This window comes from Lytechinus variegatus, chromosome 2, assembly GCF_018143015.1.
Source record: "Lytechinus variegatus isolate NC3 chromosome 2, Lvar_3.0, whole genome shotgun sequence".
Classification (NCBI taxonomy): domain Eukaryota; kingdom Metazoa; phylum Echinodermata; class Echinoidea; order Temnopleuroida; family Toxopneustidae; genus Lytechinus; species Lytechinus variegatus.
In genome coordinates, this window is record NC_054741.1 from 47,830,603 (window position 1) to 47,961,604 (window position 131,002).

Below are 131,002 nucleotides of genomic sequence, written 5' to 3' on the forward strand. Positions count from 1 at the left end.
TATATCTATTGTTGAATCTTTAAGTTTGGAATAAAGAGCTAGCAAGAGTCATACATGTACTATCGCTTTCTTTTCCAAACTGATTGTATTCATTATCAGTACTTGGCTTTTTCTCAGAGTGATAATCATGCATTGTATGTATTGTACAATGACAAAAAATAGAGTCTGTTCCATTTCTTTCACCAATGGTGATCGTTTGCTTAATTTAACATCCTTAGGTATCACATTCAACGTATTATTATTACACAGTGATTGATTGCAAATCTGTTAGCTATGGCTGTTACCATTGAACTTATTAGATGTGTGTATTAAGGAGGCTCATTTGAATTCCTATATGATTTTCTGATGTATTATTTGCCATATTTTAGCAATTTTAGAAGTAGCCTTGTATGTATGTTTAATCTTGCCACAGTGACAGCTTGTAAATTTGAAGACAACACAGTTGGTAAAAGCTATGGCACAAATGTATGTTCATTTTGTAAATATGTCTTCCATTTTCGTTGTATCCATTCCACTATTATGTTTTGCTCAATGATGTTTGTGACGAATGTTAACTTGTTTGGAGACGAATACCACAAGAGGCTTATGGCAAGTGAAATAGAATCGGTTTCATGCGGCAGATCAGGGCCGCATATCACTAAGCTTAGTAATTGATTGTAGAACATTTTTTTTTGATTGATTGATTGCATTTTACCAAAATGTACTTTGGCTTTATATCAATCAGCTTAAAGATGATTGGTAACCAAGATAGCATTTCTACAAATGATATATGATTCTATACAGTACATAGTTTCAGCAATATTCATTTTGGAAGATTATTCTGGAATAATTTTTCCCCCAGTATGTGCTATCAGTCTTGTTAGTCTATGTTATATCATTGATCATGATACATGTGAATCACTTTTTTAAATTTATATAATAGTTTGTGTATACTTTATTTTCACAGTTTACACATCACCAGATTAATTTGCAGAAAAAAAATTTCAGAGCAAATGGGGGGGGGGGGAGGGGAGATGATAAGATGACACTTTGGAGGTTGTGGTTGTCAATATTAGAATTTATACAACTACTTGTGAGAGTATAAGAAAGTGTCATTCTACCTTCATAACTAATTGATAGATTATCAATAATAAGCATCTAGTTGATTGTTTCAGTGCATCTATTTTCATCCATTTCAGGGATAGAAACTCCTTCATTTCTTCCTTTGGGAAATAGTATAAACGACGTATTGCATTTCACTGAACCATTATTGGAAATGGTGTATTTTTAATGTCAACTTTGCAATGCGTATATGTATCTTTTGTATTGTCAAATTTTGGCATGATGTAAAAAAAGTCTGATGTTTTAGCAGCATATTATGTTTATTATTCAATATTAAATAATGCTCTGTTTGCATTGATTTTTGCTGCAGATTGCCTGGTCTCTGTTTCTTTAGCTTAGTCTTATATAAGGTAATCCATCAAGCTCAGATATGACCATATTATGGTTTCTGCATCATAAATTTAACCAAGGTTAATATTTTTTATTTTCATTATACTCATAAGGCATAATAATTTCCTATACTGACATTGAGTTTTTTCTGGAATGAATAAACTGCTATCATATGAAAAAACTTAACCACAAATATTTTTAATTAAAAAAAGAAGATGAAATTGAAACCATAAACCTGAATTTAATGTTATTAGCTATCAGAAATTGCATATAAATTTATATATATATATATATATATATATATATATATAAAAATGTGTGAAATTATACATGTACAACAGCTTTGGCAACTCTTTTATTTTAAATATTTTGTGACAGAAAAGGATGAAGAGAACAATGGTCCCCCAGGATGGGCCCCCAGCTTTGAACGCCGGTGCCTTAACCACTAGACCACAGAGACGGGTTAGTGGCTAGGGCGACCCCGATCTGATTGACCGTCAGATTGACAGATTTTCAACACTATACCAATTATAATTTCCTTTGTCGGGTGTAGGTGGGTTTTGAACAGTGACAAGCCACCATGCCTCAGCTGGATCAAAGCTATTGCTTTGATACAGTACACGTTTGTTCTCTTCATCCATTTCTGTCACAAATCTATATATTTCAGTTGGTATTTATTTCATTTCTATAAACAATGAGTACATATTTGCATCAAATATACACATCAAGTATACAGATAAATAATAAAGCGAATAAATCATACAAATATAACATAGATAGATACAATGATATAATTTGGCCAGTATGGTCATAGAAGAAATTAAATAGGAAGACTTAAAATAAAGCCAGTAATTGGTCATGGTCAAAATGTCCTTTAGATGAATTAGCTCAACTATATTTTGTTAGTTCCTTCATAAGTATTTAATCAAATTGAATATAGGTCTTGTGAGATGGTTATAGGATACACAGATTCTATGAAATGATATGTTAATAGTCTAGGTCAAAGGTCATGTGAGGGTATGATAAAATAAATGAAATACCCTCTAAATTTGAAGAATTATTCATCTTGTTTCATATTTTGTTAAGGTAAAATGTCTCGGTCATTTTAAGGGCGAAGTCATGTTGGATGAAGATCAAAGGAAAATGTATGCTGGTGTGAATACATGAATATTTTATAAAACCCTGTCCCTATTATTAGTAGTATTATTAGTTAATTCTGCGAGTTGCCCTTTTGATACGATACTTTAACACAGATTCCGCAACGATTTCACAACAATCTGAGTCAAATTAAATGTAATGCAGTCATCGGAGTCACCGTCTCTGAATAGAGCTGACTCCGAGATGACGTCATTCCGAGTCGATATGACACGGCCGAAATAAGATTATAGTAGCTTGCCTCTTCCAGCGATTGTTCACCCCCGAGTCACAACACAACTCTTGCAAGGGACGTACCCCTGCCCCTTGACGATTCACAACTGATCCCTGACAGGGGCGGATCCAGCTTTCGCCAATAGGGGGGGGGGGATGGGGGCCGAAAAATATTTCTAGCAACATTTTTCTCGATTGGCCGCCATAATTCCACTTTTTGTTGTTTCTTCAGGGGGAAGTCCTAACTAAAGACTGAAGTTTTAAGTATATGTTAGTTTTTATTGTTATAAACAAGATAAGATATCTCATGTGGTCTTCATATATAATGCGAGCGCGAAGCGCGAAAAAAATATTTTTTGATATTTTATGTCCTTAGAACTGAAGATTCTGAGCAGTTTTTATAATCATGAACAAAGATAAGTATCCAACTAAACAATGCGAGCGCGAAGCGCGAGCCGAAATTTTATTACAGTATCGTGTAAGGGACTCAATTAGGACTGTTTTTAGTGATTAATGAAGAGGATACAACTATCACTAATTAAATAATGAGAGTGATATTCCGACCTGAAAACTGGACGGTCTAAGCGCGTTTTTATTTGATATTAAAGAACAATTAGCTTGTGTGTCTCAAACAATTAAATGAAAGCGCAAAGCACGAGCTTAATTTTTTGATATACTGACATGATACAGGAGCATTTTGACAAATTTTGGAAAGAATTTCTAAAGAGGATAGGTATCTCACAAATAAAACAATGCGAGCGCGCAGCGCGAGCTGAAAATTTTAATATAACAATTAAATTTTGTGTAAATCAAACAAAATAATGAAAGCTTCATGTGTGAGCTAAAATATTATGTGCAAATTGATTTCAGAACTGATATATAAAGTGCCATTTAATCCTCTTGAATGGGATTCTTTGCACAGGCAATGCGAGCGCGTTGCCCGAGCGAATTTGTTTATATAAAGTCTATTTTCCAATTTTTCCCCTCAACTTTTTCTTGTTTCCTTCCGGGGTCGGGTCGGCTGTTACGAGGCTGTAAATTACACATCATGGGTATAATAGCTCTTTCTTATCTTTCTTCCTGCTTTTTCCTGCGAGTTTCTATCAAGATAAAAAGTACACTTTTTCTGCAGGTTGTCAAAAAATGGGGGGGGGGGGGCGGGGCCGGCTCGGCCCCCTCCTGGATCCGCGCCTGCCCGACGAGCCGAGAGTGGGGTTGAAGACCTTTTTTTTTGCTTGTCAAATTTTTGGCGGACGAATTTGCCCCCTTAGTGGAAAATCCTGTAGGTACGCCATTGCCACGAAGCTAATGGTAATACCATGAAGACGAACTGGCCGCTACGTCAGTAATTAGAATTAATTAACTAAAAATTATTATAGTACCAATTAATTTAACGAGTGAAATTTAAATGATTTTGGTTTATTTTACCGGATAGTAAGCGGAAGTAGCAAGTAGGAGCCAAACACTGAACCACCTGTCATCTTTCACAGTCTGTCGTCGAATTGAATTCCGTCATTCCCATCGCAGTTATAGAGCTAACCAATCAATATCTATTTCATCGGCACATATGTCTCAATCTCTATTGTTTCTGTGCCGACACCGTGACGTGCCGCCCTTTTATAGAAAGAGCCAATTAGCAGAAGGTGTGAAATTAGAATAACTGTTCGATTTTGGACAAGACTGTGTCTGATGCATCGTCTCCCTCGAAGTCTCTTCTAAAATCCGTATAAAATGATGCTATTGAGTCACCCCATGTCAGTCACAGAAAGTTGTTCACAAAGTGAGTTTGTAATAACTGAGTGACTTTTTAGGATATCAAGATTATTTCGTTTTGTGGATTGGTATTTTACTCCAAGGAAGGTGAAACTGTAGTTTGTTCTCGAAACGGCTAGTTTGGGCCTTTAAACCGACTCTCATAATGGCGGGAAGAGGCCATTTAATTTTGTTTGTCAGGTGTGTATTTTAATCTCAAGATTCCTACCTTTTAATTTGATTGTAAACTGATTACTTTGGATCAAATTTAAAATGTTTCGAACTCTCATCAGTTATGATCTTGATACAGTTGAAGGAGTACTCCAGATTTAGAATCATGTGACTTGACGGATAGAGTAAAATCAAATAAAACACTGAAAATATCATCGGAATTAGACAATTACGAGAGTTTTGCTTAACTATGTAAGACAATCATTGCCGAAACTTGTTTTGTAACAGGGGTGACATGTGTTTCAAACATCCGTAAAAATGAAATAATTTTGATTTCAGGTAATAGTATCATTTGAAAAAAATATACGACATGATATTATCATCCCATTTGCATACTTAGGAAAACATGCCCACTAAAATACTGTCAAACTTTTGAATTCAATAACGTAATAGTTGACCAATTTTTATAAGAATTTCAGCGTCTTGCTCTTTAATTGTTATTCTACCTTTGTAGGTATCATAATTTTCAGCGATTCCACCTTTCAGTTCATGGTTGTTAGAGATAGAGTATTCGCCCCAAACCTGTGATGGAAAAATGCCCTTAAAGGGGGTACTCCGGACTGTAAATAATTGCATCTGAATAAATAGAGCAAGATTCACAGTGCAAAATGCAGAAAATTTCATCAAAATCGGGTAACAAATAATAAAGCTATTGAGTTTAGCAATATTTTCTGAAAATAGTTATATGCATGTCATCATGAATAGTCATTAGGTAGGCTAATGATTTAACATCCCCACTTTTCCTTTTCTTATGTAGCTACATGAAATCATAAATTGTTTATTTTTTCATACATGCGTGAATATAATGTGTCTCCTTTATAATGAAAGAAGTTGCAGCAATGAATATCTGATGCACTAATATCAGTTGTCAATTCAATCTTTTTCAGTTCTTGGGAGAAAAAAAATTGAACGAAGCTTATTTCATATAATGAAATACAAAAGAACAAGTGGCGATATGACATCATCAATTTGCTCATTGAATATTCATAAAGATATGCTGAGATTAACCGAAATAAGGCAAATCTTTAAAATGCCATAACTTTATTAAGCCCTTGTCCGATTTTGATCAAATTTTTATGTGTTTTGTTTGCCTGATTTTTCTTTATCTGTTTAAGTCATCTTCAGCTCGGAGCATCCCTTTAAAGCTTTCAATTATGATATTGGTGGTGGAGATGCGGTGGTGATCGACACTGTGATCATGGTGATGGTGGTATTTGTGGTGATGATTTGGTTTACAGCTTCCACGACGCAAGATGAATTCGAGAACACAGTTAATGTATTGAAAATGACAGTCAAATGACCCACTCCCCGCTCCCCTAAAAAAAACCAGATTGGAGGTCTTTGTCGAAAATCGGCGATCCGGAACAGCAGTTTCGTCCTAAAGTAGTGGTCACACCGCTAAAACTTTGCTGGAGCTGTGCTTGAGTGGTGAAAAAAATTTATCACACTCGCACCACTCGTCACCGTTCACCACCGTTTAACAGAAGTTGGCCACTATTAAGGCAACGCCGTATATACGCTCGTCCACCTCTGATGGTCCCTTCTACCGCTCCGAATGTTTTGAGCTGCACAAAGCACAAAATATTGCGAGCGATGAGGAGCAGGGAAATTTTCCGTTCCAACAACGCCCAGTCAAAAGTTTGGCACCGCTTGACGCAAGTTCGTGGACGCTTGTGTCCGCTAGGCAAACGCAAAAATCTTGAAAGCTGGACCACCGCTGCGGTGTTTGGTAGAGCGGTTGTATGCGTTTTAAGGCATGGTCACACCGCCCGAGCGTTGTTTGAGCGGTCGTGGAGCGATAGGGAAAGAGGGGCGAATTTCGCTCACAAACTTGGGGAAAAAATCGAAAAAAAAAACAAAAACAAACAATCGAAATCGAAAATGGTGAACGGTAGCGAGCGGTGATGATTTTTTTCTCTCCGCTCCACGACCGCTCCAACAACGCTTGGGCGGTGTGACCATGCCTTTACGAGCTTACACGGGATTGCTGGAACGGCGTCGGGTGTGAAGCAGCGATCCATTGCGGTGATGAACTTTGGTTTGGCGTTGGTATGCCACCACTTAGCCAACGCTCGCTACCATTAAACCAACGCTAAAGCAACGCCGGCTTCAGCGTTGCACCGCTTCCCTCTTCCCTACCGTTCAAGGACCGCTCAAGCAAAGTTCTGGCGGTGTGACCACTACTTTAGTGTGAGGGCCGATGACAAATTACAAATATATCGTTTGTCCAGTGTCAGGGACGAAACTGCTGTTTTGATGCAGCAATTTTCGGCAAAAAGACTTCTTGGTTGTTTCATGAATTTTGACCATTTATTGTTTTTTTTTGTTCTTGAATCTGCCGTGCGTCGTGGAGTGCGAACTCTCTGATGACGACAACGAGGACGAGGCCGACGACGACGATGATGATAGTGTATGATGGTGATATAATTGGTTGTTGTGCAAGATGGTGGTGATAATAATGAGGTTAGAGATGACGAGGACTGTCACGAAATAGAGAGGGGTGATTATGGTTATTATTGTGTTTGTTTGTTTGCTTGCTTTTTATTTAACCATTCAAATAATTATGAATACAGTGCATAAATTGTCTAGAGTATGCATGTGATTACTGAAGTAGGTGCAATATTATGTGCGGGTGCAGTAAACAATAGTTGACCAGAATGAGAGTAATGAATGATAAAAATGATCGAGGTATGCTGATTTGGAGTACTTGCAAATGACTGTATGATGGTTCTTTTGTGAGAGGCTTTCAAAGAATATAAGTTTGAATATTATTTGGTTTGGTCTGGAAAAACAGATTTATTTTTCTTCAAATACGTTGACCATTATGTCAAATTGATTAATTTTTATCTTGATTTTAGTGAGATAGAATTGGAGATAATACAGTTGGGTATAAATGGACAGAGTTGATAAACTTATCAAAGGATGGAAGTAGATTATTTGTACAATTATTGAGCAAAATGATTGTAATTTGAATTGAATATAAGTCGGCAAGTTTAAGTGTCATCTTTGTTTGAAAAAGTGTCAATATAGGGCAAGTAGAGCGGTTCTCTACAGAGGCGGATCATCCTCTGTTCGGTATTGTAGAATCATGGCTCCCCAAAAAATGGTTACAGTAATTTATATATACTGTATATATACATGAGAGTACTATCTGGCTATAGCGAATCACAATCTAGCAATAGTGTCTTATGAGTTAAAATTTGAAATTTGACATTGTTCTAGTACTTTTAGCAACACACTTTGATATGCAAATATCTATTCGAAGTCAAACTTGACCAAACTTCGAGTTATTTTTCTGTTTCAACAGTGAGTATTGGTGAAAATTCAAAACAAAAAACAATTCTGCAGAAAATGGATAATCTGTTGATGATAACAGTCGTTGCGATAATTATTGACAAAGATGGAACTCATCGATAAGCCCAATCCTTGGATCATTATCCTAAATTAAATAAACAGGTTATCAATGTTCATGATATCTTCATCTTTAACAATGGCATACGTATATCAATTATTTTCCCCGATTTGACGACTCCACGAGTGCAGTATTTGGATGGCAGTATGTTGTATCTTGGAGCAGACGACAGCCCAAGTTGCAACTCTTGAAGATAACATACACGTAGTCCAGAAGAGGAGTCTAGCCAGAGATGAAGAATATTACGCTGAAGATGGTAATATTCGATCTATTCTATAATCCTAGTATTCTACGTCAAGTTAATATAACATTCCTCATGATAATAATGATTGGTTATTAAGAGCAATGAATTCACTTTGGTATGTCATTCATCTGGTTGCATCTTCGAAAAAAGGTGCGCTTCCTTGTGTACAAACAAAAATAAAAGGGGGAGGGGAGACAATAAGAAAGAACAGGAGATCGAATTATTCTTAGCGAAAAAATCTGGAAACTGGACATTTTAGGCTTTCTCCTGTACTTAAAATGACGTACATCTTGAAAAATATTTCCGACACCTTTCATTCCTTCAAATAATGAACATTTTGCACCCTCTTGTTTCTCTCACTCACACATTAATCAGCCAAATATGTAAGTAAGTAGTAATAACAAAACTATTAACCCTACATCGGCCATCGAAGAAAAATGACATATGTCTTATAACTGCCATCACAAGTATTGGTAAACGATAGACCCAATACATATGTTTTATGTATTGCCGTATATACATAGGCTTTAATGTAGGGGTGTCCTCAAAATTTTGAATTTTCTGCTCAGTATATTTCTTTAACCCCCAATGCTTGGAACAGACTTAAGCCATTGGTCTAATTGGACAAGATGATGACAAAAAGTTATTAATAAGCTCTTGGTGGGATACCATAGAACTGACAATCGAGAAACTATCGTTATGGCTCACTAGACATTACTTTATAAAAGTTGGATGAAATTGAGCAATGGAAAACGTAGGTGATAATCAAGTTTATTTCTTTTTTGATGTGTTTTTGTATAAATCTAGAAAATCTGGAAGATATGGCAGATCGGTGGAGATTGGACCCACTGGATCTGCTTCTGCAGTTTAACAGTCGCAAGCGACGTGAAGCCATCGGAAAACGAAACACTCACAATGCAGGACCAGCAAACGCCGCCTTGATCGAGGATGAAGTCGTACACGGCGACAGGGTGAGACGCCAGGGACCCGCAAATGCCGCCCTGGTCGATGATGAAGTCGTACAAGGGGACAGGGTGAGACGCCAGGCACCCGCAAACGCCGACCTGGTCGATGATGAAGTCGTACACGGCGACAGGGTGAGACGCCAGGGACCCGTAAACGCCGCCTTGGTCGATGATGAAGTCGTACACGGCGACAGGGTGAGACGCCAGGATGATGACGCCGAACTGACGAAGGAGCAGAAACGTCTTTTGAGGGAAGAACGGAAGAGAAAGAAGCAGTTGTTCAAGGAACTGAGGAAGGAGAGGCGTAGAAACCAGAGAAAACTGAGGAAGCAAGCTGCAAAAAAGAGGAAAAAACTCGAACGGAAAGCCAGGAAATTTGATAGAAAGGACTTCTCCAGAGCCATTAAGGATGGCGATATGGCAGTTCTGGAACGAATGCTAAAGTAAGCCCGAGTTTTCGTCAAGTTTTATGCAGTGGTAACTGTGCTCCTCGGAAAGGAGAGGGAGGGGCAGGGAGGAAGGGACAGAGAGGGAGAGAGAGATTATCGATACCGGTTATCATAGTCCGAATGATAACTTTGATTTGTAATAACGAATATCTGTAAAGCTTCTATCCAAGTTTTGATGTTATCCGCATTTTCTATCCTTTTCTCCACTTCCTCAGCTTTTTTCATTTTCATATCATTTTATTCATTTATTTATCCTTTTTTTTCGGGGGGGGGGGCGGGTTGTTTTGAGGGGGGTGACTTTGGGAGGGGGGAGGGCGAGACCCCTTCGCCCTCACCCAGATCCATGCGTGAATTGCAACCTAACCATTAAGTGGGCAATGATTGCTTGTATCGATGGCGTTGTCCATGTTGTCAACGTTGAGCATTTCGACAGCCAGAAGTTGTGTAAAATGTCTTTAACTTGATTGCTTGCTCCAAATTCTGTTCACAATCACAGCATCGAGATCGACGTGAAGATCAACATGGATGACATCTGTAAACACTCCCACGACCACAGTCACGCAGATGTGACCTGTGACCCGGAAGCTATCTACCGCACCTTGAACGGGTCATGTAATAATATCAATCATCATAGCTGGGGGAGTACGCTGGAGCCATTGGTCAGATGGCTAGACGCCAACTACAGTAGTCATGGTAATTATTGATGGTAGTAATAATGATGATGATGACGACGATGATGATAATGGTTATAATAATAACAATAATGATGATGATGATGAGAATATCAATGGTAATAAATAACGGCAATGCCAATCATCACTTGTAGCGATAGAGTGCTCACTATCTAGATGCTTAGGCCTATATTGCATCCATCTTGTTAGGGGGGTGGTGAAGTCATCGAAAGAATCATGTATTCGAAAGCAATGTCTAATGAATCATCAAATAACCGTCATTATGTATATAATTTTCACCAATGTTGAGGGAGGGGGGGGGGAGGGCACACCCCCTTCCCTGGATCGCCGATAATCCTCAGAATACAAAGAATAACAATAAAATCAACATTTTGTGATAGAACATCTGAAAACATATGAATGATCGGAGAATATTTCTTTCCTCAAAGGTAACTTCCTTCCACGCGAGTACTACACCTCCCCTCGTAACGTGTCGACGACGTTTGTCGAGGCTGATGACGGCGCGCCAGACAAGGCTCAACCAGGAGTCAGCATTCTTATGATGCACTGGGGGCAGTTCACTGATCACGATATCACACACACGCCAGCTGCTCATGGTAAGGTGTATCAGTTGGCTCCACTTCGTCTAGTTACAATACTTTTTTTCAAATGAAAATTTGGAGCGGCTCATTTAGAGGTAATGAGTAAAGCCTAAATGTAGATTACACATGTGAGATATAATGGTAATAAGCTTTGCATTCATACCGAAGGCATACCAACGCTGTCCTAATCATTTTTAATACTACTTCATATAACAATTAAGTTATTAAGAGGAAGGAACGACACCAAAGTTACAAATAAAAAATTTCATTTTTGTCTTTGTTTTCAGACGCGTGTGATTGTAAGACGTTGAACTCTTCCTGCTACCCACTTCAAATCCCACACGACGATGCATACTTCCAAGGCCGGGAGTGTTTCGAAGTTCCCCGGACCCTCTCTCACTGCGGTGACAAAACCAAAAGAGAACAGTTTAACGAGATCACGGCGTTTGTAGACGCGTCCAATGTGTACGGATCAACTCAGGCAGAGCTGGATGTGCTTAGGTATTATCCTCAAGGTTGGTTGAATATATTACTTATTTCTTGAAAAAAAAAGGTTCTCAATCAGCAGCGTATTCAGAATTTCGCAACGAAGAGGAATATGGAAATATATAACAATCGGTCGAAAGTAGAAAAAAAGTTACAAAGATCCTCACCAATTGTTGGAGCTGGTGGGGGGGGGGCAGTGTCCTCTCTTGTAAAGTGAATACACTGATGATTCTTCAAAGGCTTCCTATAGGGATCGAGCGTTTCATGAAAGGACTTGCCAGACGTTTTATCCGACAAGTCCTGTTTTATACGACAGTTACCATAGTAACATTGCTTCTCAGCCATTCAAAATCAAAGAAAGTTTTCAGATCTGACAACTTGTCAAATGTTCATGAAAGGCTCCTCTGGATCCCACAATAAATACGAGAAGCTTAAAAAGTATCTTAAAATTGAGAGGGAGGTTGAGTGAGAAAGTTAAAGAAGAAAAGCCAAGATGTAATAGTGTCAAGGTTACATGTATGCAGGATCCTGAACCTCTTAAGGTCGGCTTCGTCAAGATGAGAAGATACATAAAAAGAAAAGAACCTATATACCTGCTTGGAAATTATCAAGTAGGCTTGATAACAATTGATTAATTAGGTAATAGCATGGTCCTCCTCTATAGTTGACTTCTTCAAGTAGAGAAGACAAGCAGGCGAGACTCTTCATGGATCTTATTAAGATGTCTAGAAGAAAAGATCATTGAATGATTTGAAGTAATGAGGATGAGAAACTAAGAACACCTGCTCTCGGGTGACGCATTTTCTTACATTGAGACAAAAGTGTAACGATATCCAACAGTTCTCTTTTCCCTTTTCTTCTTCATCCTTTTTTAAATTTCTAAACACAGATGGCATACCAGATTCAGAGAACGTTGCGTGTGGTTGGATGCGAGTGGATGAGATCCCTGGTCACGAAGGCCAGGGTTCTCTCCTCCCCAATCACGGTGAAGTAACTGGAAACTGCTTCGGCGAGGACGAGGAGAAGAAAATCTTTGCCGGAGAGGCGGGCGATTTTCGGGCCATGGAACAACCGGGTTTGACGAGTCTCCACACCTTGTGGGTGCGCAACCACAATTTGCTAGCGGATGGGCTGAGGAGCCGGAATCCGGGATGGTCTTGCGATCGTGTATTCGAAGAGGCTCGGAAAATTAACGGCGCCATGATGCAGGCTATCGACTACAATGAATACCTTCCAACCTTACTAGGAACAACTGAATACAGCAGTAAGTAAATTTTACCACTCTACCAACATGTTCTTAAATGATCTGTCATGTTCTGTGAAGTCACAGCATCTTCCTCATATATCAAAAATAATTAACAGCTCAATATGCAACCGTGTTTTGGATCGAATTCCAACCCTGTTCCCCCAAATTCCGGGCCTGGATAACTTTTCAATCCCCAAAATATTATACATCTTTAAAATCAGTAATGACAGAGGAAAATTGCATCTGCTTTTTGAATCAGGCTCAAAACCTGTTTCCCAGAAAACAAAGATTAAATGAAAAGAAAGATTTTATTCAAAAGTTTTGATTTGCATAAATTGGCATTTTATGAGAATCTATTCTAAAGTACGGATAGTGGATCACACCATTATACGCTCCCGACCCAGCACTCTTCTCCTAGCATTCGCCCTCGCTCAACTCTACTCCCGGTTTTACATCTGTCATGACAAAAAAATAATAACGTTTATTTACCGCGGGTAGCCACTCCAGTTAGAAAACTGCTGTTCCAGCGGGCCCAGCATGACATGACATGGTAACTCATGTTTCTACTACCCTTCGCCAAATTAAAATGCTGACGGCATAAGAAGGCAGAAGGTCCCACTTTTATCATGTTTATAAGTCTTTCGGCCGGGGAGCGCGCCCACAACACCCTTCTCCCTTGTATCCCTCTTTCCATTGTTGGGTAAATTGCCGATTAGTCTACGCCCACCTCATTTTCTTTCCATTTCTTCTCATTCCATTTGGGCTAACCCACTTCATCTTAACTAGTTCGTTTACTGGGTACCACTTGGTTCCATTGACAGCCCATTGTTGTACAATCTCCGTGAAGGCCACTCCTCTTTATATCCCTCTGGTCCAACACCACTTAGTGGGCCATGATCAGCGTCAGATTTTTTTTAACCATAAAAAAGGTTTACTAAACAAACTGTGGTTGCATCCCCTTAATTTTGATGCAAAAGCCAATATGCGTCGCTGATCACGAACGCATAATACTGTTGTCCTGAATATGGCTTAATAATAACAACAAAGGACGCCAAGTGAATTTTAAAACATGAAATTCTATTTGATCAACGTACATTGCTCACAAATTTTGACTGTAAGAAACTATATTTCAAGCACTACCTAACAGATCATCAGTCTATATCTAAGGCAAAAACATGTTCATTTAGTATCTGAATATTGTTACTTGAAATTTATATACATGTATAAAGAAAAAAATCTCTATGTTGCATCCATTCTTTGTCGAGGAAAAATAAATACACCAGTACATACAATAACCTTGATTATTCAATTAAATTTGTATTTTACCCCATTCCATTATTGTTCAGATTACATCGGTAACTACCCAGGGTATGATCCCGACCTCAACCCGTCGATATCTAACGTGTTCGCAACATCGGGATATCGTCAAGGGCACAGCGCTGTTGACACGGTGATCGAGCGATACATTTATGAAAACGATGTCGATGGTGATGAGGTATTAAAGCGCCTCGATCCTCTCCCAATGACCGAAGTGTTCTTCAACGCCCGCTTCATGTACGACTTCGAAAATGTAAGCTTCATAATTTATAGAGACAATGCCAATCACACTTTTAGAATTATATTTGTACAGGACTAAAACGATTGACTCTGCATCTTTTATTTGATTTTCTTTGTTTTTTTCTAAAATAAATTCAATTCACATTTACTATATGTCTCATGTTACTTTACAAAAGTATGTGTTTATTTTACATTAAAGATTTTAAAAAGCACTCGTAGGGGTGCTATATGGCTCAGTGGATAAGTCTCCGGACTTTGCATCACAAGGTTCGGGATTCAAATCACACCACAGCACTTGCATCCTTTCGCGTGGGAGTTTATCTACATTTGCCACTATTCACTCAGGTTTTCAGGTTTCGTAAATGGGTACCCGGTAGGAAGGAATTCCTTGATCGCTCGAGCGCCCGATCAGGGTAGCCGTGCTATAATAAAGCCGGGGTAATAATATGCAGCGCTTATCATTAAGCGCTATTTTTGCATATTATTATTATTATTATTGAAGTCTTAATCGTAATTATACCGTGTAGTACTTCATAAATATTTGTTTAATTAGAGAAGTTAACTGTCCTTCATACATCTTTAAAAGAAATAAATGTCAGTGCCATGTACTGCACATAATTGTATAAGAGCCAATCTTAACAACTCACTCAGTCCTTAATTAATCATTCGTGCTGTTAGGCGATTGATGCAATGACTACAAGCTAGGAAATTTGTACACTAGGCACTGTTTTCTTCAATTCTGCTGATAAATTCTCCGATAAAGCACACGGGGGCAGTTTCATAAAGCTGTTCGTAAGCTTAGAGCGACTTAAAGAACGACTTGTGAACCTTTCTTTAGCGCTAAACCCCGGGCTAAACCATCGCCAATGAATATGCAATTTACCACAAGAAAGGATCACCAGTCCCAGTCGTTCTTAAAGTCGCTCTAAACTTACGAACAGCTTTATGAAACACCCACCAGGTCAATGTAAAGCAAAAACAACACAGGGGACAGAATGTACCCTTGTTTTACCCCGGTGTTGATGTTGAAGGAACATGATTTAGGGAACACCATGATTATGGGCAACACTGCACTCATAGTCCTGATATGCGTGAGCGTCCACATCCACCCGGTGACACCCTGGGATGTTCGTTGAGAGTTTGTAGTGCATTCGATCTTGTCAAGGTAGTGTTGAGGTTGATTTGAACCACACCTCGACAAAAGCTCCGGATCAAACCTGAGAACAACATCGAATTACTTTTCGGTGTGGCCTCACCTCTTTTTTAATTTCCACTCTTTTTTGAGTGGATTTTTTTACTCGTTGTTTATTTACATTTAGAGAGTATATACTGCATTTATCTCATATACTGCATATATCTAAAACATCATTTTAAAATGAATAATTTTCCCCTTTTCTTGTAGGGAAGTGTGGATGGATTTATGCAAGGGATGATCAGACAGCAATGTCGTAAAATTGACCGGTTCATGAGCTCAGCATTGCTCAATCATTTGTTTATTAGTCCCGATGCCCCATCGTAAGTTTACATAATCATTGATTCGTTCGCTATGTTTCAACTGAGTGTTTCCGATATCACACCATTATCGTACATTCATTACAGTTAGCTTTGTGTGGTTAGTGCATTGCCTGCTCCAGTTCTGTTGATGGAGTTATCTCTTACTTTGATGGTGGATATATCTCACAACCGTAAAATATAACAATCCCTGTACTACATTTAAAAGAAATAATCAAATAGATTGATATGGCATATATGGTGTACAGTGATCCGGGGTGGGGCAGGGGGGGGGGGGGGTGATTCGTGAAAGTTGTCAGCACTGACAAGTTGTCTTTCTCTGACAGTTACCATAGAAACAGTCGGAGGCCAGTGCCTCGATCTCAGCCAATCAAAACCAAGGATTTCAATGAAATTGTCAGCACTAAAAACTTCAATGACCCCCGGATGGTTTTCATCTATAGCTGATCCTACCTTTCTCCATCCCCAGAAGTCGAGCACATGACAGGAAGGTAGAAGGACATCTTTAAAATTAATGATCGTTATACCGCTCCGCTCTACTACTGCCCACAGTATCACAATATACATATATACATATATAAATTGAAACCACCAAACATAATCGTTTGCAACCATTTACTCCCCAATACTGTATACTTTCTTTGGAATACTGTGTAAAATGGTATGTTGGCTTTTTGGTTTTGTTTCAAGTAACGTTTGTTTTGTTTTTCTACTATATGTATTTCATATACATTGACTGCTTCATTACTTCGTAATATACATATGTTGGTATTTTCTTTTTTGAATGTACCTACCCTGTTATTTCAGATGAAAATAAATCAATAAAATACTATATAAATAAGTAAAGGATAATGGAAAGATAAATGAATATATTTATAAAGAAGTGTAGGAAACTTATCACATCTTTTAAGACCGCATACTGTTCACCCTCGGAAGAATCCGCCCTGGTAGGTTATAACACAACATGTGTTATATGTTGTGAACGAAAGTTCAACAAAATCGTTATCTGTTACCAACACAGATGAACTTTCATGATCGTATAACATGTGTTGCATAATCTGTTCTTTATACGAATTGCTTCGATATTTTTATATTTTGTGGACAGTTGTCTACAAGTTTCATTTAAAGTTCGATTACATTCCTTGATTTAGAAACACACCGGGTCTGGATCTCTTGTCCTTAAACATCCTCCGTGGTCGAGACAATGGAATACAACCTTACTTTCAGTGGCGAAAATTCTGCAAGCTGCCTGAAATCACAGGGTGGTCTGATCTAGCAAAAGACAATTTGATGACGACAGAAACAATCAATAAACTTAAGGAGACATACGGAGAGGAGTAAGTTCTATGTCACGGTTTCACCTGACAGACGGATGGTATGCTAATTTAAAAGAATGTAGTAGTTTGGATCGATCTGCAATCGAGTTGGTTGATGTGGCTACATGCGACAGTATACATAGTATACACTATTATTTTGTTGAAGGGAAATAAATAAAATCAATATACCACTCTAGAAAGTATAATTTTAGCCATGAAGATAGATCTCTTTAGTTGGAAATTTGTTTCGAAAAAAAGGGGCTGAGGGAGATGAATAGTTCTTTATCTAGTTCTCTGTCTCAGAACGTTTCTATTTTTATTCTAACATACTAGTAGACCATGAATGTTTACTCTACTTTGGAATGTCATTAACTTTGGTCATTTAAAGGTGTTTCTAGTAATAAAAATATCCATCATTTATACTTTTATTTTTGCCTAGACTTACACATACGCTTAATTGTGCAATCGAATGTATTCATTTTACTACAAGGCTCTGCTCCAATTCAATTAATATTTTCAACGCCTTTTATGGATGCGCTTGCTGTCAGACACCGTCTTCAGTGGTTTCTCTGAAAATGCTTACTTTTCTTTTTAAATATGGCCCCCTCAGAGATATTGATGTGCAAAGGATCGACCCATTCATTGGTTTCATCGCCGAGGAGCCGTCGCCAGGAGGGACACTAGGCCCCACTCTATCGTGTATCATCGGTGACCAGTTTAAAAGACTGCGGGACGGGGATCGGTTCTTCTATCTCAATCCAGAAGGCGCACAGGCTTTTACCGAAGGTAACTTTATTCATTATTAATCAACTTTATTAATAATTAATATTATTTCTGATTTATAATAACTTTTATTGATAATTAACGATTAATTTTATCAGTTATCGATAATCAATATCAAATACTGCTAGTAATCGTGCCTCTTTCAAAGAGAAACCCATGTTGCTACCCCTGCAGTGTTTATCAGATACATGTATATAGCATAATAGCTCTATGTATATAGTATGGGCTGATAGTGGTTGAGGCCATCAACCACTATCAGCCCATACTATATACATGTATCTGATACATGGGGTGGATTAACTTGGAGAGTTACCGAATGTTCAAAATGACATCGAGGAGTCTATATGAAAATTCTTCCTGTCGTGTAATTAGCCTTTTAGTGATCTGGGACCCGTTGCATAAAAGTAACTTCTTTGGTAACTACCATGGTAACGCTGATCAACAGCCAATCACAATCAAGGATTCCACGCAAGGTTCCATTGCATGGCAAAGATACCATAATGGTAACTTTTATGCCATGGGGCCCTGAGACCCGTTGAGATATATTCTTCAAAATGTGTACGATTTACTATTCTAAGATCACGAATGGCATGTATTTTTATTTCATTTCACTCTGCTTATCATTTAAAGCTCAACGAGAGTCCATCCACAAGGTGACTATGGCCCGTGTGCTTTGCCATAACTTGGATAAGCCCGTGGAGTTCCAGCTTAATGTCTTCAAGCTGTAAGTGTAAATTTCATACTTATTTTTTCACACGTGTCGGTGTGTGTTTAGAGCCTTATTTTAACGCTGGAGCCCTCTCAGATGCCCAATGGTTTCCAATTTGATACGGGGGCCTTCCCTCGGAAACCCCGCTTTGGAGATCAAGACGGTGCTTGTCGGTGTTTCCCAAACAAAGATCTTCCAGTCATGTCCTAAATGATATTCCCTAACCAATGACTGTTCCGTTACCTTACGTTTTTCCAAATAACTTTGTTCCCTTCATACACCTACATTCCCACAACTCTAGAACTTGCACCTATATCCATAACCCTTTACCCATTCTTCCATATCTGTGTAACCTCAAACGCGTATTCCTTAAACTCAATGACTCCTGTTTCAAAATGATTGTTCCCTCTAGGCGAAAGCATAGTGCCCCCTTTGTATCTAGTTTCCAAAATGCATGTGTTCTTTATACCGATACGGTTCCAAAAGCTCTGCGTTACCTTTACCTCTAAGTCTTCTATGGTTTCAAAAGTCCTGTGTTCCCCAAAGACACGAGTTCCCATTACTGTCTTGTTCCACAAAAGCCTTCCCTGATCCCGTTGTGCCCAAAGCCCCGTGTTCCTCTTGCCCATAATGTTTCCAAACCCTGTGTTCTTTTACGCTTATATATGTCCCAGATATCTTTATGTTCCAAATCCCATACTCCCTTTTCCCCTATGTTCCTAGATCCTGTGTTCCATTATTTCCACGACCCTTACACCTATGTCCCGGAAGCCCAGTGTTCTCTTTACCAATATATTTTCAAAGTCCTGTGTTCCATTACGCCTACATACGTTCCAAAAACCATGAGTTTCCTTTACAGCTATATTTCGAAAAACCCTGCACGTGTTCTTTGGCCCGTATTCACAAAAGAAGTTTACCCCCCTGGGTTTAAACCCCCTCCTGGTTTTTTGAAACCATGGTTTAAACCCCCTCTCTGATTCACAAACGATGGTTTCTTTAAACCATGGTTTAAACTTCCTTTGTGAATTCGGGCCTTTATGTTCCAAAAAATCGCTTTGATCATTGTTTTTCAAATCACCTTAACCTACAACAATTTCTTTAGTATCCCATGCAATTTCGTTCCAAATGTGATATTCATACCGTTTTACATATTTTTTTGCATAATTAACGAAAATTTCTTTAATTCATTTTATAGGCCTGATGAAAACAACCCTGAGTACGACTGTTTCGCCTATGACACCATTCCTCCGATTGATCTAGATCCGTGGTGTGAGGACCCGGACCAATGCGTCGCCAAAGAGGAAGGCATTTAAACGTCGCAGTTCAGAGGTCACAGGTCATTGTCAATCTAAGCGTAAGGAAGCATTTAGCAGATTTTCATCAAGTTCTTTTCATCGAGTTACATAGCTACTGACGTGACTGACAGAGATAATAAGATAACTACTATTTATAACTTCGTTGTGTAAATTTGCTTGAGAAAAGTATAAATGATAAAAAAAACACAGTACGTATCTTTAAGAAACAGATTTAAAATGTTCATAATCCATTCTATTTTTTGGTTGGTTGATACTGTAACAACAATATAGATAGAAGTGACCTCGTCCTCTTATAGTTTCATATCGTGTGGTAACGCTCATCAAGTGCTTTCGGCTTACTAATTTATCCCATTAATCATGATTAATTGGACTGTATGAAAAGTGTCTCACTTTACCACAAAATTTACTTCATAATCTTGGTTAAGTTTGAAATAGTATAGTTATTGTTTCCATGTTAAACTGGTTATTGGAGGGCAATTCAAAGTTTTTTGTGTATATATTGCATAGAATATAATAATGTGTGGAAAATGATTTGGACCCAATCATAATTAAGGCATACACATGGAGGTTTGTTCGGTTTTCATTGGAATTATTTGTGGAATTTTCTTTTAAATGTTACCACTATTGTAAGAATTGTATCTTGGTAGATGTCATTAACTGCATGAAATATGATATTCTATAAGATAAATATAAGGATTGATTTCTTTGACTTAAAGGCTTCACTTTCTTGCCAGTCTTTAAAAATACATTTAAGTTGCCAAATCACGAACTTTTTAATGTATATTTGTATTTGTTCGTAATATTTCGTAACAATATTCACTAGAAATCTCTTGAATTTCATCACGTTCAATCAGAACGGTTCAAAAATCATATTTTATATAATAATGATCAGCCAATAAAATGTAGACAAACTAAAATACTCACCGTTACTCTATTATTTAAGCATGAATGATTGTATTACATGATAAATGCTTATACAGAAAAGTAATAATGTCTCTCATAGTATTTTGTAAATGTATATAGGGTTTAGATATTGAAGTATTAAAAACACTTTCACAAATTGAACAATTATACACTATTTTACAGAATGAAGAACACAATAAGTTCAAAAGCAGACCAAGATTTTTTTTTTTTACAAAGACGAACTCAGTATTTTGTTTTAATGACGATTTAAAGGTATGCTTGCAGTACATTTATTCTGGCATCATGATATTATATGGTTGAAAATGAAAAGATAGATGTTTTCATTTCATTTAAAATAAAACTGCATGAAAATGAAATACCATAATACGCTCATACTTCATTAATTGTGACATACATGTACGTTATACACTATAATATTTAGAACAATTTGCATACGAAAAGATATCTGAAGTGAAAAATAAGTTTCAAGACTTCGGTGTTTGTCCCCCCCAAAAAAAAAAATCATTTTAAAAAGGATCAACTTCAAAATTAAATGTACATTTCTTTATTCACACATTAGTCATTAGATTTAGATAATCACAGTGAAATACATACATTATGATTAATGAAAAAAAAGAGATGAACAGAATATTATGGTAACAAAAATCTCCCATGTATTAGGGTTAAGAAACACAATGATAATAGGGTTATAAATTACCTCCGATTATACTTTTTTACACACACATAAAATTGATATTATGAAAAGATAGTTGCCTGATTTAGTCCTTTAGTCTTACCGATATTCATGGAAGGAGCACTATAAAAACCAACCAACAATCATTTTTAATGAATTTTTCGTAATAATTTCGTTTTCAAGCGAATCAAGCTAATCCACAAAGCCTACCCCCTCGAGCAAGGCATTTCATCAATAGTGCTCTATTTTTCGACGTGAAATCAAATTATAACTCTATAGGCATTACTAGTAACAAAGATTTGTGGTGCATGTGGTTATAAAATAATAAGTTTATCTTTCTTGATCATGAGTAGTGTAAGTAGTATAGTCATTGTGGTAGTTTAGATAATTGTGATGTAGTAATAGTCATAGTTTAAGAAGTAATACTCGAAGTAAAAAAAAAAATTCAGCAGATTACAAAACATCGCTATAGTCTAGAAAACCGCATCAGGGACCATCAAGTCATCAGTGAGCAGAGTGTGAATAGAGTATTTGTGCTGTAGTTGTGTAGCAGTTGTAGTTAGATTAGTACAAACGGTGGTATCAGAAGTAGCATTAATAGTAGAAATAATAGCAGTTGTGAAATCATATATAGTAGTAATAATGATATCAAGAAAAACAAGCAATTAAACTAAGTTGATAGCTTAGTAATAGGAGAAGACGAAGAAGAAGTAGTGATAGTAGTAGTAGTGGTGGTAGTAGAAGTAGTAGTAGCAGTAGTAGTAGTAGTAGTAGTAGTAGTAGTAGTAGTAGTAGTAGAAGTAGTAGTAGCAGTAGTAGTAGTAGTAGTAGTAGTAGACGTATATAGTAGGAGTAGTAGAAGTAGCGGTCGTAGTATTGTTCAATAGTATTGTTATTACTACCACTATTTTCTTTATTGTTATTATTATTATCATTATTATTATTAGGAGTAGTAGTAGTAATAGTAGTGGTAATAAGTAGCAGTAGTAGTTGTAATAGTAGTATTAAGTAGTAGTATTTGAAGTAGTTAAAAAGAGCAATGGTAGCGTCAGTAGTGTTATGAAGAGTAAGAATTGATAGCAGATTCAGTAACTGTTGTGACAAGGCAATAGTGATATAGTAAAAGCCGCGATTGATACATTGAAAGAGAAGAAGGAGGAAAAGAAGGAGAAGAAGAAGAAGAAAGGAAGAAAGAAAGACGAAGAAGGAGAAAGAGGAAGAAAAAGAATTATAATAAGAATAAGAATAAAAAGAAGAATAGAAAAGAAAAGAAGAAGATGAAGAATAAGAAAGGAAACAAGAAAAATGTTGTGAATAAAAAGCTTGTTGTGGTGTACAGCAAAAACTGTGGTTTAAACCGGTGTACATATAGAGGACCACATCAGTTCTTTTACACCGTTGTTAAATTGGTGGTGTTAGTTTTACACCTATCTATAGGTGTTATTTCAACACCTTTGGTTGTTACATTTACACTCTTTGGTGTTATGTTCAATCTCTAGGGTGTAATTGTAACACCTCAGGGTGTGGTGTGGTCCTCTATTAACACCAATTGGTGTCAGTTTTAACACCACAGTTTTTACAGTGTGGTGGTAATCGTCATCGTCGCAGAATATTGACCTTGTAAATAACAGTAGATACGGTTGGGGTCAGTTTAGATATAATTCAAAAGTAGTGATTATGATGGTTGTGGAAGAAGTACAAATCAATGAAACTAGTACTCCGATGAGTTCGAATACCATATAAGGAGAAGTAATAAAATAAGTAAATAATATATTAAGAACGCAGTACTTACATCACAGCACTGTTCTCAAGTAAAAGAGATGTCATACAGACTTAACAATAGCAGAAGGTGTCGCAGTAGAAGAAGTGTGAAGTAGTAGTAGTAGTGGTGGTACTAGTAGTAGTGGTAGTAGTAGCAGTGGTAGTAGTAGTGGTAGTAGTAGTAGTGGTATTAGTAGTAGTAAGTAGTAGTAGTCGCAGTAGTAGCGGTAGTAGTAGTGGTAGTGGTAGTAGTAGTAGTAGTAGTAGCGGTAGAGTAGTGGTAGTGGTAGTAGTAGCGGTAGTAGTAGTAGAAGTAGTAGTAGTAGCGGTAGTAGTAGCAGTGGTAGTAGCAGTAGCAGTAGTAGTAGAAGTAGTAGTAAGTAGTAGTAGTAGTAGCGGTAGAAGTAGTGGTGTGGTAGTGGTAGTAGCTATAGTAGTAGTAGTAGTAGTAGTGGTAGTAGTAGTAGTAGTGATAGTAGTAGTAGTAGTAGTAGTAGTAGAAGCAGTAGTAATAGTAGTAGTAATAGTAGTGGTAGAAGTAGTAGTAGTAGTAGTAGAAGTAGTAGTAAATGTAGTAGTGGTAGTATAGAAGTAGTAGTGTGGTGGTGGTGCTGGTAATAGTAGAAGTTATAGTAGTGGTAGTTAGTATTAATAATAATAATAACATTAATATTATAGTAGTAATATAGTATACAAATAATGCATGTAAGCGCGTGCATGCAGGGCCAAATAATGAACGATGTGCGAGAAGAGCCAATGGATATACCGCACCGAGGTCCGCAGGACCGAGTGCGGTATATCCATTTGGCGAGTCGAGCACAGACTTCATTATTTAGGTCTTCTAGGCAGAAGAATGCGTGCATTGTTTGTTTTTTACTGAGTTGCCTCAAATGTTATATTTTATCTAATTTTTAGATAATTCTAGATAATTCCAGACCTCGCACTATCTTGCATTCTGACGTCAGAGTGCAGGATAGTACTTTTGGTATGACGTCAGAGTGCAGGATAGTGCGTTTTGGATGCAATAGTGCAATTCGCTGAATATCACGTGATCCGATTTGGACCAATCAGATTACAGAACATTTTTGGGAGTTGTATAATAGTTGTGTTGGTAGTGTTAGAAATGGGGGTAGTAGCAGAAATCGTCATCATCGTCGTTAATACCGTAGTAGAAGTGGCATGAGACGCAGCAGTGGTAGTAAAAGTAGTAGAGTAGAAGTAGTAGTAGTAGTAGTAGTAGTAGTGTGGAGCGTTGTGGACCAGTGGATTAGTCTCCTGACTTTGAAACAGAGGGTCGTGGGTTCAAATCCCAGCCATGGCGTAGTTTCCTACAGCAAGAAATTAATCCACATTATGCTGCACTCAACGCAGGTGAGGTGAATGGGTACCTAGCTGGCAGGAATTTATTCCTTGAAATGCCGAGCGCGTGAAATATTGAGCTACAGTCAAGGTAATAAAAGTCCTTTGGAAGCGCGTAGAGACGTTATTCATAATGTGTTGTGCGCTATACAAGCACTGATTATTATTATTATCATTATTTTTATTATTATCATTATTAGTAGTAGTAGAAGTAGAAGTAGGAATATGATGATGAGGAGGAGGAGGAGCAGGAGCAGTAGAGGTAGAGGTAGTAGGTAGTAATGGCAATAGTATGATTTTTGAAATAGTAATGACAAAAAAGGGGGAACATAGGAAAAGGACTACCCCTTATAATATCACTTGAGAAAATGTGTGACGTCACATTTACATGTAGGTCGGTTCGCCCCTCCTATCAAAATATTCTGGCGCCAACAATGGATGTGCAAATCCAAAAGCTGCTTCTCCACAACATGTATACATCATACAAATTGCAATTCATCAAATATCATCAAACATTGAAACAATAATACATTGTAATCAATTTGACTTCGACACCACTCTTAATTCATTATTTTGTTTTTCAATTTTTCGTTGTCCATATCAGGAGCCCGCCTGATTGCTGAAAAATTGAAAACGAATGCAAAGCAAGATCTACAAGCTATACATCTGTATACAAATATTTTCATCACTAATGATGACCTGTATATTGATTGTGTGTACAGATAATTCATTTTAAGCCTACATTTGTGTTTTTACTGCAATTTTTCCTTTCTGGGCGAGATTGTAAGGTGCTTCGAAAAAGAAAGTTATCAAGAAAAATTCAACCCTTGATTGTGCAGACTTATATCTTATATAGCCCCCACGGAAATGGTGTTTATCTACTGACCAAAATGTGTCACATTTATAGATTGCATTGTGGATCAAATTGGTGTTTAATTGATGAAAATACACACACGTATACACACTCACAATACCGTCAAGTTATTTCGAGGAATATAATTTAGTTAAAGACAAAGCTAGGGTTACACCAGAACAGAATCAGCTCCCCGAGTCAGAGACGAATAGGTCCGGAATGGGTCCCAAATCAGAGCAGAATCCTTAAGAAGTGACCACCCATAATAACTCAAATGCCTCCCAGAATCCAACCGAATTCAATTCGAATACATCCCGAAAGTGGCCCGAATCAAATCTGTGTTGACCACATTTTTGGACGGTATTTTGGACGGTGTTCGGCTGGTTTTGAACATTAATTCCAAACGAGCCAAATCCTTGCACAAAATGGTCCCGAGACCTTCCGAAATTTCCTGCATTGGGGGAAGAACGGGTACTCCCGAATACATGTACTCTGATACGAATAGGTATCCGAGTCATTCTGGCAGAATTGGTCCTAATTTATTCGGGAGAATTCGGTTTTGGTGTAACCCCGCGGCTTAAACCACGGACTCGATCTGATGTATATACCCCTATCATGAACTCACAGTCAAAATCCAGATTAGTATGTGGGCTCGGCAATCAAAATGATGTTCATGAATTCAGAAATAGTCCGCAATATTTTTACGAGAGAGGCCATCGAGGAGATAGTATGACAATGAGCATGTTTTTTGTTTTCTTTTTAAAGAACCTTTGTTTACGTGTTATACCTTATGCTTCTTAAAATGCATGCAAAATACTTCAATACCGGAGTTTAGAAAACGTCTCTCTACTTATAATTCCAAATAATTGTGAATTACCAAAATAAATCAAATATCTTCTGCTGTGTATTTTGTTTAACATTGATTTTGGCAGCACATTTCTACATTTTTGTAATTACAATGAGTAATGGTCTTCCATAAAATGGACCTATACAGATTTTTAACATGTTTACAATGGGATTTGCCTATGGGATAGGACTATCTTTTGATGGACTTGTGCTGCAGTTACACCTTCGAAATGGACTCCAAACCAATCGAAGGTATGCCAATGGTATCAAAGTAAACCGTTGTTCGATCAGGGCCCAGTTTCATGAAGCCTTGTTATAACAAAATGCTCAATTTCTATTAATAAATCTACTATTAACCAATCGGATTGAAGGATTTCAATAGCTTTAAACTGTTATAGCGAATTGTCATTACAACAAGTTTCATGAAACGGGCCCCTGCAGCTGGAGTCCGTTTCGCAGGTGTGACTATAAGCCTCAAATCCATACCACGCTCCATAATGAAATTCGACGTGAACATCCCTTCATACCGTGTTCAAATGCCTCAATTGATCTATCATAATCATAAATGAAATACAAAGGAAAGACATAGATATCACATGATACAAAGACAAGTTTTATCATACATTAAGACAAGCCATGTATACAGAATTTGAAAGGGTATATCATTTGGCAATCATTCCACACCGGCCGCGTAAAAGAGAACAGAATCAGACGCACGTTACAGTATAGATCTGATAAATATTAGCAATACAAAACTATTCATATTCTGATAAAAAGGAAACAATTTACAACGCATATATATATTGCATCATATTTGTGTTGGTTATACAATTCATTGATATATACGACTGCTTTTAATCGGTAATAATACGAAAAAGAAAAAGCATCATCCTTTAATAAATCCTTTAATAGCATTTAGAGGTTTACAATCGTGATACCAGCGTCAATGCCAATATGGTTCACCTTTAACTTTTGAGTAAGAATTCAAATATCTGCAATGATGATTTCTCCATTTTAAATAACACTGCATGATCAGCTGAAGACAAGGTGTTCTAAAATTTCAAGAGACAAAAATATTCCACATGCTGACTTTGTGCCGCTTCTGAGCTTCGAGAATGCGTTCAGATTCGTGGATAGATATCCTTCTCGACCTTCCCCATTTCACGCATCTATGAAGACTGCAGAAAAGTTGATTCCATCAATGCTCTACACATCGAGTGCAAGGAATTCATATGCGATAAAAATTGAAATATAATATAGTGTCACCCATGCATCGTAACTTCCAACGTAGAAAACACCATCATGTGAAATGATGCTGGCGATGACGATCGGGAACCGTATTCAGATTGTCAACCAAGATCGCTGGTGATAGAAGGTAAAGTGTTTGGTTAGAAGACGTCCAGCTTTCTATGATGAACTCATTCGCTGTTTCACGATACTGACGCTTCAAGAATCTATAGAAAAATATGGCCGACTGTCATGACCGTAGCCTTCAACTCAAGGAACCCTTCATATTTGAGTTCGAGCTCCTTCCAATTCGAACAACCCCACACAATCATTGACATGTTCCAACAAAATGGCTTCTTGGAAATATTCCACTAAAATAATCACCATTTGGCTTTCATTGCAATACTCGCATTTATAAAAATCTTGTCCAATGTAAATTCATTGGAAATGTTTGATTTGTCGAGATGTACGGTCGTAGGTATTATTTTGTGCAGTATAGTCGAAGATCTGTGTTAGCACGAACTTTCTGTTAGAATATAAACAAAGAAATATGATATGACAATAGGCTTATACGGGGACATGTATATCAAAAAGTGCATACATTCTCAACACATCAAAGTGGAATGTGAAAAGACACATGACAGGAAAGCACTTGATTGATTCTATGTAAAAATGAATAAATTCTTGTCAAGATAAACAGATGGCTAGAATTCATTCATCGAAAAAATAGAACTTAATTCATTTAAGGAATTCAAGTTTTGGGTAGAATATTTGGGAAGACTGTTTAATGTTAAGTTCTGTTGCATGTACAAGACAAGTCATATTTCATTAAGTAAATAACACCACGCCCTAATTCTAGTTTTTGTGATCATGACTGGTTATGTAGTAAACTGTTGGGCAGAGTAACATGTGTTTTTCATTCGATCAAAGTTGGCAAATTCACATTTGATTTGATAAACGTGGGAATTTATTTAATCGCCAAAAGTCCAAGAGAGGGGGGGGGGGGCAACCAGCACAAGGAGGGGCGGCGCTAGAGTAAAATGATAGAATGGGTGGGGTGGATGACCCTTTCCCCAGCGCGTTGGCACAGTATAGCTAGACTTAAATGTTAGTGACTCCTTTTGTTCATTAATTTCATGGATACCTGACGTAATTGGGAATATTATAAATCACTTTACCTGTCGTGCTCCATGGTGTTGGTCTTAGAGGTTGTAACACCATACTCTCACTCTCTTGTACAACCATATGCTACATGGGAGACAAGAAAAAATATATTTCATTGCTTATAAAAGCATTGATTGATATTGATTAATATCAATATCAAGATGTAAAGTAAAAATGTCTCAATCATTATTCGTGTCTGTGATATTGTGTAAAAATGAAACCCTGAAAAAATGCACACCTGAAAAATCATTATTGCCTCGAAAGTAACGTGAAAGAGAATTGCAGCATCATCCCGGCTTTATGATAATCATATTATACAAACTGTCTTATTGTCTCCAGGGGCCCGTTGCAGAAAGAGTTGCGTTTAAACGCAAGTCAAAAAATCAATCGCAAGTCCCAAATGCGCGCTGTTGATTGGTTGAAAATCAAGTTGCGCGTGATTTTTAGAGTTGCGATTGATTGCAACTCTTTCTGCAACGGGCCCCTGCAGGCAAAATTGATTTGTTATTAATCATTCACAGATGTCTTCAAAGGTGTTTGCACGAATTTGGTATTTTTTCTTCCTATTTTGTTTCTTTTCTAAATCCATATGAACAATCAGCGTTAATGTTTCTAACGATTCTTCTGAATTGTTAACCAATGTGAATATATACAATGAGAAAATGAGATTTAAGAAAATTATTAAAAGCATCAAATCACTGATCAAGGAAATGCCTTTCTAAGAATTGCAATATTGATTCAAATCACTCATATCTTAATAGTTCCCTTATTTTATTTCATACAGAGCTAGCGACGTTACACCTGACGATCAAATGCAGCCGCGTATTTCAAGTTAAAAAGGCCTGGTCACACCGCCCGAGCGTTGTTGAAGCGGTCGTGGAGCGGTAGGGAAAGAGGGTCGAATTTCGCTCTCAAAAGATCGAGAAAAAAAATCGAAATAAAAAATGGTGAACGGTAGTGAGCGGTGATGATTTTTTTCTCTCCGCTCCACGACCGCTCCAACAACGCTCGGGCGGTGTGACCATGCCTTTACCAAAAAAGTTTTTAGGAATGATCGTAACGACACACAATTTAGGGGCAAATAATGTTTGCCGCATATTCAATCATGAGGTACAGTCGTTCTACAGTGCGTATCAAAAAAAAGTTTACACTTTGAAAAGGCCATGAGAATTAACAAATATACAACATGTGGGTAATTTTTTCACATATAATTATGGGTTTGGGTCTCATCTATCCAATGACAGTAAAAATTTTGACAGAATGTTACACTTGAGTGAGCACTGTCCATTTTTGTAAAGCTGGCAGAAATCTGTTTGCGCAGAAATGCTTGTTTTCACGCTGTGTCAAGGGGAAAGGGCGAAATCAAACTTACCCTGCGAAGCATTTCTCATAAATTTCCCTAGCACTTTTAGCCAATTGACATAAAACGGATACATTCAAGCATTTTGTAACAATTTTGCCGCCCAAATTTGAAATTTCAACACTTAGTAAGCAAAACCTTTACCCCTTTTGTGTCAGCTGGATCTGAGGACATAACTGAATCTGAACAAAAGTTTATATCAGACATCTCCAGCATTTTTCACTAAGTTTTTATCATTTAAAGTTGGTTTACATTTGATTTTTCATTTAATACTTGTCTCTCCACACTTTTCCCAAGCTTGGCAATGATTAACAAAATGAAAATCAAGCCTAAGCCATTTCATGTAAATCACAGCTCAGTGTAAAGCAAATATCGTCACGATGGACTCGGTGTGTGGGGGAGTGCGGTGGGGCGCAATGCACTCTTCGAAGTGTTTGGGCAAGGAAATAAGTTTAAAAAGGTAAAAGATATCTTCAAATCAATTTTACTAACTAATTTACACGTGTTCTTCATGATTAAGGTCTACTTTTATTCGCATAACTATTTCAAATTTCTGCGCAAATCATTTTTCACCAACTTTTCAAAAGTAAGTGGTGCTCGCTCAAGCGGAAATATTTTTCGACAGTTATATCGCCATTTGCTTAAATGGATCTGTACCAATGCTAAAATGTGGAAAAATCGTCAGGATATTACAAATATATAATTTTACAGGATTTTTTCTAAGTGTAAACTTTTTTTTGATACGCACTGTATACTGGTGAAATCGACATGATAATGTCGGGGGGGGGGGGGGGGGTCATAAGGCACTGAACCTCATAATCCAGGGCCCCGTCCTACAAAGAGTCACGATTGATCCGATTAACCTAAATATGGAAATCCAACAATGTCATAATTTTTTCTCCAAGAAATTTGAATAAATCCTTTGTAAACTAAAAGAAGCACACTGAATTTTCAAGAAAACAAATAGATGCATGATTGTACGTCATATCTAGAAAACATTTTGAACAAACATGTACTTTAGATGTAGACCTTGCTGGCTTTCCATAGTTGTGATTGATTGGATCAATCGTACTCTTTGTAAGACGGGGCCCAGATGTCAAAAAATGCATGCCTAACAGATTTATAAAGTACCCACGCTCGACTGTAGTTGACAATTATATGTGATACCAGTAATGACTTATCAAACAAGAAGGACTATGGTTGAGGATTGGCTGAATTCCTGAATGACTGCCGTAATTATGTCAAAATCTAATGGGCATTAATCAGGATAATGATAGAGGGTGAGGGTTGTTTATTATTGATGTTAATCAATAAAGACACACTTTTTTTAATACTCGGCTTCCATCAGGAAATTTGATAGTATCCAAGGATAAGTTATTTTCTTTATAATACCAAGCCAAGTGGGTTAGTGCAATAGTATAATTTTTTCTAGGTGTGTTAGGTCCGCATGCAAATAAAATGGTGCTTGTAGTTGAAGTGGTGGTAAACAGAAACAGGATAGTCACTCCGAAAAGATCAAATCAACAGAGATACCAAGAACTGGTAAGTGTTGGACAGGAAATAGAATAATGGCGGACAGACAACAGAATACGGACAGAAAACAGACTAAAAGCTTATGAACGACACAATGTTTGAAGACAAAAAATTAATTGACTATATAACAATTGACGTATTTTAAGGAGAAAGCGGACCAACAACCAAAAAATTGTTTTTAAAACAATGTTGATGGGGAAAACAGACCAACTGAACAATAATGGAGACAAAAACCCAGACTTTCAACAAAGTGACATCACACTGACACCATGTCCCTGGGAAGCGGGGGTGCTAGGGGTGTTGAAGCACGCCCAAAACTTACCTGGATGCGCTGCGTGTGTTATTCACTAATAGGCAGCACCCCCAAGTAAATTAGGTATATGCCTAGTACCAGAAAATAACAGAAATTTAACAAAAATGCCCTTCATTTTGTATTGAAAGTTTTTTTTTTGCTTGTCAAATATTTCCTAGACCTAAAAATGCCCTTCATTTTGTATTAAAAAACTTTTGTTTCTTTTTTTTAATTCATTTTTTTTGTTGCTTGCCAAATATAAACCAGCTCCCTTTACTAAACAGCCGTTTCCAGAGCCCTGACCGACACTGGTGAATATTCTAAGATTATATTGACCCTGAAAAGGAAGATAATCGATATTTATAGCCTACATGGGTACTCGTCCATAACGAAACCATTTAGTTTAACGGGTATATCTAATATGATAAAGAAGCGGATAAGCCAAATAACTTTAATTTAGAATAAAAACAATGTATAATAAATATGGCTTGTGCCATCAGATCGGGTTGTCGCGTCTAGTATCGCGTAACGTGACCATTCGAGAAAAGGACCCCCTAAATTCGCAAAAGTTCGGGTCCAGTTCACCCGACCTTTCGCATGATTTGGATTACAATATTCACAAATCATCGGGTAAATTGGACCCAAACATTCGTATATTTGACTGAAATGTTCACATTTCTTTGGGTAAACTGTACCTGACCTTTCCGGAATTTGTGTGTGTGTGTGTGTGTTGGGGGGGGGGGGGGTTCTCGAATCTTCGGGTTACGCGATTGCCGAACCGACCCAATGTGATGGTACAAGCCATATCACATTGAGTATCGCGTCGTCATCAATTTTTACTTTTTGCATATCAGGGTTTTGATACCATATTTTGGTAGAGCATGGTGAAAGTGAAAAAACCCCTACAACCCAAATTTGGTGGGAATCGGTCCATGGGGCCTCAAGACCTTATGAACACAGAATTAGCCCCATTGAAGTCAATGTATCATGATTGGCCTGGTTATAATGCTAGGATCCAGGCCAATAATACATTGACTTCAATGGGGCTAATTATGTACTCATGTGGTCATATCTAAGACCTCCATTGACCGATTAATAACAATAATAATATGCAACATTTATATAACGCTTAATACAATTGTTTCTAAGCGCTGCACACATTTGGTGATTCCCACCAAATTTGGGTTGTTGGGGGTTTTCATCATGCTCTACTAGTGGCGTACCTAGGATTTTCCGAGGGGTGGGTCAAATTCGTCCGCCGAAAAATTTGACAAGCCCCCCCCCAAAAAAAAAATTTGTACGTGACTCGTCAGGGGGCAGGGATACGTCCCTTACATGGATTGTGACTCGTCAGGGGGGGGGGGCAGTCTTCCCCTCTGCCCCCCGTAGGTACGCTAATGTGCTCTACCAAAATATGGAATCAAAAACACTGAAATGCAAAAAAGGTTTTTTGTGACGTCATCACTTACGTACTCTCTTGCATTCACTCATGAAAACAAATCTGCCTTTAACAACACGAAACAGAAACGATATTAAGAACAAATGGAATGGATATTGGAACATGAAATGGAGTGAAATTTTAACTGTACCTTGCTATTGTTTTCCTGCATAGCTGAACCATTATTTCTTGATGATGGAAGTTTTTCACTCCAATCCTGTCAAATATACATTAGCCATGGTAACCATAGTAAACAGGAATTAGAACTTATCAATACAAAATCAAAATGATCAAAATATAAGAATTAATTGATAAGAGTAGAGAATATTGACGATGCTATTAATTTTACAGATAATATTAAAACGAAAAAAAAGAAAGAAATACAACTGAATATCAATGCCATTGTTTCATGAGCATCATGAACAAATGATAACCTTCAAAGTAATTATATTCGAGTCAACTCCTGACAATTATTTACACAAATTGATAATCCCATGATAAATCTTTTTCACTAAGAATTAATTTCCCGATAAAGGCTAAGACCAAAGACTCGCAATACATGAAAATGAATATTAATGGAAATAAACAAAGAAAAAATTGGTTTGACTTTTAGAGTTGAACGCAAAAATGTGTGCAATGTGTCAATGAATTGGCTAGCAATTAGCAAGATAGGCAACACGACGGTATTTCGTTTTACATAATTATTACAGTCTAAATTGTAGGTTTTTGTTACATTACTGGATTATTAACAGCTTGAGATGATACGAATACCGCGTACACATGCAAGTACAAGTGCAGCACTGATGTTTATGTGGACGAAGTGCGTATACACATAATTATTAACATACACTTGACAAAAGTACACAGTAAAAAAATAGCACGTTGTTTAAGCCGGTCACTCTAACAAGTTATTTAAACTTTTTAAACAACTTTTTAAAAAGTTTAAACAGTTGTTTAAAGAGTTCAATCAATAGTTGTTAGTGTGACGGGTTTAAACAAAGTGCTTAAAAATTCAAACAGAATTTTTGCAGTGTATAACGCAAAAACTAACAATTTCAAACACCCTATAATAAGTAGATCTATTTCATCCAAGTAAGCGTTCTTTTTCAGTAAACTGATTAAATATAAAAAAAACCAAATCTTTCTGCTAGCGTTTCTCTTTGTGTTTCCCATGTTTTCTTTTTTTCTCATTGCCTTTGTGGTTATAACGAATTTAGTGGTCACAATTACCGTTAAATATCATCATCAATAAATTAGTCATTATCATCATCACCATTGCAAATTATCCGCATTGTTATTATTGAAATCATTTTCATCATATTGATTATTACTATTATCAATATATCATTATCATAATCAATACTATCTTTATTAATGAATTATTATTATCATTAATATCGTCATCATTATTATTTTATCAATTTATGGCACACATTATCCTAATTTATATATTCTTTATTGACGTTGAGCAAAAAAAATGTTACGCTTAACAATAGAGAGCAGAATAAAAGCCTTATTCCCTGCAAAGTATCGAATTAATATTCAATTACACGCGTGACTTGCAGACTTTGAATCACAATATTGAACTACACGACAAACAAGACAAGACAAAAGACAGTATTGATAAAAATATATGATATATCTGAAATTCCCTGTGAGTACGAATGAAATAAAAGAGTATTTAACGAGGGACAATACGTTTAGAAGATGTTTAGGTTGTATATATGCATGTTTTTTATGGGAATGGAAAGTAGATAAATGATTTAAAATAACTTATCCAAAAAAAAGTTTTTTTTTTCCAATAATTTACAATGAAAAAAAAAAATTTAGGTAGTTTCTCAGAATTGTAAAATGAAAAAAAAAAATATATATATATCTTAAAGATGATATTATTTACTTGGGAAAGAAAATCCTTTCCAGTATTCAGTTACAATCCATTGTCTGTATGTGGGCCCGGACATGTTGATAAACATGGCCTGCCGACTGAATTGAAGACTTGCATAAATAATGCAAAACGGTCGCCTTTTCATGCATGTTCATTATGTATATCTAAGCAAATCGAAGTCAAAATCATTTGCAAAAAAAAATCAAATTCTAGAAGAGCATTCATGCTTTTGGTGCAGTAAATTATCTCATAATCATAAATAATGACTTCAATGCTTGGCATGCAATGTTAGTATTGGCTTTAACAGAGGGCATGTTCATATTTGACAGACCAAGCAACCAGGAGAGTACGATTTGAACTACTATTTGCGTTAAAGTGACAGCAAGCACTTACAGATATGAACACCACTTTGCGCTGTTAGTCAAGAGATGTAGTGACACGAATATTAGTAACACAACACAACGATGAAGAAAAAATGAATCAAGTAAAACATGAATATTAATTTCTAGTAGCACTTGACAATGTAAGCAGGCGCAGATCCAGGGAAGGGAAATTGGGGAAATAGGGAACGTGATTCCCTCTTACGCAAACTGACATTACGTTTGTTTATTATAATTGTTTCGTGTTTTTTTTTTTTTTTTTTGGGGGGGGGGGCTCTGAGAATGTCTTTTCTTTGCTTCTAAGGAAATTCAGACGAGTTCCACTCACTCTCATATTAATTGCATAATTATGTACTTATGAACCCTGGATCCGCCCTGTATATAAGGTTAGCATCGAACTCGATTGTTAGTTGCTTTGAATGCAATTTACGACGGGACGTGAGCCTATACAATGACACAGAGTTATGGGGTATTGTGGGGGCAGCGGTAGAGGAATAAGGGTGGGGGGGGGGGGTAGGGGAAGGAAAGGTGGGGAGGAGAGATTTAGGAAGAGGTGATGAGGGATGGTTGGGTTGCACTGGTTTTGAATGGGTGTTAGTATTACATAATGTAGAAATAGTGTTGTTATAAAAGTATGCGGGCCTACGACTGACTCTTCAGCATCATTATTTTTGAATGATATTGCTATTCGGTTTCCGCTTAATCCTTTTAATCTAATTTTGGTTCTCTGTGCGGCATCTCATATTTTGGAAGGGGAAGATGGGAGTATTCAGGTGATGAAGAATCTTTTATGTGGAGGAGTGAAAAAGTTTTGGACAAAATTGGCTCTAGTCTATCCGATTGGATAAATAGAATGATTATTCGTGATACTTATAGGTCAACAACAAAGCAGTTTGCTATTTAAAAAGAAGCTCGAATGCAAAAAATAATCTCACAAATATTTTCATCATAACATGGAAAGTTCAAGTTGCAATAGAAATCTAGGGGTACAATCAATGGAAGTTGCTAATTTCTATATCACGATGCGAGGTTTTTTGAGTGAAAAGTCCATCAAATAAGAAGCTAAAATTAGAGAATATTGCTCTTTAGAGAAAAAAATGTCATAGACTAAATTTGACAGACTTTTTCTAGACGCTAAGTAATATGACCATAATTTAAGTACGCCATGATTGGGCAACGAGTATTCCAAATTGAAAATAAACGCACAAGAACAAGATATACGAAAAGAATGATAAGCTCTTTTAAATGATGGTAAAATCCTAACAGATAAGCCTTTTTGTGAAATTTTGGGAATAAATCTCGATAAACCTGACATAATGATCAAATTATAGAGTTATATGCTGTAATTGTTAATCGGGTCCGATATAATTGGTGTAATCTTGTAATAACATTAGATTATGTCTTTGTATGAAGAAATTTTACATAGAAAATTTACATACACTCTAAAAAATGAAGTGCTAATTCAGATCTTAAAGAGCGTGTATAGTGACTGCACTTCGGAGTGCTGATTTTTCTCGTTCAAATTAGAACTAGACATATCAGCACTCCGAAGTGCAGTCACTATACACGCTCTTTAAGAGCTGAATTGGCATTTCATTTTTTAGAGTGTAGAACCTGAGTTTTTGTCGGAGGAGTGTCTAGAATAATTTAATTAGCAGTCAATATGTTCGAGCGTGGAAACACATCAAACTAACCTTTTCTTTGGCTTTGCGCGCCTCCATCTGTCGCTTCCGCTTGTAGAACGACGGCGGCCGATGCCACATGTGCTCGACGATGACAGCGATGAACGAGAGAACAGCGCCGATGATGAGGACGTAGAAGGCTCCTGCTATCTTGGAGAGGCCGATGGCCGAGGCCTTGGTGTTGGGGTTATTGTTGACAATTTCTTCAGGGCAGATTGATTCCCTTTCGAACCACTTCTTGCGGATTCCTTCGAGGATACCTTCTTCCTGGAGCTTGAGGATACTGTCAAAGAAAGAGAATGGTTTGACAAAGGTTGGAGTGAAAGCTGTGCCCCGTAAAGTGATACAATATTATGAAAAATTGTGGTCTTTTCATAGATGATTTGCTACAGACTTACGATTGAAATTAATAAAAAAATGACTATATACAAATCAAAATGCTCACACTTAACAGAATATAAGTAAAACTTTTGGGAAAACTACCCATTTTCGTAAGATGAAAGGAGCAAGCTATTTGAACTCTACTTTCGTTGAAATACTGACCTTCGGATGTTTAGGAAAATCAAGTTATTTATCAAAGGCCTAGAAAAGAAAACCCCTGTCTTATTCTACTTTAAGATGTTGTTCGTGCATTTCATGTTACAAAAGCTGTACATCTTAGATTCAAATTTACAAAACTTAGCCAAGAAATCTGGAGTAAGTAAGTTAACCGGTGAGACGTATTCAACTTGATCTCCATCAGTGAGACTTACGCAACGGAAAGGTTATCCCTGTAGGCCGCCCCCTGCGGCGTGGCAATGCCATATCCCTTGAGGTTGAACGGTTTCCCCACAGTCATGAGGTCACACTCTGTCTGCTTTATGTAGTCTAAGATCGGTGCGTCCCAAAAGAAGGCATAGTCCTCGTTCTTGACCCGTTGGTAACCTGCCTTGTCCGAAGGCACCCAAGGACTCACAGAACTCGATGACATGAAGTCCCACATCCGCTCGTAGGTGACTTGGTTTTTCCTCTTCTCAAAGAACCTGTGAAGGCTACTGTTCTCGATGGTGCCGTAGACGATCTTGTTCTGATTAGCTAAATCCTCCAGGGAGTTGATAGGGTTCTCCATCCGGGTGACGGTCAAGAAGGCGGCAAGGTTCGCCGTGTAGGTGGCGATGATTATAAGGGCGAAAAACCACCAGAATGCACTCAACATTCTACCCGATACTGACACTGGGGTATTGTCACCTCCTAATCACGATCAAAGGAAAATAATGATAGAATTATAACCTTCCTCTTTCATCTTTTACACAATTTATTTAGAACAGAAAATCAAGAAAGACCGCACTTCCCAAATTCCAGGTCAAGTAGAGTCTTAAAAAGTGGCACCAGTAGCCCTTCTAAGAAATTATCCAGCCAAAAGTCTTTTTTAGTTTAAAATACAACTTATGCAATTTTTATCTTTCTATGTTGGAATTGTTTTCAGAATAAATCGAGCAAAAGAAGCTCCTATATCAACAGCAATGTCACAAGGTGTCCTATTTGGTTTATTGTTCCATCAGCCCCCCCCCCAAGGTCCCACTGTCTATCACTGTTAGAAATAATTAAAACAACGCTGTTTACTATGTGAATCGCACAGTAGTTGTTTATTAAAACATTTTAACAAGTGTTTAAAATCTTGTACAACCATGATTATTGATAATTAAATATTTGAATTTAAACTTTGTTGTTTAAGATTTTAAACTCTTGTTTATAATGTTTAAACAACTACTGTGCGATTCACATAGTAAACATTGTTTTTTTTTTGAATTATTTTCGACAGTGATACTTACATAATCAAGTAGTTTCTAAAAAAAAATAACAAACTTGACAACCCCAACAATTTTCGTCAGTCTATCCATATTCCTAATTTCGAAATATGCTTTAAAAAGCTTTCTATCTTTGGGAAAGAGAATTATGCCATGTTGCTAGATAATACGATTGTCAATCGTTTTTTTAAATATGAAATCATCAACTTACTGGAATGAAAGCACCAACAGAATTTATTGTGATAATAATTTGCGCCAAAAGCTATGAATTCGAACACGTTGATATTGTTTCATGTCGTTTTGAAGCTCAGTAATCAATATTTTGTGAGACGGAATTCCCGTTCCCAAAGATAAAATTCCTTCTTACATCCTACTATTCTTTGTAAGTTATTGAAATTGTAAGAAATAAATAAAGTTGAGAATTTGATCATATTTGCCTTCGACAGGATGATTGGTTCTCACATTCCAGTAGGCTGATAAACATGATATGGATGGAGAAAGAGACAAGAGAGGACAATTACCAGTCTGTTTGAATTATCGTAGAAGTTTAATCTAAATATCAGCTGATTACGAGAATTTAATGTTCGATATCAAAATTTTAATGTTTAAATTTTGCATACCTCTTTGAATTAAAGCGGTGTAAACACACCTGTTTTTGAAATGTGTGAAGATAAACTAATTACTAACCGACAAATAGTTTGGTGTGGATTGATGATTAGTAAATGCATGTACGTAACATGGTTATAATGATTATATTGAATTCCCATCAAAGCTACCTTTGTAGGCCCAGACGACCACTTAATTCAATTTGCCTACCAATAATGAACGAATTATATTATAATCTTGACTGCACGAAGAGGTAAGAATTATGAGTATCACTATCATCATCATCATCGTCGTCGACATCATCATTTTCATCACCATCATCCCCATCACCACCACCACCACCACCATCATCATCATCATCATCATCACCGCGATTACCTTGCTGAAGACATGAAGCGAAGGCGAACCAGAGACTGTTAAGAAGGTTGAAGTCATCTGCTTCATCGCACTCGGGACCACCCTTCCCATACGCACTGTAAGGGCTAAGGCGATCTAAGATGAAAATGAGGAATCCGACCACGAACAGAGACGCCAGGACACAACCCCACACCTACAGGAAGACCAAGGTCAAAGGTCAAAACTTCAAGACATCTTGCGGCAAAGTTTGGACATAATGCCACAGTCATACCGGCGAAACCAATCAAAACAATTATGTGATGTCCATTGACATACAATCGGTCGGCTAGGGGGAATGTAACACAAAGATTAGCGACCAATCGCGAAATGACCAATCAAGATCATTGTTACACGCGCATTTGGCTCAAAAGACTGGCCGATAACCAATCAGAAGCGTTCTTTCATCTTTGCTATTAATCGCAAAGCTTTGTGTTACGGGACCCTGCAGTCTGTTTCTTTGGTGTGACTTTAGCATTTGGGACTTTTCGCACCACGACACACAACGAATTCAAGAACACAGTAAATGTATCGAAAAGGCCCGTCAAATGACAAACAACAGCTGGGAGGTCTTTGTCGAAAATTGTTGAGCCAGAAGATCAGTTTCGTTCTAAGTTTCAGAGCTGACGAAAAATTGCATACATGTCGTTTTCCAGATTTGAGAACGCAACTGCTGTTTTGGTTCACCAACTTTCGACAAGAACTTCTTGGCTACTATATACCGCCTTTAAAAGTGCAACACTCATCATGTTGATTTATCAAGTTTGTTGATATTTCAAGGAAAATTGTATGATTTGTTTGAGTAGAAATAAATTTAAAAAGTTACTTTCTCCTCAATCTTTTGGTTGTATTTTGACGGAGTGATAGGGGTGACAAACTGATGCCATGTGATTCCAATCTGATAATGTTCTGCGTTTCCAAATCCCACTGCTGCCACAATAAGTTTGATAAGTTAACGGGAATTCAAACATACGAGATGCACACACTATGCAGTGCATGAAATCGATTTATGAGAGTGTAATCGTCTTTCATCTTCCGTTTCTTAAATATATCTCACATATATAGACAGGAGGCCAATATAATAAAGACATTATGCATATCTAACATATTGTAATAAAATGCAAAAATCTTACTAACCTTTATATCAAGTGGTTCCAGAAAAGCAAAGACATTTGATTTCTTCTGAGGCTTTCTTAATAATATTCCGACGCCGTAATTCATGTAAGGCTTTGTAAAATCAACGACGTTTTCACGATCAGAATTAATTACCATCCCAGCAACCGCCATATCTGCTTTCTGAATGAGGGCAAAAAGGAAAAAAATCCATAAACACTTTAAGTTTAATGTTAATAGTATCGGTATGAAAAAGGGCTACTTTTTTGTATTTCGGGATAGCTAAAATCAGGCCATTTTTATCTCATTATTAAGTCAGATGTGAACATCAATTTAAAATCTTTGAACAGTAGATATTGTATTACATTCGGATTGTTTTGTGACAGAGTGTATTATGAACATGTTTCCGTATTTGAAAGAATGCGGCAATCGAAATCATTTATTCAACCAAAATTCAATAAAAACGAGTATTAACGAATAAAAAAGCCCTATTACATTAAAATTTCGCATTCCCCATTTGCGTTGTAAGAACAATAAACTAAAAACTGCAGAAATTAAAAAAGTTAACAGTGAACAGGTATTAAAAGAGCCCCCCCCAAAGAAAAATCCCCCAAACAAACAGACAAACAAACAAAAAAACCATCGATTACGTTCTTACCCCGTAGTATACGTCCCCTACCAATCCGTTCCATCGTCCATCTTCGTTTCGTCCGCCATATTTGTTATCAGCTACCAGGTATAGATTGTATTTGAAGTTCTGCTTCTCAGCAATCTTTTCTAACATATCGATGCAGAAGCCTGTGTACTTAGGCCCGTTGACAGTTTCCTCTAGCGTTACAAATGGTGCTTCCTAAAAAAAAAAAAAGTTTTGGAACGAGAGAGAATTATAACTTTTTACTCCATTTCACACATCATGACAGTCATATCAGTGATATTTTCGCGGAAGATTTTTAAAATATATATTTTTTTTCACATATATTTTTATCCCATTTGCGATGTTTCAATAAATATTGTCTGTTATATCTCTTTCTAATGATGCACCTTGGAGTATGAGTGGATCATACTGTTTAAACGCCTAGTATTTATCACAAGCGTGTAGTCTAGTTACACTTTTTTTTCATTCGAGGGGGGGGGGTGCAGCCAAAAAAAGAGGAATGGTATGGTACTTGGATCATTCCACAAATCTGGTGGGTGTTCCATAAAGCTGTTCGTAAGTTAAGAGCGACTGGTGATCCTTTCTTGTGGTATGCATCAATATGTTTATTATTATTATTATTTATTTGGCCATAAAAACATACAAAAATTGTACAATGTAATTACATAAACACAATTTGAAATTGAATAATTAAATATAGATAAAGTACAAATGAAAAAGAAAAGAGTAAGAAAACGGTTTTCCATGGGCCAGGGCTCGCAAAAGTAAAATTCAGTACTATTGCCCAGAGGCATGCGAGCCCTCATGGAAAAACCGTTGAGAGAATATTGCACATTCAATATATAAAATTGCACATTATTAAAATTCAAATAAAACACATTGACAAACATTATTCTAAAAAGTATGTAACGCAAGGCAAGATACAGTAAAAGAAATAAAGACGGGTATCGGGAAGAATTTGAATTTGGGTGTTGGTTTAGTGCGTAAGAAAGGTTCACCACTGCAGTCGTTCTTAAAGTCGCTCTTAACTTACGAACAGTTTTATGAAACACCCTAGATAAAAGGAATCAACGGAATAAGCTGTGTTTGGCAGAACTGAAATACAGGTGCAATCATCATATACAAAGTTGAAGAAATTATATTTCAAACTTCATTAAAAATTCCCCACCATGACGTTAATGATGATCGCGATGATTTGCCCTTGATCTTACCTCAATAGTTACGATGTTGAATGTTTTGTTGTGGAACTCATCATATCTTCTGATGAACGGGAACTGATCCAGGGTGAGTTTCGACTCGTAATCCCACGATCCAATCTAATTCATAAAACAAAGATACTTTGACTCTCTGGGAATAACTGAAATCCAACATGTTCAAACAAGGTAATGATATTCAATGCTGACTATATCCAGGCCCATGCCAATTGTTGATTGTTTAATTACTCCATCAATTGATTAAAGAAATGAATAATATATTTTACTTTTTTCACTTATGTATGTTTCTATTGATTCATTAATCAATTAATTTATTTCTTTATTTTTATTTAATAATTTGTTTCATTTGCCTATTAATCTTATATAATTCGCATTTCAGGAGCAGTGAGTTCACAATCTGCAGTGAATAATAAAATTTATAAAATATATTGATGGGTTAGAAAATTGATAAAGACCTATTTTCATGAATAATATGAATTTCAAATCTAATTTTAACTTTAAATTGCATTAGCTTATTATGTTTGTATTTCATGTTATTTTCAAATTATTGAAATATTTGAGATTTATTCTAACAAAAAAATGTTAAGCAAATGAATGATCTAATTTCAAAATGAATCAAATCTTATATAAGGGGATAAATATTACACAAAACATATTTTCCCTCTTATTTTGAACAGGAGTATATTCCCATCAATGTTATCAAACTTAGTTCATCACTAATGTGTTAAAGGTTTGGTACAGTACTAATGTGAAGACCATTAGCTATCTATGCAAAGTGGGTACAAGGTTTATAACAAAATACACAATTATGAGAAATAAACATGAAATGCATGAATCAAATCTGTTCTCAAAGGAGAAGTCCACCTGTATATTCGTCAAGCCATCATTAATAATATAATTACTGAACTATTCTTCTATGTCAGACTTTCCCTTTAAAGTAGGCAAACTCTTCGGCTCACCTGCCACGCCTTCGTATCGTTGTTTCTTCCTTCCACGCTGATGATATCAATAGCGACCTCTTCGTTGTAACCTGTTCGATTAAACTGAATCATTCCCATCATGCCTTCCGTTTCAACCTTTAAAATTCAAAATGAAAAAATAAATCAACCTCAGTAGTAATGAAAAAAAATACGGAGACATACCTAGGATTTTATAGTATATCTGAAAATTTTGAAATAGTTCATGGAAATCTGTCAGTTCAAGAAATTACATGAGCTTGTGTTCAAGACAATTTTGAATCTTGATGTTGGTGAAACAAAAATGGTACTGTACCCTGGTCAGAAACAGACCATATACCAATGATAATACATGTAGATGTACATGTCATGAGTAAGGTAGTGGGTGGAATGGAGCGTTGTGGCCCAGTGGATTAGTCTCCGGACTTTGAAACAGAGGGTCGTGGGTACCGGTAGGAAGTAATTCCTTAAAAAGCTGTGTGCACTATGAACGCCTAGCTTAGCCGGGTAATATAGGAGCGCCTTGAGCACCTAACAAGGACTGGTGGATATGTGCGCAATATAAATACATGTACCCTATATTATCAAATTTCCCGGGACTCCTAAATTTCGAACTTCATCATTACAGCTATCACCCATCATTGCCAGGCAATTGGTTACCTTTCTTATTTCTTTGGTAAAATACATGAAACATTAATATATTGGTTGGCAGACCGTTCCTCCAGACTAGGAATGGCTGACAGGTTCAGGATGCACTATTTGTATATAGGGCACATGATTTACCTACATCATATGTGAACATTAGCAAGCCTCTGGGATCAACTGATTGGGTTATTTGTCGCATATTAGACGCACATGACGCAAGGGATGTCGTAATTTGTAGGTGACTACATCAGCGTGATCTCAATACTCTCGTTTTCAGAATGGTAAAAACGTGTACTGTGTGTGTTTGGGATGCGGTGTAACTAGTTTACACGTGAGGGGTTGATGAATTGCATTGATGCATTCACGATTCATCATGGTTTATTTTGTTGATATACGTATAGTTTATATTCAGACTCAACGAGTAACGCTATTTATGAAAAAAGGTAAGTTACAGATGTGAATGAAATCTAAAAAAAGAAATCACAAATGATTAGTTGAAATTAGAATATATACAGGCAAGTTGAAAGTGGTGTGACATCACAAAATATTCAATCATGTAAATATGAATAAACAAATGGACAGTTTTTGCTTTATGACAATTAAATGCATTAACGTCATCCTTCTATCCAAATTCAGTTACATCCGCCTTCGACTAAATTTCTCAATTTCTTAATTTTTGAATCACTGACAACCCACATACAATCTGTGCCCTTTTTATTTACCTTATTCAGTGCCTTCTTAAGCCGGTTGGAGCCTCTTGTATTTCGATGAGGGTTTTCATTGCAACGATAGATTTCGGGCTCAACAAACCGTCCTCTGCTGACCACATCTGAGATGGAAACAGCCAGAGCCCGCACCGCATCGTATAGGTAGGCATTGTGATACTGTTGAAATAAGACATTTGAGAATGAGGAAAAAAATAGTAAGTTGCTTTTGAATAATCAGCGACTATTTTTTTTTATTCATGTTTTATTTTTTTAAAGATGACTGGTATTCTGTAGTGAAGTTTACTCTAATCTAAACTCATGGGAGCTGAAAATGTTAAAACTATTTTTTTGACAATGTATATTTATTGTGCGTGTTGTGTCGTTTCCTAGTACTTTAATTGTGAGAGAAAATTAGTTTTGTTTTCATTCTCAGACACTTTATTGATGAATTAAGTAACAAAAATGTCCTGACATATCGAGTCTATATTGGTTTAGAGAAATATGTCACTTTGGGTTGAACCACAACTTTGGATCAGAATTCAGATGAAACCTAAGTTCAGAGTTTGGACCATTGAATAGAGACACACTATCATAAAACACCTTTGATATGTTTTGTGTTGATATTAGTGATACAATAAAGTTAAAAAGGGCCCCAAATTTAGAATATTTGTAATACATATGAATTATTATTCATGTTTTCAAAACCAAGTTTATTCAACAAACGATTCAAATAAACGTTTTGTCAAGCATTTTACTGCAATCAAGTTTGATGACTGCATCCACAAGGCTTCTCTGAAATTTTGTACACCCCCTTTCCCAGTCTTGGTCAGTATTTCGGTTTATAACGGCAATATCAGAATTGTGCATCTATTGAAATTGTAATAATCATGATAATACGACGTTACTTGTATAGCGCATATCATTACCCATGGGCGTCTCTATGCGCTTAATAGAAAAATAGACAAAGAAGAGAGATGATTAAAGCTATTTATTTGCAGACTGTCTCAATCATAGAACCGCTTTTTAAGGCGCCTTTTGAATGCAGAGCATGTAGATGCCTCCTTAATGGTAGAAGGATCGTATTCCAAGTTTAGGGGCCGCATGACAAAATGATCTCTCCCCATAGAACTTGTATTGGAAAGTGTTGTATTGTATTGGAAAGTATTGGTGATCAGAAATGAAATGTTATTGATTTCGATGCCCATGTCCATGTTATAGTATTAAAATCATAAAAACGATGATGACCATTACCTCGATGGGCTGTAGATAATCTGGCATAATTTCTGTTGCGTTTTCTTCAAGCTGCGCTTCAAGTTCCGGGTCAAGGGTCAACCAAGCTTGATAGAAATCTTCCCGAGTCGGATCAATTTTTACTCTCTGTTTTAGTAGGGTCAAGATACCCCTGGAACCGTTGAAGAACTTGAACTCGTCAAGGGGTTCCTGAAAAGAGCAAAGGTCATAGATTATAAACGTATCAATTCATGGCCGGGCCAAGGGTCAACTGAGCTTTGTAGAAATCTATCTGGGTCGGATTAATCTTCACACTCTGATCCAAGGGTGTGAGGATACCTCTTGAACCGTTGGGAAGTCATTATGAAGTTCCTGCGGAATTCAGCCGGTATCTGGAAACGGCATGTGATCTGATATATATATATCGAAGTATCATTTCATGCCCGGGTTAAGGGTCATGACCTACCTTTGGTCTGGATGGAACCAGGCCAACAAGAAAATTCCTTGATGGTTTCAGTCTTTGCATTATGCTCCCAAAATCACTATAAGCCTATGTAATGAACCATTGAAAAACCGGAAAAAGAGTTTTGGTAGAAGATGAAGATCACAGATAATTCTAAGAATTATTTCAAAAGTATATTTCATGACAATACACAAATTATGCCGATTCGTATATTTTTCTCCACATTCAGAAATTCACATATTTTTTTAGAACCATGGACACCACTCCAATTCTCAAGATGCATGCCAGTCTCACTTTTGTTCTATGACAGTTACTATAGAAACAATAATGACATCAAGCCTCGGAGTAGAATATTTCTAGATAGATGGCGCTATATAAATGCCCATTATTATTATCATTATTATCATTATTATCAGATTATAGTAACAGTCAAACACAACTGCTTCTCAGTCAATAAAAATAATTTAAGAGCTGACGGTGTGCAGAAATGTAGATTGAACAACATTGGCCAAAAGACACTCCCCTGTGGTATTCCTGGAATCACTCAATGACCAACCATAAGGATTTTATTAGTGACATCTTTTAATAATTTTCGAATTTAAAGAACCCGTAATATAATATTTTTCTGGTATCTGGAGAATTTGTACCAGAGAACTTCTTACTCTAATTTATTGCACAAAAAAAATAGTTTATGAAAGAATCCAGAGTGATCACCTTTTATTAAAAATTAAGTTTAATTAGGAATTCCAGATAATAATTCTTGAACGAAGCATATTCACCTGCATGATGACATATTCAACCTTTACACACAGCTAATTCCATAACCATCATCATAACCGGTAAAAAATTGGTTTTGATAATGACTCTAGTGATATTAAATATCATCTACATAAAATTAGACTTCCATCCTCAGAGGAGAAATTGAAGGTAAATGTAGTATCCATTAAAGTGTTTTTAATATCTTGGTTATAATGCCAAAGGTTACTGCAAAAGGAAAAGAAAAAAGCCTAAACCTAATGACCTTTTTAACGAGTAGAAATTAAAAACCTTTCATATCTTTGCCGTCGGTACAATCTTCTGATCGTGTTTAAAGGGTAATGGACGAAAAGAACAATGCACTCTTTGCCATTTCCTTTCTTCTAATCAAGCTAGTTTGGGGTTTCTACAATTCCACTTTCTTCTCCCTCTATACCACTCACGGTCTCTCCCCTCCCCCATCCCTACCTGGTTCCTCGACCTGTATCTATACTGTCATCTCTCCCCCTCTGAAATGGAATGGAATTGGCAATGGAATTCGTGCTTGCGGTGTTTGATATGATAACCAAGATGTTCGAATATACAACCTCGTGTCAAAATAGGTCAAAACTGTATATTTGTCGTCATGAACAAGAATTAGTATTGGATGAAAGTCATTACTAAGCGAAAACTACAACCGCCAACCCTTAACGATTTATTTTCCATCAAGTCTCAATTATTCCTCTGTATTTCTGTTTAAATGCAATTTCTTAAACGTGAAACTCACCTCATTATATCGAATGAACCTCTCTGCAAGGGGCTGACCGAATGCATTACTCCATTCCTAACGTTCAAAATATACAGAACAGTCAATGTAGAACACGATAGAAGGACAATCGCGATTTTTTTCATAGTTATAAACGATCTTTATCAATTAAACTGAGCTTTAAAAAAATCATAATGGTAAGCTCTTGCTCACTGCAATACCAGGCTAGTAAATGGTTAAGAAAAAAACTTAAGCGGATAAAATTCAATAAACAGAAAAAAAGCATGGCAAACTTGCATCGCATGTTAAAGGAGAATGAAACCTTTAGAACAAGATAGCTTGTGTGAAAACATAAAAATCTAAGAAACAGATCAATAAAAGTTTGAAAAAAATCGGATTCATAATGAGGTTATGAGCATTTGAATATTGCAATCACTAATGCCTATGGAGATCCTCAAATTGGCAATGCGACAAAGATGTGTGATGTCACTTGTGAACAACTCTCCCCACTACTTTAGTACATATTTCACTTAAATTGTCTCTTTTATCCCATCTAGCAGTAGATCATGTAGATCGTGTGTTCTTTCTATAGGAGGGCATGTAATCAGATTTTAAAGAATACAGAGTTTGCATCACAATAAGAAAAAGCAAAAAGAGACATTTGGGGGTATTTTATAGTCCATCAAAGGGAAAGTTGTTCACATGACATCACACATCCTTGTCACATTGCCAATGGGAGGATCTCCATAGCATTAGTGATTGCAATATTCAAATGCTCATAACTTTCTCATTGTTTGTCCGATTTTTCTCAAACTTTCGTTGGTCTGTTTCTTCGACTTTTCTGTTTCGACACAAGTTTACTTTTCCAAAGGTTTCATTCCCCTTTAATAATTATCACAGTTAGCTTAACACAGATTTAGATTTGTTACAGCAGCGCACACCTTTATAGAGAGCTAATGTAAAATGGACATAATAAGCAAATGCTAAAGTGCTTTAATAACCACGTCAAATAAAAATAATGCTGGAAAATTCCATGTTAGCCAGAATGGAAAGCTGCTGAAAAGGTAGAAAGGTTACTTTAAAAAAATCTAACTTCAGAATTAAGAATACTTTACAAATAAATACGTTAAGAATAAGTTAAAGGAAGAAAATAAACACGCAGAAAAGAGTTAATCACTTTCAAAGAAAAACGGATATTAGACATGCAGATAACAATGCCGAAGTAAATGGGGAAGGCTCAAACGCAAATTATATAATTATTTGAAAATAATCAGGAATAAACCGGAAAATAATGAATAAACCAACCATTACGTCATCTGCATATTTTGAAGATGGACTTAATATGTTCTGTAAGAATGTCAACGTAAAAACAACACCACGTGATCACAAAGACAGAAACGAGGATTACGTCATAAAAATACTAATTTTATTCTTAAAACCAATACTTATAGAGAGTTGCCTGACGTATCAAAATTACACTTCTCTACATATTTGGGATTATGAGATTATAAGTTATGTCATTTATCTTAAATGGGGAAATTCACCCTGAATAAAAAAGTTTGTCGTAAAAATAGCTGAAACAATGATAAAAATATTGGTGAAAGTTTGAAGAAAATCATTAAAAATTGAAAAAGTTATTAGCATTTTAAGCTTTGGATTTGTGACGTCATAAACAAGCAGCTGCCCCATATATTATGTAATATAAAATATATGAATTCCTTTTTATTTTTAGGTTCTTGATGACTTATTTTTTATTTCTTTTAAGAAGCAGGTGTGAAATGATGTGTTTATTAGATTTAGTGAAGATACAGTAAGGCCAACTTTAATTTTCTGAGAAAATGACATATCATTGTTTTTCTTGTCATACGATAACTAGTAAAGCTGCTCGTATATGACGTAATAAATCAAAGAATTAAAACTCTAATAAATTTCTTTATTATTTGATGGCTTTTTCTCAAATCTTCGGCAATATTTTCCATTATTTTATTGCTATTTTTATAATAAACTTTTTGTCAGGGTGAACCCCCCTTTGATATATGTCACTATTAAGATATTAATTGGCAGTGGTTTAAGGAAAATATAACGGTGGTATGACTATCATTATAATGACCATTTCTTTTAATCATCAAAAGTCTCCTCACAGGACTAACAGCATGCAACTTTTAAAGAAAAAAAATCATAAAACATTAGAACAACAATGTATAAATTTTAAGCAATTAATATTAGAAATTCCAAAATGCATGATCATATATATATATATATATATATATATATATATATATATATATATATATATATATATACAGAAACAACTTGTTTAGGATTGTACCAGGCGTTTTCAATGTGGACGCCTCTACAGTAATGAAACGTTATTTTATTGAAAACAAAAAAAAAAATATTTTCAAGCAACCTTTTGAAAACATTTTACATTCTGTATATAAGGCTTTTCTACGACTTTTTTAATAATAAAAGCTTGCACTTTCAAATTTCATTCTGCGATATATATTCATATTAGGCCTACATAAATATGCATCCATCAAAATGTGTCATATACAAATAGTAAATACAAGCTTAATATTTTGAGCATTTCGTACATAGTCAAATTATATTTAGAGAGGTGGAGACGATATACATTTTTAGATATTATTTATAGAATCTACAATAATAATCATCATAGGTTAATCTTTCACAAAACTGGATCAATATGCTACAATATCATGTTGCAGAATGATTCCATATGAGCACAAATCAAAAGTCACTCGTCAGCAATACTCCATATACATAATGACGTCATACTCACGTGTGATGCAACTATCCAATGATATTCTCCAGTGGTCATCCCAAACGTGGCAGCCTGTTGGAATTCAAATCCACAGTTGTATCAATTATTTATACCCAGGAAACATTAGTATGCCTCACTATCATACGAATTATATAACTATCATCTCAGACTAATTCAATCAGATAAAAAATGAAATTTATTAAGTGGGCAAAAATCCTAAAATAGAAGAGTTTCTAATCAGAATACCAGACCCGACTGTATTTTTTTTGTTCGCCTTTTTTGTATTAAACTATTTTCAAAACATGGAATGGAATTCTAATTTCAGCATCAGAGCTACTATAATAACTTTCTGACCTTTGCCATAACATAGGTCAACTCAGTTATAACTTGCTATAGCATATTTAGTTATAATCAAATATGAGATGAGTGTTTGAAGAGACTCGTCAAATGAAAATGATGAGAAAAGGTGATTTACCATTTTCAAGTCTTCATTAACATATCGTCTATGTTTCTCTTACTTCTTTTGCTACTGATTTTAAAGCCAACACAGTTTCAGGATGGACTTCCCTTTAAGAAAGCGGTGTGGGGAAGCTGAACAGAGCCAAGTTTGCCCGGTTGGTCCTCTGGCAAAATTCAATTTTGACCACCTACTGCTTTTTTGGAACGGTTCTACTGTATACTATGTTTAACTTCTTGGGATGATAAAGAGTGTTAAGAGGGTCAAGGGTCAAGTTTACCCCCGGCCTTGCTCGTTGTAGTATCCTCACACCCCGATTCACATTCGAACATTCATCATAATTTGATATTTATTCATTCATCGTACTGAGTATGCTACCATGGTATAGGTCTCGGAAGATTTTTCACGTAAAGCAATCAGAACTGCCAATGGCTGTGCTTTCTATAACCAGAGCCCCATTCACATTTGAAAAAATAACAACTTACCTCTCTCCAGTTAACTCGATGTTATTCATGGTCCTACCGTGCTAAACGTCTTGGTAGATTTACAAGTGTGGAGACGGTTTCACGTAAACCAGTCGAAACTGCAAATGTCTATGCTTTCTACCATAACCAAAACCCTATTCACATTTGAAAAAAAAACCCACTCACCTCTCTGATTAACTTGATATTATTCATGGTACTGCAGTATGCTACCATGTTAAAGGTCTTGGAATCTTTGACAGTATGAAGTGGGTGGACAAAATCAAGCTTGCCAGTGGCTACGTTCTTCTTGAGACGGAACAACCGGAAGTGAGGAGGGTAAGTTTGAGTCAGTGCCGCCGACAGAAGTAATAAATCTTCAACATTCTTGTACGCTGTGATACGGGAGAGGAGTAACAAAGACAACGGAATATCAAATGTCAGTTTGCAAAACCGATATTTATGAATTGCAGGGTAGGATTTCTAGACTAGATACATTAAATTATTTGTGAGAGCTATTCAAACTATTATGATTTCGAATGTGTGTGTTGGCCAACAGGGCCAAGAGTGTCGCAGGTCTTTTCAATATGGGTTGTTTTACGATCAAGGTATACTTTCTATAGAAAAAGTCTACTGTGAGCTATACAATTAATTATTTTTTTGGCTAAAATTCCTTTTCTCTTTCTATTTTTATTTCTAGCGCTTATAGAGACACGTTTTGTTATAAGCGCTATACAAATGATGTCAATTATTATTATTATTATTATCAAAGTCCTTCTGTGCATCATAAAATGAAATATGTAGTCCCAATATCATAATGACAATTTATTTGGCCCTATTATACCGACCTGCATGACGAAAGAAAAATACACGATGGCCACACTTATTTGGCATTTTAGGACCAAAATTACTGTCTATTTTTTTTCTAATTTCGAGCCAGCCATTTGTGCATTTCTATAATATTACATTACCAATTGATTTTTGAAATGCGATTGTTAAAAAACATAAATTTCCTAAAGCTACTGCCAATTTGATTTTCCTTGACTCTTATCCAGAAATATGCCAATTTAGAAGAAAAAGATTAATCTCTAATACCTCAGTCACATTTGCTCGATGGCCGCCGCACGGCGAGTCGAAAACAGTCGTTTTATTCATCAAACCACCTATATGTAGCTGTTACAAAAAATGTTGAAACGGCTGTTTTTCACTCGCCGTACGGCCGCCGAAGAGCAAATGTGACTGATATATCAGAGCCGGTTCGGTGACACTGTCTCCTACGACATTTGCTCTCAGAGGGCATATGGTTAGAGTTAGGATTGTAATAAATACTTTTTTTTGCTTTAGAATAATGTAAAGATAATGATTAGGGTTGAGTAAATTTTGGAGGTTAGGTTTTATGTTTGGCCTTCCATCCGAGCAATAAATTGTCGCCGGAGCAAATGTCATGTAACATTCGTTTGACGCTGTCTTGGTTTATGATCTTACCTGTGTCTGAGTCGTAGAAAATACTAACTTGTTTCCATCCGAGTCGTAACATCAAATCCAACGTTGCACGACTAATATGCGAGTAATCGGGACGTATGCTAACACTAAACCCATTCTGGCGCTCAACGGCGCATTTCTCTCGCGGGACCTCTACATGAGGAATTTGAAATGTCTCTACTAACGACTGTACTGCGAGGCTAGTCTCGCATGAAGTGGAAGACAATACGGCTGTGATGTTCTCGGGAAACAAAATGTCACAAACTGGAATAAGTAAAAAAAAAGAAAAGAAAGAAAATAAGAGAGAAGTAAATCAATATGGGTTTGAACTGAAGATTACGGTAAACTACTGAATGTGAATTTCGTCTAAAAACATTTGGAATATAAAAATGTAATATCCTAATTGTTTTAAAGTACAATTAAGTTTACCTTCATAATATCCTGCCATGATAAAACACCAAGGGAAAATTCCTGCGTGATTCATCTAATTTTCAGTTAGCATAATATAAAAAATATATACATTTAAAGGCACATTTACGCCGTGAAAACAAGAGGTACCTCAAACTTGAAATTGGATGCTGAAAAAAATCCCAATAAATTTCCATGATGAGAAAAAAACCCAGCAGAAATATTCATAAATGACCCCTGCTCACAGATTTATACATACATTTTAAAAGCTTTATGAAAGATTTTGAAATGAATTATAATGATGAATAGAAAAAATAGAATATGAATGTCTACGATAGGCGGACGGAAATTCGTTAATAATACAAAACTTGTTGTAAAGTCGTAGAAAATGAATCGCATTCTGAAAAAAAAATCATTAATGACCATCTTTCCTTTGCAGCTGTGTGATATCAGCAATATGGAGAGATGAATGTCGGCATAACGATTAGCATGAAACAGCTGATGGCATGTCGTACAAATCTTTTTCCTTGAAATCAGTGACACCCTCAAAATGCAAGAGCTTTGGAGTGCACATTTATTTTTTGGTCAATGCTTGCGATCGATAATCCACGGGTGCAGGTGGTCGAAATAATCTGGCCTTAATTCATACGATATAGCACTGCAATAGTGACGTCACCATATAGTGCGTCAATTATATTAGTTCTAATTATTGAATTTGCTAGGTCCTCATGTACATTTCAGCCCCTAAATATGATTAGTGCCCGGGCACTGTTTTGACAAAGGCTTAGAATCCGGCATGGCTACTTTGTCGAGTAACCTAAGAGACAATCTCTTCCAACCTTCGAATAAGAAGAAGATGGATCCGTCATGTCCCTTATCTTCTTGCTGTATATGTATGGTGATTTTCGTCATTATCATAATTATAAAGGAAAGGTTGACGATGGAGGGGAGTGGGATAATATTTATGCCAGCAGACCCCAGCCTTTACTCTTTAAAAAAAAATGATAGTATTACGTACTACTTTATTCCTTTGTTAAAAAGTCTATAATAGTTTTCATCTATTTCATGAAAATTTATTTCAATTGCATTCATCATTTATGCAACTCGATTAGATCGCCTAGATTCTCCAATGGTCGACAAACTTCATTTTTATTTCTCTCTTCTCCCCCGTCTTTGTTTTCTTCTTTTCTGTCTTCTTCTTTTTTCTTTTGCTTCCACCTTCTGTATAATTTTGTCTCTTTCCTTCTTCCTCATCCTTTTTTGCCATTGTTGTCTCACTGTACTCGGTCCGGCGTCGTCCTTTTCTAATCAAAGACATGACACGCATTTAGAAAATGAATAGTCGGTCCGGAATTTCGTTTTACACATCACAATGTCTCTGCAATGTGCTTTCCGAATAATACTTGATGTCATGGGTGGGCGCCATACTCAGCCATTCATCAGTACCCGTGACTTCCGAAAATAGAAATAAACATGAATGTAAAAGTCTGGTATAACTAAAGAAGTACTCTCTGCCAAATAATAGAAAGACCAAGAGGAGAGTGCGATCTATTGATTTTTTCTGTCTCTGGGATTTTGAGATATAACACAGTGTCTGGTTTTGCGAATTTCATCTGAAATCTAACTGCAAGACATGTCTTCTCTTTAAGAGAATGCAAAACACAGACATGTCGCCAGTGGATGTAGAAATTCAGAGAAAGAAAATGGTTGAGAATGAAAATAAGCCAGTCGTCGGTCAGAGGTAGAATCTAAGTGAATCTGATCATTTCAGCAATATTAGACGGTAGAGTAGCTAAATGTTACGGACTCTATTATTTTCATCATTATGATTTTATCATCCCGTAATTATTGTAATCTTTCCAGGTTTTTTTCCGGTAGAGTAGCTAAATGTTACGGACTCTATTATTTTCATCATTATGATTTTATCATCCCGGAATTATTGTAATCTTTCCAGTTTTTTTTTCCTTGGACCATCGAATCGTGTCATTAAATTTGTTTTAATCCGAATGGACAACGAAATAAATATCATTAGTGATATATGAATTTGGTGTGGATTACTTTGATCTCATTGACCAAGCACAAGTTGCAGGACGATATGCAATCAAAGTAACGCAAGCTTAAAAGACACACACATAATTATAATTAGAAAACAATGCACCTATGGATTGAAGGCAACTTTCTTTTTGCAACGGCACAAAGTTTGAATATTATTTTATCCCATCCTCATTCACTAATCAACCCGTATCTTTAGAAAGAATAAGTATTTTGGGTTTAAGCTTATCCCTGGGTTAAAGGAAATAATCTGATCCAACAGACTTGAACCTTGCAGAGCATTTCCTTGAAACGGACATTAATCTCTTCAAAATTTTCTTCAAAAAACCCCAGGATTGAGCACCTAATTAGGCAGGTAAAAATCAATTTGTGGAGTGCTAATGCCAATAAGTGTCAAATAAAATGCGACTACCGTGATAGCCTGTGGCGCTCTAAAGGAATTCAAATTTTGTTAAGCGCGGCAGCTGTACAAAGCTCATCGATCTCCTGATCGGCAAGCGAAAGGCAAGGAGAAATGTGTGAAAAGAGAGAAGAAACGTATTCTGCATAATTTCTAATAGTCAATAAATCTAATACTTCCTTTTGGGGGAAAACGTACACGATAGAGATGTATAAAAAAGTAAATAGTGGTCTAAATCACGAAGCCGATACAGTCATGTACTATAGGCAATTGTGCGTGTGCGCTCACGTGGGATGGTGAAGGCTATGGTTGAGGGAGTGCATGCGTGTGTGTATGGTGTGTGTGGGGGGGGGGGAAAACCTAAATATCGCATGGACACTTGTGGAGTCTAATTTCTTTTCGTTCGCAAAAAAATAATGAATCGAACAATGTTATTGTTAGAAGTTTTGATAAATCAAAAATGGGTTTTGAGGTAATCCAGATTAAGATTGTATTTTCTACACAGATTAAAACTTCAAAATCATGTAAGATTTTTTTGCTAACTTTTGAATAGAAAAAAAATCCGTAGAGAGGGCATCGTCAGACACTATGCTATTGCTATTATATTGAAATGTGAATGCGGAAGATGCAGGCTACGCTAGACCCAACTAATGCTAATGGATTCACCACTGGCCTGTTTCTCTCTTTTCCGTTGTCATGGTCGTTTGCTATATCTATATTTTCTTTGTTTTCATGACGCACTGTGTAGCAGACACGTGATTGAAAGTGGATAGGACACGGTACAGGTGCGCGAAGAGAAAGTTGAAGTACATTACATACAAACATGCAAAGAATGTGGTCACAATGTGGCGTTGAAGATCGTTTGTTAAAAGTGGATTCCACACCTGGCGAACCATGTCAAACAATTCAAGAAAGTGGTCTTCAAAAGACCCACTTTCATAATCAAAGTGCATGTGGGCCGAAAACCGGGTCAGCCGATCAGTTAACAGTCTGCCTACATATTTTGTTGTGACTGTACAAAATGTCACATTTCACCAGCTCATTGATTAATTCAAGCCTAGATTACATATACAAATAGATGGGTATATTTATAAATACAGATACACATAGTGTGTGGTTTATTAAACATTATAATATGCACGGCAAAAACTAAACTATTCATTCAAGTATAAGTTTGTCTTACCAAAGCATTGTTGGAGTAAGTGATTCTTGTTTGTAAAAATATTCCGATGCAACTTTAATTTTTATGACAAATTGAACATGTATGCATGCCTTTAATTTACTTTTTGAAATTGTAATGAATATTGTTTGTACAGGCAGACGTTCCCTCCTCTTCGTCAACTTCTTCCTTTCCTTCTTTCGTTTTCTTCTTTCTCCTCTTTTTCTCCTTCAACACCATCCTTCTTCATCTTCTTCTTCCTTTCCTCTTATTCACCTTCTCCTTCTTCATCTTTTTCTTCTTTGTCTCAATCTTCGTCTTTCCTTTATTCTACTACTCCCATTCTTCTTTATCCTTTTTTGTGTACTCTACTACTTGCCTAGACAGCTGGCAGCCGTCTGTTTCGAGGAGTTTTTTTAACATTTTTTTTTATTTCTCCTCGTACACAGACGGCTCGCTATCGTGCAGCCACCATTAGGGGACTTGCAATACAAAATCCCCCCGTCGGGGCTCTTCAGTTTTTGTCTTTAATGAATAAAAATTTTGAAAACAAACGCGACCAAAATGCAAATTAATATTTCCTCTTGGCATTAAGTGCCCCAAAAACAGAGAAAAATCAAGTTAAAAGGAACAAAAACAGTGACTTGCCTCGGCTGTCGCGCAAATTCACTTCCCCGTTTTATCCGATCTTAAGTACATAAACATATGGTCATTGAGTCCCCTGTACAGATCGCGCTAGAACTTCGGTCTCAGTATTTGGTGATGAAGCCAACGGAGTTCAGCTGAACAACCAACATAACAGAGACCGAAGCTTTTGGTCTACTACTTACCATGAAATGTAGCCAGATATATCATATGTTTGAATGTATAGAATGTTCACTAATGTACTTATATCGATGAATTTTTTTTATAGTGTTGTTGGTTTTTGTCTCTTTTTAGTCTCTCTGACCTCCCTCTATTTCCCCCTGTCTCAAGTTTCTCATTATTCAATAATTTCTACTTCTATCCCACTGTTCCCTCGCCATTATATATCTTATCTACATGAGAAATACATATATGCCCAAGTAAATTGATTTCCATAATGCCATTCAATCATTATGCCAAACATTACATTTACTGTACTTGTTATGTTTTTTTTTTTTTTTTTACTTTGTATTGATATTGTATATTGACCCATTTAGCCCTGCTGCTGGTCAATATATGTCAATATATATACTAATAGATAAAAAAAATGAAATTGATTTCAAAAATATTTTCCTGAAAATGCTACCTATATGATTATGTATAAATCTCTTCTGAAATTGAAAGAACACAGTCGCTCATTTTCGAAACATCTTGCAATCAAAATAATTTGCATCGAATGAATACTAGAAAATGAAAGAGAATTTGTGCATGGACTGTTCAAAATTATTCTATCTTTGACCATTTTTTAAAGGTAGTAAATTGATGTCGGTTGATCGTGGATGTTCTAAATTTATTAACTTTATTCTTAGTAGGTCAGTAGTTCAACATCTATGAAACGCCCTTTTGATTACATAACGCAATTACATATGATGAGAATTGAAACCGGCGCATTTCACTGGACACCTTCATGCAATGATGATCTAATACAAGTAAACTGTTTCGAGACATACCATAAGGCTCCAATTTTTTTTTTTTTTTTAGCTATGCTAACTTCGCTCTGTCAGTATTCTTAGCCTCGTTGTTTTAACGAGAGACAATCGAAAAATATCATAATTATAGACATGTGGAAAATTATACAATAATTGCATGGATATAGTTCCAGTACTATATTGTCCATATCACGCTGTACGACGACCCCTAACTTGGACCTTGGAACCCTCGAACCCATCTCATCAACGTTACACGATTTTACTTCTTATCTTTATTTTTAAAGACCAAATGCAGTTCACGTATCTGCTAAAATGTGTGACAAAAAATTGGCACATTTATATATCAACCTAGCTATTGATCTTTTACTCAAAGGTTTGTCTGACATAAAATGATCAGACCTTCAGAGTGTCATGCAGAATCCTTCGATACCTAACCAGTTAGGTCTATGATCTAACCGTAATAATGACATCAACTATATTGGCTGCTTTGGAATTCCTCTCACGTATCAAGCCTACAGTCCCACAGCAAACACAATTAGTAATGGAAAAGATCAAACATGATCAAGTCTAAGCCGTGGTCGAACACGTGTTGCACTTGGCATCAGATTTCTCCCTTCTTCAATGAAATGCGATCGATTCCATTTCGATCTTTCATGTTTGATGAGTCGTCTGTCAAAACGTCATACAGCCCATCGTTTTTTATCGATTTTCCCTCTCTTTCTTTTTGGCGGGAAACGTTAAAGCTGGCATATCTTAAACCCTGACGAGGTCTTCTGAGTCTGAAGAAGGTACTTAGTATAACCTGTACCAATATTTACGCGGCGTTAGGATATGTTGGTGCACAATGACAACGTACTCGAGCCTTGCTCGCCGATAAGTGTTTGATCTTACGGAGATTTGCGTCCAAATTGAATTTCGATCCTTTTGCAATCGGGCATGAAATCGATAGTTTTTGCATCGAGACGTGTTGTGATTTTATGATTAACACGTGACCCCAGTGTGGTTAGTAACCTGTCATAACAGCAGGAGAGTAGAATATCTGTTTTTTATAATTGTATAATCCTGTCGAAAACTTTACAAGGTCACGTATATTCAAATCCCAGGTGAAGCTTATTGATGATATCATGTTGCCAAAAGAGCGATTGCATAAACATAACAAAATAATATCTGTTTCTGTCTATGGTAACTCCCGTAGGAACTCGGCAGGACAGCATTTTGCTGGTAAACGCCAAGCTGGTATATAACCAATGAGGAAATATTTTACGTCTGGATTAATTAATAAGTCATAGTGGCTGACGTTATAGACGACAGATATCACTCTCGGGCCTTTTTATTTTAAAGTGGAGACAATGGCAGAGTTGGGATTCGAACTCACAGCCTTGCGATTATGAGTCCAAAGCTCTAACCACTGGACCACGCGACCCACTATCCTTCATCACTCGATAGTGATTACTGGTTGCAAGAAGAAATAATCACGTCGCCTAAAAAGCATTGCGATGCTTTCATATGATTAAATTAGATCGGATTTGGGAAGAAATTCCATAACACATTTACTCCGACAATCTTGTATAATTCACTACCTCGTGTCAGTCCATGGCACAGTTTATTTTTCATTTTTTATTGCATGATGAATATTACTTTGTAAATGTATACAGTATGAAAATTCGGCGAGGAAATTCAATTCAATTGGATCGGCGGTGTTCTTGATGTTACAAATGGAAAAAGAAAATTAACTCAGTGATGCTTTCATTGACCTACGAAAAGGGGGCAAAAATGGATTTGGAATTCACAAGTAAAAAGTAGGTCGGAGAGCGGCGTTTCGACACTCTTTCAACCAAAATGCTTGAAAATAATATGCAAATATTAATTTCAAGTATGAAGCGCATGTGACATTACGCTTTTCAGGGGGTGGGGAGACACAACAGAGAATCCCCATTATAAGTTCGTAACTTGACTCTATGCTAGTTGTATAAAGGCTCATTAACGAACCCTGCACGCAATATTCATTTAATCGCAAGTATTGATGATAGTATTTCCACACTAACGAGATAATATGAGTTGTATGTTTCTTGGTTGGTATAGCTACGCAAAATAGCATTTGATTTAAATATGCTTTATTCAATGTCCACACGATGTGTTGAATGTGAATCAAGTGAAACGCCATGGTGCGGTGGTCCTGATTTTTGCCGTTCAGTCAGAGGATCGTGGGTTCGAATCCTCTGGAGGCGTTAATTCCTTCATCAATATATTTCTTCACATTGGATGCTCTCTACCCAAGCAAGTTGAATGGGTACCTGGTATGATTTTTTTTCCTTGAACGCTTTACCGCCTCTGACGACTCAGGTTTAGAAGAGGTAATGATACGATATCAAGTATATTAGATTTTAGCTGCGCTTTCTACAGTGGAGCGTTGTGGCCCAGTGGAGAAGTCTTCTGACTTTGAAACAGAGGGCCGTGGGTTCGAATCCCAGCCATGGCGTAATTTCCTTCAGCAAGAAATTTATCCACACTGTGCTGCACTCGACCCAGGTGAGATGAATGGGTACCCGGCAGGATTAATTCCTTGAATGCATGAGCGCTGAGAGGCAGCTCGAGCTAAAGCCGGGGTAATAATAATAATAAAAATGCGCCTCGGAATAGAATACTTCTAGATAGATGGCGCTATATAAATGCCTATTATTATTATTACTATTATTACACTAATTCTTAATAAATCACAGTTTGGTCCATTCATAAAAAACACAGACGTTGTATATTTCACTCACCTGTCTAATCCAGTCACATTGCACCTTTGATCCCCCAAGAAGTATTACACTGTGAACTTCGATGCAATTTTATCGTAATATTCAAAATAGTACTGTTTGGTAATTTAATATCTACAGTAGATAGCTTGTGTTTTGATACTGCCCTTCTACATTAATAGATAGCAATCCAAACAGAAAATAAGATTAATCACGTGATCACTCTTGGCCAATCAAACTGCAGCACTTTGAGTATGTGGGATATATCAGAATATAATCTGACATGTTAACATCTACTTTAGATAGTACACCATGTTATTCATTCCGATATGTTATAAATCGTGAAAATTCATACATTTTGCTATCATATTTCAAAATGTAAAGTAAGTCATTGATCCGTTATTTCCAAAGGTGCTTTAATTGCTCTTTTGAAATGTTTTTGTTAGAGTGTGTATGTTTACATGTACATCTAACTTTGATAGAAAGTTTGTATCACATTCTCATAAATAGACCATATAGTTACACATAAAAAGGGGGACAGAGGACAGATAATTGAATTTAATTGAACTGGATAATTAGTTATTCTCTTTTTAGTACATGATCAAGGACGCCGCAAATTTTTGGGATTTTGGATATCAGACTCGATTATTTTTCATGATAATTTAAGTCAAGAAACTTCCATAATATATCAGATAAGTTTTAGAAGAAAGAAAAATTGTACGAACCCAAAACATCAATCTTTCTTGAAGTGATATCAGGTTTAATACAAGACATGCTGGAAGGAGAATAATGCATTGGCGACACTGATATACCTGATATTGTGCTATTACTAAAGGAATACATTAGTAGTATTACGTTTCTTCTTATTCATCTAATTTTTCTTTCTCTCTCTTACTCTTTATTTCTTTCTATCCTCCCCTCTGTGTGTCTTTATGTCTCTCACTTGTCCTTTTCTTCTATCCATCTCCTCTAACCGCTATTCCCATTATTCACTTTGTAAGACAATACATGGCGTCATTAAGCGCACGTCTTTGTCATGCAACTCTGAAGGTCACGTTTAAGGACGATTTGTCAGAAAGATAATGGCCCGTGCACGATCCGGGTACTTGTCTCTTGATATTTCAAGTGGTTATCAATTTCACATTATCTCCTCTTTCCGTTACGCCCCATTCTCCGTGTACATCCCACCCCGGCCTTGCCGTGAGAGATGTGTTAACAGTCTGCGCCCAGATCCATTGGGAGTGCTTGCTGTTTATCTTTTACGCGGGAAAATCTCAATCATAAATATTCAAGGCGCAGACAGAGCTGGAAGGGGGTGGAACGCATCGATAAATAGACACACGAATGACTGGGATTTCATACAACCTCAAGGTACTTGGACTATTATCTTAGAGGCCTTCGCGCCTAAGAAGGTCGACGGCCATTGTATATTATTTCTGAAAATTCCATCTAAACTCAAGGCGAACTATCAATCATAAAGGAAAATACAAGTCAGGAAGAATGAAGTACATAATTTGACAAAAGCAGGTGTCATCAATATAATGTTTAGACTTTCCTGTAAAAAATTTACGATTTTCATTTCTTCTTCAGAAAAATTTCTTAATGAAATTTGATATGACAATAAGGCCAGTCGAACGTTTTAATCATGAAATCATCAAGGGCAGCACATTCTGAAAAACAAGTGTTTTTATAATTTTGTCGGTGATATGTCGGTCCCGACTCTAAGAATGATTTGTAACGAAGAAGTGATAGCCGAATTTGATACCCATTTAAACCAAATACAATTTCCTTCCATCGTTCAACTGGTTTATAACAACATAGCAAAAACTGTGGTGTTAACCGATGTACATAGAGGACCACACCAGTTATTTTACACCGGTGTTAAATTAGTGGTGTTAGTTTTACACCTATAGGTGTTATTACAACACCTATGGTTGTTACATTTACACTCTTTGGTGTTATGTTCAATCTCTGGGGTGTTATTTTAACACCTCAGGGTGTGGTCCTCTATTAACACCAATTGGTGTTAGTTTTAACACCACAGTTTTTACAGTGAAATAAAAACTTCGAAATATATTCAACAAGTAGGCCTATTCTAGAAATTTAGGGTAGACTTGTAGCTAGATTTTGAACTATTTGTGAACGATTTGAATTTTTGATTTGATATGTTGTCAAACTTTACAATATTGATCACTCCATTAACGAAACAATTATGGAAATGAAAATGCGACTACAATTATGTTTATTAATTTTGGCTAATGACTTCATATTTCTACAATTTTTGTTTTATTCTAGATAATATATTTATTTAAATTGAGCTTTATTTTGTACAATTTCTTTTACTGGTATGTATTATGTGCCATCCCACTCTCATATTTCCCTTTACAGCTTCATCTATCTTTTTTGTTGTATTTCTTTTTCAAATTCCCTATGGTCACATCGAGTTACCAATGCCGTTTTTAAGTGGCTGAAATAACAAGTGATTCGGGCGCAGCTGAGCAAGGAGCTACCCGTTCGCTTCGCCGAAAGTGTCGGCATCGACAACTTCAAGCTCAGGCCTCACGCGGCCATCTAAATCCAATTATTTACCCACCAGAACGCTCACTCAAGGTTCTTATTTCACACTTAGCTGGTAGGTAAAGGAGTGATTTTGTAAGAGGGAGGGGTGACGGAGGGGTAAATGAGAGGTGCGAGATGTTTGGTTAACACTACCCTCTTTACATGCGTTTTAGTACAACTGATTGTGGTGAAGAGCATCTTCGTTTCGTTCTGTCACTCCTCGCCTTAATTAACTTGCAGTAAGAGCCATATACAAAGGTATTTAACAGTTAAAAGAATTAATTGTATATTATATATTTCCCATTCTTCGGAGGTCGTGTAAAAGAACGTCGACAAATGTGAATCGGAAGTTAGAATGAATAGATAAAGATGGTTTTGAATGAGGAGAATGGAGGCGTGGTGAAAATCAGACGAATAGTGGGGTAGCCCCTTTTAAACAAGTTTGTGCGTTCTAGAATATTCAGGATAATATTTTTTAGACAATGGGAGAAATTACTGGAAAAGGAGTAATTTACAGAGGGGAAAAGCACCAGTTTGTAGTATAAAAAAGTATATATTTTCATTTTGAAGCGACTATTAAACTAATCCGTTATCTAGAGATGCCAGATTAATTATCTGTTAATCAACTTATTAAAAATGTTAACACTTCTATTGTTTATGCAAGTCAACATGATAGTGCCATTTATTAGAGAAAGTAAAAATCATGCCAAGTAAAATATGAATAGGTTACTGGTCCAAATGGCGACATTCCGCGACATTATAGCATATAGCCCCGACGGGGTACATTAAATACATTGCTCCTTAAATAACCTTATTGATATGATTCTTGAGGGCAATATATTTGATGTTCCTCCCAAGGCCAGACAATATCATGTAATTATTGTTGTTATATCATTATTATTATTTTTTATATAAATATTGCAAATCAAAATTATATAAACTACTAAAATCGTGTAGTTTGATTGGTTGAATTGATATTTTTGAGATACAGTTAGTGTATAAAAACAGCACCCATCCTGACAAGACAGGTGCTACTATTAAAAAAACCCTTAAAGCTCGAAAATCAAGGCAGATATAAAGAGAGAGAGAGGGGGAGGGGTGGGGGAAGAGTGGGAGAGAAGGGAAGGGGGAGAGGGGAACTTTCCCGATGGAATTCAACGAGGTAAACGATAATTTCGATCTCATGACTCATTACATGTTCAATGGTTCCGCTGCTTCCCTCTCAACAATCAGTGAGGCATAACGTAACGTGTTAAGAAACATCAAAGAGTAGCATTCAAATCCTTAGGGTTTTGTGTAGTTCATGATAAAGGAAAAAGCTTAAATGCTGAAGCATGCATGTTTTATATAATTAGGTAAAGGTAGATAAAGTCCACGTTTCCGGAAATTTGGGATGGTTTGTTTTGATAACTATAGCTAACCACCTCCATTCTCACACGCTTCTGTTTTTACTGAACTATCAAAATCCATGCAATGCTGTAAAAAATGCGATTAAAAAATGAAAAAGGCCTCCGCCTGAAGCATTTCTCAGTTTTAGCTTATTTCACCTTTTGGCAAAAATGATATGAGCACAGTACTGCATGGATCACTTTCTGCTGATGAGAGTTTTAAGGATAGCAGAACTCTGCATGTAAAGCTCTGACTTCGAAAGGGTATACATCGGCGAGGAGTAGCTCTTCGTCAAGAATATCAGTGATTGAAACCCTTTTAAGGGCTGTAATTAAACTGTTTACGAGTCTTCCTGAATCAACTACTCCTGGTCGCCATCGGGCGAAGGGGATATCTTCCTTTTATGCCATTGATGACAATGGAAGATGGAAGAGGGGGATAGGAATGAAGGGACAGAATAAATACAAATGAACGGAGGGAAGAAGGATGATCCAGAATATAAGAGATGGAGAATGAAAGGGGGGGGGGAAGAGTTAGGATTGAGAGTAAGATGGAAAGTAAGTGAATGAGGGTGATAATGAAGAAAAAAGGATATACATAAGAAAAACAGAGAGAAAAAATGATTTAAAGATAGAAAGTGTCAGCGAGAAAGAGAGAGAGAGATAGAATAAGCACTCAAAAAACATAGTTCAAAGTTACTGAATTTTGATAGAAAGTAAACATGCATGTTTGCTGGGTCATTTTCCCCCTAATATTACATTTCAAGGGAACATTGCGTAAAATTTACAAAATATTTGGTATCTTTTTACCCAACAAACATGCATGTTCCCATTTTATCTTATATTGAGTAAACTTTTTTGCTGTTTTGGTGTTGTATAAACACCTATCTGGTGTTAGACTAATACCAAACCCGGTGTTGTTTTAACACTTTTCTAGTGTTGAAATATATATATAAATTCCGGGCTGGTGTTAAATCAACACCGGGGTTAGTGCAGTGTAGGTGTTATTCGCAGTGATGTAAGTTTTGATTTGTGACAAGTTAAGGCGTGGCAAAGTTACCACAAAACTTTAGATCCAGTCCAATACTGCCCATATTTAAAAATTCATGTCGAAAATATTTATTTCAAAGATTACAAAATATCTTAAATTGATTTTTGATAAACTATATGTGTGTGTGTGTGTGTGCGTGTTGTGTTTGTATGTATTTCCTTATTTAATCTTTAGATTATCATTGTAAACATTATTTTTTTCATCTCATTATTGCTGTAATGTACTTTATAAGAGGCCCCTCTCACAAGCTCTGCTTCTATGGGGTCCCAAACCTGTCATGTATTCTATTTTTTTGTTAAACTATGTAATATGTCTCTTGTTCTTGATTGGTTTGAATAAATTTGAACTTGAACTTGATGACGGCAATGAATGAATCCAGATGCCAATGATGTCGTAATCCTAAATGAACTTAAAAATTTACCATAAAAAGTGTTAAATAACCTTTAGAATTTAAATTATTAAAAAGGGGTTTTAAAATGGATTTTAATGTAACCCTTACAGGATTATGACATTATTGACATCTGAATTCAGTCATGCTTGACTTTGGCGCAAATCAAAATTTATATCACTGCAAAGAATACCTCCTGATCATCAAAGCGTTAGGACATACCATATTAATATGGTATCAAATTATTTGGGAGAACATACGCGTTCAGGCCATGTATAACAATTATTATTTAACTGTCACTCGTAAGATTAAAATGTTGATTGAAAACCAAAGGAACAAAACAAAATAAAAAGGCGAATTCTTTACGCGGTTCAAGTAAACTACAGATTTCCCTAGTTCAACCATATTTGTGCTGTATAAAACATGCACTACTTCATTCATTATTAGTCTACTCTTCTTTTTATCCTCATCCTCATTCTTCTTCTTCTACTTCTACTTTTTCTTCTTCCTCTTCTTCTTCTTCTTTTGGTACTTCTTCTCCTTCTCCTACTATCTATTTTTCTTTATCCCTTTTCTCCTTCTTTCGCACTTCTCGCCCCATTTCCATCCCCCAACACTGCTCAGTATAACCGCTCTCGCAGGTTCCACCCCTCTCCCCTCTCACTCTCTATACAGAGTAGACCATTGCATACATCTTCATCAGCTACATCAATCGATGGGAATGGTTTTAGAATCGGGTAAAATGAAAAGAAACCGTCGATGTCCAAATTGACGTTGATAAATAGCGATGCCGGAAATGATGACAACGGCGTGCGGTGGATCTTAAGGATGGGGTCACCGACATCGACACGGTTTGTTACATCTTTACAGATGAGAACTAAAAAAAATTGACATTAAAACAAATTTTACCCCATCTCATCTAATAGGGAAAATCCATTATATTGGGAGAAGTGTAAAATAAACCTTTTACCCTTTAAACTAAAATTTTACGCTTTATACCTTTAAATTCAACTCGCTCTTAAGATTTATTTCTTAAGATTTATGAACATCTTTTTGAAAAAAAGTCAACTGCCCTGTGATAATATCTGAGCAGGGACATTTCCCTAATTATATCTAGGCTCATCATATCAAAAACTTGGGCAAGTTCAGAAGGACAAGAAACATAAAAAATAAGTTTGTTTGATGATTGATAAGGGGAATCAGTGCAGCAACTTGAAAGAAAATGTGAATGATCGATGAGTAAAATAAGCTGAAAAATAAAGGGGGAATCCATAAGTTAATCACCCTTTGCGGAAAGGAACTTTACCTGAGAAGAATTTGACTTTCCTTTCTTTTAAAAAGTTACATAGAATTAACTTGACCTCAGAAGCTTATTAACTAAAAAAGGTAATGAAAACAAAAATGCAGTATTGTTGAAATTAGGAACGAAACAGACATGACCCATTGTCTCAATCATTGTGCATCTCCCGCTATCAAACTGTCAAATACTGTTTTTGCCCTTCTGAACATGTTCAAGGTTGTGATTTGATGAGCCTGGTTAGATCATGGAGATTTCCCTGCATGGACAGATCAGGGAATTCCTTGGTCAGAATGGTCAAAGGGGGTTGATTTGCTAGAACACACAGCAGTGATGCATGCATGCAAACTTGGAATGGGCTGAAAAGCACCACTGTTACATAACAGACTGTGTATTAAAAACCACTGAAGCGAGACTACTGAAAAGTTTACAGAAGTTAGAAAAAGAAATGAGTTTTCTATTTCTATGCATTCCATTGAGAATAATAATAATTTTTTAAACTAATTTTGACGCATATCAGAGGGAAATTTTTGGGGGACGCGCTGTATAAATGTATTTGTTCACAAATACTTCTGTAATAATCATATCGCGGAAACCAAGTTAAAGATACGTATTCACAACAAGAACCCCCACCCCAATAATTATAAAAACAATATCATAAGGACCATTACTATAACCTCTCTTTGAATAACAAACGTAATAAACCATTTCAATTCATTGCTGGAGACAATAATCACTCCTGCATAGATTAGAAGAAAGACACCATCCATTTAATGAAAAGCGACAACTAAAAGTCATAAACATGTTGAAACCAGAAACCGTGTGCCTCCGTAACACCATAGTGCAGAGTATTTAACCTTTGGTACTAAACATTGTTATATTGACGTTGTTCTTTGTTCTATTCACTCTTGTCTCCGCACTCCTTCCTTGTCTTCCCTCTTGCTTCTTTTCTTGCTCCATCCTCTCTCGCTGTCTCCCCTTGTTTATTTCAAGGACACGGGCAAATAACTGTATTCAATTTTGAAAAATTAGGCGTCAGTCTGCAATTCGGAAAGTGCGTTTGCGTGTTTTACCGAAAACGGAGGGGATAAAATGGTACGATGGAGGATATGTCATGTAAAATGAGGCATCTTGACGGATATGGATAAAAAAAAATGCAGGTAGAGAGAGGTTTCATAAAAAATAGATACAGGAAGAAGTGGTAAGACGTGGTAATACCAATGGGCATTCGGAAGCTGAAGACCATCCCACCCCACTAAATATACATATAAATTTAGAAAAAAATCCAAATAAATAATAAAACAAATCCTAAGACATATTGATTTCAATGCAATGTGTTATAAACATATATGAAGTAAAATACAAAACAAATAAATGATAATGAATGAATGAATTTTCTGTAATGTAGAAACATAAAGGTTCTAATTCTAAAATAAGGTTATATGAACCACGTACCGGATTTTTGCACCTACCTGTTATTACAGCAGAAAATGGATCCGAGGCCGGTACCCGACCCCGCCTCGGTTCTAGTCTTGTATTTGGAAGAATAGTGTCATCATTGTTTATGTGGTTGAACGCCAGCTCAATTATATCCAGATCCTTTTGTGATGGATCCTCCAATAATATTCCTAAAGAAAAGATGATAAGAAAAAGATGTGGCAACAAGATTATCGAAATGGTCTAGACAAAACGTCGAGATACCTTTTGAAAAGATCGTAATTTGAATGATGATTCCAGTGAAAAATAAGGCTAATGATGAATTTTTGGCACGTGTGAAACCAAACCAGAACATGATTAATAGAACGCCGCTAATCACAATCACGAATTCAAATTCTACTCCGGAGGTGAATTCCACTTAAGTTTCACTCAAATCACAGTTTTCGAGAGTGTGAAAAGTCCCATGATTCTAAAGACGAACTGCAATAATCATTGCAATGATGATTCAAGATTCACATATGAAAAGGCCCTATATGTCATGAATTGCTGGATTTATTAATTATTATCAATTTTGAAGTACTATTTCTCTAATCTCTCTCATTTCATTTACGAAACACTACTCTAAAAGCACGAGCTGATTATGTAATTAAAGCATGAGACTCTTTAACCATAAGAAGCACAGGATTCGCATTCCACCAATGTAACTAATTCTCGTTTCTCTGTATCTCTCTATTGTTTGCTTTTCTCTTTCTCAATCCGTCTACCTTTCTCTTCCTGTCTATGTAATGTCCTTTTCCTTCTCTTGTCGCATCCCTCTCTGTTTATCTCCCCCTCTCTGTCGCTCACTCCAGGTATCACCCCATCTCTCTGAATTCGCATGTCTCCCCCTCTCCTAACAGCCTCTAAAGACACTACGCCAGGTACCAGTCTTGTCTGAAGCTGCCAATGTATTGCATTGTGATTTAACTCACATCCTTGCGTTAATGGAGGGACCAGTGTGGACATGCTGGGCCTCCAATTTTATGAACCTATAATGGGCCGTCATTACAAGGGACCTTACCCTTTCATGTGTGAGTATTAAAAGGGGCTCCATGATAAGATGTCAAAGATGTTTGTTTGTGTGAAAGAGAGATAGGAGAGAAAGAAGGATAGAGGACAGGGAGAGAGGGGGAGAAAGACAATGATGAGGGCGCCAAGACCTACATTCGAGGTAGAGGGGGATAGGGCAATAGAAGGATTTTCAAAAGATGGCAAGGAGGGAAAGAGACTTGTAATATAAAGGATGGAAGTGAATGTAATCATGAGAAAAAGTGAGATTATACAGGCAATAGGGAATGATGAACGTTCAAAATTAAATGCTCGATTTTCAAAAGCAAAATTATACTGGGCGATTTTTTTCCCATGGAAATTTTATCCTTCTCCCCGTATAGAAGTTTTATTATCTCCATGATTTTTTTCTAGTTTGGTTTAACTTCATTGTAAAGATAAGGTGCGCGCGGTCGTCATGTACGTTGAGAAAGAAAAGGTAAAAGATTGATTGTAAAAGAAAAACCCTGAAGAGCGACGTTAATGCTTTCAGATTCAAGTTCTCATTTATTGTATAATATTGTAGACACACCATAACTAAGAAATGAATCCCTTAAAATCGCTACACCGCTATCGTAAAAAAACCCCTCAAAATGCAACCGTCTGAGATTTTCCCACCATAAAAAATATAAGACCTTACGAATGTGCCTAACCTTTAGCAAATAACCTACAGACAACTTTACTGATTGCAATTTTCCTCACCCCTTTCTCAAGTCATTCCGATCGACATTTGACGTCCAAAGTGGATGAGAAGGGTAGCTGTCGGCTTTCCCACGCAAAATAACACTGAAATTGCAAAGGCCTTGATTTTTACTGGTACGGTGAGGCCCTGTAGCTCGTCTGCTCTGGTCGATCAAGAACAGACCCCCATCCTTCTCTCTCGCTGTCCTATCTCTTTCTCCCCTATCTCTCTCCCTCTCTCTCTCTCTCTCTCACACAGACACACACACACATCATACCTCCCCCCTCTCCCCCTCGTTTACTCTCTTACTACCCCCTACCCTCTCTCTATCTCTCACTTTGTAAAATGAAAAAAAATATATATCTTGGCCTTCCATTAATAGCTTTGTATTTAAAGCCAATGGGCATTTTGTAATCAAAGATAGAGATTTTTACCAGTTGGCGAGATTTATTTGAATAAAACCTTTTAAGACTGGAACATTGATTGGATCGATTTTACGTTATCCATTATATTGTCCTTTAATCATGTTATCCACTGAGCTGTCGATCCTCCTCGACTATACTCGTAGACGAGACTTGTCATTTATTTTGACGCATCCATTGACCCTGGAGCTATTGTGACGTCACTAAATCTATGTTTCCTTAACATCACGATACTCGAATGCATTTCCGGCGGTTATTTTCATTTTAAGAACCGTCCTCACGTCCGTGTGTAACACGAGACGAAACTTCTCAGAACCTAAAGCTAGGTCGTGGTCTGCTTTTAATGGAATAATGATTTCGCAAGGCCGTTTATCTGCGCCATTTTGCTTCTACATTTTTGACCGAGTTTGGGGCTGTTGAAAAAAAAATCGTGCTGCCACTTGAGAGAAAAGGCGTTTGCAATTCAAATGCCATTAGACCCCTCCCATGTGTGCGTAGGGGTGAATAATAAACACACCTAGTTCCATTTTAAAAATGGTGTTTTAAGCTGTGATCAATAATTTTCTGGCATGACTGTTTGAATTTCTTTAAAAATCTCAATTTTAAAATAGTTGACTCAGTGACGAATCCTGATCAGATCTCTTTCACGAAATAGCAAAGAGGAGTTTATCATTAGATTTGATATTTAATGTCATTGAAAGATACATCTTATGTGCGATTTCCTTTTTTTTTCTTTAAATTATCGTTTCAAAATCAACTTATTATTATATTTTTTCGGAGAAAGCTATTAAAATTTGTTAATGTTCAAGAGCGGGCCGCCTCTGTTATATTTTGACTATTCTTCACTGGCGAATCGAAGTGACGGTGACAACGGCGCGCACCATGGAATTTTTTTTTGACAGTACATACCTGATATCAGGTTAGTGTTTTCTATGTGTCATTTTAAAACATGATACTTTTTAGAACGAAAAGCAAATAACGGAACACAATTCAATCCCACATCCTCCTTGCATACATAAGATGGGCCTGTATTCAGACTCTCATACAGATGATTTCGACGCACACCGTATACCTTTTACAAATAGTGATTTCTTCGAAAATCGAAATTTGGGGACAACAAAGCTAGGAGTTTAAAACAGTTTGAACTGCCAAGCATCTGGGTCGTGTATTCGATATAACACAAATATGCGAATATTCGATATGCACAAATTTTGATAGTAGTCCGTATGATATTCATAAACTGAGAATTACATAGTCTATAAAAAGTTATAAGAATAACTAGATTCATAATAATACTACAACATATTGCGACTGATGAGTGAGGTCACATTTATCTTTAACCTTTTTATTTGTTGTGTTTTAACTGGAATTTGACTTGAAAATGTGATTAAAATTACAATTAAACTAACCCGACCCTTTCATCAGGGTCCTCTTTCATTAAGACTTGTTATGATAACAAATGCACAATACATATAAAAAGTTTCTATTAGCAAATCAAATCGAATGATTTTAGTAGTTTTGAACTGGTATTGCAAATTTGTTGTTAAAGCAAGTTTTATGAAACGGACCTCTGGTCATTGTTACCTTATTTGTTATTGGAATGTATACTTGGATTTATTCATTCGTAAAATTGTGCTGAACTTCACGTCCAACTTTAAAAAACACTTATCAGGACTATGGAACTAGCACTTTATCACCTGGGGGTCAAATGTATCTGGTCAATAAAAAAACAAGTTAATATTTCATATCGATACATTACAAAATCAAGCTGACTTCATACAAATCAACTTCCATCCATGTCCTATAGCAGGCTGCCACTTTCAATTTCATTTCGTTATTCCTACGATGGAAAATAAGAAGGATGTCTGAAATCTGCTCTCGGCGTCACCAAGACGTTCTATTCCCCGCATCACGCACTCCCTGAGGGGAACAACGCATCGATTTTTACCTCTACGATCCCCCTGGCCTTTAACCTCCGCCACAAAATCTTTTCTGAGTGTGCTCGCTGGAAATTTATGCTTGGGAGCACGTTTTCATTTACTTGTTTAGCCCGTAAAATCTTATCATATCGTGAGTACTGAGGGTTAAAGTTAAGGAACTGAAACTTCAAATTGAGCGGAAATCTAAGGGAAGATAGTTCGTTGAGTCGAGGTTAAGTTATATTCAAAACCAATTATCCCAAAAGAGTGTTTGACCAAGAGTAATGGCGATGGTGTCCAATGTTACAGTCTGAAATGAGAGAAATTGCGAATAACAACTATAGAACCTTGCAGTAAAAGGAAATCGACAATAAAACTATATAATCAAGAATCTTTCTATTAGTTTTTGAATTGCATCGGTCAGTTTCAAATTGTATGATCAACTTATTTTGAAATGAATATTGGAGGCAATTTCGCCATACGAGTAAGACGGACGGAAAGCTATAGTATCAAAATATAAAAATTAAATGTTCAATCGATGAAAAATTTGTATCCAAGGCTATGATTATGTTCTTTGCAGTTGGATTTGAGGAGGGGGGGGGGGCAAATGGGGAAGTCGCCCTTACGAAATTTACTCTTAAATCCCATTTCTATTACATTAACTTTCTTTTTAAATTCCACTTAAAATTAGCACCAGATCTTTTGAATTGACATAAATCGAGCATTATCACTCATTTTGGATGACATCCAAAAAGAGTTGGCGCTGATTTATCATTTTAATGCTTTCCTTAAAAGCTGAATTTTCAGATATTTCTTCAATGTTTACAAAATATAGAGCGTATTGACATTTTAGTAAAAGAAAAAAAAATATAGATACGCCCACTATGATAATGTTCAAATATAACATATCATACAAAACAAAAACAAAAATTGTCATTGTTACTGTAAGACGTTCTTTTATTTTCCGTAGCCTATATGGGCAATTTCAAGTCCGGTGTTGGCGTTGTTGTTGGTGTTGGAATGTTGATTGTTCTTGGCATAATGAACTGATTTAGTCGCATATTGGTACACACACACAAATCCATGAACTATTGTGCTATAGTATGGAACAGCATCGCCTTTTACGCATTGTCAACGAACCGTGCACGCGGTGCTCTCCGCTTCAGCAAGCATGAGGTAAAATAAAGTGGCCCGAGTTGAGCCGGTACGTGTGATCTCATCATTCCGCTTCACCCCGTGTCCAAATTTTGACACAAAACGCATGAACAGACAGATTTGGATCGTCAATATTGGCTTGAATGATCGCTTAGTGATTTCTTGTTCCCCTCGTTTCGTTGCCAACTGTTCTGCTTTCTTTCTCTGTTTTGGAGATGCGTCCGCGCAGGTCAAAAATGATGTAACAAACTAGTTTGGTTGCAAATTCATGAATGCGATGATTGATTTCAAAGAATTATAACCTTAATTCACTGATTGCGGGGTGGATTAATTTGCATATCATCGAGGGACACCATTGGATCATGTAAGCTGTTTTTAATGAGCTACCTAAATCTAATTTTATAAAGACATAACCGAAACCAACACTGAAACTTCCTATTTAAACTCTAATATCATGTATATTTAGGACACACGTTGATGCTCGAGTGCTTATAGGTACTATAACAAGTCCCTCGGACAGGACCTTACTAAAACCGTTGTCCACATGGTTCCTCACTCACGAAAAGCTTTCAGACTTACTTGACATTTCAATAAATATCATATCCAACGAAATGATTCCAATCAATGAATCATTACGAAAGGCGTTTACATTATTATCTACGGTAGATGTTAACGTAGTATCCCGTCGTGATTTAAGAGATGTCCATTTTAGCATCTTTCATCCAAAATACTATTTATCATATATTATCATGATAATCTTTCTCCCATAACGAATTAATCCTTGAATATTAATAATCCTTAGATTAACCAAGTCTTGATACCGAATAGTGTCAATCTTTCAATGTTAATGCTGTGAAAAGTTATCAAGCATTAACTCGTTTTAAGTAAGGATCCATTTTCATTCTTGTAAATTGACTTAGTTTTAGTTCCATTGCATTATTACCTAAAATCTTAATAAATCTTGTTCGTTTCTATTTATCTTTGTTAGATATGAACATATCCTGCTTAGGCCCGGAGCTTCTTTAAAACGTTAAGACAAATAAATTTAAGTCACAAATGACCCCCTCTAATTGGTTAAAAGAAAAATTTCGCTTGGTTTTTAGGCTGCATTAATACAACACTTACGGACTTCTGTAAAAAAAAAAAGAAAAAAAGAACGAAGCAAACACGAATTACAAGAAAGGATTAAGTAGTATAAGTAGTAGAGATTGAAAGTGATTGGGCAACATTGAAAAAAGAAGTAAAAGCCAGTTAAGTTAAGTTGTGGCAGTAGGTTATGTAACGATGTTGCAATATTTACAGTATATTAGTGAATCAAATATTGCATATGTGTCACTTATATTCATTTACTTTCATTTTAATCAAAGAGGATCCGATGAAGTCACCTATTATGTTCATATCAATTCTAATAAAGGGGTAATATTACACTAACGAAACCCTCAGCTACACTGCAAAAACTCCGGTGTTGATTAAACACCGGACCGGAATCTATATATGTCCACACCAGAGAAGTATTGAAACAGTTTGGAATCAAACCGATGCTGTTTTAATACCAATTGATGTTGTATAAGCACCTATCTGGTGTTAGACCAAAACCAAACTGGTGTTGTTTAACACTTCTCAGGTGTGGACGTATATGCTTAAAGATTCCAGGTTGGTGTTAAATCAACACCGGAGTTTTTGCAGTGTAACCGACTGAAGATGTGTAATTAAAAATTATCATCTAAGCTTGATCGTCCTTGGACATGTTGCATAGAGAAGTGCAATCAAGCGTAACTATAAAATCAAACGCAAATTTATGGTCAACTAATCAAAAAACACATATTCAGGACTTGCGCTTGATATTTGACTTGTATTTAAATGCAACTCCTTCTACAACACCCCCTTGGAATTGGCTTCGTTGGTGTAAATGCGACACAATAAATTACATTAAAGCTAAAAGACAACGTCTGTGTGTCTGAACCTTAGAATAAAGACTATTTCCTCTTCCGGTCATGTGATCTGCCTCTTTATGGAGTTTTTATTGTACTTAAAATCAGAAGAGGAAACGAGATATTATATGATTACGTGTATGTGTGTGTGTGGGTGTGAGGAGGAGGGTGGTTGAAGTTCTGCTGTGAAAAAGAGAAAAGATAGAGAGAGGGGGGGAGGCGTCTATGTGATGGCAAAAAGAATATGAATAAAATAGAATAAGCAAAATACACAAGTTTTTCAATTTAATTCAATTCAATTCTTTTATTTCATTTCCATTCAAAACATATTACAAAGTAATATAAAGCAGTACAAATCAAGTACAATTTTACAGGAGGGCATTTTTACTTCGTAAAACAGAAAAACAGTATTATATAGAGCATAAATGCAAATGAGGGGATCCACTAAAAAGCAAAGCTTCTAAAGTGTGGATCCCCCTTGGAAATGAAGAAATTATAGTTGACTTTTTCTTATATGCGTACATGCATGTATTACAGGAAAGAAAAAAGAGCACAAAAGAAATCATATTGGTGCAAACATAATTTCCTTAAAATTTGAAATAACATAACGAACTCATCAGGCTCATGGTAAAGTGTGGCTTCGTTTCAGTGAAAATGTTATTTGATATGAGCGGGATAATGATGGAATTTCCATCCTTGTCTTTCAAATTTTATCACATGGAATTACTTTCTGATCCATAAATGTTATCAGTGGAGGTGACTTCTTGTTTAATGTGTAGGTACATTAATGCTTTAATTTATTTCGTAACGAGGGGAAACATTTCGTATGACAAATGGGGAAAGGACAATGATTGCATTTGTTCCATCACGGAATATTCTTGACGTCGGCCTTAGTCGTTAGATCTTTTTCACCGAAATGATGAAAAACTTAAAAATACAAAAAACTTCGTTATTTTATCCCATTTTGATATTGTTACTTCTCGGTGGGTACTTCTTTAATGGTACTAAACAACCATATCATTTCAGTCTTGAGTTACCCTTTTCAACACGAACACTCTGTCTAATCAAAACATATGTGCTCAATCAATGTCAAGCATGTTCAAAACAAGTAATATTTTCACTGCCCGTTGAATAACCTAGTACATGGACCCTGTCCTTCGTTCATCATTGTTGATCAACATTGAGGACACCAGGACATAATAACTACCATTATCATAACCATCCCTGTATAGACGTACACCATCATGTTGCAAATCAGACAATTTCTGTACGTTTATGTTTATGATTGAAGAGTCAATTAGCCATGAGATGTCTAAAATGAAAAGCCATTCTCGAGCAAATTGGATATTATAAGGTGAATGTACCTGCAAGCACTGCCAATTTGAGTGGTTAAAGGAAGCGTTCTATGTAACATTGGACTCTGTTATTGAAATGTTATGCATCGCTTGGCTAAATGATTCGACCTGCTTGACGGGAAATTACAGGGTTGAAAAATGTGCACGCGCTTGAACAATAATATTCGGGAAATGTTTCTAAATATACATCGTAAATGCTGGATTCCAACATATCTAGGCCTATTGCCAGAGAGAACGTTTGTTTAGATCTGATTTTGTTTTATTTTGTGAGTCTACTTCTGAATAATACACTTTCACGTACCTTATAATGCCGACTACACGCTATGAATTATATTTGTGTTATTGAATATCATATTCAACATAGCGGTATTTTGTCCCTCATATCATTTCATACACAGAGTAAACACACCTGCGATCACACTTTGAGGTAGACTGTGGCATGCCGGTTTGTTGAAACGAAGAAGAATTTTCATAAATATTGTTTACATAATGTAATTATTGTTAGGAAATTGGGTTAAAGTAGAAAACGGCTGACCAAGAGATTACAGTACATGTACGTCTGAAAACGATGGCTAAAGATCACAGGTGAGTGGTCTAATATTGTCCGATATCGGTCCGTTTTCTTCAAATGAGCATATCTAAGGAGGCATATTTTATTTACATCAGCTGAAAATAAAGAAAATGTTTTGGAAAGTGGTACACTAAAGATTAAAATAAAACGGACGACTTGCGTTCAGTGCACACGTCCTACACTGCAAAAACTCCGGTGTTGATTCAACACCAGCCCATAATCTATATATGTCTATACCAGAGAAGTATTAAACAACACCGGTTTTGGTATTAGTCTAACACCAGATAACACCAGTCTAACACCAGATAGATTCCGGGCTTGTGTTAAATCAACACCGGAGTTTTTGCAGTGTAGCACCTTTAAGAAAGGGGTTGATAGTGTTCCAGTGGTCTGATGCTCCCCCTCCCCACCCTTCCAATTCACCCCTTCATCAGGATTGAGCTGGTTGGACTGTCAAATTCCACTACTCTGTTCGTGTTTCGCCCTGGTGAGTTTTCCTTCTCAATTACGCCTTCTCCAACAGATTGATAACGCTCGTTAGGTGAGTGACGTCAGACGCCGATCCCTGTTAGAACAGCGGTCTGGAACTTATGAGGAAAGATGCCGTTGTACCCTATTTTTATATCACTTTTAATATCTCCCTATCAGTCGAGACAGGGTGATGTAAATCACGGAATGGGTGTTTTTAATCTAGAGTCCGGAGATTGGTATTCGGTGGTCATGGTGGTAGAGCCATTATATGTATAGGACAGAACATGGTAGACCATCGTTAGAATAATGGGTACTGCATAATAATTACCACTATGATGAAATGTGGAATGTACAGTATTCAACATGACACACACACACATAAGATAAAATGGAAAGGAGAGAGAGAGAGAGAGGGAGATGGGGGAAGGGGGGCAACAACCCCCAAACAACTTGAATGAAATTGTGAGATGAAAATATGAAGTAGGGCTCATTTGGATGTCCTTTTGCATCCATTCACACATTTTCTGAAGTTTTATTTTTGAAAGTTTATTATTGAGCAAAGCGAGTAAGCTAAACATAAATTAATTTTATACAATTGATTCATTTTGTTACTACAGGTGAAGTGTTTAAAAAGGGTGGATTCACCTCATGAATGCTATAACACTGGAAAATGCAATGGAATTACTTAGCTCTAACAAAAAATATTAACTTTTCAAAGTGTCACTTTGGCAGAAGCACCACAAAATGCAGAGCCCCGAAAAAATTCTACGAAGATATTTTATCAAAAAAAGAAACAAAAGATTTTTTTCCTCATTTCATCATCAATTTCTCACCGGTACTTTAATATCTACCGCATGAATGCTGCCGAATTCAATTCCTTTGTTCTCGTTGGTCAATAACCCAGGCCCTCTGAATAATAAATCATAATAATATTCAATAACACAAATACCGCTCCACTCCTTTCATACAATAGCGACACGAACACGCCATCCTTACACCGAGATTGGAAATTAATATCTGCGAACAAAATGCTCATTCACTTCACGAATTTACAATCTTGTACCCGCTCTGCAGGTCTGAGCAAATTTTGCCGCTCATTTAGCTCGCAATGCGAGGTCAATACCCTTACAAGAAAGGTGGTATTCCGTAGCCGACATCTCAATGACACATCCCACATTTCAAGAATATTATTACACAGCTTCGATCCCAGGAATTTGGTGGATGAAATTATCACGAAACCCGGGTTCCATTTCGATTTTCTAAAGTGGGGTTTTCTGCTGCCACGGTGTTGCGTGATCGATCTAACTTTTCCTTACACTCCTACGCATTTTCGTGATTATGATCCTACTATACACTGCGAGGCGGGTGATATTTTGTCAACGGTTTAAGTTCTTGAATAATCATTAACGTCCTTCGGCAGACACCAGACAGTGATTCAAATCTGGTAGGACGATTGTTCCTCACCTTCTCTTTCGATTTTCCTGCATGTGCCCTTTGTAAAAGAGCGGGTGTGGCTATTATGTTCAGAGAGGTTTTCATGGTGGCGTCTTTTTTTTATACTTTTTTTACACTTTTTACTGACGAATGCTTTCTCATCATATTAGATGCGCGAATTTCAGCAGCTTATGAGAGTAATTGTCAATGACATTCATTTGATAGAAATAGCTCCATGAAATGCTTTCCAGACCTGTTTCTACATTGAAATGCGATGCGGTTCCTGACTTTTTTGTTTGTTTTTTACGTACAATGCGTCAAAGTTTATACTAAAGAGGTAAACATTTCAAGGGGCTGGATTTTGGCCAAAATTCCAATATTTCGGAAATCTAGCGAGCGAAGGGAAACAAGTTGCAAAAATCCCCATTTATATTTTCAAATTCAATATGTATCATTTGTTGCTTTTTTAAATTTATTAAATTTGATAATTACCCATGCTTCATGCCAAAAATATGAATACAGTAATTCAACACATTATTTACAAAGTTAAAAAGCATTTTGGGTACTATAACAGCCTTCCAACCACCAAGTGCTCCAGTGCCATGGAAAGAAATTAATGATGTTGGCTATGATTATTTTTTTTCAACCAAAACTGCATTACAAACACGCAATTTATTGTAAAAAAAAATAATACAGAAGAAAGGTGACCGTAGAATTACATATTCTGTGTCTAAATTCTGTTAAAGTTAATGGCCCGTATTCTGAAGTCGGGTTTAACTTAAACTCAGATTTAAAGTTGTAATTTAAGTATGGGAAGCCACAAGTATCATTTTTTTATTAAGTTGTATGTTTCTTATATTTCCTGTGCTCTATCCTGATTATTCGATGGTGAAGACAATCATTTACTTGTACTTCCTAGACAATTACAAATGATTTGAGAGCCAAATGAGCTGAAATATGATATCTCTTCTGTTAGTGATTTATGTAACAAGTGGCTATCCATACTTACACTACAACTTTAAACCAGAGTTTAAGTTAAACCCGACTTCAGAATACGGGCCAATGTATGCAGTCCCACCAATAAAAACAGCTCCAAACCGATCGACGGTCATTGAAAATAAAAGAATAGTTTTGATCAGTCAGGACTCAGGAGGCTGTTTTTGTCGACGTGACTGGGTATTCGGGAAGCTCTATGCAATGCATCCAAGCACTGGCGGATCCACAGGGGAAGGGGGGCACACTCGGCCCTTGCGCCCCCCCCATTGAGAGCCTAAATAAAAGAAATAATGGAAATAATGTCGCTCGTACGCAAGTTAGGACCCTTTTTTTGCTTGTCAAATTTTTCTCCGGAAAATGTCTGGGCTCCGTAACACAAATATTTGCGATGAATTGCAAATTATAAAAGAACCTCACTGAGTGGTGCTTGGTCAGTATTTTAAACCTAATGCGCGTGTAACATTGATTTTGACTGGTCAGTGCATTTAGCGATTGATCGCTAATATTTGTGTTACAGAGCCCTGGATCCGAGTTCATTCTGCATGCATCCAGCTGGGCGGGAAAAGTTTCAAGTGTTCGGTTTAATTTCAGAAGGCGAGGGTGTACCAATCACATAATTCAAGCATGTCTTCATATTTTGCTCCAGCCTCTGTAAAGATGATATTTTAATTCAGTCTCTAGGTCCAACTCGATTTCCAGAAAATGTGTTAAAAATTCAAATACATTGGAATCGTTGTTAAGGACTGTGTCCGAATAGAGGTCACAATAATGGATTAATTATTATCCAGCAATTTAACAAGAGCAATAGGGAGAGTATATAAAATGGATCTCAATTCATGTGCTATACTTACTAAAAAGGGTATATCATGATAACAAAGATATCTTGCCATATTCATATTTTTCCCAATGCTATCATATCAAGAAACTCACTTCATTTCATTTCATTTATTTCATTTTCAACAAAATATAAATCAAATAAATACAATCATAACTTCATCGATAAACTTCAAAGTTCTTGACAGTAAAATAACAAAACTATCCCGACAGAATTTGATGACGTGTTTTGTTCAGTTATCAGCAAGTTTTGGACGGCTAGTTACGGAAATTTAGTTTACCATTGACCTTTTGGGGTTTTTCCAGATTTTTTTTACCGGAAATGGTGACTTTTTGTCAGAAAAAATTTCCCATCCTGACGAAGCTTCCCAGGGTGGTGTTTCATAAAGCTGTTCGTAAAGTTACGCACAACTTTACGATAGACTGGAACCTGTTCTTATACATAAGTCAGCTACATAGGGATATAATCATATAGCACAAGAAAGGGTCACCAGTCGTGCGTAAAGTCATTCGTAACTTACGAACAGCTTTATGAAACGGGCCCCTGGTACACGACAGGCCAGATGGATGGGAAAACGGCGTTTGTCATCACAAATCGACAAAACGAACGAGTGGAAAATAATAGGCCTATCTTATTTTCTTTTTTAAGTTTTATGCGATTTATCATTTCTGATTTGAGATGAAAATTGACCGTCAAGAAAAATGGCATGCATTTGTCATCGTTTTAGTTAGCATTAAAAAAAACAACAACTCGTGTACGAGCCGGGAAGTTCGTGGCATAAAATGAACTTTAACAGCACTTGCAGAATAAGGTCAGTCATCAGTGTCATTTGTTAGAGTGTGTCATATGGTCCGGTATATATGATATTAAACTTATATATCTAAAATGAACGTGATCTAGTTTAAACTAAATATTTTCACTGTGACAGATAAACAAATTCAGAAGGTTTTAAGATGTTGGTCATGCACTTTAGCCTCCATTACGCTCTCGAACCCGAAAACAACATGAATAAAAAAAATGGGTCATCGCGATCTTCGCGAGACATTGTTTTGATGACTTAATTAATGTCGTTCTACTATAAATTGAAAAAGGAAGTATTTACATTTAGGTTTAATTCATCATGTGGATATTGTCTAAATTGAGACCGAGACACTGTGATTAATTTGAATCAGTTTCGGTTGTCGAATTGGATTAGCGATTGTTGACATTAAACGACCAGAAAGTCAGTCTTAGGTTCATCAGATACAGACACAGGTTTCGCATGCATAAGAATCACAAAAATGGGCGTGTGTATATGTTTGTTGGGGGTTCTAAAATAATTCGACTAAGGCCTTTAACCATAAAATGGATAAACGAAAGATCTATACTATTAAACATACTTTTCGAAAATAAACGCTCGCCTAAAAATACAAAACATTCTAGAAATCGATAATCATTTATTTCTACATCTGGATTTTTTTTGGGAGGGGTGGGGGGATGGGGGTGTGGGGTTCATTACTTTATATTTCTGTCCTGAACATGATAGTTGTACCTACCATTGCGGCCAGACTTTGTATTTTAAAATCAGGAGCACGTTCAACATCTTCGTTATACATGAACATGTAATTCTATATAGGGTCGTGTATTCCGAGTATCCCCAGATAGTCCACATACTTAAGAGTATGTAGACTATCTCGGGATACATTGGCTTTTAGTGCACGTGCCCCTCAATGAAGTGTATTCATCCCAAGATGTCTTACTCAGATAGAGTGGCGTATGACGAGGAGAGGCACATTGGTCCAATTCCAGTGGCGTATGGGGCAAAACAATTATTCTGACGAAAAAATGAGGTGAAAGGTCACCGTAGTTTCTGTCAGCAATTTCCTGTAAAAGAATTCTGACAATAAAAAAGAAAAGGTCACCCCGCCCAATTCAGGTGTATTAGTGGTACAAACTTAATCTAAGAAAATGGTAGGTTAAGAGGAAGAAGAGTATGAAAAAGGAAAAAAAAACGAAACCGTTACCTCCTTCCTTAATAAGGCTTGACAAGATCTGTTGATTTGGTCATATTTCCATCAGAGTTTAAAAAGACATGTATGTCATTGCTCTTATGTAACCAGACATTTAGTTAAACAAAAAACCCAACAGTTTCGTATGCATTTTCAAAAATGATTTTGTTACTGCACCCCTCCCTAGTTCTACCATCGTACCATGTTCGTATGTGGGGCATGTGTTTGTATCCATGTCCCACTGTACATGAGTACATTCTATCCTCTAATGTTACTGATTTATAGAGTAGATCCAGGTTCTTTTTTTTAAAAGACTCATGTGCTTATCTGTCTACTCCTCTTAAACCTGACAAGAATTCCAGGCAAGTCTAATTGGAACAGGGTTGATTTACCTCTGATAAACGAACTCTTGTCACAATCACTAATAGTGGTTGTAATTCTCTTGCACGATTTAAAAAACTTTTCAAAGGACAGTCAGTTTGGCGGAGAAGAAAATTCAGATAGATTGAAATCATTAAATAGGTGCTCATGTGGCGTGTCGGAAATATATCTGTAATTAACCTGCCTCGTTTGAATTGATAGCCATTATTATTTCATATATAATTTTTATTAAAATGCCCTTTTTTCCCCTGGAGGATGGGGGTGGTACAGCTTACCTCTCCCTCCGTCACTCCCCTTCTTTTCTTTCTACGGAATACATTGAAACAACGTCACATGGATTGATAATCCTCATACCCAATTAAAACTTTTTCTTAATTAATTGATCAATTTCATTAGAAAGTTACGAGACCCAAATGTTTTTGACAGCCTCATTTCTTTTCTCTCCTTTTTCTTCCTCTTTTTGTTCTCTTCTTTCTTTTTTCTTTCCATTTACTACTTGAAAATTATAGGGTGCGTTTGCCCCTACCCTCCTTGTGTTGCCGCCTCTTTGGTATCATCCCACACATGGGTATTATTCAGCTATTGCAACCTTGACAGAATGTGGATATGGATCATAAGAACATAGTGATAACACCAATCAATCAGTGTGGTCTAAACTGACATACCAAATTAGATTGCCTCTTCATTTCAGCTTAAAGAGGGATGGGTTGGTACCTGGTATAAAGTTTTCATATCAACTTCCAATTAAAAAGGGCTTATGATCCATAATATCCGTGGCATATTTAACCTTCAAGTATTGTGTGGGGTGGTTGGCGGTGGTGTCCTTGTTCATTACGATCCATACACAAAATGTTGGGCAACATACTGTCCACTGTGTTGGGTAATGTATGTTGGTAATATTTATATTCTGTCAATTATTATCCAATTTGACCTTGTTATTACCCAATTGGACATATTTTAAACAATAGTTTCCCGGAATGTATGTTGTCCAGGGTTCATTTCATTTCATTTATTTCATTTTCAACAAAATATAAGTCAAATGAATACAGGGTTGGTTAAAAGTTGGGCATTTTTTTGCCCAACTACTTTAAGAGTGCACAGTTGACTTTTAAATAGATTAACTTCAAAATTGTAATCTGAAAAAAATACATAATTTTTTTTTTCGCTTTTGAATGTAAATTTCACTTTTCCTTTTCTCTTTAAAATGTGCTTCAGGTATAATACCTTTCGATGCTGACTATCGACTATTCATAAGATAATGAGCAACATATTTTTTTTGCACTCTGAACTCTGTGTTTATGCGCATCGTCAAATTCGACAGACCGCCAAAAATATAAGACAGCCATAAGGCGAGTTTGGTTGGAGGAGAGGGGGGGGGGGGACACAATCATGTTCTATTATTGCCCTTTAGTTGTACAGAAAATCATATTGTAGCAATTTCCTTTCACATTGAGATCCACTTTTTGAGGTGAAAATGTCAATACGGCCTTCTTTGGAGTGAAGACCTTTCTATTTTTACAGAAAACTGTCATCAGTTGGGGATGATTAATTAAATAGATTTTAAGCTTCAACCAACCTTTAATTTACATGGGAGAAATATACGGCGATACAGAACACCACAGTCATCAAACTTTGTGACTGATCAATTGGCTTGGAAAGTCTACAGGAGTGGACAAAAGCTCGCCCCATATGAGGTTGGTTGAAGCTTAAAATTTATTGAACTTTCTATTTTTGTTTCTCAAACAAATTTTTCAAATAGGGAGAAAAAATATGGTCCTGGATCCACTCCTGCAGACTATCACTTTTCAATATCATACATTTCAACTATTCTTATAACACACATAAACGGGAAGCAAATCTTATACTCTCATTAAAAAAAAACACTTCGAGTGGAGGGTTAATTTGACCCTTTTGCACATCCTGCAAGAAACATTAGACAAATGCATTAGGCAGAAATCTATTCTAAGGCAATAAAGTATAGATAGTCATATGCAAGCACATGGACCAGATTCTGATGTTTCTGCGGCGAAATAGGTTATTGGGCTTGGCCGACTCACGGACCCTAGATCAACTCCTTCCGGAGAATGTCCGGCGAACGTGATAAAGGAAGACAATATAGCGTACATCGCTGAGATGCAGGAAAAAACAACATACGACATTTAATCGTCCTCTCAATTACTACACTAACTGCATAGTATAAGGCAAGCACGTACCCATCTTTCTCCTTTCTTTTTTTTTCTTATTCGTACAAAGTGCGTCAGTTCATTGTCACATGACCCGTGTTTTTATTGCCATTTTCTTTGTGGCGGAGGGGGCGACACAAAAGGCTTCCCAAAATCTAAATAATTTTCTTTCTCATTTCATAAAAAAAATGTTATACAGTCAGAAAAAAAAACATTAGCGGGATCTGGCAGGATTTACATGTGCCGCAAGTTTTGAGAATGTGTTATTACAAGGACCATATCCATGTCCCCTTTCTTTCATAAAGATAAATAGAAAGGTATATATATATATATTTCTTAAAATAAACAGAAAGAGTGATAGCTGTATCACTAGATAGATGAACAGGCGTGGATCCGGGGGGGGGGGGGGCACAGGGTGCACCTGCTCCCCTTTTGAGAAGCAAAATTACAAAATTGTAATGTAAAAATGTGAATTTGTGATGGTTGAAACCCTTTTTTTTTTGGCTTGTACATTATTTCAGGTACGAAATACCCTTGAATTGTGGTTGAAACCCTTTTTTTTTGGCTTGTCAAATTTTTCGGGAACGAAATATCCTTAATTTGTGGTTGAAAACCTTTTTTTGGGCTTGTCAAAGTTTTCCTCTTTGGGAAAATCATAGTCCCCCCTGTAGATGGGTAATTAATAGAAAGTGAGGTAGAGGGTGCGGTCATCTCACAACATCGATTAGTGTTTTTGAACACCGTATTTTTTTTTTACTATCTATATCTTAGATCGATGGTGCATACGTATTTCCCTGACACGGTCAAACACGAAACCATTAAAATTTTGAAAAGATGATTAAAAAAAGGTACTTGACACACTAATACCGTGTTTACACATGACTCGGCTCGAGTGTTGATCCTCAAGCAGGGTCGAACGCTGCGAAGAGGGCATGCTGTGATCGCGTTTATACGTACATATAAAAAGGTGAGTTCAACACGGCTCGCGGATCTCGAACGGAAGAAGAATTATGACGTCGCAAATTAAAGGCGGGAAATTCACCGCCGGAATCGAATCTTGTCCGTGCGAACAACAACAATGCCAAAAGTGAAAGCGCGCGCAGTGACCTAGGTCAAGAGGGTTCGACACGGCTTTCTGTTTACACACGAAAAAATTGCCGAGTCTGACTCGGCTCGCGGGTTGAAACCTACGATTTTGGCGGATCAAAAAAGCCGTGTTCGACACGGCTCGCGGATCACAGTGATCGCGTTTACACAGCATAAAATTGCCGTGTTCGACACGGCTCGCGTGTCGAACCCCCGAGCCGTGTCCCTGTGTAAACACGATATTAAGAGCTACTGTTACCGTGTTTACACAGGGACACGGCTCGGGGGTTCGACACGCGAGCCGTGTCGAACACGGCAATTTTATGCTGTGTAAACGCGATCACTGTGATCCGCGAGCCGTGTCGAACACGGCTTTTTTGATCCGCCAAAATCGTAGGTTTCAACCCGCGAGCCGAGTCAGACTCGGCAATTTTTTCGTGTGTAAACAGAAAGCCGTGTCGAACCCTCTTGACCTAGGTCACTGCGCGCGCTTTCACTTTTGGCATTGTTGTTGTTCGCACGGACAAGATTCGATTCCGGCGGTGAATTTCCCGCCTTTAATTTGCGACGTCATAATTCTTCTTCCGTTCGAGATCCGCGAGCCGTGTTGAACTCGCCTTTTTATATGTACGTATAAACGCGATCACAGCATGCCCTCTTCGCAGCGTTCGACCCTGCTTGAGGATTCAACACTCGAGCCGAGTCATGTGTAAACACGGTATTTGAGAACGACTTGTGAAACTTTCTTATGCGCCAAACCATTGCAAGTGAACATTTAGGTGTACAACATTCACCTAAAAGAAAGGATCACCAGTCGTTCTTAAAGTTGCTCTTAACTTACGAACAGCTTTATGAAACACCCCCCCCCCCCTATTTAAGGAAGCTGGTATCATTCTGATAATCACCCCAATTAACACACCATCTAAGAATCAACAAAGTATCTTTGGCTTAAACACCCACCTGATATGGCAACGGTGTAATTGTTATAGCGCCAGATATGCAGGACGCGATAAAGAACTACTTCCGTGTCTTCTCAGATGGTAGTACGTGTAACTCTTCAAGGAAATTTAGCAAACAATTTCACTATGACATAGATTACAAATAAATATAATTTATTGAATAAAGGAAAGATACATTCCACTTGAATAAATGAATGAAGTAAGTTGCTTAATGTGTAAATGTATAAAACATCGAACGTATTTAAAAACAAAGATGAATGTAGATTACACTAATAAAAGACTCATTAATTAAAGAAAAAAACATGTATGTGTAAAAAAAAAGAAAATATAATTTATAAACTAAAGAAATGCCGTGCATAGACATGATCAATAACAATGAGTCATAGTCTGAATAATAAACAAGACAGTATTGAAACCACATTAAGAAGAAACCACACCAGAACAGCACGTTTGCAAAATAAAGAATCTTCGTTGATATACGACATTCCCATTATCAAGAAAATGTCATACTCGCATAGGCCTATATGGATCTGTAAAAAAATATATTCTTACAAATTCACGATCACCAAGTGATCTGAAATCCAGCATCCATGAAAATGCTTGAATCGAAATTTGCTAATCATTAAGTAAATATGTAACATGAAATTTCATTCGGTATATAAATATTTTAGAAAAACATTTTATAGATAAACAGTTAATATAACAAGGGTAATTTTTTTTACCGAATTACGAAAAGTTTACACGGTGGCATTTGGCGTTATTTCAACCTCCTTACGCATAAACATTTCTTTTAGTATGTCTAAGCACTACAGTATCCCTACTGATTGATAAGGTGATATATTTTTTTATGACTGTACTTGACAGTATCTGTACAAATAATTATGAATAGTGATGCCATGATCATAATTACAAACGACTCAAACCCAGGGGGAGGCTTGTTATTAAAATACCGCGGCCTCCCATGCTGTTCTACATAGTCCTACATAGTCATGTTCCCACTGCTATTTTTTCTCGACTGGGAACATTTATTTTTATATAACGATGATTTTTTTTTTTTCAAATATGATATTTTGAGTCATCCTATTTCATTACATGTTTATTGTATCCTTTACTGCAGCATATTATCTTATTATTTATATATTCCGAAAATCGGCGACTGATTGCTAGTTGCAGTCGATCGGTATCGGCTGCAATTTTGCAGTCGATTTGCAATCAATTGCAACTCAACTTTCTTGCAACGCCCCATAAAGAATCTTGCTCTAGGATTGGTCAAAGTCAATCACGTGATATAGGGTAATCATATTAATGAAGCCGATACAAGACCAATACAAAATGTAATTTTGAATGGAGGCAATTTTATTAGTATTATTAGTGTGACCATGGTGTTTTGACAACTAATCTATACCAACAAATTTCATTCTTGTCATAATTATCTGAACGATCTTTATTTGTTATGTACACACTGTGTTCTCTATACTTTGTAGAATGATGAATTCTTTTTTAAGATATTTCTTCTGATTTTCTTCTTAGTAATGATACAATCTATTTAATGACACCATTTCCAAAAGTACTTTTGGTGGGAAGTAATATGGCATTTTAAAGCGGTTCATAATAGGCTAAGCACCTTTATAATATGAACATGAAAATCACAAGATTATATTGTAACTTAATGTTGGTCAAGAGTGACATGACATCTTTTATTTCATGACCGTGATCACTTCAATTTTCACATGTCGTTATCGAAGATTTAATATCCATGAACAGCAATATTTATTTTGTTCATGAATGATTTTTTTTAAACTCTGATTCATGCTTATGATGGAGGTCAAAAGTATTTAATCATGCCGATTGCGCATATTCAAAATGCATTTCCAGTAAAATAGTTCCGTCAATGCGGACGGTGCTGTGTGATATCGTTATTAAAGGAATGGTCACCGGACAAGGCTGTTAACCCTCATTCCATTCAATGTTTGTAACGATTTTAACCATGACGTAGCTGGAAAAAGACCGTGGTAAAAATTAAGTCAATGCAAGGTCGTTTTAACAGCATAAGTGACAGAAATTGATTACAGAATGTGGTGAAGAAATACATGTATATGAATTAGTTCGAGTCCTTCGTGAGCGTGTCGAAGGGCTAGTTTGATATTAAAATGGAACGGAGATTGGAAAGCGTTTCGGAAGTGAAAAAAAGATGCGAGGGTGATTGCATACAATGGTGATGATACGGCCAATGACTATACTGGCCGTGATAAATTACAATATATCTATCTCTGTATATGTTTGAAGTGGTGTGTGGAGCTTTAATTGTTTGTGAAAAAGACCGTATATAATTATGCATCAGATCAAAATCTACACTCTTAAAACAAATCAGTCAAATTGACTAGACCAGTAGTCAGCTGGGAGCAACTGATATGGCAATCACTGATATTCACATTTCTGACATATATTCTAGTCAGAAATAACTCTTTTCTAGTAAAATATGACTAGAAAATAGTCAAATATGACTAGAATAACAGTTGCTCCCAGCTGACCCTATTAACCAGTCATTTTTGACTGATTTGTTTTTAGAGTGTAGGCAATTCACTGCAACTTAATATCTTAACAGTTTTACCATTATTTTCTTAAGGAAAATCAGAAAGGAAAAGATAGTAGGAAAGAAGGACAGTGAAGAAGAACAATAACAATAATGAGAAGAAATGTAGAGGAAAAGAAGGTGGATGAGTAGGAAGATAAGATAAAGAAAAGGAAAGAGAAGAAAGACAAAGAAAGAAATGAAAATAGAAACGGGAAGTACAGGAGAAGGAGGAATAATAGCATGACTCTCATGGTCTTTTTGGACGGCGCTGCTGCTTCTGGTGATAATGATGATGATGATGGTGGTGGTGATGATGATGATGGTGGTGGTGATGATGATAATGATGATTGTTGTTGTTGGTAATGATGATGATATTTAAACTTGATATTTTTGCTGGAATGCTCCCAGGCAATGAAAAAAAATGCATATTGAGCTGGCAAGCTGGAATTCAATAACCGGGGAAAAGAAATTTCTGTAATGGGCTGTTTCATTTAATTTCTGAATGATTTTGAGTTCGTGAGTCAAATAATTATGTGTAAATGCATCGACTCTCTTATTTAGTTCGCTTGCAAATGTTCAGAGTATACCATATACAATGCTCATTCATCCTTATATATTTTTTTCTTTATCATGCTCCTTATACTAATCGGATGGTAAATGAGAAGATGACGCTTGCACTCATGGTAACTGCCTTGATGAGCTCAATGCATTTTCCACTGAAATTTCCCTCTTAATTTCCCTCTTCCCCGCCCCCATATAAACCAACCCCCTTCCTGACTCCATGACGTATTTTGGTATTGGTTAATTCAATGTGACAGATCACTGCGGTGTTAATGGAACAATTGTTTACCCAGGCAACCGGAGTCGTGTACTGTTTAATGTGTTTCCTAGACACTTAATGCTTTTCTTCAAATTATTCTGACCGGGGTCTAGCGAGGCCTATACTCCATCCAAACAATTTACCCCATGGTAGTTAATTCTCTTTCATTGGGTATATTAAAGACATGGTAGTTTTGTTTTTCGTAATCTAAAGTTCTTAAAGTGTCCTGTTCAGTACACAATAAGTACATGCCGTTGCACAAATTAAAACATGTTGTAATCAAATCAAAATAAGGAATGAAACAAAAAAAATACATGTCATTGACAAGCAGAAAAGAAAAATGCTACCCTCTCAAATTTTGGCAAAAATATAGGCACAGTACTCCGCTTGTATGGACGCATCCGTGGGAGGGGGGCTTTGATATAGAAACAATTTATCTTTGCTTCCTTAACACTATTAAGGACAGGTACTGTCTGGCATGCAGCCCTCAGTAAAAGTAATAATCTCCTTAACAAATTCCTAGGAGAGGGTGTTAACTATTGGTCTTTTGGTCTTACTTTCCTTACTGGTTATCAGGTTATAACAACATTCAAGTACATCCGTTGCGTGAAGAGAATGTAAATGATATGCCTAGATTAGATTGCTATCTTCTTTAGATCTGAAACTGTTCATTGCCGATTCTCTACTTTTAATCCCTCGGAGAGGGTGTTAACTATTGGTTTTCTGGTTTCATGTTCGGAAACTTTCCTAACTGGTTATCAGGTTATAACAACATCCAAGTCCATCCGTTGCGTGAATAGAATGTAAAGGATATGCCTAGATTTGATTGTTATCTTCATTAGATCTGAAACTGTTCATTGCCGGTTCTCTACTTTTACATAACCCTTCTCCCTTTATGATGCATTTCTCCATTCTTCTGTTCCCTTTATAACATAAATATCCCCTCATCTGCCCTCTTTGGTTATTCCCTTCATTCCTTCTCAATCTCTTCCTAACCAGGTCACGAGAGGTATCCATAAAAAACATAAAAGAAACAAAAATGAAGTAGTTCGTGATGACAGACGTGGTGGAAATTTTTCATTTACCTGATCACCATTATACCCTTGACATGCATCAGCCCCCTGGTAATCTTGCGCTAGGTATGTCAATGTCAGAGTTAATTGTCAGTTTGCTGGATGGGATACCATATAATTGCTTTACTTTCTTTCACTTTCCTTTTCCCTGTATACAGCCCCGCCCTTCACCCCATTACCCTTTTATCCTTTACTTCTATCACCTGATTACTTAAGTAGATGGTTCTTCTTCCATGTTTTACATACATTTTGCACTTGTACTTTTTTCTTCTCTCTCCTTATTTTCACTCTTTCAACTGCTCTATCTAGCTTTGCTCCATCTCTAATTTATTTGCTTTCTTTCTTGTACTAAATTTGCATCGCAAACCAACTACTTTTTTTGTCAAATAAAACTGATCGGTATGATATTATCAACTCTTTCCTCCATATCAAAGCATATTCCCTGTTACAGCACAGTGACTTACAAAATCAATATTTCTTCCCAACCAAATATTTTGAGAGTGACGTGAATTGTGGAGTGTATTAATTCATTCTATTAGTTTGTTCTAACTCTATTTTTATTCACCTTCAACTGTGTCGAATACATCTCAATCAAAGATATGATTTCTTGTTTTTGTCATGTTAAAGCTGCAAACCCCCTTCCCATCAAAACGTTGGAAATGCCCTAGTATATAGGAAGGTTACCCAATACCTCGGGAGTTCCCTTGCTGTATGGATAGCGAAATGTGATTAGCAGAATGGGATTGGAAATGAAATGGTAAAGGTGGTTCTCTACATGCAAGCCAATGGGGGAAAAGACTGATCTACCTTGTTTCTGAAAGTCTTTTGATCGTGCAACTTTTCCATAATAAAAATAAAAATTACACTACGATAACTTCGGAGTAAAGAAAAATGTATATTACAGTAGTGTTCAACTAAAGAACGTGTCAAGAACTTTTGAGCTTAAATATGAATCCCCTTAGAGTGTTAAAACAACAATAACAGTATTCATTCACGTTAACAGTTAGCACGCTCCCTACGGGTTTCGCCAAAAAAGTATTTGGTGAAGAGACACATTTTATTCAACGTTTGGAACAAAAATGTCCACCCAACATTCTTAGGAGCACCGTTCGTGCTGTTTAAATGAAACACAGTTAATGGAGTATAGGAGGGGGGGGGGGGGCTTGAATCCACCTTTTTATCCGGCCTATACAAAAAACGGGGTCGTTTGATAGGTTCACTGGATTAAGATAGTCATCAAGTTTATCATGCCAGAGCGTCGGCTACCTCTGAGATATTCAGTGCATTGCCTTTGAAGGTTAAACAAACATCGATTCTACATCACGAATACGTAAACCTAATAATTTTGACACAGCTTAAGATGGCATGTTCACGTCCTTTGGGAGAAGATGCCTCCTAAAATTGACACTTTTCGTTTTTAGAGGCAACTCTTTATTTGAAGGAATTGTTGTTTCATGTGAAGGAAATGTTGTTTTAAGTGGGAAAGACATTCATGTCTAGAGTCTAGGCATTTTGTATTTCATACAAACACAAGTAACATTTCATCCACTATTACATGTAAGAGTTTCTTCTATATGAAATTAATGCGTGTTCTATCTTAAATGTTTTTTTTCATTTGTTTCAGTTTTTTTTTCGTTGTTACTTTTCATCATTTGTTGACCGTCATGTGAAGAAAACCAATAATACTAAAAATTGATTCAAAATATGAACCATAGCAGCTTGTTTCTTAATAAAAAATAGTGCATGCTACGTTTTCAATCATAATGTTGATATCATCCATTTTGTATTCGACTCTCCGTCGCTATATTGATATGTACATCAAATTTTTGACATTTTCATGAGTGGAATTATTTTTCGTTTTATTTTCTTCATGAGGATAAAAAGTTACGAAGTATAAAGAAGAAAATGAGTGAGCGGTGTAACTTGATAATTGAATGAGTCGACCCTACATGTAGGTATTAGAGTCTCCCTTAAAATCAAAATTTCTCGTTTTCTCCACAGGATTGCAATTTTTTAATTAAACTGAATGTATGCATTTCTAACGTTCTTAAATGTACTATTTTTGTTCTAAAATAAACATTACTTATGGGTAACTGGGAAATGTATTATTTCAACACGTATATATTGCATGGTTAATGTCCGTTTACAAAATCTATGAGGTATCGGGTGTTTCATCATAGATACTATAGAAGAAACTTCGGAAAACAATGTTTATATCACTTTGAATATTCAAAATGACAAATGATGTAGTTATAATGACACTTCAGGATTCATGAAACTTCAGAAGAGTCGGAATTAGGTTTGCTTAAAGATAAATTCCAGTTTTGGTAACGATCTCAAAATGACTTTTTACAGAATCTAATATAATGACCACCTACACTCTAAAAAATGAAGTTAGCACTTCATTTTTTAGAGTGTAAGGGTCTGTTTGTATGAATAAAAAATATGTGCCAAAGGATTCTGGGAGAAATTGTGTAATTGCTGAGAAATCAGCAAAATAAGCGCGGATTCGGTCACTTCCGTCGGGTCTTTATTCCAGCAATAATAATACACTGTCTTGCGTGTGCCAATCTGTGTTGGTGATCTTCAGTGTGAACAGTTTTCAGCGTAGATTTCAGGATTTCATAAAGTTCAGTTTATGTAACTGTACCAGATCTAGATCCTCGATGATATTCTGACAATTAAGCCTGGTTTTACAGACTTTCTCATGAAATTAGTGTTTACTGCAACTACTGGCATTTCTCTTTAAAGAGTGTTCGCAAAAACCATGCATGAAAACAATGTGTTACCCGCTGCTTCGCTCGTGTATAGGATTCGAGTTGGTAGCAAATATGGAAAGGTTGTTATATCACGAGGGACAAGGACCGCAGCAGAGAACAAATCCTCAATATCAATGTACCAAAGAGAACCACAATATGGATCATGAAGGATATACCAATAAAGGGTTATAATCTCAAGGGGTGGTTCTGTGAGGATCGAAAGTAGGGCAATAGTATACTATCGCCCCGGTTCTAGTCATTAATACGAGCAGCTGTATTCACTGGTGCGGGCATTATCCATCTACATGTGTAAATGTCAGAAGAAGATTATGATCTATGCACAACGTGCTATAATCTCATGACGAATTATCGCATACTTTTCTTGCATTTCTTTTGCACCCAAAATACCAAACATGATATCGTTTTACAGCACTATAGGGTCCACTATGTGTGTTAAAATGACATGGGCAATTCCATAATGTAAGTCAGATCTGTTTGTGGGACCTTCATTTCTGGTTCTCTGACAGTCTGTAATGCTATCAAAAAATTGACTCCCATGACTTGGTCGGTTTATGAAGTGAAGTACATGTAGAACTTAAGAAAAAAGGGGGTCGGATGTACAGAAAGGTTAATTATTTTACGGAATTGCCCATATATCTCATCTGCAGTACAAAATGATTATTGAATGGATAGACCTACATACTTACAGACGCACTAAAATTATCGTATATATACGCTCATACGTGATAAACGCACTAGCATTATCCTACATCCATACGACGTATTATTTACAGACGCACTAACAATGTCCTACATACACTCATACGACTTCTTGCAGACGCACTAAGGTTCACATACGCATACGGTGCATACAAAATGCGAATATAGGGCCATTCTTACGACATATGGATATACAATACTGGTAAGTAATTATGTCAATCGCAACTGCCCTTTGATATTTGTCCAATATCAAAACGATGTATCAATATAAGATCATTCAAACGTTAAAAAATCTTATAAACATGTATGCACAATCCTGTATACACGCGTCGTATATCAGTGCAATGATAATCTCGTGTGGAAGTTGGATGAGTGGCATTTGTTAAATTGTCAATAAAGTCATGTCTGCATCATCATATTTCCTTATCTATGCTATAAAAATATATATCTGTCAATCTATTAGGAAAGAGAGTCGAGTGTACATTATATCTTTAGGCAGTAAGCAATATTATTGTCAATAGTCCGTCGTAAATCTTTAAAGACTTGATCTACTTATGCATGTATATTAAATAAGAAATGAATATTCATTTTATTCATTTTAAAAACTCAATCAATTAATTTGACAGTGACAAGTGTGACGATAAGTATGGCACGGATGATGTAAGTATCGAATGTCGATGATCAGAACACAGAGTAGAGAGTTTTTACCAGGCTTTAATCTCTGCCACCATCTTCTTCCTCATCTCCACCCCTCTCTCTCTCCATCACCCTCATCAAGAACCATCGGGATGCAGGCGAACAAAATTTGACAGCTAATGGGGCTTAATCGAGCATAAGCCAGCCGCGAAAAAACACCAAGGTCAGTAGACCCGATCCTATCTCTTGCTTGGAGTTTCAGCTTCCACGCGGAGGGCGATACCAATTTGCGATCAGAACAAATGGAAACAGGAATATCCCTTACGTCCCTGCTCTACCCTACAGCAGACAGTTTGAGAGACAGTATATGGAATGTGAGCACAGAAGTGCTGCAAGGTAGAGTAAAATAATTTAATGTAACCCACAAGAACTGGCAGAATGTGAGGAGAATTTGAACAGGAGGTGTAATGGGAGGAAAGTCAATAACGAAAATGCTTTAGTAGTGAGTATGAAAGAATCTAAAGTTGGTTTATGCGATTACTGGAAGAAAGCTGAGATATTCATACAAGCAAAGGCTGGGTTTCAGAAAGATAAGAGTTGAAAAAAAAGCGGGTAGGCAGTTTCCGAAAACTCGTAAAGTAGAGTGAAAGTCTATACAAAATCAACTTGATATGAAATATCCAGTGGCAACATACGAAAAAAGGGGTAAGGAGGTTTTAAACTGACTTTTTGATGAAATGGGCTAGAAGCTGTCGACTCAATAGACCTGTCTTCTCGATCTGTTGCTTAATTTCTTAGTCGACATAGCATTATTATGTCAACTTATAAATGGTAATCTGACGCCATTGGGATTTGAAAATTACATTATCACGTCATGATGATAACAGTTGTCTTGAGGAGATACTTTTATGTAACCATGCCGTCAACATGTTCAAATAGAACATCATATAAATGGTTCGCATGTAGATAAGAGGTAGATATATAAAAGAGCAGTAACAGATGGTAATTATTCACCTTGTCCAGATAGCACCAAGTAGAATTCTTGCGTAGTTGAAGGTAGATTAGAACATTATGAAAAAAAAGATGTAACGGCCAATAAGTAGGAATAACTATAAATACGACATGTCAAAACAGAAAAAAAGATCGGGAAGATTTCTCCCCGTTGTATAAATCATGAAGAAAAATATTGCTGTAAGGTTCAATATCAGAGTAAGCCACACGTCAAAACCATACAATGCAAAATCCTTCAGAGAATCGCATGACCCTTTCCGAAACTGCAACATTACAACATTTTGTATTGGAGTAAGTTCTACTTCCGAAATGAAGCGTACAAAATACTGTCGAGAGCACATCAGCCTAGATCTATTAGAGCTCTGTTGATATCGAGTTCGAGATATAAATATGTAATATGAGAAATTGTGCAAACTAAAATTTAGAGCAGTGTTTCCTCATCTAGAGAGCGGTTCAAAGACTCATTGTTCACCAAATTCTCGAATCAGAATCCTTTGCTTACTCACTCGCTTTTAAATCTCACAGAAGTTTGAGATCCTCTTTGTGAAAAAAAAACGTTTATTACAACTTAGCTAGTGCCCTTTTAAGCAGGTATTGAAATTGAAATTCTAGTACTTTTTATAGATTCAAATGAAATTTCGTAACGACTTTCATTTTGGCTTTCAAGCCGGAAATATCAAGTCGAAGAGAGGAAATTTGAAATCTTAAAAAACTTCCCGTCAAAATCTTCCATTAACCGTCTGCGTTCAGACACTTTCGAACGCCTCCTTGAAACGTTGAATGGATAGTGGCTTAAAATGATACATTAACCTAAATATAGGATCAAGTAGAATTCTAACTCGTCTTCTGGAAATAGAGCACTGCAAATGACTTCTTAAAAAAGTTAAAGCAATGGAGTCCACACTGTATCTGTTTCATCTGAAAAGAACAAATGGATGATTAGAATTATTTTACATTTAAGTAATCTTCCTATTAAACAGAATGCATTCTACATTTTGATATGACAAGCATTGATCATGGTCCTTGTTATAACAATTAACATTTTTTTATCTATCGAAAGATGATACAAAAAAGGGGAAAGAACAACCACTGAATAAATAAAGAAAGAAAGAGAGAGAAAGCAAATTAAGAAAGACAAAAAGAAAGAAATACAGAGAGGCGGAGAGCGATTAACAAGATGTAGGAGAGACATAGATGGATGCAGAGAGAGAAAGAAAGAGAGTGAGAGGGGGAGAAAGGGGAAGGAGGAACAAGATGGAAAAGAGACAAAGATGGATGCAGAGAGAGAAAGAGAGTGAGAGGGGGAGAAAAGGAAGGAGGAACAAGATGGAGGAGAGACAAAGATGGATGCAGAGAGAGAAAGAAAGAGAGTGAGAGGGGAGAAAGGGGAAGGAGGAACAAGATGGAAAAGAGACATAGATGGATGCAGAGAGAGAAAGAAAGAGAGTGAGAGGGGAGAAAGGGGAAGGAGGAACAAGATGGAGGAGAGACAAAGATGGATGCAGAGAGAGAAAGAAAGAGAGTGAGAGGGGAGAAAGGAGAAGGAGGAACAAGATGGAGGAGAGACATAGATGGATGCAGAGAGAGAAAGAAAGAGAGTGAGAGGGGAGAAAGGGGAAGGAGGAACAAGATGGAAAAGAGACAAAGATGGATGCAGAGAGAGAAAGAAAGAGAGTGAGAGGGGAGAAAGGGGAAGGAGGAACAAGATGGAGGAGAGACAAAGATGGATGCAGAGAGAGAAAGAAAGAGAGTGAGAGGGGAGAAAGGAGAAGGAGGAACAAGATGGAGGAGAGACATAGATGGATGCAGAGAGAGAAAGAAAGAGAGTGAGAGGGGGAGAAAGGGGAAGGAGGAACAAGATGGAGGAGAGACAAAGATGGATGCAGAGAGAGAAAGAAAGAGAGTGAGAGGGGGAGAAAGGGGAAGGAGGAACAAGATGGAAAAGAGACAAAGATGGATGCAGAGAGAGAAGGAAAGAGAGTGAGAGGGGGAGAAAAGGAATAAGGAGGAACAAGATGGAGGAGAGACATAGATGGATGCAGAGAGAGAAAGAAAGAGAGTGAGAGGGGGAGAAAGGGGAAGGAGGAACAAGATGGAAAAGAGACAAAGATGGATGCAGAGAGAGAAAGAGAGTGAGAGGGGGAGAAAAGGAAGGAGGAACAAGATGGAAAAGAGACAAAGATGGATGCAGAGAGAGAAAGAAAGAGAGTGAGAGGGGAGAAAGGGGAAGGAGGAACAAGATGGAGGAGAGACAAAGATGGATGCAGAGAGAGAAAGAAAGAGAGTGAGAGGGGAGAAAGGAGAAGGAGGAACAAGATGGAGGAGAGACATAGATGGATGCAGAGAGAGAAAGAAAGAGAGTGAGAGGGGAGAAAGGGGAAGGAGGAACAAGATGGAGGAGAGACAAAGATGGATGCAGAGAGAGAAAGAAAGAGAGTGAGAGGGGGAGAAAGGGGAAGGAGGAACAAGATGGAAAAGAGACAAAGATGGATGCAGAGAGAGAAGGAAAGAGAGTGAGAGGGGGAGAAAAGGAATAAGGAGGAACAAGATGGAGGAGAGACATAGATGGATGCAGAGAGAGAAAGAAAGAGAGTGAGAGGGGGAGAAAGGGGAAGGAGGAACAAGATGGAAAAGAGACAAAGATGGATGCAGAGAGAGAAAGAAAGAGAGTGAGAGGGGGAGAAAGGGGAAGGAGGAACAAGATGGAAAAGAGACAAAGATGGATGCAGAGAGAGAAAGAAAGAGAGTGAGAGGGGAGAAAGGGGAAGGAGGAACAAGATGGAAAAGAGACAAAGATGGAGGCAGAGAAAGAAAGAGAGTGAGAGGGGGAGAAAAGGGAAGGAGGAACAAGATGGAGGAGAGGAAATGGATTGATACGCCAACTATTTGATTCATAGAATGCCATAACAGTAAATATTACAATGCAAATAATGATTAGATAGAGTTACAAGTCCGAGAAAGAGATGTACAATACTAGGGAGTTATATAGAGATGGAAGTTTATGGAATATGTTAAATGATATTTGATTTCCTTTTCTGTCTGGACAATGTCACCCCTCCCAGGCCTGTCCACCCCCCTCTTTCTCTCTAACCTCTCTGTCCATCTTTCTCCTCTTTGTTTCCCTCTCTTCTTTTCCCTCAACTCTCTGTATTTCATCTGTTGTCAGACAGACCACCTTCCAACATTGATTTCCATCTTTCGCTATACTGTCTGAAATAATGTCTGTCGTGTTGAAGCATAATATTAACCCTTGGGCATGGTGGGCATGCAATGGCACTATATTATTGCCCTTTCCCCTTGTCTTTGTCATTTCTCCTTTTTATTCGGCCATTTATTCGTCTGGAGCCGATGTTTTAACATCTGTTGTAGGAATCTTAATTTCGTTTCGTGTTTATTGCCTATAGACATGATAAAGAGGTTGCATTCCTTACAGTTTTTTCAAGCTTTGATTTGTCTTGAAGATTAAATCTGAGGTTTAAAATAATTTATTATAAATGTTATTTTCTCTCTCAATAAATATTACATCAACTACTACTACTACTACTACTACTACTACTACTACTACTACTACTACTACTACTACTACTACTACTACTACTACTACTACTACTACTACTACTTCTACTTCTACTACTACTACTACTACTACTACTACTTCTTCTTCTACTACTACTAATACTGCTAATTCTAAGACGATATATTTCTCCCATAATCATCATTGCCGTGCATGACCACCACAATCATTATCATCGTCCTCATCATCATCATCATTATCATCACCATCGATTATGGCATGGTCCCTTGAATTCATGGAAACAACAATATTTTATCACAACGAATTATATCGCCCAAATTCAGTTAAAGGAAACCAAAACTCATTGCATAAACAGAGCTGTAAAAAGGGAAACACTGGGTGTCGGATATTAAAAAATGGTCATGGTATTGATTCTGTGCCGTGTGACAATAAACCAGCTATGAATTTAATTGTTTCATCCTGTTTTCAAAGTATAGATGCATCCCTGCCATAATTTGCGAGGTTTTCCCCCCACCTGGGGACCGTTTCACAATACTATTTACCAGTGATTTTTCTCTAACAACTGTTATAAGCTATTAAAACCATAGAATCCCATTGGCTGTGAGAATATTTGTCAGTGACAAGTCGCTTCGTGAAACGATCTCCTGTGGTCTCCCTGATCCACTTTACAAAACGTGGCAGGACAAACAACCTCAAGCTCTTTACCCTTCTTGAGAGAAATAGACGATGATTCATAAGAGAATTATCATGATATGACATACCCTCCCCACCTCAGTTCAAACGCATTGACGCAATGTCGAGATGACAAAGGGTAATTCTTATGGAAGCCGAACGCAAAAGTGCCGCTTCTGATATACCGCAAAGCGACAGTCTCATTCACGAACCGGCCCCCCGGACCTCGAAACACAATTCACCATCATAGCGCAGAATACACAATGAAGTCCACAGTTGTTTACGAAAATGCAAAATTACCACTGCTCAATTAATTAGCATTGTTGTTGAAGAGTCGTAATTGATCGCAGATCTTTGTCTTACAAGGCATAGGTTTCAGTAGTATAGAAAGCCCCTGTTATTTGGGTCTTTTTGACATGGTGGTATTAAATATGATATCATACCACAATGAAGTGTGAACCTCTATTTTTATTTGACCTGCTGGATCTTCTACTAGGCTAAGTGGGAAGATAGCCAAAGTTTTTATGTTTTTGCCGTTGAATTGATTCTTATGACAATTGCATTCAGTCATAGAAAAAAAATTGTGACTGTTTCGTCAGTGTGATTCTGGAGTAAAAAAAAACAACAACATATCATGTGTACACGTAAACACCAATAATTATGCCTATTGTAATTTTCTGGATTCGATGTAAGATTAAAGAAGTGATGTATATGAAATGCCTTGCTCTAATTTCAGTGATGTGCCAGGAACCGAACCTCGAACTGTCATGACTGTAGTCATGCACCTAAAACCACTCGATCACGGCACCTCATTTCTGTTCAAACTGAAATTACAATAACGTTTCGCACTATCGGCTGTGTAGATGGGTAGCGCTCGATTCGTTTGATGTGACTGGGACTCCGACGAACTGTGGAAAGAAGACTTAATAACCATTGGCTTGATGAAGGGAAAGCGGAGATACATCAATATCAGCAACAGCTAGAGACGTCATCTAAAGAATGCCCTTGGAGAAAGTGGCTACATCCATTCATGGACGGGATGTTGACACGTTTGGAGGACGTCCAAAAATATGACAATATGAGTCTTAGCAGTGAGCAACAATATTAGTAAACAGGATAGCTGGTTCAGTGGTACCCTTATCAATGCAGGCAAAAATCAGGCAGCGATTCCGACAACATGCTGATACTTTTGACAAGGTTCTCGAGTCTTCAACTGTACACCACAATCAAATACAATGCTTTTATACCAATATCGTTTTGTATAGCGCATATCAATATACAATACTTCTGTATCTGATATTTGAGTTTCATTTTACTTCTATAACTTCATAGATATTTTCAACCCCTTCATGCTACAGTCAAGCCCTTGAATCTAACTCGAGTTTGACCAACGCTATTGCGTTATTTCAAATGACCTATCGGTCGGTATGTAGTCGGTTTCGTTGGTAAGACTGCAGCATTGGGTGATTTCAAATCTGGTGTTGGCCTTGGTGTTGAAAATCGGATTGCTTCACCTAGCTCCAAAACCTATTCTGAGTTTGTGAAACTAATCCAGATCACACTACTGACATCTCAACAACTAGTGAGTGACTTTTCAGGACCATCGTCATTTTATGTTTGGTGTTATACTCGTCTAAAAATTGACTTAACACCAACACCAAAAGTCAACACTGAACTTGAACTCACCCATTGAGCCCGACCCTGTGTGACTCCAGTGTTGGTGTTGGATTTTGGATTGCTTCCCCTAGCTCCAGAACCTATTCTGGGTTTGAAAAACTGATCCAGATTACACTATTGACATCCCAACAACGAGTGGGTGACTTTTCAGGATCTTCATTTTATGTTTGGTGTTATACTCGTGTATAAAGTGACCTAACACCAACACCAAAAGGTCAACACTGAACTTAAAGTCACCCCCTGTATTATAAAAGGCCAAACGCATCGTAACTCGTGGTGGAGCAGTCACATTATCCTGTTCTTGAAACAAATTCGGCAATAATCAATACTGACATTTGCCACCCTTGAACAAACCCTTCAATTAGTCGCAACTATTCCCCTTGTCTATTATCGAATGCTGGGGCTGGACTAGGCTAAGGGCAGTCGTCAGATAACGAAATGATCAAGCTTATTATGCCATGCACGGACAGGGGTCAACTACCGCGATCAGAGGCTAATTCACAATTTTTGTTTTCTGACAAGGAGGGAAGGGGGTGTCCAAATGTATTAAACCCTCATGTGGAAATTCTTTTACATCGAACGAATTAAGTTTCGACGTTAGGTGCAAGTACTATATGTAGGTTCAATTTTTCATTAAACTTAATCGTTTAACTGTGTCTTTATTTAATGCTCCTATCTATGAATAGGAAGATTATAAAGAGCGTTGTTGTATAAAATGTAATTTTCAATGTATTCCCAAGAAAACAGTCGAGACACTTTTTTCTTCAGGACACTGCAAGTGCAACCTAATTGCTAACAACCAATCTGATTATTAGTTGTCTGAAATTTTTTTTTTCTAAAAATTCGAGTATACTGTACAAAATAATTTGCTAATTTAGCACTCGCAGTGCAGTCACTATACAAGCACTGTAAGTGCTAAATTAGCACTTCATTTTTTACAGTGTACCGTGTGCTATATAGAGCAGCCCTTTGGCATATCTGCTTGACCATATACGCTTTTCTATAACATACCTAACCTAATGATATTATTAATAAGGTTATTATGATTATTGATGTGAGTCATTCATGGTAGCGATGAATGACCGTTGAATTGTCCATGTCCTATTCAATTAGGATCATCATTTGGCATAATATGTCTGTCCTTCTTCGTTACCGAGCCAAATGAACGGCATGCATTTCAATTAAATATGTCAAACCGTCTGTTTACTCTGTACAGTGTCACGTATATCTTCTCGAATGAAAACATGTTTTTTTCATCTTTATTTATCTTTCCGTTCATCGCTCTATCATATATCTTTAGTTCTTACTCCCTGACCCTTCCCCTCTCCTTGAAGTTCAGTCGTCCTTTTATTCCCCCCCCTTTCTTTCTTTCTTTCTTTATTTCTTTCTTTCTTTCTTTCTTTCTTTCTCTCTTTCCTCTGTCTTTCTTTATCCATAATATTATTAAGGCAGAGATAGTTACTCATTTTAGTTCAGAATTGAAATTATTAAGAAATAGCGATGAAATTGCTCTACATCTTATGGTCTTTCGTATTCACTGTATCAAATAAAACATGATAGTTTACTTTCCCAGGGCAAGACACATGGTGAAAGAGGTGTCTTATCTAAGGCACAAGGCTGTGTCCACTATGATTACACAACCCTATAGGCATTTATCTCAACTTACAATCCGACATCTTTTCGTTATCGTGAACGAGAAAAAGCACGGTTTTTGTCCCATTTCTTTGATTCCACTGTATAAGTGCAGAAGTTTTTCCGATTCCAGCTTAAAACGCCATGTTAAGTTTAGGTAAGATTTTAAGATTTTAACCGGACATGGTGGCTCAGTGGTAGAGCCTTCTTGTTTGGCGCTCAGCATTTAGAATGGAGAAGGGTAATAATAACATATCATGTTATGTAGGGCCCGCTGGAAGAACAGCTTACAGCTGAGAGTGGCTACCCTGGGTAAATAAGAGTTATCATTATTATTATTTTATAAAGGAGAGAAAAAAATGAACACACAAGAGGCGACAAATATACACCAACCCTGTCTGCCTGTTATGTGACTGAATCCCGGTACTGCAATTCATGTACGGCAAAAAGTTAATTTGGCTAAACGGCAGTTAGGGCATTAGACCAAATTGTTAGTACACTGAATGGTTGTAGACGGAGTGGGATTGGACCAAGTGAGATAAGACCAAATGTATGATTGCGTAGGAAGAAGCCCAAGTGGCAATTTTGTCTTAGCTATCTCATCTTATTGGAAAGAGTAAAATGAGAGGAACAATTTAAAAAAAATTTCATCAAAATCAGTTATGAAATAAGCAAGTTATTGATGTTTAAAAAGTCTTGTTGTACTTTGTATGGGGATCCTCAAATTGGCAAACGTGCTTCAAAATGGCTGATTTTGTGGACAACTCTCCATTTGTTTTGTACACAAATTTTCAGATTTTCCCCATTATTTTACATATTTCACATTATCTCCTCCTGACCTTGACATATGTGGTGTAAATTATATGTCCCCATGACATATGTTGTGCTCAGGAGGCAAGATGCAATTTGAAAGATAATGAGGAAAATTTAAAAATTTGTGTACAAAACAAATGGAGAGTTGTCCACAAAATCGGCCATTTTGAAGCACGTTTGCCAATTTGAGGATCCCCATAGAGAGTACAATAAGAGTTTTCAAACTCCCATATCTTGCTTATTTCATAACCGATTTTGACGAAACTTTTTTTAAATTGTTCCTCTCATTTTACTCTTTCCAATAAGATTGCTTTTTGTCTTGGGTTTTGGTTTCCTTTAAGCTAATGACACATCGTTTAAATCTGATACATACTGGAGCCAGGTTATACCTGTATATAAAGTGTACAAACAAATTAAAAAAGAAATAGTAGTCGAGTTTCTGTTTCATTTTAAAGTCAACCAAGGATCTGATTCAAGAAACTCTCCGAAACATATGAGTGAAATGTCAGTTGATCTGACATACATATCCTAATATTTAAGGCAGAAAACTTGACAATATAATTTAATCAGTTTTAGATCCATCATATTCATGCTGACAAGAGTACACATGGGCTTTAAGGTCGCCTCATGGAAAGTTTGTCCGCGTTGCATGCGCACCCGGCTCGCACCGTGCCCCTTACCGTCAGCGCTGGCTTGCAACCTGATGCCAAAGTCGTTTTGATCAGTTTTGCCTTGTGAATTAAAGAAATTGAATTCATCTCATTGGCTTGTAATCTGACTTCTCCCACATCAATGTCAAATTGTAGAGGAAGGATACCTGGAGGGAGCCGGCTGGGTATCGGATTCCAGCCTGTGGAACAAGGGGTCCTGCACGCCTTGCCAATCTGGTTTTGTCTTTAAGGCTTGTATTTCTCTCTAAATAGGCAATCTGACATGAATATCTACCAATGTGAGAGTTCTGATTTTCCCCCTCTTTGAAACACTCCAATTTAGTATGAGAATTGCTGATATTATGCCCTACCACTTCTAGCTGAGAAATAAACTAGTCTCATAATATTCGAAATTTACAGCATGCAGGAGCTTTTTCTTCTTGCTTTGAAGTGTTAATTTAGGACCTCTTTTAAAACAAATAAATCGACGTGGCCCCTTTTTTCATTCTAGAGAAAATTATAGGTGCAGCCTTGCACCTATTGGATCAGAAAGATATAAAAGTGCACCCATTGTGGAAATTTTCGAAGGCGCTAGTTCATTTCCCCACTTTGGCAATTGATATCGAATTTATCTTCACTTTGTCTAACAGCTTTCCCATCTGATTAGCTACAAGAGCCATATAAAGACGGTTCTTTAGAAGATAGAAGATTGTAGACTGTATTATGTTACCCATGACTTTTTCGCACGACGTGCAACCTATTATGAGGCTAAATGACTTTGTTTTTCCTGCATTAACATAATTGGGGTAGAATTTTCTCGAATCCTAATCAAATTTTGGACATGATCTTATCAGGCGCTTGTTAACAGTAGTACTTTTACTTAAACCAAAACTTGATCTTTAGCCGATGGGAATTACTGACAAACTGATTTGTCATCCAAGGAAGCAGGCGTTTCATCAAGCTGATTGTAAAGTTACGCATTAATTTACGCTCTGAAACATGTTAGTGAGTGCTAATCAGCTGCATAGAGATATACAATTTAGTTCAGAAAAGTGTAACCAATCGTGTGTAAGTGGTGCGTAACTCCACAAACAACTCTATGAAACCATATCCTGTATGAAAATTTTTACATATTGCACACTGGAACCAGGTGATCTCTTTACAAAGAGTACGGGAATTACACAATCCAGTAGTCAACGGATTAATCTCTCTGATCACAAGAGGGGGTCCACTCGGGAATCGTTTCATATCTACTACTGATAGCGATATAGTGAAGAGGTGATTTTGAAATTGTAATACAAAATGTATCATCAAAGAAGGGAAGAGAATTTTTGACAAGGCACAACGATGTCTGATGCTTAAGGATCCAGCGGGCACATGGATTAATTACACTTACTGCAAAAACTCCGGTGTTGATTTAACACCAGCCTGGAATCTATACATGTATATGTCCACACCAGAGAAGTATTGAAACAACACTAGTTTGGAATCAAACCGATGCTGTTTGATACTAGTTGGTGTTGTATAAACACCTATCTGGTGTTACACCAAAACGAAACCGGTGTTGTTTAACACTTCTCTGGTGTGTACATATATTGATTCCGGGCTTGTGTTAAATCAACACCAGAGTTTTTGCAGTGTATACCAACCTTTGGAGGGATTATATAGCTAATTCACGGAGATTTTCTTCCTTTTAGAGCACAACCTCTGACTTGCGATGACCACGTTTTTTCATTTTTTTTTTATCTCACTGAATGAACAGATTCTCAATTCTAGCATATCGGTAAAAGTAAAGTCAAGGAAAACAATACGTGGAGAGGGACTTAAACAGAAGAACTCACTAGCCGATTCCCTAATTCCCACGATCTAATCAATTGAAAAGTACTGCAAGCTCTTATTTCATGTTAAACATTCGAGAGAACCCAGTGCTTCATGTGCCCTCCTGAATGTTCTCACTTTCAGGGGCGGCTCCGGATTCGTTAATAAAAAGGATGGGTTATAATTATCACAGAAAAAACATGTGTGTATACATGCTCTCTGACCTTCTGGGTATTTTTAATTGTCTTCTTTAATGCACCTTTCTCACAACCGTATATTGAATGTCAAATGACCCCTTTATTCTAGTGGATTCACAATAGAACAAGTCTATTCTCGTTGAGTGTTACCCCTTCCATGCACCCCTCTTCCAAAATCTGAATGGCCCCAGGGTCCACTGTTTCGTTCAAAGCGGGGGTAGTATACCGTTTCACACACGTACATCGGATTAAAGAATGATGTTAATTAAGCAATGCTGAAAAGCCTAGATTTATACGACGAAAGGATAGGTCCAGACGGTGTAAACATAGATCCGGCTGACGGCCAAAAAGGCGGAAATTAGGAAGGAAGAACTAGGTTAGGCGCATGTTCCAGGGTGTAATCATTTACTCCGTAAATTGGCAACCCTCGCTGGGTATCATGCGCGGGAAAGAATGCCTGTATGTTGGTGATCAGCACGTAAATGTATATCTGAGTTAGGATAAATGTGAGGGAAATGTGACATCTCCTGTCAGATTTCATCCGCAGAAATCAGTAAAATCGTGCTGTTTCGCCTGGTATGGAGATCAATAACCAAAATGGATAATGAAGAGGACAAATACGTGTAGAACGGCCTGGGACAGCAGGGTTGATGCATATTTTTAGTGTTGTAAAGTAAATTATAATGAATATTTTGTCATGTTTGTTGTTAGAATTGTTAATGTACCGAATTTTCAAGAAGTATTATTATGAGGGGGAGATGGGCTAAGATGACAATTGGTGAGAAAGCTAAAGAGGGAGGATAACACGTAGACATAATTTGTTTCCCTTTCTGACGAAATACAGTTTTGTTTTTGTTTATCTGCTTATATTCCTTGAATTGAGTATTTGTTTGTATTATTTTGTACTTCTTGTTTTGAACTTGGCGAATGCCAGTGACGTTCTAATAAATTCAATTCACATACTGAGAGAGGTATTAAGCAAGAGAGAGAGAGAGGGAGGGAGGGGGGGGGTGAAAGAAGTGATGGGGAGTACTGAAAAACAGAGCTGAGTAGCTTTGCCATCATCACTGTCATCACCCTGCGTATTTGAGTAGCACGCTTTACATTCAATAACGAACGCCCATCCATCAATATGATTAATGCACTATGTGTGGTTGACAACTTGTAGGGCTCACAGTTACGGCTCATGACCATCTAATAACAAAAAGAGCTTCTATTCAAGTTCTGTCCAATTTTTTATACACACACACACACCCTCACCCTTAAGCTCCCACACAGTGGCGTACCGTGGGTCACGGCATTGGGGGGGCACCAGCAAAAATTTCGGGTCACTTAGGGAGCGCGCGAAGCGCGCTCAGTTGTCAGGTATACTGACCTAATAGAGATATTTTAAGGACATGCAGTGCCATCAAACGAATATGTATCTCACTGATTAAATAATGCGAGCGCGAAGCGCAAGCTGAAAATTTTTGATATTGAGGGCTAAAAATTGACATCATAAGCAAATTGTTTTGTGATCATGATACTTAACTGTCTCGTTAAACAAACAATGCGAGCGCGAAGCGCGAGCTAAAATTTTTGTATTTACTGACCCTAAACAAGGAAATTTTAAGGATTATATTTTAGAATCCATTAAGAGTATAAATATCTCACCATAGTCATCTAATGCTAGTGCCATCCTTTGCTGATTTTGTTAGAATTACATCTAAACACAGTCATGAAGCACCTTTTGTAGTCATGTAATCATGATTATCATACGTATCTTACTAATCAAATACTGCAAGCGCGAAAGCGCGAGCTGAAAATTTAGGAAATACAGACCTGAAGAGGGGCATTCTAAGGGTTGTTTGTAGGAATTCTCTAAGACCCTACGTATTTGACTAACCAAATGAATCGAGCGCGAAGCGCGAGCTGAAATTTTTGTATATATTGACCACAAACATGGATATTTTAAGGACTATAGTTACGAACCATTAAGTCAGAGTATACATATCTCATCATAGTAATCTAATGCGAGTGCCAAGCGCTTGCTGATTTTGTTAGAATTACATCTAAACACATGGAACACTTTTTGAAGTCATTGTAATCATGATTATCATACGCATCTCACTAATGAAACACTGCGAGCGCGAAGCGCGAGCTAAAATTTTTTTATATTCAGATCAGAAAAATTGACATTTTAAGGACTGATTTTAGGAGTTCATGAAGAGCAGAAATCTCACCAATCCACTAGTAATGCGAACGTTAGCACGGACAGGAAATGTTTTATATCAAGACCTTAAAATAGGGCAATAACTTTCAGTAGTCATGAAAAAGAAGAATATATCAGTACTTAAAACAATAATAACTCTAATTGCGAGGAAACATATTATTTTGTTGTATATTGATTTGAAAACCGGAGGCTTTAGTACAGCAGTTTTATATATCTCGTTAAAAAGTCTATGTGAGCACCAGGAACAATGAAGACACAATTAAGCAAATAAAGTTGTGAAAAAATGCTTCTTATGTTATATAACATAATATAACACTATGATAAACAACAATTTCTTCTTTCCCCCACTATACGTTTCTCTTCCTTTTCCCCGTTTTTTTCTTTCTTTTTTTTTGGCCAGCCGATTGGGGGGGGGGGGGCACGTGCCCCCCCATGCCCCCCGTAGTTACGCCACTGCTCCCACACACACACACAAATCATTATTCATTCATGTGAATTATTGTCCGCTGAACAAGTCAAATCTCGTAATTTACAAGGGTAATCTAGCGGAAAATTGTTGAAGGTAAACGTATTTACTCTAGAATTATTACATAGGTCTACATAAGAACTAGTTAAAGCCTAGATGCTGGAACACACTGCTTTTTTCATTGCTAAATCGTTCATAAAGAAAGATGCTTAAATAATAGTCTACTGATTATGAACCAAGGATCCATGTCAAGATGTAAACGATTCTTTTTTTGGGGGGGGGTGGGATTTTGTACACAAATTTAAACAAGTCAAGCAGGTATACACTTTAATTCTCATGAACAAAGTTTAAGCTTTACCTAACACTATTATGACCCGACAGTGCTCATACAATATAATTTTTACGAGGAAATGTTTCATAATGTACTTTCCATATAGGAACGCGTACAGTGAATTATGCGATATCGACGCATGAAAGACTTCTCTTACGAAGAAGTTCTATCTGGACGCGTCCGATTGTCAGGCATGCGATTGATTTTGATTTTCTTTATTTTTTTTCATTTTTTAAAAATCTATTCTTTACAATACACGCACTTATAGGCAAATTCCGAAATTTGTACCACAGCCTATGAGACAATTTTTTCTTGTCCCCTTTAAAACGACAAGAAATTTAAAGAAATCGTCCAGTATGTACACGTCCGCTCATCAGCGATGACCAGTTTGAAAAAAATCTTGAAAAAACACATGAAAATAATCCATTACGACACAATATTATTCGATAGTTGGCTTTGCTACTATCAAGATTCACCCGAAAACGAGTTAATGGGGGAAAATATATATTTCATTCCTAATCTATTTTAAACATTCAATCTTTCCACGAAGCTGATTGAACATGTTGAAAGGAAATAGCTTGAACCCTTCTCTTGATGTACTATCGTCCGTAGATATGAACTGATTATTACACTTGGAATGATTAGATATAATTCAGCCCTGTACTTCGTAGAAACATAACACACACAAGAGATAGAAACGGGTCACGCTATGCCCACAACGCTTTTTGGCATAAATATTTAATTAAAAGTAGACTTTCCGACTAGCAGACTATAGAAGCAAGGTCAATGTTATTCTCCATAAGGTGATGTGCTATATCAATTAAGACGGAAGATCGTCATTTAATTCTCATCTATAAAGTACATGAAACGAACATATCTCAGATTTCAAGGACAAGCTTTCTCAAGAGAACACTTCATTTCTGCAATCCTCTCCGAATATCCTCATATTTTAATCATTATCACCCTATCTTTTTTATTATGAATCTGACAAAGTAATGATCAATTGCCTCAAGCAATGTGTAAATTTGACACAACGGTTAATATTGTTTGCGTACAACTCGTGAATGTAGGATTATGTAATTATGAATGTTTGCGGAAAATCTTGTATCGATTTATTTAACTTTGAATGTTGCATTCGCATCACGTCGTTTTAAAAGAGCTCATATCCGTCGGTACCATAGTTTCCTACTTATTAATAAAATACTTGAGAATAACAAGGAAACATGTAGTTCAAATTCATTTACTGACCAACAATATGTGTGGACTTTCTATGATAGAGTGTTATAAATAGCTAGTCTAAAATATACCTTTTGAGATAATACATACATGTACATAATTATATTAGCCTAAAATTTGTATGTGAAACCAAATAAGAGGAAAGGCGCTTGGTTTGCTAATTGGTAATTATTGTGCTATGAATGTTTTGAATAGTGAATTACAATGAAGTGTGATCATCATTAAAGCCCGCCCGTACCACGGTACAAGATTGCTCAGCACGATGCATTATGGGTTAGGACCTGGCCAGATTTGAGCAGTCGAGGTCTAGAGGTTATTGTCCTTTTAGTGCTGCTGGTTCGTATCTGCTTTAACATTGTGATGTACGGATGAAATCAATATAGCTTACTACAAGAAAAAAAAAATTGTATCATGTGGAGATGAGAGCAAAATCCCGCCTCTCGTTTTCGAGTGCCAGATCAAAAGGGGGGGGGGGGGAATGAGCTTATATAGAGAGCCTTTCTCTAGCATGGCATGGGCTTATATTTTTATGATGGGGCTTTCTAATATCATATTACTAAATGTGTACAGTAAGTGTTCAAGTGTCTATCTTTTAAATAAAAAAGAGAGTGCTATATGCTGAATTGAAATTCTAACGGTTGAGAACACATTCAATGACCACTGCACTTTTGTAATATTGGAATTGGATTTGATTAATTCAAATTGTTTTCTTCTGCATTTATATCAATCCGTGTGATATATTTAGATATATTTCAGCGTGGAATGTTATACAATACTGGAGTATAATGCACATTACCGGTTAGTTATCATAGCTTAGATGGGCTTTAAACTTAATATTTAGTATTTTTAAATGATTTATATTTGGTATTGAAATGTCAATGTACTTTTTTTCGGGAAGTGTTTCAAAAAGCCGTCCGTATAATGTTACGCATCACTTCAGGAATGATGTACGGCAAGCCACGTAGGCGTATTAATCAGTTTATATTGAACTAGGTCAAGTTGAAATATGCGAAAATGTTATTTAATAATGATTCCATTCAGACACACTTTTTAAGTAAAATGATGTAACATCGTAGATGAATTTCAAACTTCAGAAATGCGGTCAGATATCATTTTGGCGCTTAATATCCCGGTCGGTAGTAAAATGAATGTGCAAATTGACAAAGGGTTCTGTGAAACATATCGAGAATATACTTTCTTTTTGATAATAATGATAGGCCTAATGATGATAATGATAATAATGATAACGGTATATTTACCCAGGATAGCCACTTCAGTTCCGAAAACTGTTTTCTAAGCTGGTCCTGCTATTATCATTACCCCGGCTAAGCTAGGCATAGATTAATGTTTCTATTTAAAACTATGTTTTATTGAAAATAAAATGTTTGTTGAGAAGAAGACTACATCCCAATAATATTTTGAACCAACAGAAACATTCCTATTTAGCTCAATCCTCATGATCAAATAATCATTCTGCTTGGATCAAACCGACACGAAATTAAACCACGTCATATCAATTGACATTTTTTCACTTCTTGTTTGTAGAATGTGCTCCTTCGTTGATGTCTCTACTTAACAGAGCCTGCCTGGGTAGCTATACATGCTTTCATTCCGATACAATGGGTTCAGCGAAATATCACTACCATGAAAGCGGAAATCGTGGCGACTGCTCGTCTTCCTCATGTTTGGTTCAACACACAAAACACACAGTGCACAAACACAGCAATGTGGAAGAGGGAGAATGACGTTATTGTATTAGAAACCCTCGATTAGTTACAGATACAGTCTATGTACACATCTGCACAGTTTTTATACAGGGTGTATCATGAAAAAGAATTCATTTAAGATAAGAAAAACCTTTCAAAAATGAAATATTGCCAGTTTATTAGATCTTTAACCTTAAAAGGGATTTGAAAATATATTGACAAACGAAAAAGGATTATCGATCCTATTCACTTGCAAAATATTTTCAAAAATCCTATTTTGTTTATTTAACTGACTTTATATATATTTATGATACGCTTAGACCTTCATGAGAAATATTAACTTTTAGTAATTTTGGAAAGCATTTTGCATAAAAGTATTTTTTATCTGATGCTCGCATATGAATAAAGAATAACGCAAAATGCAAAATAATGCAAAGTCAAAAGCTTAACGTTTCCAGGTAATATCCGTTACATTTTAGACGATGAGCAAATAAACTGGGTTTATTTCGAATTTTCTAAAAATCCGCCCCCACTAAAGAAAAATCAGTTCTCATTCTACATTAGATGAAGCAATGTTCCTCACCAAAATCCGACAAGAAAAATAAGCATCTCATTTCGAAAAGGAATGGTGGGGGCACAACAATGCGAGGCCATAATGACTGAATCTTTGCAAAAAATAAAAAAATGAAATAAATGAAATCGGGGCACGTGCCCTAAGTGTTTTCGTGGATCCGAGCCTCTTTTAAATAAAACCGGTATTTTGTTTTTGGGCATTAGGCTCAAGTGTTTTTTGTGCGTGTGTGCGTGCTTGGGATGGTGCGTGCGTGTGTGTATTCATATCATAGAGTTAACTCTTTATTTTGTTTTACAATTTTCATTTAATATTGATCATCTCGCTAGTTAATATTTCCTGAAAACCATTTATTTTTCATTATAAGTCAGACAAATTCGGACAATTTTTTTGTTCTCCATATAGCACTCATCCTTTTTCTAGGCACTCTGTACTACTTAATTTGTCAGTGTCATTCCACTTTTAAATCGATGGAATTTCATTACTGCATTATGACCTTTATGAGAGACCCTACCTATCAATCATAGCATGATGTATCCAAGCATTGTCCCAAAACAAATAGCGTAATCATTTTCATAATAATTTTTATTTAGTACTCTAGGAAATTAATTCAAAATCGTATTGCATAGTCATCTTTATTTAGAGATAAATGACACATATCTTGTTTGACATACCTTGATGTGGATATATTGACTTGGTATTTTGATATTCAGCAATTTCGTCAGACGTTGTAATGTTGTAGGTTGAATATGTTGTACAGATTACCTATTTATTTGATTTTTTTTTTAAACTTGAACGCCTGAATTCCCCCACCCACACCGGTTTTAATTGAGTAAATATTCAGGGAAATGCGTTTTAGATGAAAAGATTTCACGAAAATGCGACGAATAAGGATGTAATTTTTCCATCAAAAAATCGAATTCAATCACTACAATTCGAATATCGGCACATCGGTCAATTCGCCACTGATCAACATGTATTGTTTTCAGTGTTAGCCTATCATTATGTTTTAAAGACCAAGCCTACCCAAACAAAAAGTTGATTTGAATTAAAAGAGCATTGCTACAAGTTTATTTTTCCATTTTCATTATTTTAAAGTCAACTTTCTGCTAGGATTGACGTTATAATTTGGAATGGGAGTTGGGACTCCTTCCTCCATGCACCTCCTCCGCCCCCATCTTCCAAAGGGGCTACCCTATATAGTATATAAAAAAAAATCACAATTCCCAACATCACAATGAGCTCCAATGAGCCACTATCACAAAGAGATACAATAGTAGGCGACTGGGACCCCTATCTGCCTTCCGATACCTCCAAGGCTGTTTAGGAACCCCTTTTCTCCTCCCCAACCGTTCTTCCAAAACCTCCCCTGTCGAGGGGTATGTATACCACGAAAGAGGCTCTCGAATGGGAAAGCACGTGCACTTGATCCCGCTGTGGGATCATACTATAGTCCGTATGACATGACGTGGAATAATGACCTTATAACATCATCCAAGCCAGTCAGGTTGGGGCCTTTCTTGCTATATTTGGAAGACGATGCGTGGTGACAGCATTATGAAACTAAAGCAAATAAAAACATCACGTGATTTCTGAAGGAAAGTGAGGATGGCAAACTTCAATCGAGATTTAGATTGCTTAAACATTTTTGTCATCCTCATTACCCCCGGCCAGTCAATTCCATATCACGTGGTTTATTATATTCGGTAAGTGGTTGTGAGAGTCACCGTCATATAATAAGAATTTGATGTCAAAATGGTCCCAACGCCATGTTGTTTCCCCTCAAAATATTTGGATCATTACGTTTCCTCGGATCTCGTATACAACTCGACAGGGTTTGCAATATAGATAACAAACATTTTTGGTCTGAATCATTCTTTTTTATCATTTTGATATCACACGCAAGTATGATTTAATCAGCTTAACGTAATCGTATCCCGTAACAGTTTTTCTTTCAGTATGTGGATGGTTATAAATGACACAAATTGATGAATAATTAAGAATTTTATTTCACTGAATGTTATCGTGATAATACAATATCTCATTCTCTCTCGATGGAGATGATTAAGTTATACTCAATATTGGGTTGTAATTTACATTACTCTATTAGCTAGAGAGTGAGAAGGCTGATGAAGGAATATCGTCTTCATCACTCCATTGCGAGTGCGTTATCGCTCGATTTCGAATCGGGGAATCCTTTCGTCGAATGAACGAGTGACTGATTCACTCCGTAACATTTCGAAAGAGATGAATTTTCAGATCCTCTATCTTGAAAATAGAAAGGTAAGCATTTACTCGTCTATGTGATGCTTAAAATGCTGAATATGTAATGGTGGATTTGGAGTTGTGACTGGTCAAGGCACACCGATAATTGGGTTAACGTTTTGTGGGCCTTTATACTCTCTTTCGAATATCGGTGTGTAATATATCAGTTTTGTGTTTTTGTATATAAAATAATGAACAATTTAGTTCCAAATTATTTAAAACCTTTAGTATGTAAACGGCCCGTGAAATACAGGACACGGTTTTCTTTGCGATGCCCCCTTCAGCTTCCCAAAGCTAGAACTGAATATAAAAGAAATTCTTTCGCATATTTCGGACCCAAATTATTTAATGCACTTCCTTCAAATTTACAAACCTGTACGTGTACCTCCTTGTTAGTTTTTAAAAAATTATGCAAAGCCTTTCATACGAATTGATGAAGAGCGAAATAATATTCCATTGATTTACAATGCTATGTACTTGTATGTTTAATTTGTCACTTCCCACTCTAAATTTTTTGATGTTAATTGTTTCTGATGTTAAATAGTTTGTATTTTGTATTTTTGACGTTGAATGTTTTTTTTTTATGATATATTTTATATTTATCTTGACATGTATTTTAAACTGCAGGGCGCCTTTGTAAAGCAGTTTTAAGAACTGAACAGGCCTACCCTGCAGTATAAAATAAATAAAAAAAATAAATAAATATAAATAAATAAATAAATAAATATAGTTCATTAATACAACTGGGGTCTCATTAATGATATTAAAAGATATTAAATTGTAATACTATGTGCGACATTCTAAGAGAGCTTCCAGCAGGTGTGTTTTTTATTAACAGTATTAAAGCCTCATGAGCATCCATAATTAGTTAATGATCATGATCATAAATGCCAAAGTTCCACTTCGCAAATACATGGAAGATGTGATAAAAATGTAAGACGAAGTAATAAAATGCCTAATTCCTGACTTCACCAATTTTCATAACCTCCACCTTCTAACAACTACATAATTACACCATACAAAATCCTATAGACGTATGTGAAATTTGTATGTGCGTTGTCATAGTTACTTAGCATGCTTAGAGGTCTAATGAACTTTATTGTCAAGCCTTGGGAATTCGTCAGACTAATGTATGTACTGTAAATATAATAGCTTAGTTGGGAAGAGAGAAATTATATTTCACCGAGGCAGTCCGATTACTCGACAAAATATAATTACATGTATATACGTACTTCTGTAATTACAGACATGATTATACTTGCTTATATAGCGCTTAATACTTACTTTGTCAGAAGTCTCTAAGCGCTCTACAGTATGCAGCATAATTACCCTGGCTTTAGCAGTGCAGCTGTTACGCGCGCTGCGTTTCAAGGAATACATTCCTGCCAGGCACCCATTTACCTCACCTGGCTTGAGTGCAGCACATTGTGGATCAATGTCTTGCTGATGGAAATGAACGGGGAGGCAGTAACATTCAAATCAGGCACTCCGTTTATGAACAAGACGTATAAAGTCTGGTCTGCATCTAATTCCGCAAGATGAGATACTTGATCAGAAACGCAGGACATCAATTTTTTCTGGATTATGTTTAAATGGATTATTATCAAACGGATATTAATTGGTGTGGAGTATGATTGAATGGATATTAATCGCTGTTTATAATCGATTAATATCCATTTCAGAATTTCAATCACAATTAAATATAAAGATCACCAATAAGAACATTAATCTAGCAGCAGCAACAACACCACCAGCAGCATAAACACAGGTTTTTTCATCTTAAATCAGATACTAGAGAGGAAAATGTGACATCAATAAAATTATGATTTTTAATGAAAGTACACAAGAAAATTTGGAAAGTGTTAACATCTTTCACAATTGTCTGATAGCAATGATAATTACATTAGATATAATAATAATATTAACATTTGTAATGCGCCGGTATCCATCATAAAAAGATGCTCATGGCGCAATAAAGATAAGAAAAAAAAGAAAAGGAAAAAGAAATTAAGATAGAAAACCTAAGAGGGGGCGAATAACAATTACCTTATAGCTTGTGTGAATAACCAGGTTTTTCAGAGAACTTTTGAAAGTGGTGAGACAAGAAACATTGCGGATTTCTTTTGGAAGTTTATTCCTTAGGAATGGCCCAGCATGTTGAAATGATCCCCATGATTCCCCCATGAATTATGAGATCGTGGCACAGCAAGTAAGGGTGAACTAGCAGACCTAAGGTTGCGAGAGGGATTGTAAGGAGTAATCAAGGAAGAGTTGTATTGTGGTACAGTTCCGTGTGTTGAATGGAGTTGTTGTTGTTATTTTGAATAGGCAAACTAGTCAGTTTTGACTATTGTTGCCTTATAAACACGCTTTTGGAAAACAAGTAGGAGGGTTTTAAAAGTTATGCGCTGTACAACATGTAACCAGTGAATAGATACGAGTATAGGGGTTATGTGATTCCTCTTGGGATGACTACAATCAAAGCTCTTGGTAAGGGTTAGTTTGTACTAGTGACAAGAAAGTCATGTTCTAATCAAAACATTTTGAAGTTTTGTACTGCTGCTGCACAATTGATTTTCGAACTCTGCGACCCACATCACATGAACTAGAAGTAAATTGTACCGAAACGAAATTTAGCCTAGAATTATTTCAGATTAAGAACATGCTGACATAATGATCTATGAAAAAATAAATAACTTCATTACAACTTTATTGTTGAAAGTTAATAAAAATCTTTTACGAATCACAAAAAACAAAGATATCATTCAGAATGTTAATATTTCATTTTTGACCCATTATGCTAATACATTCAGATATCATTTACGGCGTGCAATCGATTATTACACAATAATTATGGCGCCATAGCAGAATATGTCACGTACTAATATAACAGCCAATCAGACGCTGCGATTCATTCAGGTCGTTGGTGGCGTGACCTTGGTGCAGTAACTAATTCAGTTTCCATAAAAAGATGGGCATCGTTATGATAATCCCATTGCTTTTGAATAAAGATTTTGATCTTGTTATTTCGTTCCGAGAAGAAAACATAGAAACTAGATTGTGATTAACTTCAAGGCATGCGTCATTTTATTCGATTAGCAAGGCAACGCTCAAGGCAGCATATTTCATCCAACGCTTCGCACCAGTTCACCGAGAATTCATATGTCTCACATGCAGTAAAGAGTCTAAGGTTCAATCGAAAGTTATTTTTTCAAAACTATATAATAAGATGTTTAAATACGTTAAATTGTTTATATTCATATATACATCCCTACCCGTGATAACAAATTATAAGGAAACAGTGAAACAAAGTTATCCAAATCTAACTAAAACAACATTTCGACACAGTTTGCTACTCTACTCCGCTTACACTGATGACGATTTTCGAATAAGTGTTAATAGAATTTAGCTCCTTGCATTGTTTTTACCTTTTTTTGTCTTCCTTGTATGTTTGTTTACTATCAATAGATAACGCTTTAACATATCAACACACATAGTCCATGCTCTATACTAATATAACATAGTCGAAATTGGGAGAGAGAAATACAGAGGGGGGGGGGGGGAGAAAGATAATAAAAGAGTAGTTGGTGTATGTATGTGTATGTGTGTGTTGGTGTGTGTGTGTGTGTGAGAGAGGGAGAGATAGAAAGTAGGAGAGGAGGTATACTTGTCTATTGCTCCACCTACTGTGCCGTTGAAAAGCAATGAAATCACCCGTTAAGCGCATTACGGTGAAGGGTGTTAAGCAGTGGTCAATAATGTCAAGGGCGCCAAAATCTTGCCTCTGAATGGAATCGAATTCCTCATAAAGCGAATTCCCGCGCCAAAATATCGACAAATTTCCCTTGCAGTCATACCAAAAGAATGACAGTAGCGATATATCCGATTACTGTTCGCACTTTGAATAATATCGTCTGGGGATTTTGCAGCCGGTGATATCGATATTTTACGTCATGATTTGTGGCGGTGTTTTTCATTTGACTACTGAACGCCTGTATTCATTCCACTGTCCGTTATTTTGCCTGTTCAATCAAAATGAAATATGTATATGATGTAAACTGAAATAGAGATATTTTGTACGGTTAAATGACAAAATTCAAATTTCAAATGATATCCACCAATTCGAGTAGTGCATACCTCCCAATGGAAAACAAACTACATGTATATCAATGTGTATTTTAAAAGAGTGCTTGATAACATGGTCGACTACTAGTACATGAACATGCTAATATGCCCAATTTTAAAACTACTTAAATCTTAAGGTTTTGCACATAGCATGGCAGGGGGGGGGGAGAGGAGATCATACATTTCCAATACAGAATTTTACGACTTTGTTTTGCTAGTCAGATTTGACGGGAATGTGTTTTTGTAATTGGCGATGATTTTACCCTTTTTTGTGGGAGGGGGGGGTTCTCAGAAAATTATTGCTCCTCCTAACGAGGTTATCCATGTGTGCCACTGCAGTTGATATCAATTAAAACAAAATTTTACAAGCTATCGACTTTAAAGTAATACATAAAAAAATCAAATAGTGATATTCGACGTGTGAATTTTTATCACAGTAATGTCTCCTCACGCTCGTAATTCAAAATCATACAACATTGAATTTCTACAAAGTTAAATTGGACACTTAAAATTGTTTACCAATTTCAAATGTGTGACGACTTGAAAACACCGTGAACACACTGCGAACACACTAAAAACACAATGTGAACATAGTACAAACATGCTGTGGGCACACAACAAAACACTGTGATTACACTGCAAACACACTATGAACACACTTCAAAAGCACTTTGAACACACCGCAAGCACACTGTGAACACGCTGTAAACATACTGTCAACACACAACAAATACATTACGAGCAGACTACAAACGCGCTGGGAACACATTACAAACACACCCTGAACACACTGCCACACACTACAACTGTGAACACATTGCAAACACACTGCAAACGCACTCTGAACACACGGTGTACATACGACTGTGAACACATTGCATACACACTTTAAACGCACTCTGAACACAGGGAGAACACACTGCAACTGTGAACACATTGCAAACACACTGTGAACACACTACAAACGCATTGCGAACACACTAAAACACACCTTGAACACAGTGAACAAACTGAACACACTACCACAGTGATACACTACAAACACACTGTGAATTCACTACAAAACGCATTGTACACACATTGGAAACACGTGTGGGCACACTACAAACACACTGTGAACAAAATAGAAACAGAGTGAAGACACAAACCACTGAAAACGCCTTCAGACTATGTCTTTTATGGGGTTGGTAAGATAAGATTCACTAGAGACGTTTTGCTATCATTTCATTCATGATTATCACTGATTTGACTTTAATCTTAAATGAAACCTCAAGTTATACATTCAACAAATCATAATCCGACACGATTATGATTCCAGTTAATGAATAGTCAACAATCTGTCATACACAAGACAGGTATATTTTGAAAAAAATCATTTTCATAAAATTATATTAAACTGTCCATCGATGATATACGTATCAACAGTGCTATTCACATTTCGGAATCACATGCACCAAAGTACAATTGACATTTGAATTCAGATTAGGTAGAGCCCTGTTGGTTTCGACTAAATGCTGGAACAACATCGTTCAGACATAAATATTCATTACATTGTTTTTATCGATCTTCACATGACATCGATCATAGAGTTATAGACTCTATTGGATTACCATATCAAATCCGTTTAGCCAAGTTGGTAATAAAGATCGGTCTCTGTTTTTTTTTGTAATTCAATTAAGGGTATGTTGGGTTCTGCAGTCTTTAACATGAGACGCTTCTTTATCATGATTGTCTGTTGCTTGGCTATTCCTTATCATTACTCAAGCTACTCGTGCATTAGTCCCACAATGAAGGAACAGATAATTCCATTATAATTTCTTAAAAATCGGAGCAGAATTTATTATTGTTATCATAATCATTATTATCATTGCTATTATTGTTATCATTATTATTAATATCATCATTATGATGATAGTGATGATGGTAATGCTTATTATTATTATCATCATTATTATCATTATTATTCATTATCATTACTTTTATTATTAATATGCATGTTTATGTACATATCAAACAAGTAAGAAGGAAAAGGATGGGGACACCTCTTGCTTTAACTTAAGTTGTTCTGATTATCAACATGATTTCACTATTCTACTTACATATGGGTATTGCAAAAATTTAAGTGTGTAAAAAAATACAGCAAATTGACATAAGTACATCCTGGGTTTTTATCTCTTATTGTGTTGTGCGTGATTTTGTTCGGGTTTAGTAAAGTTGCTCTGGATTGTAAATAATGAGAAATTTGTAGTAACAAGCAATAATATAGATATGAGAGCCGACATTAGAGATACATATGGAAGAGGGGAGAGGGGTAAGGATGCAGTGTAGATGTCTGACAGCTTTGGTGCGTGTGGGTGGGCGTTGAAATAATCGTGTTTTATATGCAGTGTATGGTTTCTGTCATATGCATTAGTGAAAGAGAGAGAGAGAGAAACAATGACAGAGAACCTTGCTATGTTTGATTTTTTTTAACAGGAGTGGAAGGGGGTGGAGAAAATTCCGGTAACCGGTAACACTACTTGGGCATGTTATCGCCTACAGTCATGATAGTACGATCTAGTTCAGGCATTTTTTTTAAAGCAGTTCATCACCCTGTTCGAGGAACATGGGGGGTGCTTGTGGCAATCACGATGACATTCTGAAAGTCACGAAAAATCTCTTGTCAACAACAAACAATATCTCAGCATGATATTTTTGACATTACCAAGTTACCATGGTCTCTTGGATCGCTAGAGATCGTATAGAATGTGGCCGGTGGTCGTCCAATTTCTGTAACCGATTTCTTTTTCTTCATTTTTTTAGTGTGTGTATGTGGATGGGGTGTTGTTGTTCATGCAATAACGACGTGTAAGTTTTGAGATAAAAGAAGAGAAGAATTGTCAAAATGAATATATAAAAAAGTACCACACATGTTATCTCACCACTACATTTTATTTTCTCAATATTCCAACCCCTCCAACTCTCAAAAATAGATTTAACGAATGAATTCAGTGATGTGTGAAACCAGGGACAGGTATGCTGGAGGTATATCGTGGCCCTATTACGAGACAGGGTCTAGAAGCCGAAGGAACTGTGATCGATTTCCAGGAAAATTCAAAATGACTCTTCCAAAAGGCAATTTAAAACACTCACAAAAATCGAAACCGCAGTTATTGCTTTGCTTTCATTCTTTCTCATTCCTCTTTATGAAAGATTTAAAAAAAATCTGGAGCAATTCTGTAATAAGTTCATGATATTGATTTTCATGTATAAAAGAGGCGAATGAATGGCTACTGGCCTAATTGAACCGGTCAATATACAGTATACCATCTTGTAAAAATGTTTAGGAACATTTATTTCATTTGCGTGTAAGCAAAGAAAATCGATATTGTCCTAAACTGAAAAAATATACTCTGGAGCTGACGCTGAAAGACAATAGCCATCGACTTTGGCCAGTGGAAGCAGGTTTCGCACTAGAGGCCTCGGAAAATTAAAATCGCAAAAATATGTTACATGTGAGCGAATAATGTACACTCTAAAAGAGTTTACCAAATATTGGGTAAAATGAGAACATGCATGTTTGTTGTGTAAAAAGATACCAAATAGTTTGCAAATTTTACGCAATGTGGCATTGAAATTTACCATTAAAACACGCATTTTACCCAAAGGGGGGGGGGGAGGTTACCCACTAAAGATGCATGTTTCCTTTCTACCCAATATTGGGTAATTTTTTACTCAATGTTTTAATGTGAAGAAGGCATATATACATTTTAATCGGCGAAAGTTATAATATATGATGATTAAATTTCACTTTTATCAAATCTTATCTGATTAAGGACAAGCGCAAATGTAAGTGTAATTCTGCTTTCATGGTTAAGTTAAAAAAAATTGTAGCATCGGATTTCACGGGAGAACATACAACAGCTGAGATATTTTTCTCTTTCAAATGTTAAGATCTCCTTTCTCCGTGCAACATTGTTTATCAGCTCTTAGTGTTAAAGCAAAGGACAGCCGTCGACGGGATGCACTGCTTACGGCGCCGGTGCACAGTGGTTGACGTTAGCGAGGGAGGTTCCGCCAGTAACGGATACCTCCAATCCGCCCAGAGCGCTAAGCTTAGCCCTTACAATTTATCTTTCTTCCTTCCTTGATTCTCTTTTCTTGATCTTCAGAGCAAGAGGGGTCGATGCTTAACAGGCATCTTGCTTTGACAAGACAGATTTAGCCACGATTCAACGGTTGACTTCAATCTTTAGTCACATGGTACAGACGCTTAATACTTGGAGAGAAAACATGAGCGTTTTGCTAATATAGGCCTATAATAGTTCATCTTATGTAGATGAAAAGTTTTACGATTCGTTGCATTGATCATGTGCAATAAATCGTACAAATTGACTGAACGATCCATTACTCTAAAGTCTGGGGGGTGTTTCATAAAAGGACTTGTCGGACGTTTTATCCGACAGCTACCATAGTAACAGTACCTCTCAGCCAATCAACATCATAGAAAGATGTCAGATCTGACAACTTGGACGAAAATGTTGTTGAAACACTCCCCTGATCCCACTGGCCGACGGGCACATAACGTACTCATGACGGAAAAGTTGAAAAGCAATATTTCGGGGTGTCTCCATTCGTTATTCATCCGCTCCAGACAATGGACAAAATGGGCGAACAATGAAATGACAGTAGACAAAGAGTACACAGCGGATACATAACATTTTCCAACGTCATCCGTAAATGCAGTGGGAACGGACCTTTACTTTGGAGTTCGACTACAACAAAATCATTGTTGCATGCAAATTTTATTAAAGGAAAAACAACAGTAACCAATCTTCATCTTTTTATTTCCAAATTACATTTAGTAGGTAAATATTTATGTTGTTCGGATCTTTTTATTGTTAAAAGTTGATGTTCAACGACAGTCTACTTTTTGGAAACTGGTAGATGCATTGTGGAAAGGGCTAACACGCAACTCAGTGCCCTCAACATTCACTCTAAAATCACTGAGTAGAATTTTACCCAATATTGGGTAGAAAGGGAACATGCATGTTTGCTGGGTAATTTTCTACCTCATATTGGGCTATTTCAACGCAACATTGCGTAAAATCTTCTTACCAAACCAACAAGTACGTTCTCATTTTACCCAATAATATGGTAAACTTTCTGAGAGTGTTCGTAGGTTGTCGGACAGCACTCAGTATACGATGCTACAAGTTAGTAGCTCAACGCTTTAAACATGCAACTTGAGCAAATTTGACTTGACCAATGATTATAGGCGCGTCGACAGTATTATGATTACCTCGTGTTGCCAAATTTGAAAACAAAAATAAATGAAGGCGGCTTATTCTGTGAGCAGGAAAACCAAACACGCCAAAGAAAAATGAATGCATTAGAACTGCATCAGGAAAACTTAGTACATTATTTAAGTTTATTAAGACAGTACTTAAAAACTTATTGCGTCAAAGTATGTTTGTGATATAATTAACGTCATGGCTATGCCCTCCTCCTTCGCTATAAGAATGATTAGCGTAATTAATGTTCCCAATTTGCCGGTTACAATCAACGCATATCTCGTTTTATTATTACGTCATAATATCCAATGGACCACTCTTATTGGCTTGATCGACAGTAGTTTCCTTTTTATGAGTAGCACTTTCAACCTCTTAAAATAGAATAACAACGTTGACAGGGACACATGTGACTGTGAGGTAGAAGCTATCGCTCCAAGACACTGTGACGTCACAAGTGAAATTATTATCTATGTCCCGAACCCCTTCCAAACATTATTTGTTATTTGTTCTCCGCATTTAATTGAATGAATCGAATTAGATGACTCGGTTAAAACATGGAGAAGAAGACAAGAGTTGTTCTATGTAAGATGGGATAACGTTGGGCTAATAAAATCACTTGTCAGACAATCGATTCAGTCAAAAAACAAAATGGAACGAGAATGGCATCAAAGAAACGTGCCGACCTTCTACCAGAGCCGGGCAGTTCGGCGAGTCGTTAGTAGGGTGTGTGAAGACGACATTATATGAAAACAAAAATAATGGAGACATGAGATTGAAGATCGGCATAATATATAACATTTTATAGTTAGATGAAACTTATTCAGGGCTTTACTCAAAGAAATGCTCTCGAAGTATTGGCAGTTATCACTAGAAAAGCGTTTCATTTCCAAATTCATACGTGATGTTCATTCTAATGATATTAGTCATGACGATGATGACGATGATGGGGATAAAGAATTCACGATGATGACGACGATGATAAAAAAGTCACGATGATGACGACGATGATGATAAAAAAGTCACGATGATGACGGCGATGATAATAAGGTTCATAACCTTACAGAGAGTTCTGAATCACTGGCAAAACGGGGTATCAAACATTTTCTGTTAGAAAGGCCTAAGATATGTGATGATAAAGAAAAAGAGAATAATCACATGATTTTTGTTTAAGTAAAAGGAACATTTAAAATAAAATAAGTAAAATAAAATAATATCAAAACTTTATATAGACTACAGACAGGGCATACATGTAAATTGAAAAAAAAAATGTTTAGGGTTAACTTCAATTGCAAGTCAGTTTATGTAAAGTCTTGGGTTCCCAGCCACATTGCTTGTAAATTAGTGGAAATATGAATGCAATATTAGAAGCTTGTTTTTCTAAAAGGAAGCTTTTTCTGATAGGAAGTATTATTTAATTTGCTATATTTTAGCCCTGATCATGATCAATACTTTGCAAATCCGTGAATGATATTTGCAAATGATTGTAAAAACTGAAAAAAATAATTCGTGCAACTTTCCCTCAGTTACATCGAACCACTAGAGGAATTCAAACATTACTTTAACTATTTTACATTAATAACCGACGGGGCAAGTTGGGATGCTATCGAAGAAGGGTGAAAACAAAATGTAGTTCTAAGCCGTTAAAAGCATCCGTAAATAACTCAAAGTCATTTCCTGCGATTCCTTACATGCAGTAGCCAATTCGACTCAAGTTCGGTGATTTTATCCTAAACACCCGATGGGTTGGAAAGGGTCCATTCTGCTAATTCATCTAAGTGACCTTTTAAACTCAATCGCATCCCCTTGGTCAATACCGGGATGTGGAGGAGAATAACTTTCGTGAGTGTGTGTTTCTTGAAGGAGATAATGGGATCATTTTCTACTTTCCCTCTGGTTAGCATTTCCCTTTTATCAGTGGTTTTGTGAATCTCCACGTTTCGTGTCTTATGTTGCTTGTTTAATAGTGGGGTGTTTTTTTTGTGGTTTTAACGTAAGTAAATGTGACAAAAAGGGAAAGGAGCCATTGATCGTGATGAATAGAGATTTTTTTTAAACAAAATGTTGATAAACCATGATATACCTCCAATTAATGTGAACAAAACCTTCTACCCTGGTGATGCCATTATCTTAAAAAACATTTTTCAATGAATTTTCATCAAATATCTAAAAATATTTATAACATCTTTGTTATCAATTCTTAATTTATGTTTGCATCATGGTGTATTAGCGCCAGCGAAATGTTCAGAGTTATTTTTGGAACATGAAACATTTTTTCATTACCTGAAGAATTGATACAACTACATTCAAGTATTCACATCTGCATAACATCCCCTTAAGCAATAAAAGCAAACTGTGTACATTTTCCAGAGAAACATGGCACATGGACCTGCTGTTATGTCGGCA

At 36.6% G+C, this 131,002-nt stretch overlaps 2 protein-coding genes across 2 annotated transcripts; one reads left to right on the forward strand and one right to left on the reverse strand.

Moving 5' to 3' along the window:
• Positions 1-4,534: 4,534 nt before the first annotated feature.
• On the forward strand, positions 4,535-21,034 carry LOC121408208 (myeloperoxidase-like). Its single transcript, XM_041599593.1, has 13 exons — positions 4,535-4,752; positions 8,326-8,450; positions 9,246-9,846; positions 10,349-10,545; positions 10,973-11,140; positions 11,413-11,640; positions 12,501-12,875; positions 14,204-14,427; positions 15,817-15,929; positions 17,078-17,263; positions 17,853-18,028; positions 18,656-18,749; positions 19,930-21,034. The coding sequence occupies exons 1-13, from the start codon at positions 4,718-4,720 to the stop codon at positions 20,045-20,047; spliced, it is 2,640 nt and encodes an 879-aa protein (XP_041455527.1). The 5' UTR covers positions 4,535-4,717; the 3' UTR covers positions 20,048-21,034.
• Positions 21,035-26,359: 5,325 nt separating this feature from the next.
• On the reverse strand, positions 26,360-71,377 carry LOC121406839 (glutamate receptor ionotropic, kainate 2-like). The gene is made up of 18 exons (XM_041597710.1): positions 71,137-71,377; positions 70,408-70,563; positions 53,883-54,143; positions 52,587-52,792; positions 51,498-51,551; positions 48,719-48,775; positions 46,755-46,943; positions 45,519-45,680; positions 44,155-44,271; positions 43,193-43,297; positions 41,985-42,176; positions 41,351-41,509; positions 40,199-40,370; positions 38,180-38,657; positions 37,440-37,710; positions 33,632-33,697; positions 28,872-28,941; positions 26,360-28,219 (listed from the first exon to the last, which is right to left on the reverse strand). Exons 1-18 carry the CDS (start codon positions 71,375-71,377, stop codon positions 28,206-28,208), a joined length of 2,970 nt encoding a protein of 989 aa, XP_041453644.1. The 3' UTR covers positions 26,360-28,205.
• Positions 71,378-131,002: the final 59,625 nt, after the last annotated feature.

What these genes read in the sequence shown, in the direction of transcription:
- LOC121406839 (XM_041597710.1), bottom strand. Translation starts at nt 71,377, where the DNA reads ATGTCCACACTGGTCCCTCCATTAACGCAAGGATGTGAGTTAAATCAC. An exon ending in ATTATCTACAGCCCATCGAG is followed by an intron (nt 45,681 to 46,754) that starts GTAATGGTCATC and finishes TTATTTCAACAG; the next exon opens with TATCACAATGCCTACCTATA. An exon ending in TTAAGAAGGCACTGAATAAG is followed by an intron (nt 44,272 to 45,518) that starts GTAAATAAAAAG and finishes TGAATTTTAAAG; the next exon opens with GTTGAAACGGAAGGCATGAT.
- LOC121408208 (XM_041599593.1), top strand. Translation starts at nt 4,718, where the DNA reads ATGGCGGGAAGAGGCCATTTAATTTTGTTTGTCAG. An exon ending in AGAATATTACGCTGAAGATG is followed by an intron (nt 8,451 to 9,245) that starts GTAATATTCGAT and finishes GTATAAATCTAG; the next exon opens with AAAATCTGGAAGATATGGCA. An exon ending in CAGCTTAATGTCTTCAAGCT is followed by an intron (nt 18,750 to 19,929) that starts GTAAGTGTAAAT and finishes TTCATTTTATAG; the next exon opens with GCCTGATGAAAACAACCCTG.